Source organism: Panthera onca, chromosome E2 (assembly GCF_046562875.1).
Source record: "Panthera onca isolate mPanOnc1 chromosome E2, mPanOnc1 haplotype 2, whole genome shotgun sequence".
NCBI lineage: Eukaryota > Metazoa > Chordata > Mammalia > Carnivora > Felidae > Panthera > Panthera onca.
This window is the reverse complement of record NC_138353.1, coordinates 28247578-28369473: the sequence shown is the minus strand read 5'-3', so window position 1 is coordinate 28369473 and position 121896 is coordinate 28247578. Positions and strand designations below refer to the sequence as shown.

General features: G+C 54.0%; 1 protein-coding gene across 2 annotated transcripts; it reads right to left on the bottom strand.

Annotated features, from left to right (window-relative positions):
• Positions 1 to 6751: 6751 nt before the first annotated feature.
• NKD1 (NKD inhibitor of Wnt signaling pathway 1) lies at positions 6752 to 90210 on the bottom strand. 2 transcript variants are annotated; one of them, XM_060650802.3, is made up of 10 exons: positions 89983 to 90210; positions 89825 to 89857; positions 88968 to 89101; positions 35623 to 35689; positions 21651 to 21757; positions 18452 to 18547; positions 13110 to 13257; positions 12490 to 12574; positions 10976 to 11103; positions 6752 to 10246 (listed from the first exon to the last, which is right to left on the bottom strand). In XM_060650802.3, the coding sequence occupies exons 1-10, from the start codon at positions 90005 to 90007 to the stop codon at positions 9657 to 9659; spliced, it is 1413 nt and encodes a 470-aa protein (XP_060506785.1). In that variant the 5' UTR covers positions 90008 to 90210; the 3' UTR covers positions 6752 to 9656. The 2 variants fall into 2 exon arrangements, with proteins under 2 accessions (XP_060506785.1, XP_081647663.1); XM_081791537.1 differs by lacking the exons at positions 88968 to 89101; positions 89825 to 89857; positions 89983 to 90210 and adding an exon at positions 86540 to 86560.
• Between the last annotated feature and the right edge of the window lie 31686 nt (positions 90211 to 121896).

Here is a 121896-nt window from a genome sequence, read left to right as displayed (position 1 = left end):
TTGCTCATCCTTGCCAGTGTCCAAAGGCTCCTGGAAAGGGAGAGTCAAGTGACTAACAGCTGCCCCCCCCCTCAGGTGTCACTCTGTGTTTAACCCTGCCACACATTAACTGTGACCTTGGTAAGTCATTTCGCTGAACACACAGTTGCCTTGTTAGTTTCCTCACAAGGCTGGCCTAAGGATGCCAACAAATGCAGACTGAGCATACAGCAGGTGCTCCATAAATGACCGATATGGTGATTTAGACTCCCCAGTGATCCTGCAGCTCAGGGCCTGAGTCCAGGGGCTGAACGAGATGTCCCTCAGGACTGCACCCCCTTTCCCATAAGCCCTGCAGGACCAGATCTCGTAACAGCAGCTGTCATTTCTTAAAGGCCTACTCTGTGCCAGGCTCTGAGCTGAGCCCTTCGCATCCACTGGATCATTTACTCTGATCCTTACAATGCCCCCAGTGAAACAGGTCCTCTGATTGGCCCCATGTTACAGAGAAGGAAACTGAGGCCCGGATAAGTTGGACCTCTGGTCCCACACTGGTCTCGCTGGTCACACAGCTCAGAAGTAGCAGACCCAGGTCTCAGTTAGGGTTTGCCTGACCTCAAAGTCCCTACCAGCTGAGCTGAGCCCCCACGCCCTCATTTGGGGGCCTGGCTACTGGACCTCCTCACCACCTCAAACTTCACCCACCAAACCAGATGTCATACGCAGAGGCTCTGGAGCCACATCCTCCCAGATCTGCAGATGGGAGAGCGCCAGACTCCCAACCTGAACAGTGAGAAGCAGCCCAGGGAGGCGGGAGTCACGGCCAATGCCAGGCCTGGACAGGGCCGGGCTGGGCTTCCCTATGTGTCCACCCTGAGAACGCTTCCTCCTCAGCAGCCTTTCTGCTGTCCTTCCAAGAAAGCTGGGGCGTGTGGGGATTTGTTCATGGAATTTAAGGTGTAAGAATCTCCTCTTGTATTTCTCAGCTTGCTTACATCTCCGAAGACCTTGGAGCTAAAATAAAGCAGATCTCATCAGGCCCACTCTGCAGAAAGGCAAACTGAGCCTCTGAGAGGTGAAGTCACTGACCCATGGTCAGCTCAAAGGAGCCCAGCTAGATGGAATCAACCAGAGTCTTTTGAGTTGGGGCTCTTTCCACCCACTTTGCCTCTTTAAGCAGTGACGGGCAGGGTCTCACATGGGCTGGCACCCTCTGCTAAGGGCCCCCAGCCAACCCTGCCTCACTTAAAGAAGGAATGGGGCCATGTGCTGAGGGAGGACTTCTAGAACTGGCCCCAAAGATCTCCCCCATGAAAATCCTCCCATGCCTGAAATACCCCCATTAGCATCTGAAACGCTGCCTTGAGCAGACCCAGGTCTTACTGGCATAGCTGACTCCCCAAAGGAGCTTGAGCCTCTTCGGGGTCATGGACTGGGATTCCACGGCGGCAAGCCGAGGAAGGCGCACGTGCCCCAGGTTGACCAGGACGACCGGAGAGCACACGTGCTATCTGAAGGGACGTCCCTATAGTTCCTGGGGATTGCTGCCCCGTTGGGGATGTGGGCCTGGTGGAATCCCATTTTTTGATCTTTACGAGAAAAGCTAAAAATCCAGATATTCAGGTGAAACCTTCAGATTTGGGAAATTAATTCAAAATCTGTGAAACCCCAGATGGGTCAAACATGGCATCCTGGTGGGCCACAGTGGGTATAGCCTGAAGGATCAGACAGTAGAGGAGGAGGACCCAGGAGGCTCCGAGGAGGCAGGGTATGGGAAGGGTGGGAGAGGCCCTCACCACCCCTCCAACATACACCCGGAGGCACAGCTGATGGCTGACCGCTGGACAGGCAGTGACAGGCCTCAAACAGTCTGGCTGTGGCTGAGCTGGGCCAGCCCAAGCAGGATCACCACAACGGCCCCTGCAGAGTCACTGGCCCACGACTGAGGCCTTGGAAACCCTCTCCCCAGATATCACAGATGCCAGCCTAGCCCCATGCCCCCCAGCAGGCAGTGCAGGCCGAAGACCGGAAAGGGGGCCTCGGAGCCGGTCTGGACTCAGCTTTGGGAACAAGTGGCAATTTGGCCTGCACACGCCTCCTCCGGACTCAGTTCTCTTACCTTTAAACTGGGGGCAGTCTCCCACCCAACAACAGCTGGTTGTTCACGAACCCCACGAACCTTCAGCCAAATCTGCACCGGTTTCCAATGGGGAGGGGGGGATACCAATGCAGTGAGGGGGTTTTCGTTTCAAATAAGGCTAAATTTTGTCCTTTCTTTTTAAAAAATTTTTCTTTGAACAGTAAAAGACTGTGGCTTTCTTTTCTGTTTGGTTTTGTTTTGTTTTACAGTCTTATTTAGCAAAATGAGAAGTTGGTGACACTGTATTGCTTTCCCAGACTTTTATTCGAACTGTTACGGCTTCGTAAAACTCCACAGTCGAGGACTCACCGGCAGGAGAATGCCGTGAACCCTCCGGTCAATAAAGGCCGTAAAATCCCCAGTCCCCTCCTTCCGCCTTCCGTTTCCTTTTCCTTCCATCTTTTCCTTTTAGTGACCACCTACTTTGTGCCTGCTCCAGGAACCGGCAGTACAGAGGTCCCCACCTAGGAGGATGCCAATAAACCCAGCAAAATGCTGACACACACTGCTGCCCGCCCCTTTGTCTGGGCACCGGCTAAGCTGGAGACAAGAAGCGAGGCCTTGTTGTTATAGAAAAAAAGCTTCGACGGACTCATCCAGAATTTTGCGACGAGAAATATCTAGAAAAGTGTTACTTCAGTGGAGCAGGAGGAAGTCAAAGCTCGGGATGAGGGCAGGGAGTTGGGGATGGTAATCCTTTTGTAGCACCCACAGTCCCCAAAGGTCTTCATCTGGCTCAGCCTGTCCCTCTGAGATCTGAGCGGTGGCCCAGGGGGTCTGGGACTGCTCTCCTCCTCCAGTGCATCCTCAGACATTGGCAGTTACTTCGTGGCTGGATAAGCCTCCCTGGTCCTTCTTCTAGATCTCTGATGCCCCTCTGTGCATACCTCTCCCGTCCAGACATGGGGGATCAGGAAGGGTCCAAAGGGCCAGCGCGCACGTGGCCCCCAGTGTAGACCCGAGTAGGGGCGGGGCGGGGGACCATAAGCTTGCCGGTAACCAAGCCTGGGTCTATAGTACTGCAAAGACCGTCAGCCGGCGGTTGCACCACGCCTCTATTCCCCAAGGCTGGCTTTGACCAAGGACACGAGTGCCTCCCCCAGGGAGCAAGGGCCCCCAAACAAAGTGGGAGGATTGAGAAAAGGCCACTTGCGTCTCTGTATAAAGAGCCAAGAGAGGAAGGAGAACGTGTGGTCCGCATGCCAGGGGGCTCTGTGGACCCATCCTGGTTGAAAGATACACCTGGGAATCTCACTACATCTGGCTGCTTTGGGTGCCTGTGGTTTAACCGAGGGAGGGGTGGTGGGTTATCGAGGGCCCAGGCGGCTGGGCAGCTGGGAAAAGAACTCGGTCTGCATCCAGAGGGCCGTGACTGAATTATCCGGTTTTGTCCTCTGGTGCGGTCATGGCCACCTGCTCCAACATCATGAGGCTTTCTGGAGGCCCTTCATGGTAAAGGCGTCTGGGGAGCTGTCTCTGCCTCATTTACACCTTAGCGCACAAAGTCCTTAAGGTAGGCCCACCACGGTTCCACCCCGCTTGTGCCAAGGCACAGGCCGCTGGGCTTCTCACACTGTGGCCTGTGGGCCCACCTGTAACACCACTCCCCGGGGTAGGAGCTTGTCAACAGCACCGATGATGTCTGCCACCCCCGACCCACATAATCTCACTCTCCAGGGGTATCTGCGTTTAACGTGCTCCCTGGGAGATTCTTATGACCCCTGACGTTAGGTATTTCCTTCGAAGGGGCCTTCTGAGGTCATCTGGGGAAAATGCAAGGCTCAGAGCCCTCGCCCTGGCTGCGCCGGAAGTCACCTGAGAGCTCCAAACACCTTGATGCCTGGCCACACCCCCGTCCGGGCGAATCAGCACCATCAGAGGTGGGCCCAGGAAGTGGCATTTTTAAAAAATCTCCCCGGGTGATTCTGAAGCACTCGGGGTGAGACTTACAGGTTGCGAACATTCGACCCTGCCTTCCCCACCCCCACCCCAGCAAGCTGGGCTATGCCAGAGTCACGTCTGGAGCATCTCAGGTCAAGATAGAGATCCTCTTGTTTCCACCAGGCTCACGGGCTGAATGCGCCAGGATTCCTCCCCTTTGTGGGGAGAAGGTGGAGGGAAAGGAAGCCCGCGGGACAGTCAGTGGGAGATGGAAAATCTAGGCCAGGCTCTGTGTGTCATTTCCTCCGCAGGGTCACCCTCTTCTTCTTCTTCTTTTTTTTTTTTAAGTTTATCCATCTGTTTTTGAGAGAGAGCTTGTGCACGTGTAGGGGAAGGGCCGAGAGAGCAAAGAATCCCAAGCAGGCTCTGCACTGTCAGCCCAGAGCCCAATGCAAGGCTCGAACCCATGGACCATGAGACCAGGACCTGAGCGCAACCCGCCCCCCACAGTCGCTAGAAAATGGGTCTCACACTCATCCGCCTTCTCATGCTAAAGGAAGAAAGATGCTGAGCATAGAAAGCCTTTTGCAGAGACATACAATAATCAGTAAAATCATTCCAGGCCACAAGCCCCTGAGAAGAGGGGTCGGGTTCAGAGGTCTGCTGGTTTGGGAGAAGAGGACAAGACCAAAAACCAGATCAGAGCCCCCCACAAGGGTGTAATGACACTTTAATGATAGGGGAAGGGTGCCCTCCCCGCGGCTTTCCGGAGCACTTGACTGTGGGTGCCACCGGTACCGACTCCGCAAAACACAGCCATGTGCGGAGGAGAAGGGGTGGAGCCGGGCTGTGCCCACGGGACTTGGGGGGCAAAGGCGGGGCTGGGAAGGTGGAGGCTGAGGCTGGGGCTGGACGGGACAAGGGCAAGGCTGCTGTGGGGGTCTTTTGGAGTGTGCCTCCCCCAGGTACTTCTGCTGGTTGAAGCCCCGCCTTCGATGAGGAGGTGAAGGCGAGGGGGGCTGGTGGGGGGGGGTCACAGTCTGCTTACGCGGAGCACATCTCAGGGGTCCCCTTTCATTCCCGCGAGTGTTGACGGGCCTCACAGAAGCTGGGGTCATTAGTGGCGGCGGCTGACAGGAACCGTACTTGAGGTGCAGGCAGCCTGGCCCTCCTCCTGCCGCCTCCAAGGCTGCCTTCCCTACGGCTCTGTAATGATTTGACATCTAAACGCTGAGAACAACGAGGGGGAAGCAAAAGAAACCGCTCCCGGCTGTTTCCTTTGCCAAAAAGTGTAATTGGCACGGCTGGGCGGGAAATGCACAAGCCCCCCCAGGCTCCCCGACCCCCCCGCCCCGTGCTCCCCAGGAGATGAGAGGGGGGCCCCGGCAGCTGCGAGCCTCACCCCGGCTGTCTGCCCGACACACCAGACTGTCCTCAGGGCCCAGGGACAGATGAGCAGAAACGCGGCATCCTAGCCACTGGCCAGTGCTTGTGTGCACGAGCGCAAGAGTCCTGTGCAAAGAGTCCCCCCGCAAAGCCGAAGCCTGTTCCCCCCCGCCCCTCCAACTTCTCCAGGCGCCAGGGGAGCTCAGAGCTCAGGGTCCTGGGGAAGCAGCAACAGCTCCTCTGCAAAGGATGTCAGGAGATTTGCAAACAAGACAAAACTCACCCACACCAGCCTGCAGGAACACGTGCTCAGAGCCTCACCAAGAAGTGCGGTTGACCCCTTGTAGTTTCCTAGTTGTTTTTCCCTCCCTCCTTTCTCCCTTCCTCCCTCCCTCCTCTTTCTCTATCTTCTTCCTCCACTTCTAATTGTTTGGTACACCTTCTCTCAGAGGTCATTTATAATCCACCCACATCGAAATCACACATGCTCCCGAACTCGGCACTTCTGTGTTGGTCCTGTGGCTCTTGCTTCTGCTGGCGGGCACCGGGTCGAGCTGGGCACAAGGACCCTGAGTGCCGGGATGAGAGATCCACAGGCATGGTAGGGGGGATGGGACAAGTCCGTGTCAGGGCCTCTGAGAACAGAAGGCTGAGCAGCTGTCAGAGCGAAGGGGTCCGAGCTCTATAAACGCTGGGGGGAAGCTCTCCAAATACATTAGGTCACAGAGAAAAGTGCCTGAGTATGAATACTATGTTACTCCTTGGGTAAAAATAAAAGAGTGGGGGCGGGAAGGGGATTAAGCAGCAATGGCAGTGTTTTCTTTCTTAAAAATAGATCTGAAATAAATATTGTAATCTGTCAGCATTTGTAAGATCTGGGTGGTAAGTTTGCAGTTACTGTTACACAGCTTTCTGTTTCAAATCTTGTTTGAAATACTGAATAAAATAACAAAACGGGGCAGGGGAGAGAGGAATGGGAGGAACACAGAGGATTTTTAGGGCCGTGAAAATACTCTGTATGACATTAGAATGATGGATATGTGATTACACATTTGTCCGAATGCACAGAATGTCCAACACCAAAGAGTGACCCCCCCCCCACCCCCGCAAGGCAAACTATGGACTTTGGGGTCATTACAGTGTGTCCCCGTAGGTCCATCCTTGGTAAAAAAAAAAAAAAAAATGTTACCCTTCTGGTGACAGATGTAGATTATGGGGGAGGCCATGCATGCATGAGGTAAGCAGTATACGGGAAATCTCTGAACCTTCCCGTCAATTTTGTTGTAAGCCTCAAAGTCCTCCGAAACAAGTAAAGTCTTTTCAAAAAATAAAATAAAATAAAATAACAAAACTTAAGTGGAGAGATATCTTCTATAAATGCATTTATTCTTGTAAATAATGGCAGCTAACATTTTCATAGTGCTCCCATGGGCCGGGCATATGTTAACTCACTGAATTCTCCCAACAACCTTGTGGGGTAGGTCTCTTATAATCCCCCTGTATAAAGAGGAAACTGAGGCTTGAGAAGTACGGTGTACGACTTAGAACACAACGCTAAGGAAGTCAGAACTTGAACCCAGGCAGCCTGGCCCCAATGTCTATGCTCTCAACCACCAGGCTTCACTCAACAGCCCGGGAAGGTAGAGTCAGGGATGCTGGAGGGAAGTGTACTTTTTACTGAACAGCATTTTGAACTATTCGAATCTTTAACATGTGCACCTGTCACGATTTTTCAAAATGGTATTTTAAATAAATCCCAGTCACTAAGAAATAACAGAATCCTGACAGGCGTGGGGCTCAGAGAGATGGAATGGGACGTCTTCTCAGAGGCTGAGGAAATGCTCTAAAGCCACTGCAGAGATAGTCCCTGTGTGGACACAATTCCTGCTTCTTTTCCATGTTGCAGCAGCTCTGGTCCTGGGGCCCCGTCAGCGTCTGCCTGCTTAGCACCCTTCCTCTCCTTCCTTCTGGCACAGACCCCGCACCCTTGCTGCAGGTTGGACATGTGACCCCAGGTGGGCCACGGGGATCGGCCCAGGAATCGGTTCCGGCTCTAAGCCCGGCCAATCAGCAGCCTGCCCTGGGCTTCCCGAGGCAGAAGATGCTTTTCCACGTGGTAATGGGGCTCAGAGGGCCAGCAGCCCCCTCCCGGTGACCGAGTGGTAGAAGTATGAACCCAGAGAGGGAGGGCTTCATTCAAACCCTGGCTCCTCTCCTCTCCAAGCCAGCTGCTTCCCTGCCTTCCCTGCTTTGGTTACATTCCCACTGAGTTGGATGCTAATAGAAACCCACAACTCAAAACAAGGGAAGCCCTGACCCAGTGGTTAAGCGCTCCAGTGGTTAAAGGGATCATGGGGGGGGGGGGGGGGGAGGGGAGACTAGAATCCCAGCTCTGCCACCTGCTGTGTGATCTCAAGCAAGTTAGTTAACCTCTCTGAGCCTGATGTGCTCCCCGAGCTCACTATCAAAACCAACTCCTTACCAGCCACATTAAACCAAAACCAGAGGCTCTGGAAGAGGGGGTGCCAGCTGGCAACCAAGCAGCAGAAAGGCAGGCAGCTGGCCACTCCTTTTTTGTGTCCCTTCACTCACTGTCTGCCTTGAAAGAATGTCCATGTGACCCTCAGTAACAGCTCTCTGGCCCCACGGCTCCCAGTGGCTTCAGTCAATGGGATCTCGATAGGATGCAGGGCAGGAAGGAGTGAAGCCAGGATATCCATCATATTTCTCTGTAGGGTCCCCACAGGCTGGCTGCATCCCAGAGTGAGGGTCCCTCACGGCTCCTTCAGGGGGCCCCCCCTAGCCCCACCCCTCTGCTGCTGAGGATGATGCCCCCCCCCCCCCCGCTCCACTGCAGGGGCAGGAGCCGCCCCACACATTGCTAGCCCCTGATCCTGCACTCTTTCCGGAGGCTCTGCCCACACTTCATAAATATTCCCTCAAATTACCCAGCGTGAGTGTGTGTCATCTGTTTTTCATGGGACCCCGACTAGTTGCCAGTGGTCCTTTTCCTAGTCTCTCCGGGCCCTCATCAGATAAAATCCTGCTCTGTGGAGGGCACTACTCCAGGGTCCCAGCTCTGGCCACCGTCCTCATTTCCCTCCAAGCTTCTGGACTCCAGCAAGCCTCTCCCAATCTGCCAGACCCCAAACCCCCAAAAAGGACCCGCCAATGAGAAGCAAGTGACCATTCGCATCTGATGGAGAGTGGTCCGAACAGGAGGCACACAGGGTCACATCTGGGCTCAGGAAATGTCTAGAGAAGCAAGCCACTGATCTCTGCACACCAGAACAGGTACCTGAGAGTGTATATTTATCGAAAGATACATAGAAATGGACAGATGGCACCTGGCTGTAGATACAGGAGCTCCGATAGAGAACCGTGTAGGAACGTGTGTATTTGCCAGCGGCAGAACACGAGGTCTCTACATCTTCGGCCACAACCAACAACACACAAGCGCCTGATCTTGGAAAACCACAGTTGTTTCTGTGGTTGGGTTCCCTCTCCAGAGGTTTCCAAAATGAGAAGGCTGGTTTTGGGGGCAGTCTTTAAATATGTGTGTGTATCTTTCTAAAGAAGAGAGAAAAGCGGAAGGGAGGACCAGAAGCGTATTTTCCTGTTGTGCATGGCAGAGAAGAGGGGACCGGTTCTGGGCAAGGACGTGATCCCACTGGAAAGGCGTGAAAGAGAACGCCAGAAAGGACAGCTAGGGTTCCTAGGTTGGGACGTAAAAAACCACGACAGCCAGGAAGGTCACGCGTCTGCAGTCCGCTGAAATCCCTTGTAGCACGTTACAATCAGTTAAGGGCAAAATAAAATCAGAATGATACTAAGAGGTAGCAGCTGTTTATCTTCTCGGAGATTTCGAGGGTCTCTGGAAGCGGGCCAGGTAAGGGCGTTCTCCTGGAAGAGACTGGGGTAGGGCACCGTTCTGGCCGGGGGCTCCCCCAGAGCTGGGACGGGCGTGGGCCAGCCTGCGTGGAAACCGCAGCTCGGGAGCCCGCGCGAGCCTCCGCCGGTGGCCAGGCCAATTCCAAACCCAGAGTCATTTCTCGGGTAAAGTTATGCAGTCCTCACAACATATAAATAAAAGTTTAGTTCTGTGTTTCCATAGAACTTCTACATGGAGGCTAGCTGCATATTAGTGGAGTAACAATAATTATTAATAACAATAATCATCATCATAACAATAATTAATAGAATAATAATGCCTGGGGGGGCGGGGGAGGGGGTCCTTCATATGGCAGGGCGGGGCTTCCTGGGGAGGGGTCTATGTCTGGTAAAAGTGGTGGTAATGGTGGTGGTGTTCGTGGTGGTGGTGATGTTCGTGTCTCTGCACCGCCTGGCCGGCCGGGCTCTCGTACACCACCACGGCGGGCAGGTCCCTCACGCGGTCCCGCCCCACGACACTGCCGCCCACGGCCAGCGGCACCTGCGGCCCCCGGCACCCCTGCTGGCTCTCCTTGGCTCGGTGCTTGTGCTTCTTGTGCCCGAGGGGTGCCAGAGTGGGGAGGAGGGCCGGGCTGGCGGCCAGCTGGGCGGCCGGGGACACCGCGGGGGCGGTGGGGCCCAGAGGGGGCTTGCTTCTTGCCCCTCTGGCCACGTGGCCCGCACCCACGCTCTTGCCCTGGGCCTTGGGGGACCTCACAAAGTGCTTGCTCCCATCCTGGGTGCCCCGGAGCCGCTGCTGGACCTCCGAGACCTTGGCGAATGGGGCGTCAAGGAAGTGGAAGGAGCCCGGCTCCGTGCCTTGGGGCTTTCGGTGTGGGACGTGGATGGCTTCTGGCTCATGGGAGCGAGACCGAGTGGGGTTGGAGGTGCGGGGGGGCAGCTCTGACTTCTGGGCCACTGACGGGGAGCCTAGGAACCAATTTAACAGATATTTCATGAGCACCTACTGCGTGCGGGAGCCGCACTGTGCCCCTGAAACCACGCCCACGCCCGGTGCTCCCGGAACGCTAACTTCTGACGGCTCCTCCCCCCCCCCCCCCCCCGAGCCCCGACTGCTCCTCGCTGCCTTGGAGGAACCTCTCTGGAACAGAACTTTGCCATCTGCTAAACGGGAAGAACTGCTTCTTCGTCGGGTCCTTAAAAAGAATTCATTCCCCTTCCAGGAGACGGAGGAGAAAGACAGAGACCCTGCTATGTGTCCGAGGTCATGGGAACACGAAGGAAATTCAGGCATCTTCCTTCACTTACAGAGGTGACCGACACAGGAATTACACGTGGGAGGAAGGGGAGAAGGGGTGGGGGCGTGAAATGAAGTGGGCCGCCTCTTCATTTATTTCAGCAAGGCGTCAACACATGTCAACGGGCTGAGGAAGACAGAGCAGTATGTTGCTAATCGGACAGGGCAAAGGGCCTGGGGTAGGGGCACAGAACTACTGTGTTCATTGCACTGTAGGCCCCAAGATGTTCTTTGATTTTGTTCAGCTTTGTGCACGTGTTAGTCTTTTAAGTGTTTTTAATGTCATCTCCTCCCAGAGGACTCTGTAACCCGTCCAATCAAAGCTGTACCTGCCCCCAGCCCAGGGGCATGATGAATGCCCCCCACCCCACCCCACCCTGCAGGTGTAGGAGCTCCCTTACCAGGCCCAAACTGGGACGTGTAGTTCTCTATCCCGGCGAGATCTAAGTAGTGGTTTCTCCTCTCAATGTTCTCGTCCACACAATGGTGGTCGCAACCAGACTGCTCCAGACGGCTGTCCCCCTGGAACCTATGACAAGGAAGCAAGTGAGTGGGTGGGCAGCAGCCCCGCCCCCCCCCCCCCCCCCCCCCCGGGGAGCCACCAGGAGGAATCCTTCTGAACTTTCCATTCATTTCCTTCTGGGTCTTGGGAAGGGGGTGAGGGGAAGGGAGTGGTCATCTCGTCAATCTGTGTCTCTATTTCCTTCCCTGACGGAGGAGATAAGACCTCTTCCGGCCTCCCTGAGCCTTCTGGGAGGACCAGATAGGTATCTGCTTTGAACAGATCCAAAGTAAAGGTGAGAGGTTACTGGTCAAAGCTTCAGGATGCCCCAAAGTCAGGCTTCAAACCATGTGTGCCCATTGCAGACAAGAGGCCTAACTCCTCTTAGGGCTGGAGCCCCAGAGGGTGTGGACGGAAGCTCCCAAGCCATTGCCGCAGAGGGTGGCAGGCTCTGTACCCGGCCCCAAAGCCCAGAATGGGCCTTACCAGTGTGTGCATGTGTAAGAAAGGGGGTGGGGACAGAGGTGCCCCCAGAGGCCACATTTCTCCCACTGCAGGAGTCTGGGTTCCCTGCCTGTCCCCTCCAAGGCTCTCTGATCTGCCAGCCCCACCTCCCTCACCCTCCCCACTCCCCAGCACAGCTAGCCTTCATGCCCGGATGCCTGGATTCCCAGCCCCCTCCCCACAACAAGCCTCGGCCCCTGCTTGGACTGCCTTCTCTCTCTTCCCTCTGGGCTCGTGCTTCTCACATTCCGGCCACTTCCTTTCCATTTCACAACAGGTACAGACACCCCGCCCCTGCCTTTCTGGGCCACTGAGGCCTCCTCTCGCCTCCTATACTGCCTGCCTTTCCTCTCTTCTCTTCCCTTCCCTCCCTGCAGTTAACAAAATAACAACAGGCAGAAGAGAACTGCGGCCTTACAATTTCTTAGCCACGATTCTGAAACCCAAAAAGCCCGAAGACCAAGACTGCTCATGACCTGTCAGGCAGCCACGCTGCCCTAAACGGATGTGAAGGTAGCTGTAGCCTTTCCATCACTTCACGCGGACAGTCCCGCGGCTCCGTGCAGAAATGTCAGTGCGCTAAATCCCAAGGTGCTGCCCAGACACCACACAGAATACGTAACTACGCCGAGAACACCTTGTCTCAAACCCGGCGAATGCTGAATGCCAAAACTTCTCGAGCCCAAAGCATTTGGGACAAAGGAATGCGGACTTATATTTAGTTATTTTTAAAACCTCAGCTTGATTTGTGAGCCTGTCCTCTGAAGTCACTGCCCCCCCCCCACCCCGCCCCGAAGAGAACACAGTCGGGAGCCCTCCCCGCCACCGCCGCTCAGGCAGCACACAGCTGGCGCTCCATATGTGCTCAGGTGCACTGGGCTGCCGTCCACCCTCCCGCAACCAGTGTACCTGAGCAGGGCTCGCTGCTTCTTCTCCCAGCTGCGCAGCTCCTCAGCGGGCTTGGTCTCCGCTCTGGGCCTCGTGCTCTGCAGGTCTGAGTCCCGCCCGAGAAAGAGCCGGGTGAACGGTTTGCTCTTGCGCCCGCCAGCTTCCTGGCTCTGCTGGGGTTTTCTAAGCTCCCTGGCATGCAGCCCTTGACAAGTGGCCCAGGGAAGCTCACCGTGGCTCTGTGGAAGGGGTTCGCCAAGCCAGGACCAGACAGGGGGGTCTCACGGCTACTTGTCCCCTTACCGTCTCCCCGGCTAGACTCCCCTCCTCCCCAGGCTCCTCAGCTGACATTCAAGGCCATGCCCTGCCCAGGCTCATCACAACACAAGCCTTCACTGTAGCTGCAGCTATGCCCACGCACCCCTCCAGGGCTTTGCCTCCACAGGGCCCCCCACCTGTAATCCCTTCCCTATCCAGATCCTGCTCTTTCAAGGACCCGCTCAAATCCCGCCTGTCCACAGAGTCGCTCCCAGTGGAAACCCCCAGGACTCGCTCCCGCTCCTCCCAGGCAGGGGTGTGATCCTTCCGAGAGCTTGAAGCGGACTGGCCCCTGTGGCCCGGGCGGCCCTCCAACCCCTCACCAGGGTGATTGAGAAGGATGCCCTTCTTGCCCTGGCTTCCATCGGGGGCCACGGTGAGTTTCACCCGCAGGGTCTTGCTCGACGTCGGGGAGTGGTTGACGGAGGAATCAACCACCTCGTAGATGGTGTGCAGCAGGCTGGTGATGTCCTGCAGGGGAGCGAAGCAGAAAGGCACCCGGGGCTTCAGTCTCAGTGTCTTGACAACCCAGGAATCAGAGGGCCAGTGAAGCCCCCCGGCTCCCCCAAAGTCAAGACGAAGGCACAAACTTGCACGTGAGAGGTTCATTTGAGAAGGGGTCCCAGGACACAGAAGCAAGGGGGCAGCAAACAGTGGATGCCCCGAACGAGCAGGTATGGCCGTGGCCAACCAGGCTCAGTCCACTTGGGCCCTTGGAAAGACTATGTGGAACCCACCTCGGCAAACTCCCGTCCCTCGGTGGTTGAGAGTTGCCCCCCCCCCCCCACCCCCACCCAGGGATGCTCTAGCCTCTGGGCTTCCGGTCTGTCTTGCAAAGGCTGAGCCAGCTCCCGGGCACCAGAGAAAGGTCTTATGGCGGGCACTGTCCACCACAGCAGCAGGTCAACCTAGAAGCAGGTCAGCGATCTTGCTGGGAAGAAAGGCACCCACAGCACCTGCTTCAGGTCTGGTGAGCTCCTTCTGAATGCAAATGGAAAAGCAGATGTGTCCCTAAAGATGAAATACCCTGGGAGAACTTGAGCAAATCTCATCTCGTCTCTGGGCCTCAAGCTGTCCCCTCAGCCAGAACACTGGTGTCCAACCCATGCTCCGAGAAACATCTCAGACGCTTCCGACCGGCGAATGCAGGGATAAACGGGGTCTCCCTTTGTTCTGGGCATCCGCTAAGGTCGTTTGTCTGAGGCGGGGCTTCCGGCTTTACATGATGTAGGAAACCTCTGGAAGAGATGTCTGCTCTCTATAGGTCAGGCCCACAGAAGGCCAGTTATCTGCCCTGCGGCTCTTCGTAAACACAGACGGGCTCAGCCGTCGCTTCATTCCGTACCCATCAACGGTGCCTCCCACTCACCACAGCTGACTTGCCCTGTGGCCATGCGAGCTGAGTGAGGGTCACCCCGGAGGTCCAGAATCTCCTGCTAAATCTTCGGACTCTTTGATACTGGATAATTCTCATTTAGTTTTTCTCAGCTCCCCACCTCCCCACCTCCCCAGCCCCTGGCGACCACCATTCTACCCTCCGTCTCTATGACAATCCATTCCGGGTGATCGCACGGTATTTGCCTTTTTGTGACTGGCCTTGTCATTTTAGCGGAAAGTCCTGGAGGTGCGCCCACGTTGCAGCACGTGTTAGAACGTCCTTCCTTCTTAAGGCTGAATAAGGCTGCATTGTGTGGATGCGTCTATCCGTTCATCTGTGGACGGACCCTTGGGTGGCTTCTGCCTTTTGGCTGTTGTGAAGAACGCTGCTGTGAACACGGTGCGCAAGGATCTCCTCGAGACCCTGCTTTTGGGCGTGTACTCACTAGGAGAATGGCCGGGTCACGTGGCGATTCTGCGCGTCGTTGTTCGAGGAGCCGCCATGCTGTTTCCCAACTCGAAGCAGTTACATCGTCTCACGCCCCCACCGACAGCACGCGGGGTTGATCGTGCCCCTTCCTCACTGGCACTTGCTCTTTTTGGTTTGGGGTTTGTTTTCAAACTTTTTAAATGGTTTTTTTTTTTAATGTTTATTTATTTTTGAGAGAGAGGGAGAGAGAGAAGAGAGAGAGGCAGAGGAGCCGAAGCAGGCTCCGTGCTGACAGCAGAGAGCCCGACGCGGGGCTCCGACCCACGAACCGTGAGATCACGACCTGAGCCGAAGTCGGACGCTCAACCGACTGAGCCACCCAGGCGCCCCGTTTTTGATGTAGTCAACGTATCTATTTTTACTTTCGTTGCCTGCAATAACTTAATTTTTTTTTATGTTTCTTTTTGAGAGAGAGAGAGTGTGTATGTGAGCAGGGGAGGGGCAGAGACAAGTGTGGGACAGAGGATCGGAAGCCAGCTCTCCGTTGACAGCAGCGAGCCCAACACAGAGCTCGAACAAATGAACCGTGAGACCATGACCTGAGCCGAAGTTGGACGCTCAACCGACCGAGCCGCCCGGGGCTGATAACTTGATTTTTCACAAAACCTTCTGGGGGGCTGGGCTGGAACATCTGTGGAAGCGGCCAATTTGAGACCCAGGCTTGCTGGCCTGCTCAGCAATCCCACGTCCTCTGGCGAGGCCCACAGGGGACTCCTCCTTTCTTCCCTAGGGCTGCTCTGCACAGCCACATATGCCCCCTCCCTCTTACCATCTTAAGAAGCCCAAGAAGGAGGCATCAGAATCCCCATTTTACAGAGGAGGAAAGTGACGCCCTCCAACATCATCCCCCCGAGAGTCATCCCAAGCCAGGGGGCCCAGGGATTCGGGCTCTAGGAACCGGCACGCTCTGGCAATCCCAGCTGAAAAATCAACTCTTGCCTGCACGGGGCCCAGCACACAGAAGTAGGTGCCTGCGAATATTTATTGCACAAACGAACAGGCGCTTTCTTCCGAGTTGGGAAGCTGGCCCAGACGCCAGCTCCGGGCTGCAGCCGCGGTGAGGAAGGAGCCCCTCTGCCCTCGCACACAGAAGCACGCATGCAGACAGCCGGAGAGTATGGAGGGGACTGGTATTTATAGCCAGGTTTGAGGAGTGGCCTTGGGGCTAAAAATAGACCAAGGGAAACACTAGGCTGGTTTCTCCCTGGACCGGAAGCCAACCTCCTCGCTCCTCAGCAGAAGGAAGACACCATCCAGCGATGCCTTCTCCAGGCCGGGCGGGAGCACCTTCCTTGGAGACCATCGCTTCCCTGCTCTTCCTCTGGTTGCCAAGGGTAAAGGAAGGCAAGACACACAATCAGACAGCAGTGTCTGCCAGCAGGTTCCTGTGAGGCCTCCAAGGTTGGGGGGCCGGGGCGGGGGGAGGCGACCCTTTTACGGTCAGCACGTGAGGCCCCTCGGCATTTCCGAACCGGAAAGGAATGAAGAAGGCAGCGACCAGAGGCGGCATGGCCTTCACCACTGCACATGTCAGAAGAGAGGGCAATGCCGCCACACCCCTGAGAAGCCCGGCCTGGCTGTCTGCGTGGCCTTAACAAACAGGTCGGGGCCTCCGCAACTCAGCTCGCTTGACCAGGTTTCCAGATTGCAGTGTGTCCCCCTGCGAAGATAATTACATCACGACTGCCATACATTCCCAAACAGGATGGGGAAGAACGGTGGCTCTGACTCTGGAAAAACCATAACCCCTCACACAAAGAACCACAGCTGGAGGGGACGGGGGTTCACCTGGACCATCCCCAGCCTCCACGAGCAAGGTGTCCAGCCAGGAAGGGTTTTCGCTGCTTCCCAAGTACCCAGGCCCCTCTCGGGGGCTTTGCCTGCCCACGATCCCCTAATAACAGCCCCTTGATTTTATTTCATGAGCCAAACGCATGTTCATGTTCAGTCTGTGTGGCTCATGTATCACATAACTTCCCCTGGGCTCCAGAAGGAGCACCTGACCCAGAATAGGCCATCTGAAATATCACAAACCCATGGCAAAAACGACCAGGTCAGGGCCACTCGTGCGAGGCGATCGGAGCCAGTGAAATTCAGTTCTGGAACTTCCGCATGGTGGGGTGGGAGGGTCGCTGAGAGTCTCAGATAGAGGGTAAAATGTCAGCCACCACCTTGCTACTGGCCAGGGGAGAGGCTGCCAGACAATGAAGGAATACAGAGGAAACAGAGCCACGAAGACAGCTAGTCCTGACGACACTGAGCCTCTGGATCCAGCCGTGCCTGAAGTCAGTGCCCTGGACCACATTGCAGTTACATGAACCAATATATTCCTTTATTATTATATTATTATATTTTTTTAACCTATAGCAGTTTGCTGGGATTCTGTCACGTATGTCCCAAGGAGTCCTGAATTATTAAAAGTCACTCATGGTTCCTTCACCCTGTTCTAACATTCCTTAAGCCCCGGCTGAGGAAGAGACACCCTTTTTTCCAGCCAGGTCTCCCCTCTGGCAGCTTCTCCTGCACCACCCACAGAAAAGAAAACCTGCAGCCCTGCACCAGGTAGGGAGACAAGACAGCAAAGCTTCTCTGGGCACACCCCTGATGCCCTGGCGAGCCAGAGGCGGCCAGCCATGCTAATCTCGGACCCCTCTGCAGACCTGTAACGGGGTCACACGTCTGGAAACCAGAGCTTCATGAGGAGGGAGACGATGTCACAGAGGAACAGTAGGAAAAGAAATAAGGAGGCCAAAGGGGTGATGCCAAGGTCCAGGGTAAAAGGGAGGCAGGGACTGCAAGAATTCAGACCAGGTCATGCTCTTGCTTAAACTAACCCACCAGTGGCCTCCCTCAGCACCAGGGCTCAAAGCCAGGGCCTGCCCTGCCAGCTCCGGCCGCAGCCATGTCTCCTGGTGAGCCCACCGGTCTCCTCCGGTTCCTTAAACACCCGGAGCACTCCTGCTGGGTCCAAGCCCGGGACTCTGTCCCCACAGGCAGGCCTCCCTAGACACACTGGTCCCTCTCTGTCGCACTGTTTACTTCCTTCACTGAACACGTCACAGCCTACGGTTGCCCTGTGATTGCTTGGGATCTGCCTCCCGGAGCAGCTGCCAGAGCCACAGGCTGGGAACTCTGTCTGCACTGTCCCCCCTGACCTTGTCCTCACACCTAGGGCACAGTGGATGCACACAGTGGGTGCTCAATATTTAGACAGAGGCGCGGGAGAAGGGTGAGAGGCACACAGGGAAGAGAGAGGTGTGGCAGGAGGGCCGAGGGGAGAGACACAGGTGTTCGGAGGGAGACGGGTGTTGAAGAACAGGCCTGGGACACGGCCGTGCACAGAGCCGCTGACACAACCCTCGGGGCTGGGGGTGCTCGTTCCTGTATGGGCACAGGGAGGCCCCACCTGGCCTCTGTGTGCCCCCCTGGCCCCAGCTCCCAGGCAGACCGGCTGAGGTGGGAGGTGGCCTGGGGTGGTCCCAGCTCTGGGACTACAGACGGGAGGAGGCAGGACCTCAGGCACCTGCTTCCTGACCTTCCCCTTCTCTAGTGGGAGCAGCGCCTGGCCTGAGTCCCAGGGAGCCGGCCACCCCTTCCTGTCACCTCTGCCCACTCACCAGGCAGCTCTGGGACATTCCTCCAGGTCTCCCTGAAGCTCCAGCGGCCTTGCTCCCCTCCCCACGCCCCACCACTGCCCGTCAGGCTGCCCGTGGGAGCAGGACCGGCCTTAGGAGAAGGAGAAGGGGCAGGAGTGTTTGAGGCATGGCCAATGGCCCCGTGCCTGCCACGTGCACTCACCTCACGCGTGACCTTGCCATTATTGTCAAAGTCGTACAGGGTGAAGGTCCACTCCTGCCGGCTGTCCTCTTCCACAGACACGTCACATTGTAGCTCCTGGGCACGAACAGACAACACACGGGCGTGGCTGGAGCGCCCAGGGGCCAGGTTCTGGGGCTGCCACCTCCCTGCTGCTCTCCCCAGACCTTGTGTGAAGGAAGAGCAAAATGACCGAGACATGAGGGGTCAGAGGGGAGGCCAGGCTGGGCACCGGAGGTCTGGCCCAGGGAGGCATGCCCACAGGGGTGCCAGACAGCATCTGGGTCTTTGGAGGCAAAGGAAACACCAGGGGTGTGAGTCAGGGGTGTGAGACGAGGCTTCTTTGTGGCCTCAGGGAAACTAAACCTGGACCAAGGGACAGAAGTTATTGGAAGACACAGGGCCCAGTAATGAGAGGCTATGGCAGGACTCCCAGGGTGGACACCTGACCTGGAAGGCAGGAGAGGGTGAGCATTAAAAGGTAAAGCTCCAGGTCAGCCCCAGATGCCAGCCAGTGCTTAGCCCTCCACAATGGTGTGACCCTGGGCATAGCTTCTCTGTGCCTCAGTTTCCCCTCATATAAATCATGGAAAAGGACAGTACTGTTCTCCTAAGGCTGTTGGGAGCATGAAGTGCCCCGACCCACATCCCCTCGGCTTTCCCCTGCAGCCATGGTGGACAGTTCCCTGACCTCCCACCCCAAGCATCCAGCTTCTGTGTCTGAGTCCCGGCTGCCCTGGCGGGGATCCACCCATCAACCCACTGGTATTGGCTTCCCTCCATTCCTGCTCCCTGGGATCACCTCCCAAGTCCTTGCCTCAGGGTCCACCGTGATGGAACTGGAAAAGCGTGGAACTGCTTGGCACATAGAGAAGTCCAATTAATGGTAGTAGCCGCTGTGGTCTTTGCGGTAGTGCTAACATAGGATGTACGTAATGTTAACAATGACTTCGTTATCATCGCTCACACAGCCCAGCGTGTCTAACCACAGGGACCTGAGCTGGGAGGTGGTGAGCTTGGTCACTGGCAGCGCGTATACAGGGGCCAGTGGAACACCACATAGAAAGTTCTAGAAAGGCGGGCTATTTTGGAAAAGAGAGCCACAACGTTCCATAAAAACAAGCGACGATGCTCCCAGACCACTCTGTGCCACGTCCTGCCTCCGCTCCCCTCTCCTTTTGCAGGAAGACAGGCTCGGCGCCCCCAGAGAGGGGTGGTACCTGGCCTCTGAACGCAGGCAGGAATGTGCCCGAGCATGGCGTCCCTGCCCCCAGCCTCTGCAGCTCGAAGCCAGTTCCCTCCAGCAGTCCTCGGGCGGCCCACGCTGAGTTCAAAGTCGGCCTTCCCTCAGTTGTGACATGCCCGTCTGATACCTGCCAAGTGGCCACTCTGCTCTGCGAGGCACCGTTTCATGTAGCACAGCACTTGCCCTGCACACACACACACACACACACACACACACGCACACACACGCACACACACACACGGCGGTTACCCGATTCCTTCTCCCTGGCCCTTGTGCTCAGCTCCGAAGACAGCTCAGGGCTGAGTAACTATCCCTACCCCCACCTCCCTCAAGCTCTGTCATGTGCATTTTTTTGTCCCCGTGCCCCCATTACTGGGACTTCTCAGGTGAATCCTCCTCATGGGCCCTGGCTGAGTCCCAGGCAGTCGACCTGGCCCTTTCCAGAAACAGGCCTCCAGGGAAGCGAGACATCTAGGTCTGAGCCTGCCCTCTGAGCTGCCGACCACGCCCGGAAGACACTAGGGACGCCGGTGGGCCCCGGGGCGGAAGCTGACAACCTCAGCTCCCCCACCAGGTTGTGCTCACCCGCCTCAGCTCCTGCATTCGGCGCCCGCTGTGACCTGTCTTTCACCCTCTCCTGTGTCATCCCCCCGAGTCCCCACTGTCACCGCTCAGTACAACGCAGCTTGTTATTCCCACACAACGTGTGGCACCGGCAGGCCTCTGGGCCTTTGCTCCTGCTATTCCCTCGGCCTCAAGTGCTCTCCTTACCCCAAAGGCTCCGTGTCATGACCTCTCGCGACTCCTACTCCTGCACTCAGAGGCTCGTCCTCTCCAACCCGTGCTTGCAGCCACCGCTGCGCAAAAAGTCTGTCACACCGCATCCCTCCAGCCTGACTCAGGTGACCACCCCCTCCGCGTGCTCCTAGGTCCCCATCACATCGCCGGCTGTGCAGTTACTGGCTCTGTCCCCTGTGAGGGCAGGAGCCCCGCCCAGTTCACTGCTGGGTCCCCTGGTAACCAGCAGCTGTCAATCAAGCTTGGTCGGAAGGAAGAAGGAAAGTGCTTCTGTGAGACTGGACACCCTTTTAAGCACGTTAGATGCATTAGCTCACCATACTTACAATACCCCGATAAGATGGATACTGCTCCTACCCCCCATTTCAGAGGTGAGGCCAGTGGGGCAGTGGCAGAGCTAGGATGGGAACCCTAGCCTCCTGGTTCCAGAGCTATTTGTGGTCTCGTGGAGGAAAGTAGAGAAGGAAGGAGGGAGGGGGAAAGGAGGGCAGAGAGAAGCTTCTGGAAAGCGCCGTGCCGACAGGCCTGGGTTTTGCTCTCCAAGCACCTGGCCCTGCTCGGTGCAAAGAAGGAGCTTAATACCCTGTTTGGGATGGGGCAGGACAGACAGACTGCAAGTTCTGGGAGGGCATGTTCCTTGTGCTGTTCACCACACAGGGAAACTGAGTCCCAGATAGGGTCAGGGACCTGCCTAAGGCCTCCTGCCCCCTGGGCACCAGCCCATGATGAGAACAGGCCCCAGGAGTTGGACAGGAATTGTTTCTCTCACTGGTGAGGAAATCTGAGGCCCAGAGAGGGAGGTGGTCACCTTGTATAGTAATGGCTGCACCCCCATCCATGCTCGCGTCCTTCCCCCAGGCCACCGGGCCACAGCCCAGCGGGGCCCTCTGGCCACCACCCCACGCTGCACGGCTAGGGGTCAGGGCCGAGTGGGGTGGCAGCGGGGAGTCCTCAGGGCCTGTGCTGAGCTGGGGCAGCCCCAGACGTGGCAGGACAAACCTCCCACAGAGGACCGCTGTTCACACAGGAGGTGAAGGGCCTTCACATCTGGAAGGGCCGCAGCCTCCCTCCTCGAAAAGTACCACTGAGAGGAGAAAACCCTTCTCTCCAGAGTCCGTGCCAGGAAAGGAAACTTACTTCAAATTTCAGCTGCTTCTTGGGACCCGGGCAAGATTCACTCGCCTTCTCCCTCCTCTTCTCGTCTCCACTGGCCAGCCCGTCTGTCTTCTCGGGAGGCAGGGCCACTGCGGGGACGGCAGGGGAAAAAGCATGAGGACAGTCCCCAGCAGGGCCGTGGGGCCCCCGTACCCACCGCGGCTTTGTTCCAGGGACCGTGTGCAGGACCGCCAGGGTGCCGGGCCCCTCCTGTCCCGCCTGTGTGGAGGCCAAATGACTTTGTGCTCTCTGGGCTCTGATAACATCCAGGGCTGCCCGAGGGCAGACCGCTCCCAGGATGCATCTGTGCCAGCCTCTCAGATCACCCAGTGGGCCTCTCAGACCTCCATCCCCTGCCCCAACTTTACAGCTCAGAGAAGCAGCCTGCAGCCGGCCAGGGCAGTGCCAGACCACAGAGGGGGGTCGCAGACCAGGGCCGCTTTCCACACAGTCCCGCTGCCTTCCCTGCTGACATCCTGGCCTCCTCAAAGACGCCGCCTGCCTGCGCCCAGCACACCGGTGCGTGGTCAGGAGGAGTGAGGGAAACGGGGAGCGCGGTGCCTCTCTCAGCCAGTCCGGGGAGGTTAGTCTCAGCTTGGGCCCGGATCCTTCTGACACTATGTGTGACCCAGGGCGGGTCACAGAACTTGTCCAGACGTCTCAACTAGTCTCCCCCGCTGTGACACGGGGATCATAACAGTCCCCGCCCCAGAGGATCCCTGTGTGGACTGAATGAGCTATGACTGTGAAAGGCCAAGGGCCTAGGGCCAGCACACAGGGTCCTAGTGATTAGTAGTGATGGAGGAATGATGTCCCCCCCTGCCCCCCGCCCCGACTCAATCTCTTGGGAATCAGCACAGCTGTTAGCGAAGTTTTCTCAAAACTGAGGCTTCTGGAATACAAAAGGACACAGAAGCATCCTATCAAACACAGGCAGCCTGGGATGGGGAGCAGGACAGGGAGGGAGGAGCTGACGATAAGGACGCTCGGGTCACCCGTCCAGACAGGCGGGGACAGGAAGGCCGTGGCGGCAACCGACTGACCTGGCCCCATCCATAGCTCCCCTCCCGCCTGGGCCTGAGCGCCCCCTTCTTTCTGTTCACTCCGGGCACACCCAGAGAGACGCGGGGAGCCCCCCGGCCCGCGATGCCCCCACAGCAAGGCAACCATTCTCTAGGGCTGTCGGAGCAACCATTCCCCAGTTGCAGTCGCAGACCCCAGCTCCCTTCTGGTGCTTTCACAGAATGCAGCCAAGGAGGACATAGGGAGCACTTGATGGGGGGAAGGCGACCGACGCTGGCTGCTTCTGATATAGTGGGTAAGACCAGGCCCTGCCCTCCCTGCTCCTCCAAAAGCAGAGACCGCAATGGCCAGGAGGTGTGCCACTCCAGTGTGACCCGAGCCCCGGGACAGTCAAGTGGGCAACCAGCCAGTGACCCGAGGACAGCCGAGCACACGGCCTAGGCCACCCTGACTCCCCCGTACTGGCGTCCCGCTGGGCCAGAGCAGCCGCCACCATGGAACCAGACAGGGTACAAGGCAGAGGCGCTTCTACGAGGCGACAAATAAGTAGGCACTGCTGTCACCTCTATTTAAAAGAAGGCAAAGAGGTCGAGAGGCTTGTCTGAGCAAGTCGGGGAGCTGGGTCTCTCTCCATGCCCAGCCGTCTGCTCTAGGAGCCCCCCAGCACCTCCAGGGGGTGCCAGTGAGCTCGGCGGGAGTGTCCTGGTTGTGAGGACCGATGTCCTGGGCCCATGTCCTGACCCTGCAGCTGACTGGCCTGGGCAACTTTGGGGTAAGGCGCTGGACTTCTCCGGATCTCAGTCTCCTCGTGTGTAAAATGGGCACGAGACGGTTTCTTCCCCACAGAGTTATGGGGAGGAGGGGGGCACGGTGAGAAAAGTGCCTACTTAGCACAGCAGCTTACGGGCGATAGTTGCTCAGTAAACGCTGGCTTTTGCAAATGATGGAGATGACCCATGAGCCCTGCGGATAGCCCAGATCCCAGTGCCCCCCCTCAGCCCAAAACCGCCCCACTGGAGAAACCACGGTGCTCTCCTGACCTGCAACATCTTCTTTTCAGCCCCCCTGCAGGGCGGGGAGAAGAAAGAAAAACAAAGGCCAGCCCCATCTTCAAAGCTGCAGCTCCCTCCACAGAGGTCCCGGCTGGAGATGTAAGCCAGCCAAGCTTATCGAAGCCAAACTTCAAGTTCAAAGAGAAGTTATCAGAAAACCACCTTCAGGTTCAACATTGCCTTTCAAGTTCCACTTGATAAAACCCAAAGAAAAGAAACCTCTGTCCCTGCTCTCTCCTTTTCTGGAGCACCCCTCCCCAGATACAGGCCCTCCTCCCTTCCCCTCCCCTCCTCTCTCCTCACCCGGGGCGGGGGAGGGGGGGATGTGGGAAAAACGTCCCCTCCACCGCTCACCCTCTTTATGTGTCTTCTCCAAGGACGAGCGTGGTCTGGATTGCCTTCTCTTCACCAGGGGGTCCCTTATCCCATCCCAGCTCAGAAAACCACCCGGACACCCATGGGGCTTGGCCACCGACGGGCGGGGGGAGATTGGGAGCCACCCTGCCCCAGAGCCCTAGGGGCCGGGAACAAGGACAGTCAGCACCCTTTGTCCCCACCAAAGGCCCTTCACCTGGTCACTGTCCCCTGCCCAATGGCCAGAGGAGGTACCAGAGAGCTGGTCAGAAAGCCTGGCAGACCCCAGTGTCAGAGGGAGGGACTGGAACTCCTGTGAGTTCTACACCCGCAAGTGAACCCTCTCAAACCAAACAGCATCAACTAGCCCCCGGCCCCACCTGCCGTGTGCAGAACAAACCGCCCTCTATCCATCAACCCCGAGGCTCATGGGCAGGCACAGCAAGGGTAAAAGGTGCCCACCTCAGGCTGCCCAGGTCCCACCAACCAGCAAAGAGAATGGCATTTTTGTCGAGATGGACTTTGGCTCCAGATTTCGAGCCCTTTCTCTGTCTCTTACTCCTGTTCAGCCCAGCGGATTTTTCCCCCCAGAGATGATCTTTTGGGGGGCATACTTTCAGAGGCACTCTGATCACTCTTTAATCATTCACAGTAACAGCAGGCCATCCGGCTAATTTCAAAGAAGAAAGGAGGGCTGGAGGAGAGGTAGGAGAAGAAGGAAGGAAAGGGATAGACTAAGGAGGAAAGCAAAGCCTTCCAGTTCAAAGACTCGTATTCTGGGTTCATATTCTGGGCTCACAGTGTCTGTGAAGTACTTTGGATGAGAGAGCAGGACGCCCTGGGAGCCAAACCCACCCAACGCCTATTTTTGTAAATAAAGTTTGAGTGGCACACAGACACGCTCATGTGCACCGTGTGTGGGTGCTTCACTCTACAACGCAAAGTTCAGGAGTCACGACAGAGACCGTATGGCCCATAAAGCCTAAAAGATGTACTCTCCCGGCCCTTTATAGAAAAGATTGCGGGGGCGCCTGGGTGGCTCAATCGGTTAAGTGTCTGACTCTTGACTTCAGCTCAGGTCACAATCCCACAGTTCGTGAGATCAAGCCCTGTGTCAGGCTCTGTGCTGACAACGAGAAGCCTGCTTGAGATTCTCTCTCTCCCTCTCTCTCTCTGCCTCCCCCTCAACAATCAATCAATAATCTTTTTTTAAAAAAAGAAAAGATGGTGAACTGTACTTAGGTAAATGCAGCCCTCCCTCCCCGCTAGGGTACCCTGATAAGCAGGGTGCAGGCTGGATTTCACCTGCTGGTCACCTGCTTAACTGGAAACTCTTGTGCAGTACACAACCTGCCCAACCATACACAGCAGGCATGGAAGAGAGAAAATGTCAACTCTGCTTTCTTAAAACCAATTCTCAGCTCAGATGAGTCTCGGGGGCAGTGTGTAAGCTCCTTCTCCTCGGAAACTACTCCCTGTCCTTCCTCACACCATGGCTGCGAGGAGCCTGCTGGCTGTGTTTACCAGATGATGGCTCTCTCCCACATTAGCTCCCAACCTGGCATCTCTCCACCCCCAGCAACTGCCAGATTAAATGCATTACTTGACCATCTTCACCCGGCTCCCTTTGATGTTCCCTTCTCAAGCTTCAAAATACCTTTTGGAGGGAGATCAGACAGCATTAAACAGAATTACTAATTAATTAAGCAAAGTTAAATTTTAAACACTGTTTGTTGTGTTAGCCAAAAGCCTGAACAGAACAGACTTTTTTCCTCCACTGAGATCAAAGACAGTCTCTTCCCTGTCCCTCCCCCAGTTTAAAAAGAAGAGGGGGCTGGGGAGGAAGAGAGGGAAAGAAGAGAGTGCAGGGGAGCGTCAGTAAGCAAGGAAAGACCCAAGTGGGGGCGATCTTTGGGGGTGGCCGTGGGGTCTAGACTCCCAGCCCTCACCCTGCACCCCCAGTCCCAATGGGAGGCATCAACAGCTCATTTGGGACTGCATGCTGGGAGAGCCACGGTCACTTTCTCAAGACTGTTTAGCCTGGCAAATAGCAGTGACCCAGGGAGCCGGATGGCACAGCCCACCCAGCCAGAGCTGCTGACAGCCGGCGCCACCCAAACAGTGTGAGACTCAGGCTGTGAAATAAAACAGACCCGCCCTCCCGCAGCCCCACCCTCCCTGGCACCCAGGTAGGACCAGCACCTCAGCGTTCTTCCCCAAGGGGCCTGGGCTCATCCGAGAAGCAGGTTGTGCACTGCACAACTCTAGGGGATTCCGTTCACAGGCTGGACCCCAGGTGCCTGTGTACTGCTGGTGACAGTTTTCAGACAGACGGCAGAAAGGTGTCTTGAGGGGGGCTCCTTTCTCCAATTTGCACAAATGCATTTGTTACGCGCAGAGCACGGTCTGTCCCCACCTGGACTAGCCCTTCATTCTGCACAATCTGATCTGGGGTCTCTTGACAGCTTCACAGGAGCCTGCCACATGCCGGCAGGCAGACTGCAGGTCTCATGGGAGCCAGGGTCCTGCTGGCTAGTGCCCCTGGGATGCCCAGAGCACACAACACGTACCACCCATGCACAGGGCAACCATCCCACCCCAGTGTGCTAAACTGCACCAAATCCCATAGGCAGACACAAGGAAGGCTGCATAACAAACACGCCATAAATTCTGGCCTGATTGAGACTAGGAACCGGAGTGAGGAAGTGGGTGGTTGAAAGAGGTAGGTCTGATCCTGAATCCCATACTTAGGCTAAAATCCCAACCCTGGACGATATCAGCAAATGCCAGCTTACTTTAACACAATCCGGAAAGGCCTGGTTGATAATAAACTTTGGAAGTAGGGGACAAGTCTGAAACACAGTTATGACTACATCAACCCCACCAAAGACCAGAAATTACTAACACTCAAAGGCATGGCTCTCTTAGCCCGGTTACCTGCCACGTTCTTCCCAGTTGATACGACGTAAAGATTTAACGCAAGCCAGCGCTTCCTTGCCGGAGGTTGGACCCCCGCCCTGATGTCCCCACAGGCCTTTCCCAACTGTCCATGTACAGATTATCTGCCGCAAATATTTTAGTCTCAGGGTGGCTCGCCAGGATGTTTCTGACTCCCCAGCCCTCCGCCAGCAGCTGCGAGAGGGAATGCAGAGGAATTTTAATATTAGCCTATGCCAAATATAATTAGGCGCGTAAATCCGTTGCCAGTAAAAAGAGAAAGGTATCATATGTACATTCCAGGCCAAATGGTTTCTTGTGTTATCTGCACGAGGCTCTCCTTAGGGAGCAAGGATCCCAGAGACACACAAATCTGTCTGTCAACGAGCGCAGCCGCGGGCTGGTGGAGTTAGTGGGTGTGTGCGTTACTCCATCAGGGCCTCTAAGTAACACCAGGCAGGATAGGTTACTGTTTGCAGCTTACCAAAGAGGAAACTAAACTCAAAAAGCAAAGTGGATCAAGCCACTTCCCTGCCGAGATCGATCTGCCCGCCACTGTCTCTCAGCCCTGTCTCCCCACGGAATCGCTTTCCAGTTTTTGACCCGGCCGTGCTCTCACACTGTTATCCCTGCCAAGAACGCCTGTCCTGGCTCTCCAGCTCCTGCTCACCCTTCAGGTCCTCAGCTTAGGCCTTCCAACCTGGGAGATGGTGCCTGCATACCCCCGGGGGCTAGGTTAGGGTTCCCTGCTCAGTGACACTCTCTTACACCGCTGTTATCATTACTTAGTTCATCCTAGCTTCTCGCTGTGGCCCCAGAATAAGGTACAGTGCCTGTCGCACCACATCAGGTCCGCCAACACCATCATCATCATCGAAACGACAGTAAGTGGCAGCACCAGGATTTGAACCCAGAAGGGATAGAAACAGAAGAACTAAAAGCCTGGTTTCCTGACTCCCCAGCCACTGGTCTCTCCACTCTGTCACACAATCGTTGACACCTGTTCCTGCCTGTCTCGCAACCATGCTCCTCCTTCTGAGCATCTGGGTTTCTTCCGGTGGCCGCCCCCCTCCCATCCCAATCCACACGGTTTACAGAGGGCTGATTCGACTCCAGCTTCGGGGGTGCACCCAGCGCCCAGACCCGACATGGTATATTTCATCCCGATGGCCACTGTGGCCGCTCCTTGGTCAGTATAAAGGGAGAGTTCGTCCTGAAGCCAATGGAGTGAAAGCTTGCGGGCCCCTCACTTGCGTGGGGCAGGCCCTAAGCAATGTGTTCACATGCTCACTTGGTTTTCTGACACTTTCCAATTAGGTATTTTAACCTCAGTCAGCTACGACCCCTGTCTCTTCCCATTCTGACTTCTGTACATCCTCTTGTGTCACACAGTTGGGGTGAACACAGGCATTTCTGGAATCGAGCTAAGGGAGGGCTGAGGTGGAGATACAGGTATTTAGGTTTAACAGGACACATATATAATCTGGTTCAAAGTTATAAAAGGATCATACAAAAAAATAAATCCATAAAAGAATCATGTGTTTCTTTTCTTAAAGAAGGCCCCCAAGCCGGATTAAGTTCGGGTCCCACAAAACCTAGATCCACCTGTGCCAGCAAAGTGAGAATCACACTTTTGCAAGATGTAGTGAGACTTGGGGGCTCTCTTTCACCTGTGATGGCTGAGTTCATAGAATGTGAGCACCTAGAGCTGGGTAGCCATCCTTCCCACCTTAGCAGGACAGACCAACAAAGGGGCGGAGGGCACCGGTGATGGAGAGGGAGGGAGAGAGGACGGGAGGAAGGCAGGGAGAGTATGTGCGTGTTGGATGACACGGTTTGAGCTCCCAGATCCAGCTGGCCCTTTTTGGGCAAGATCCACCCTAGAATTTTTCAATATCGTGAGCCAAAGCTTCAGCAAATTTGGGCTGAATGTCAAAAGAAGCCAAAGAATCCTGACTTAACTATCCATCACTCTGAGCCCCCGCTTGTCAGGAAAAAACACCACCAAAACAGGAATTGACATGATGAGTATTCTCCAAGGTGGCTTCTGGCACTTTCCACCAGCGGGTGTCTACCCCTTCCTGAGACCTGAAATGCCAGCCAGGGTGTTTCTCTTCACAATCCTGCCTCCCCAGGGTGCACTTTACCGTAGGGAGAATTTCTTTAAGGACCGGTTGTGACTAAGGGGAAAGAGGAGAGGAAAAAAGAAAACAAAGGAAACAACCCTTCCCAACAAATAGCATTCTGGCCTTTTCCCTCATCAGAGCGTAAGGTTGATGGCCACTCTGCTTTGAGGTTTGTATAGGCTTGAGACGAAACATCTGTTCAGGGAGGGAGGGGGGGAAGCCGGGAGAGGGAGCAGGAAAGAGAAAAAAGCCTTTTGGGGCTAAAAATACCATGTCCCTTCCACTCTCCCTCGGTCCCCGCCCAAGTTAAAACATGTGATGAAATCCAACTTTTAGAATCTAACCCCGAGCTACTTGAAACTACCAAAGCCTCTTCGGTATCTGACACAAGTCAGAATTTCCACTGTTCCAGCTGAGCTTTTATGAAGAACAGACTTGAGAGAAGCTGCTGTCACCGCCGACACCCGGGCTTCTGGGGGGACTGCCGCGGAGTGGAGTCGGGCCTCGCTGACACTCGCAGGAGCACAGGCTCTGAACTGAGACACGGCAGCCAGCGGGGTGTGGCCCGCCTGCCCTCCTTCGGGGGGGCCCCGCTGCTCACCAGTCGTGTCTTCTTCGTCTTGGGCTTCCAGGGAACCACCGGCCAGCCCCGCCGATTGACCGGCCCTGCCAGGGAGTGGTGCGGAGCCGCCTGTGGTGACGTCCTTAGAAGTCCCCTCCCTCCCTCCCTCTCTTTCTCCCCCCAGCTGCTCCCTGACCTCCAGACTCAGTGTCCCACGGTCTACTTGGCCTCTCTACCTGGATGTCCAACAGCCATCTTGAACCCAATGTGCCCCCAACAAAAAGCCTCCACTGTCACCCGCCTAAGCCTCCACGTCAGAAGCGGCACCACCACTGCCTTCCGTCCTTAAGCCGGACGTCGAAGGTGAACCCGGGATCCCTTCTTTCCTTCACCGACCTCCCCTCTCTCACCTCTACCCCCAGGGCCACCCACTGCCCTCCAGCCCCCCAGCCCCGACGCTGGGCGACGTCATCACCTCTCACCTGCACTACTGTGACCGTGCCCCGTCTCCGTGGCCTCCTTCCTCCCCACACGCGGCCCATCACGCTTTCCAGGAGGATCTTGTTAAAACGGAAGTCAGAAGCTGGCACTCGCCTACGCCTTCTCTTCAAAAGCAGCGTAAAACCCAAGCGTGTGATCCCACCCCTGCCCACTGGCCCACCCTTGGCCCCAGTGGCTCCTCCTACCACATAGGCCTCCCTTTTGTTCTTCCCTAAACCCCAAGTTCCTTCCACCTTGGGGTTCCGCTTGCTCCTCCTGGCTGCTCTCCCTTCACATCCTCCCAAGGCTGGTCTTTCCTCAGCTGAGATGTCACCTCCTCCGAGAGGCCTTGCCACAATCTACCCCTCACGGCGTTTTACCACTACCAGAAATTTGCACGGCCGTTCTCTGGATTATTCAGTCACTACCTGCCTCCCTCAGGCGAGCACCCTGCCAGTAAGGCCCACCTACCTGGTTCATGGTCGAGCACCCAGGACTCAGCAGGGCCCCACGCCTGCAGGAGATGCTCAGCTAAATACTCCCTGAATGAGCAAGAGTCAGAGGCCTGAGCTCCATTCTCAGTCTGCTGTGTTACCTTAGACGGCTCACGTCCCCTCTCTGGGCCTCAGCTCGCCAACTACAAATGAAGGGGGCTAGAGGCCTTCCCAGGGCTCCTCGGGTCTGTGAGTGGTTGACACATCACACCTGGGGGCCGAGACAGACGGACCTGGGCCGCAAGGGGGAGTACACAGGACCTGCCTGGGTGGCCCGAGGGAGGGGACTGTCTGACTTCATGCTGTTGACTTCATTCTTCCAGTGAGTATTTATTGAGCACTTACAGCATGCCAGACTCTATGTCAGGCGCTGGGAGAAGAAGGAGACATTCAGAGATGCTAATAGGATTAAAGAAACTTTGAAAATAGGTCTTCTTTGATCTGGACTGGTAAATGATTATAAACACCAGTTGGCTCCCTTTCAAGAAAAGACCCATAAAACAATAAGACTCATGACAGCTCACAGACACCAGGCACTTACTCTGCACCAGGGCCGTTCTCTGGGCTTACATAAATGACCTCACGGTCTTCACGGGAGCCCTGAGGAAGAAGTGCTAATGATTACCCCCCCAACAAGGAAAATGCAGAACAGAGAAGTGAAGGGATTCACCCCAGGTCACCCAGTGAGTTGTGGTTTAAAGCCCAGCTGCTCTGGGGCCTGACTTGCAAATTCCCAAAAGGTCCAAATAAAGATAGGAAGGTACTTCCCCTGGGTTCCGAGGGGGTGGGGGTGAGACAAACTTCGGGGCCCATCCAGAGTCAGGCAGGTCCTAAGCTCACAGTGGGGCCACTCAGACCCCAGGGCCTCAATCCCAACACCACAGCCCTGCTGGGCAGGACTAGCTACTCTACCACAGCCTCAGGCTGGGGAAGTGGGGATCCCATAGGCCCCATCAGGCCAGACCCAGGCTGCGCGGAGGGAGGCCTCACCACCCCCCCACCCCCCCCCACCCCCCCACCCCCCCACTCCCCCCCGCCCAGCAGCCCTGGGTCCTGGAGGGAGGACCTGGGCCCCAAGGGGAGGGGCCTCCTGACTTCACTCATCCTGAGGGTTCCTTGATGGGCGTTCTGTGAAGTCAGCTCTCCATAGATGCCAGGCAGGTTACTCTTTGCCTGCTTTCATCCCCAAGTGGAGGTCAGAAGACAGGAAACAGACTCGGTGTTAGACTCAATGGGCAGATACTAGAGGGGGAGGGGCAGAAGTGAGTCAAGGCACGGGGAGGGAGGGGGACAGCCCCAGGTGGAAGGGAGAGAGGGGACCTAGAGAGGAAGCTGCATCCTATGCCGAGTGGAGAGGACACCCCCAAACACAGCTCTTCCGGGGGCCATTCAGGGTGACACAGGTCAGCCAAACAAGGGCGGCACCCGTTTGCACCTCAGGCCACAAGCCACAGGCCGCCACCGCCCGTCCTACGGCCCAGCTGGGGAGGTGGGGAAGCCAGGTGGGTACTGGAGTGACGAGTGGGGCTGGCCGCCCATGCTCAGACCCCAGCCGGGCCAGCAGAGGGAGGGTCCCTCTCCCCTTCTCCCCTGGAAAGCCAGCCTCGTGTCCGCCCCTGCCACGCCCAGCCAGCTCTCCTGGCTTGGGACTTTTGATGTTGACTCTGTTCTCTCCACAGTTCAAAAGGAGCTCGGAAGCCTCGCACCAAGCCCAGACTTAATCTGCCATCCCGCGAGCTCCCAGCTGGCCAGTTAAGGCGGTTAAGATGCTGGATTAGGGCCGGCTTTACATAACAACGCAGGAGCTAAAGCCGTCCTCTCCTGGGATGGCTAAAAGACTTCTTTTTATCTTCACGCCTCAGATGGCCTTTTTTCTCCCTTAAACAGCCCTCCAGCCCGCCAAGAGGCAATGAACTTGGCCAACAGGAAGACAAAGGAGAGAGTCAGGATTCGGCGTGCTCTCCCTTGGCCGGGTAGCACAGAGGGATGTCCCCAGGCCAGGTGGATGCTTCTCGGGGACTCAGCAGCACCTGCTCTTACTGTGGCCACGTCCCCCCATTCTGGGGGGTGCGGCCTCAGGCCTCTGCGCCGAGGGCGACCGTGGCACCACAGGCAGTCACGGGCCCAGCATCCTCCCAAGGAGTCCCAGGGCCACGCGGGCAGCCCAGGCGCACACCAGAGCAGTCTCGCTCTTAACTGCTTCATCTACACAGTGCTCTCGCTTTTTAATGCTGTGGCTCGTCTCTCAATCCATCCTCCTTGTGAAAGTTTGAACATTCCTCACTATCGTCCTCTTTGTGCCCACTTTCTGATTTTAGTATCCTCCTCCCACGCCCAAGAGGAGCTACGGTCTTTGTGTGTCGAGGCCTCCAGCCACCCCGTAATATGCACGCGGTACACACGCATATGTGCAAGGAAATACGGAGTGCTGTGTCGTGCCCTTTTTCACACAAAACATACTGTGACATGCTGCATCTTTCTGCAACCTGATGTGTTTTGTATTTTCTGCTTCCGCGTCAGCTTTGGTTTGAAGAAGAGGCCGAAAAGCTTGACCGCCGACAACTTAGTCCGACCCTTAGTTGGGAAACTGAGGCAGGAGAGTGGCCTGAGCCCCCTCCCTCATCAGTGGTGGCACCAATGTGCCTAGACATCATCAGTAATGAGCAAGGTGCCCAGGCTGCCCTTCAAGGCCAGGAATGCAGCTGGGGCAGGGGGCGGGGGGCCGGGGGCATGGCGTCAGACTGAATGATGCCAACCTCACACCCTTTCCCCCAACGGGAGCTGGGACCCCCAGGCACCTCATATTCATCCCCCATCCATCAACCAGTGTTTGTAAGTGTCGCCCTCCCCGTGTCTCAGGGGTTCGTTCTCCCTGCAAGGAGCCCACAGCCTCCGTGCACCCACAGAGTCCGGTTCCACAGCCCCACTCATCATGTTACACAGGGCAAGGGGGGCCCAGAGCGGAGGGACCTGGCCACGATCCACAGCAGGTCACTACCAGAGCTGGGAGGGGAGCCAGGGCCAACGTTCCTTCTACTTCATTATAACAGCACGCATGCTCTGAATGCAGACATCAGGGGGAAGTGGATTCCATGGGCGGGCCATTTCATGTCTGATTGAAGGCAAAGACACTTCACTTGAAATCAGTTACATGGTTTCAAACTGAGCCTCAATGGACAGAGAACTGCCTTGTTTTGAGCAGTAACTAGAGGCTCAACAAATGATGGATAGAAAGACAGATAGATGATGATTGGAGGATGATGGTTCCGTGGATGAAGGGATGATTGAATCCATCCACGGGTGGAGGATGGATTATGGGTGGCTGAGCTGGCTGGCTGGTGGGCGGGTGACAGGAGAGTAGAGAGGAGAATGAAAAGGCAATGGATGGATGGATGGATGGATGGATGGATGGATGGGGCGTGACCAGTGGGTGGGTGAGTGACAGGGGAACGAAGGGACAGACAGATGAGTGGTGGTTGGATGGGTAGTGAATGGGCGATGGATGGAACAGGTGGAGGGATAGATGAACAAGAGAATGAACTTGCTAATGAGTTATGGTGCGAATGAGCAAATGAATACCTAACAGGAATGAGGGCTGATGCCCCTGTAATCAATGTCCGGGATCAGCTCAATCCCTAAGGGCTTATACCCTGCACACCCTTGTCTGACTCCCCAGATCTCTCGGCACCAACTCCTGACATCTCTCTCCATGGAACCAAAGATGACAGCTGAGGCTTGAGGGGAGCCAGGGCATGACAGGATCAGAGCTGCAGAGCCCCTGCGTGCAGCCACCAGATCTGCAAGCAAGCACGCTCAAGGGAAACACCCCCAAGCCTTCACAAAGCCTTCCATCCATGGGACTCCCCACCCTTGGTTCAGGACCTGCTCATATTTGAGTCTGATAGATACCTGGGTCCCAGCCTGCCTCTGGCTCCTGGGCAACTGGGTGGATCTCTTAAAACAGTGCTTCTCAAAGTGCACAAGTCACCTGGGGAGTCTCTTACAGTGCAGATTGGATGCAGCAGGCCTGGGGCTGAGCAGGGGGACCCTATGCTTATGACAGCTGTCAAGCTGGATGTGGCCACAGTCCTCAGGCCTGGCCCAGGCTCCCCTTGAGAAACCCTTGGCACTGTCTGCTCTCCTCTCAAGGCTCTACAGGGGCCCAAGGCCTAGATCCCCCTAAGACCCTCAGCTCTCCTACAAGTTGCCTGTCCTCACCTCAACAGCGAGGCCCCTACCATCCTAAGGCTTCCCCAGTGCAGTGATTCTCTTCTCGGATTCTGAGCGTAAAACGGAAATGCTATCCCGCTTCGCAAATGCTTTCCAATCAATGCCACCTATGCTTTGCATCAACTCAGGGAGTCCAGCAGGGAGAAGGCTCTCATTCCTGTTCTGTGAGTGTGGAAACTAAGGCTCAGAAAGGTGGCGTGCCTTGCCCAAAGTCAAGTCGGTGCTCCAGTGTCCGCCTCCTTTCCCCCACAGGTGCTTCCCCTTGAACAAAGACAGGAGTGAGCGGAGAGCGGCCAGTGGGGCGCCATTGGTATGTGCTCCAGCTGAGCGACGTGAATGACAAATGGGGAAATAGATCAGCTACGTGCCGAACACAGTTTGAGGGGCCAATGAGCCGCTACTGTGATCACCCCCCAACGGGAAAGCTGAGCTCCAACAACCTGTCCAAGGCTCCACAGCCAATACAGAGCAGAGCCAGGATGCGAGCCTCGGGAGCCTGGCTCCACTCTGGGCTTGGACCTGTGAAGGGCGATATTCCCTTCTTGCCTCTCACCCCCACTCACCCCCACTGACAGGGTCCAGTCCTCCGCCTGGTCTGCAGATTTTCCAGAGGGCACACAGGGCACACGGCAGACTAGACGGCCCCTTCCCCATCTCACTGCACCCTGGGAAGAAGAGAGCAATGGATTCCAGTACCTTCTAGCCGAAAGCCTTCCTCTTCCTCCTCACTGAGCGTTTCTCTGAAAATTTCACCCACGAGCTCCTAGAGGAAGACAAAGCAGGGACATTAAGCAAGAATTGGACAGAGTCAGGTAGGAGCCTGGTGTTGGGACGTCATGAAGGTGTGCCCAGCTGGTCACAAGGAAGCGGGGATCCTGCTCTAATTCTTCCAGTGGGAATTTAGGTCAACTGAGGTGGATCCTATCACACTTGAAAAGTGAATTATCACCATGCTTTTCAGGAAGTAACTTTTTCTCAGCTCACTATAAAATACTATACCCGACCACACTTCTCCCTCAGAAAGGAAGTTCCACCCTCCACCCCGGAAAAAGACAGAGACAAGATGAGAAAATGTCTCTCATCTACACCTTGGAGTCAACTCGACTCCACCAAGCAGACCCTGTGGGCCCCGAGAAGGGATCTCAGTTTGAACCCTTCTCCAGCAGAGGGTCCCGGGCGGGCCGTCTCCATGGGTTTACAAAGAGGGCCTGGAGTGCCCAAGGGGAGGTCTCTACTACCCTTAACATAAACCCCAACTCTTCAGCATCACATTCAGAAACCTTCATGCTTTGGCTCGGGCTGATCTTCAGACAGGCCTGCCACATCTCCCCCGTGCACACACCTGCCAGAAACCAGCCTGATCCTGGCACATGCCTTGCCTGGTGGCATTCCTGAGGATGCCTGGCGGCTTATCCCATATGGCAGAGTTGGTCCCAACCAGCCTGCTCAGGCTGTCATTCAGATGTGGTCAAGTTGGCCAGGGGACTTTGGTTGGTCCACAGGCTGGGAAATTTCTGGGATGTCGACAAAGGTACGACTTATCTCACCCCACCCCTGCAGGACGACTCTAGATACGGAAGAAGCAGGGCCGGCATTTGCCAGACTGCCTTCTGCATTTTTTGGTATTCTGCCCGTAAGAGTTCTGTGATCTAAAAAGATTGTTCTAAAGTTATGCAAGATCCCGTACTGAAGAATTTACGACGGTAATGGACACTGTGAGTATCCAAGTAGTAACTGAGGCTACGTTCCCCAATTTTCCTCCTATTTAGACCGTGGAGTTTTGTTTTACACAAGCATCACATGGGATTCGTGTTCCGAGGAACCCACTTTGGGAAATGCTCCTCTTCTGGGGGAGAGACAAGGTTTGAGAAGTTATACCGCCTTATCTCTTTAGATGCCACAACAATGCTACGGCAGCATTTCTCGAACCACAAAATGACAAGCAATAAAAAACCCCAAACTCAGCAGCTGTCACCAACTTCTCTTTTTGAAAAAAAAAATGGGGGGCGGGCAAAGAGAAAGAAAAAGAGAACGTACCCTTCTCGTTGAAAAATTAGAAGGAAAAAAAAAATCCTGCACCTCAGATCCTTAACAGAAAAACCAGGGCTTGCTTTGATTAGCCAAACAAAAATAATGCTTTGTATATCTGATCTTATCAACTGGACACAGCTGGAGCTAAGCCTCTTCTTCTCTTTTCTTTTCTTTTTTTTTTTTTTAAAGGATCAACAGCTGACATTTTATGGATCAGGGCCGGTGTTCTCCTCTCTCTCTCCTTTCAGATCGTTCGGGGGCGTCACACACTCTTTCCTACGGGTTGTGAAAATGTGGCCACTCAGACTCCCGGGGTCCCACTGACTTCAAAACCAGGCTGCTTGATTCCTGGAGAGAGGATGGCTTCTCCCTCCTCCTCCGCCAATTATCATAATCACCGAACACTTCCCGGGCTTGTAAACTGGCTGTTTGTGTTAACGGCGCTGGAGTTGACAGGGAAGCAGGGAGCTGGTGACAGGGAAGGGACGCACTCAGGTGGCATCATTAGACGGCTGGGACGCTCCGGCAGCCAATTAGAGCCCATCTTTCATGCCAGAGGAAGACGGATGCCATCTCCCCATAAAGGAGCACTTCCTCACAGGAGCAGCTGACGGTCTTCAAGGGAGTCAACAGCCCGCGTCACGCTCGGCTCTTCTGGAAAGCGGGGGGCTCAGTGCTGACCTTGCCCCGCCACCCTGACCGCTGCAGGCAAGGCAGACAGGACCTGCCAGACCCATACTTTTGAGCGCACGTGTCTTCTTATTGGCAGACTTGGAGGAGTTTAAGGACTCCCAACGTCACTCCCAACAAAGCAGCCGTCTGGAACCCCGATAACGATGCCTCACAGTGTGTATCACGCACTCTGAGAACTGTCTGCTGTGAGGACGAAGCTCTCTGACACAGTAAAGACACATCTCTGCATATTAAAGCAGGCTTCTGGCAAGCTCCGGGGTCGGCCTCTTCCTGCTAAACCTTACCCTGCTCTGTATAACCCTGTGAGAGCTCCTCTGCGCCACGGTCCACTGACATACTGTGCAGTTACAGAAGCTCGACACTGGCAAACGTTCATTTCATCCGCTGAGCCAGGCGGCCCGGGGCCAGTGCCGTGCAGTGTCTGTGGTCTTCAAGCTTTGAATCGCTAAGCTAGAGGCAATGCAGTGTGGAGCCAGACACAGGATCACGTCCTGGCTCCCTTGCCTCCCTCGCCCTTGGACCGGGCTGGCATTGGCCAGCCACTGCCTTCTTGGGACCTCAGTCTGTTTCTCTGTAAAATGGGCACAATGACGAACCACAGCAACGATAGGACAGCTGACCTTCTCGCACGTCTCCTAAGTTCCAGGCACCGTGCGAGGCACCTTATGAGTGTATCATCTCCCTCGATCTTTGCCACGGCTCCGCGCTTTCTATCTCTCAAGGAATAAACACTCATAAAAATGATCTGCAATTTGTAAACTCAGAGTTAAAACTGTTATTATTATTTTTTCTACGAAGAAAGCACCCTCAACCCTCCAGGGACATAGGAGACAGGACATAATGGTAATGACAGCCACTTGCATCATTTACCAAGTGCTCCTGGTGTATGAGGCACTGACTGACAGACTCCTCACAAGAACCTCCAGAGAATGGGGTTCCCAACAGCCCTGGATTTAAGTGAGGAGGCCCCAAGGGGCCAGGCGAGTGGCTCTGGATCATCAGCTAAGATTGGAGCCATGCCTGGCTTGGGCTTATGCAGTGGAATCAGGGCTCCTGTGGGCACGGGGACGGAGGCAGCCAAGAGTCTGGGCACTTGCCAGGGACCACGGATCACACTTAAAGAAGTGTAAGAAAAACAGGCTGGCTAGTGGCTCCGTGGGTGGTGAACAAGTACTCCTGTTTGTCCTGCGCGACTAGAAGGGCCCACAGCTCCTCCCCGCCAGGTCTGGGACTTGGCAGGGCCCTGGTCGGGAGGCCCGCCTGCGAGGTTTGGGGCCAGGCCCTCAGGACCACCCTTCAGGAAGGCGCTCAGACCCCTCGACGGCCGCGAGCCCCGCTGGGAGCCCCAGTGCAGCAGGTGCAAGGCACAGTACTGGAATGGGTCAGACCCTGGTTCAAATCCCAGCTCTGCTTCACACAAGATGCATCATTTGGGTGAGGGAACTTTCTCGGCCTCCCCACGTGTACACAGGGATGATAGCACTCATGATGCCTCACGGCGGGTTGTGAGGGTTAAGTAAGCCACGGCAGGTAAAGTGTTTCACGTGCAGGTAAAGTGTTTCACGTTACACCGGATACGATTGAGGCTCATGAGACCGGTAGTTACTGTTTCCTACTTCTTCTTCTACTCTGATTGTCAAATGGCTACCAGAACTTTGCTCAGAGAAGCTCAAAGTCTCACCAGACCCAACGTGCCCTCAAAGACACTGGGAAACACCCTCCTACCCTGCATAATGTTTTTAACGCTTCGCATTTAATCCTCAGGGCAATCCTTTGAGCTAATACCATTATTGTCCCCACTTCGCAGGTGAGAAAACTGAGGCACAGAGAGGTTAAGTGACTTGCCTAAGGTCACACAGCTAGTCAGTGTCAGAGCCGGGATGGAAGGCAGGCTGCCTGGCTCCAGAGCCCACACCCTTCACTGCCCCCCCGTAAGAAGCCCCAGTATGGGGCTTGGGATGCAGTGATTTCCCTTCACTGCTGCTTTGTCTACTCAGCCATCATTCTGGCCCCTGGTCCCAGGCCCTTTCTCCTCTGACCCTCAGGACAGTCGGCCTCAGACGAGGCTCTAAGTTCTGATCAAAGGCCTCTCTGGACCCCCAGGCCTCCTGTCGCACCTAGCCTGATGCCAGGCTGCCCCCTGCTCAGCGGTCAGGCTTGGTGGCCTTTCAGGCCACAGGACCCAGAGCCCCCTCCCCCTCCCACGTCCCAGCACCGCTGTTCCTCTGCCCCACGCCGGGCCCCAGGAAGAGAGGCCAGCTCCTCCGGGCGCTAAGTGCAGCCAACACCAACCCAGAGTCCAGAATTGCAGGCATGAGGCCTTATAAGGCCTCCGGGGACGGGAAACCACATCAAAGCAGGGCTTGGGAGCAGGCTGGAGTTCGGTTAGGGTTTTTCCTCTTTGTCTTTGAGACTCATACTCCTGAGCTTAATATCTTCCCCCACCGCCTGCCCCGGCAGTCCTTTGCCAATCTTTCTGTTCTCTAAGAGCTAACAGATGTTGGTGCCACGGGTTTCAAAGAAAACTCCTGGTGCCCACAGAACACGGCACAACTTATAGATTCCAAGAATGCACAGGGTTGGGACATGCCAGGGGAAGAGAAGGGTGGGGGGCACGACCCAGCCACCCAGTAACCCTTAGATCCAAGTAGTCTGCCCTGGAGCTGCCCCAGGAAATTTCTGGCAAGCTGCCTCTTCCCAGCACACCGTACAGACGCAGGCCGGCCAGGCGTGCCTGGGGAACCGGCGCCGCCGCGGGCAGGCAGGCCGTCCAGGGCAGGGATGCTCTGTCCCCGGAACCCGGCCGAACCTGGGAGCCCGGGCTCCTGCCGGCCCACCCTCAGCAGCTGAGTGGCCGCAGACGCCTTGCTTAACCACTCCGGCTCCCACTTTGCTCTTCTGTAAAATGGGGATTTAGATGTAAAGAAAGTCAACGAGAAAAGGGAGACAAAATACACATAGCGGGATACACTACACATGAGCTTTTCTTCTCCTTCTGTAGTGCCCTTCTTTTGCCACGTGCTTGGAACATCCTTACATTTTATTCCTGCAAAAACCTAACGTCCAGTGGTTCAACGCCCCAGGGTCCACCCCCGGATGACATTCTCATGAGAGCAGCAAGGAGGCACGTTTAAGTTCAGTAGTGTTAAGGGTATAACGCACCTGTACATCTAAGAAAATACCAGACCAAACGTCCACGTATCCCCATGGTTACCCCCAGGAGGGAGGGACAAGAGAGATGGAGAGTGAGAAACTTCAACTTTCTCAGAAGCAGTCTAATTTTTGAGATGAGTATATTCAGGTATCACTTGCACCACTAAAATCTAATTTAATAAAACCCCACACAATAACCCACTTTACAAGAAGGACTTGGGGCTCAGCCAGGAAATTAAGGGACTGGTCCAAGGTCACTTAAGGAGAGAAAGTGGCAGAGCTGGGGTTAGAACCCTCCCGGCCCCGGGCCCCTTGTCTCTAGAATGGGGTAGGGGTGGGGGGTGCCGGATGATGCTCATGGTCCCCTTGAGAAGAGATCTTCTGGGGCTCCAGTCCCCCTACCCAGCAGGAATCAGGAGTGGAAGGAAAGCCATGGCCATCCATACTTTCGGTGCCTCAATGTCCCCATTTCCAACGTGCACTTTAACCTGTGGACCTTTGTTACTTCTGTCCCTGAGAGTCACTCTACCCACCAGAATGGCAGGTCAAAACTTGGGGGAATTCCCCACTCCACCCCAACCTAGGCAACGTGCAACCCAGGGCTGAAAGGTAACCACTGGTGAAGGGCCAGGGGTGGGAAGGTTCCTGGGGCCCTGGCTCCAGTGACAGGCCAGGAGGGACTGGGGGTTCCCTCCTCCCTGAGGATGGGAGGGAAACAGACTTATTCCTCCTTCCAGAAAGACACAGCACCTCTTCTCAAACAAATGACATGTGGGGCAGAGCCCTCCGACATTCCCCTGAGGACAATGCAGCCTCCCATGGCCATGTAGCCCCCACTGGGGGCTCCAGGCTCCGCCTGCCCAGCACCTGTCCCCCAGCTAAGCGAACTCAGAGCCCTCCCCCTGAGGATGCGTCTCACAGCGGCTGGCAGGAAAGAAGTCTTCTCTGGTGCCAAGGCTGTGTATAATCTCATCTCCAGCTGCTTGCGACAGCATACCCCAGAAGCGAACTCACAAAGGGACAGAGAGAGAGACCAGTGCCCAGGGGAGGGCACTTGGTCCAAGGCCCTAGGCCAAGTCGTTTCTAGAAGTCAGCTCCCCAAGCGCAGGCAACTGGGTCTAGAACAGTGCCTGATATATAGTAAACAGCAAGTATCTGTGGGATGAACCTTGGGGCCAGATACACCCTCGCCTGTGCTTCCTGGGGGAGGGGACAGTTACAGAAGCCACTGAGCTGCCCTTGTCGCTTACGGCAATTCACGGTGGGCTTCTGCTGCTTTGCCATTGAAAGCTCTGACCCCCGGAACCTTCAGAACCACATTACAGCCCCCCTAAAATCAGAGCCCAAGATCCCGGCCAAGCTCGGAGGCCAGAGGGAGGAAGCTGCCGCCACCTGCTAAGCAGGGGGGCACCTCCACGCGTACCCCCAGCTGGAGAAGGGCGGGGAGGCTGAGCAGAAGTGGCCTGCCTCAATTCCCAGAGCTGGCCTGCATGTCTGGCCTACAAGGACCAGGCCTTCAAGACTCCGAAGATGTGCAGCGGTAATTAAAATTCCTTGGATTTCTCCCCGACTGTTTTTATCTGCTCAAGATATAATCCCTCTGTTCCCATTGGCACATCCCAGCCTCTGCCCCCCACATCCCAGGGACTCCAGCCTGAGCCGGCTTTCTGGACTTGAGGGAACACTTATCAGGAAGGTGGACGGTGGTGGGCAGGGGCTGGGATGGCAGAGCCAAGCAGGAAGGACTTCCAACCTGGGGCCTGGCCCTGGGGCCACCACATCCCTACTTCCTCCGAGCCTCAGGCCCTAGACGCTACAGGGTGCAAATAACCTCCGAAGATGGCTTTGCCCAGTCCCGTGTCCTGGAGACACAGCTGGCCATAGGCGGCAACGGGCCAGCAAGGTCCACTTCCTGGGCTGTCACCCCAGCAAGCTGCCAGCCTCCACCTGCCGTCATCCCAAATGCCCCCGGAACTGGGTCCCACCTGGGCGACCAAGAGTACTTCACGTTTTTCTTTAAATTGGCCCTCTCTCTCTGTCTCTTTAAAACCTAGTCTTACCAATAAGATCCGTGAAATCGTGGGTGTGATCTCTGAGTTATGGTAGGGGTCGTCAAAAATAGAATCCACGTGAAACAAATGCAGAACCATGAAAATACAAGCCGTCTGCCGACCTGTCTCAAGCCCCATCCCCCCAGCAGAACGCAGATCACACCTGGGGAACTACAAGGTTTCAAGAGCCCAGAGCTGAAGTCCTCTGCCCCCTCCCCCACCCCCAGTGATCAGGCTGGTTCCCTGGACAGGTGGGAGGGGGTGGGGGAGGGGGGGAAGAGACACCACATAAGACAAGCACCAGACGAGGACAGAAGCAGGAATGCTCTCACGGCCCAGCGGCCGCTCCTCCCGCCCGGGACAGGCCCTCCTCTAGAGCGGGTGTCCGGGGACCATGAATCCTAGGCACAGATTAAAATAACTGATGCCAAGAGAAGACAGCAGAGCTTGGCATTACCCAGGACCTGCCTTGCTCTCCAGTCTTTGGGACTTCAGAGCTCTCAGGAGGAGGTGACCCAACGGGAGGCAGACTGTCCGGGGCTGGGCGGGACGAGGGGCCTCAAGGGTCTGCTGTTGGTGTGACGGGAATTTTCCTACTAGATGGCAGTTCAAAGGAGTTTCTACAGTGGAAACCAGGATCCGATGGGCTTGTCAGGGCGTGGGAGTAACTGAGGTCAGGAACATAAAGGACTCAATGATAATAATTACCAGCATTTCTTTCGCAAGCGCCTGACGTGTGCCAAGAGGTCTGCTCTGCCAGCACATCAGGGGCCTCGCTAACCGCTCCCAACAGCCCTGAGAGCCGGGTGCCATTGTTACCCCCTGCGGCCAGGAGGTTGGAGAAGTCAAGTGACTCACAGGAGGGTCCGACTTGAGCCCTGGCCCCTCTGCTTTATACCATGTGACCTCATACAAACGATTTCCCCGTCGGTGCCTCGGTTTCTCCATCTCAACAGGGAAGTGACAGCAGCCGCCCAGCAGGACCACTTAGAAGGGGAGAGGAGACTGCGTGTGTGAAGGGCCCGGCACACCCACCGGGTGGCCAGCGTGCCATCACGCAGCTGTTCCCTCTCTGCTCTCAGGGGCCCCTGTCCTTCACTCCCCACCCTCCCATCCTCTTGTCTACCCCCCGCCGCCTTCAGGGAGGCCCCACAGCTGATCAAAGCCGGACCCGGGAGCACCTCAGCCACCCACGGGCCTCCAGCTCCAGCTGGCGGCTGACACTCAGCGCTTCTCAGTCTCTGCCTCCCTCCGCCCCCCGCCCGGCCCACGGCCAGCCACGCTGCTGACCCTGCTACGCCACGGAGCTGCCCGCCACTGGCCTGCCACACGGCCGGCCTGCCACACCACGCAGCCGAGCGCTGATAACAGGAGAGGCCGAGGGGGCTGTGGGGCGCCTCGGATCGCTGAGCAGCTGGGGCACTCTCTGCCAGCGGCTCCTGGCCCTGGGACAGGGCCCGGGTCTGCTGCCAGGGGCCAGCGGGTGCACCCTGCTGAGCAGGGTGGCCGCGAGCCAGGCTGCTGGTGACTGACAGCACTGTCATCTGTCGCCCGGAGAGCGGCGCCCCCATAGACGGGGGGTCACCTTGTTGCGGGAAAGGATGTGCACCCCGCCCGGGGCAGAGGTTGGCCCGGCCAGGAGCCCTGTGTGGCCTGGGGACCTGGGGAAGCGTGTTTCTCTCAGCCTCAGGAGTGAGGGGCTTTGGCTTCTCGTTTCTCCTCTCTTGGACACGTGCACACGCATGGACACACTCAGGCCACCCCGTCTGCCCTAAAGCTCTTGCAGAAGCTGTCGTTCTGCCCCTCCGATGTCTGCCCCTGCCAGGCCTCCCTCTCCTGCCACAGCCCTGCTCCCAGGGCCTCTCCCCAGGCCCCTCACAGGCTGGACCCCACCTTGGGGTCTCCCGACCCCTGTCTGGGCTGTTTCTGCAGCCTGGGGAGCCCTCTACCCTCAACTGCTGACTGCCCGCTCGTGAAGTCCTGTCCCCGGGGCCCCAACCAGCATGACTGCTGACCCCCAACCGCCCCCCCATGTCGCTCTTGGGCAGAATCAAGGGTCGCACGTCTGGTCTCCCCGAGGACTCAGTTCATTTGGAATCTTAACTGTTCATGTGCCACCAGATCTGTGCCTGTCAGTCTCCAAGTCCGTACCTATAAAATGGGCCTATGACACAGACGTGCCTTGAATGTCCCATAAGAAGGTGGTCATGGAAGAAAGGAAGGGTTAGCGGCACTGCTCGGGAACCCAGGCTCCCAGGGTCCCAGGCGCCGGCCGGTGGGAGAGCAGGTGAGGACCGCCGAGGGGCCAATCCTGTTGTGCTCCGAAACGAAAGAGGCATATTCTCCAGAACACTTCTGGAAGGACATGCTATGCTTTGCATAGGTAAACAGTGGCTACCCTTGGGGAGCAGGCATGGGCAGCCGGGGAGCCGTCCCCTTCAGTTGCCCAGCTTTCTGGACTCTCTGGGTTTGTCCTGTCTCTCCCCCGCTCCCGTCCCCTCCCCTCCTCTTTCTCTCTTTTTTAACCAAGAACGCGCAATAGTCTTATACTCAAAAGACACTGAGCTTTCTAAAGCTGTTGCGCTAAAGGGAACGATGTGGCTTCACCGCCCACGCCACACTCACCAAGCTGTTCCACAGGCATCTCCGACTTCACGCATCCAAACTGACTCCCGCCGGCCTCCCTGATTTCCTCCCTGCACCCAACCAGGGCATCACCCTCCTTCCTGTTCCTCAGGCCAGCAGCGCAGGGGTCAGCCTGCCGCTGCCCTTTCAACCCTTCCGCCAAGTCCCTACAACATCCTGCCGGCTCTGCCTGCAAAACGTACCTCGAACCCAACGCGCCCTCACCTCCTCCACACCTAAGGTGCACGCCAAGCCAGGGAGAGAGGTCATCCTCTCTCACTGGGACGATGGCCACCATTTCTTAGTCTCTGCCCTTCCCCCTCCATTCTCCAAAGTCCTCCTAATGCCCTACAAAGCCTCACCCAGCCTGTCTACCCCATCATCTACCTGACCTGCTGTTACTCCCTTTCATGCATTCTGCCCCAGCCACCCTTACCTCCTTGCTGTAGACCTGTCGGGCACACTCCCACCTCAGGACCTTTGTACATGCCGTTCCCACCGCCTGAAACTCTATTCCCACATATCCTCTCCTCCTCCCCTCCTTCAGGTTTTGGCTCACCTCATCACCTGGGTGAGGTCTCCCAAACCCCTCTATTTAGATGGCAGCCCCCACCCCACCCCCTGCCGCCTTCCCTCACCCCTTCTCTGCCTTAGTTTCCTCTGGGGCACTTATCACCATCTGGCATACCAAGTACTGCCCGACAGAGGAGGCGCTCCACGAATACGTGTCAAACAACTAAATGCGGTTCTAAGTTTATGGACCCAGAAAAACATTCCCCACATTTTCCTGAGAGAGGCAAACAGTCGCCACAGAGCGGAGAGAATACGATCGCATCCACGAAGATTATCCGCGTGCGTTTTCCACGCACAGCGGTCACACAGGCGCATTTGGAAAGAGCGGCAGCAAATGGTCCCAGAGGTTGGGCCTGGGCGCCGGATGCAACATTGTCCAATTGCTTGCTGTGAACGTGCACAACTACTTCTACAATCAGAAATGACGGGAAGCGTTTTGAAGAAGACACACGCAAGCAAACGGAACTGGGGGCCCACGGCGGTTCAAGAAGGATTCGCAAACAGAAGTCTGCCGCCAGGTGGTGTGGTCTGAAACTTTCCAGTGAAATGGGTGGTTTCCAGATCCCATCTGGGAGGGAAGGAGGAGTACCAGGCTTCTCTGCACCCCAGATCCCACGGCCCCCTCCCACGGCCCCACCACGTGCACAGCCCACGAAGAGAACCCTCCGGGAACCCGACTGTTTCCCAATGCTCTTGGCTGTGGGTGCGTAGGAAGCCGGGGGCGCTGGCCAGACCCTTCTTTGTGGTCATGTAATGCAGACAGGCTTTGATTCCAGAAATGGCAAGAGGCCAGCTGAGCATATAAAACTGGGCTGTCGCTGGGAGTGGGGGAGGGCAGCTCTCTCTCTCCCGACCCCGATGGCTGCACATCAAATTCTACTATTTCCATTCTCAGGCAAGCCAAATCTTTTTTTTTTTTTTAAGGTGGGGAGGGGTTGTAGGAATCCGAAAGGTGGCTGTCTGCTCCTACGGGTCATACCAGGGACCCCTGCCACCACAGTGGTCCCGCTGGAAGCCCAGGGAAGCCTAGGAGGTGCTAAGCCTTGGCTGGCATCCAAGTTCTAAGGATGCACTTCGACCTGGGGACAAGAGGGCATTCACAGCAGTGACTGTGTCCATCGCACCTTGTCCCACTGCAGTCCCCGGGTCGTCTGACTCACCCTGTACCCTAAGAGGTCAAGAAGGAGCGCTCACCCCCTTATAGACGAGAAGGCTTTTAGGCTGTGAAAGGGGAGGCAGGAACACGCAGTACAGTCGGGAGGAACCTAGACCCCCGAGAGGAAGGCCAGGGCTCCTGACACACAACATCTGGCGTGTTCCTGGACGCAGAGGAAGAGTGGCCTGAAGACGTGTACAGGCAGCCCCTCAGACCGCAGGCATCCGGGCCACACCCGAGCCCTCGTGCAGGGGTTCTGACCTGAGGGAAGGTCCAGACCCCCTGAAGACTGGCCCCCCAGGAAAATGCCACACAAACAAAACTGCACGCTGAACCTTTCTGCGAACGTTTCAGGTTAAGAACCTCTCGGAGGACACATGGGGAAACTCAGGCCTCAAAAGGAGATAGCGCTTGCCCCCAGTCGCAAAGCGTGGCACAGCCACAATCAGGATCCAGAACACTCAAAGTGGGCCGCAAGAGCCAACAAAAGTCAGTCGCCCCCACAGGGGCCAGAAATAAAAAGCAGAGCCCCTCCACTCCGCCAGAAGGCAGGGAGCGGGTGCCCCGGGTCAGCAAGTGCAGACTCAGACCAGTGTCTCCACAGGCAGGGTTCTATGGCTCGTGCAGTTTGGGGAGGATCCCAGGTTCCTCACTGCGGGATTTCTCAAACATCGCAGCCGATTCGCATCGGGAGCCCCTTGAAGTGCTCGCAGTGCACAGGTTTCTCCAACTTCTCGAGACACTTTGACTATGGCCCCTATTTCGATCCCTTGCCATTTCCGCATGCTACCCACACCCACCTTCAGGAAGCTTTCCCCACCAGCGGCCCACACCTGAGAGGCGTCTTCAGAGGACTTCAGAGAACTGCCCCCCCTCCCCCCGCCGCAATCCCGCCTGCCGCCAGGTGGCCCTGAGCCCTGCTTCCTCACCTCCAGTGCAGGCCAACTCTGAGCCAGAAGTTACCTTCCAGAGCTCCTTGCAGGTTAAGGCTCAGACCAAGATTTTTCCTGAAATTGCACATAGCTTGCCTTCCCTTTGCCGTGCTTTCTCCCCTTCCTTCCTGATCTGCCCTGGGAGAACATCCTTCATGAATCACTTGCACATGATCCTTGTCTCAGGCTCTGCTTCTGTGGTACCTGATGGCTCTTCACTGAACTACCAGTTGATTGCAGGAATCTGGACACGTTTGGTGAATTCACAGGGAGCAGACAGGCCGACCAGCAGGTTGGTTAGTCTCAGACAAAGGGATCACCCCACAGCCAGTCCAGCAACATGAGGAGCCAGGCATCCCATGCTGGGACTCAGATCTCACTGGCAGACAGAAACAGACATTTTCTCCCACCCACCACTCACCCCACCCCCATTTCAATATACGCCTCTCTCCATCTCTGGGGCCTAACTCAAGTACAGGGAGCCCTTCCTGAGCACTTCATCCTCCAGGGACTTCTCTCACTGAACGTCCATAGCTCTTGGGGCTGGATTCACAGATGTACCTTCAGGAGAAATCCAAGGCTGAAGGAAAGCTTTTTATCCCTCTCTTTGTCTCCGTAGTGAGCACCTGTGATTTGGACAAACAACTCCCCACCCCATCCCCCCAACATCCATTTCTCCTTCTTCTGGTAACACCTTGATTTTCCCTGGAGAGCCACCCCTCCACAGGCTTGCCAGACTTCACAAATAAAAACACGGGACACTCAAATCTGAATCTCAGATGCACTCATGCAGCATTTGGGATATACTTATGGAAAAAAATGGTGTTTATCTGAAATTCATAAAACTAGCTGTTCTATATGTTACCTAGAAATCCTAGCCCTCCACCACTTTCACTCATGAGGTATGGACAGGGTTGATTTGTCCCCCTAACCAGAAGGGTGGGCACATGTTCCAGGCCCGATCAGTGAGAACTCTGCACATCCCTGGTCACAGCGATTGGTCAAGGCCAGACACATGACCCGAGCTTGGGTCAAAGAGATGCTTCTCTTGACAGCTTCTCTTTTTCTGCTGACATTAATGAGATGTGAGGGTGGGAATCTGACCCTGAAGAAAACATTCTACCTCTTTACAGAGAGTTTCTGTCTAAGAAAAAAGCCAACACAAAAGAAAACAGAACCAGGAGGTGAAATAATGGAAAATGGGTCCTGACAACACTGAGTGCCTGGATCAAACTATGCCTGAAGCTAGTCCTCTCCCTCGACTTTTCAATTGCATGAACCACTAAATCACCCCTTTTTACTTAGACCAGTTTGAGCTTGTTTTCCGTCACAGGCCCCTGAATGAGTGCTGCTCAATCCGGCCTCCTCTGACGCCATCCACCAACCCTGGCACGATGCTGTGTGGAGTCACCCTCAGCAAATATTTCAGTTGCTTGTGTCTCTAACTTTACACTTCACTGTGGCAGGTGGCATGGGATTATGGGAAAGCCTGGGCTTTCAAGTCAGACAGGCCCTGATCCCATCCCAGCTCTGTCCCATTCCAGGGCCTTGCCCTACTTCCTCGAGCCTCTGGGACCCTCAGTTTCCTCATCTGTAAAACGAGGATACTAGTAACTGTATCTGTGTCCATAGCCACACAATTTTCTGCCCAAACCAGGTCACTTTTGAGAGTGAATGGGGGAGCTATTAATAACCAGGCCAGGACAACAGGAGTGACTAGGAGTGTCATGGGTAAATGGGCCGGCAGTAGCCCTACCTACAACTGACCTTGCCCACCTGCACCCACCCCCATGGTCAATGCCTTCCACCCTGTCTCCCCATCACTGCCCTCTGCCCAGGCCACTCCCACTATTCTCTCCTCCTAGCTGCCACCTCGTTCCTTCTCTTCCAGCTCAGCTTTAAGGTTCCCTCCTGGAGAAGCCAGCCCAGGACCCCCCAGACTCGGCATGGCCCCCCACTCTGTGTCCCCCCCCACCACCTGGGATGCCCTCATTGCAGCCCTCGGTGCTCTGTACGACTACTTGTGGATCGCCAGTCTCCCCACATGGCTAGACAAGCGCATGGAGGACAGGGACCCCACATTTCTTCACTACTGAAGGCCCTACTGACCTGGCACAGTGCCTGGAAGGCGTAAAACATAAGCCAAAAAAGTAAACAGCTAACTCTCCTTTTGCCTCCTGTCTGCAGGTCTCATGTTTCTTCCGTGTGTCGACGGGACCGTCGTGGGTGAGATGGCAAGCAGGGATGAACGGGGCTATGAATCACGGAGCAGGGAGGGCATGGGGCAGGGGTGGGACCCGCCCCCTGGCAGGCCAGGACACGCTGATAATGTTCTCAGAGCCGAGGGCTCTGGGGACCGCAGCCCTGGGAGGCCCCGCCCAGCCCAGCGGCCCGCAGGCGGTGACGGCGGCAATGTGCTGGCCCTACGACAGTTTTCATTGATCAGGGGCCAGTGTGGACTGGACCTGGGCCGGCTGCCTGTTCCAGAATCCAGCCCTGGCTCCTGCTCAAAACACAGGCCCGGCGTCTCCCTGCAGCCTCAGCCAGCTGTCCTCAGCGGCGGCCAAGTCGCTGCCCAGAATGCAAATTGGGCAGGTGCAAAGGGCCTCTCCAACCCGAAACTGAGGCCATGACATCCCACACACAGCCCGGGTTGTTCTACTCATGAGCAGACAGCGTCCCCTTGGGTTGCCGGGCCCCCGCCCACACAGCTCTCCCGGCCTACCCCAGGGCGGCCTCGCCCGCCTCATTTCTTGGTTCGGCCGGGCTCCTAGGCTGAGGTCAGCTACCTGGAAAATGTTTTGCCGACTAGCTCCTTGGCTCACACCCTAATCCGGATGGCACACTACTTCTTTATTTCCACGGGATCCCTCCCCTGCTCTGCAGCCTTCAATGGCTCCCTCTTTCCAACCAACTCAGATCCCTGTTGTTTTGCCCTACTTTCCCAGTCCTGCTCACCGGGACACAAACGGTTATGGCAGGAAAAAAACCGCTGGCCTGGGAACGTCATATTCTGCCTCAGTTTCCCCATTTGTATAAAGAGAGGAGTCAAGAGGATGTCTCCAAGGGCTTTCCTGCTACAGCAGGACATGATTCCATGGCCTCATGGTAGGGTCAATTCAGCGAGGCCCGGACCTCCATCCTTTGCTCTTTTTAGGCCACTTCATAGGACTGTCACCACTCGCAAAGCCACCAGTCAGGTCAGTCTCTCAGGACTGTCTGTCTCAGGAGCAAAGGAAAGATTTATGAGATTTGAACATGTCCCTCAATCAGATTCTGGATCAGTCTCACAGGTCAGTCTCTCAGCCCCAACACCCTGCTCCAGGAGTGCTGCGGTGACCCCAGACAAAAAGTGATGCGTGGCTCGAAGACTGAGAAACAGCAGACACATACCTGCATGAAACACCCCAGAAAGGACCCCAGCAGCCTCAGCTTGACAACGTGCATCTCCAAAAATAATGAATAGCGGGCTAATTTTACAACAGGTTGAGTCCTAATGGCCGTGAGCTCATAACTGTACCACAAGGAGCCTGAAGCATCGCTGAGTGGGGTGGGGCCCAGCTTCTGCCCCAGACCACCTGGTTCTGTCACCTTCCAGCTGTTAACTCCTCTGTGCCTCAGTTTCCTCCTTTGTATTGCAGGGAAATGATATTATCAACCTCCTGGAGTTGCTGTGATGATTAAAGCAATATTTGCAAAGCACTTAGTGCCTGGCTTATCAGAAGCCCCACATAAATGTTTGCTTAATAAATAAAAATAAGCACAGAAGGATTGATATGGGAGACGAAGTTGAGCCCAAGAGTCCTGGAAAGGACTGGGCCTCTTCCGAGGCCGCACCGGACCTCTCATGCCAAAGGCGGATATTCCACTGGGCCAGTGGAATGAGCTGGGAGTGCTGGCCACACGGGACTTCCATACGGAGCATGCTGGACCTCAGAAACACAAACCCAAACAAAAACAAAACCCCCTGAGTTTCTTGTAGGCAGCACATAATCCGGTTATTTTCTTAAATCCATTTAGCCACTCTGGGTCTTTTGATTGGGGAATTTAATCCATTTGCCTTTAATTCTTGACAGGGAAGGATTCGCTAGTGCCATTTTTTTCATTGTCGTCTGTTAATTCTTATAGTTCTTCTGTCCATCTTTCCCCCTCTTGCTGTCTTCCTCTGTGTTTTGTGATTTTTTTTGGACTGACGTGCTTTGATTTCTTTCTGTTTCTCTTTTGTGCCATTTTAAAATTTTCTCTGTGATTGCCATGGGGCTTACATAAAGTATCTCATAGTCCTAACAGTGTAGTTTGAGCTGCTAACAGCTTGAGTTCAATTTCATGAAGAAATTCAACACCTACTTCTCCCTCCCAGCCAAACTTTAGGTGACTGTTGTCACAATTTACATCTATTTACACAAATTACACCTATTTACATCCATTGTCTATCTATTAACACATTTTTATAGCTATTTTTCATATTTTTGTGTTATAACTTTCATAGAATTCAAAATGATTTACCCACTGCCATTATAGTATTCTGTATTTGTACATTTTTACTAAGGAGTTTTATACTTTCTTATGCTATTGCATTGCTATTGAATGCAACTTGAAGAACTCCTCTTCGCGTTCCTATAAGGCAGGTCTGGTGTCCCCCCGATCCCAGCTATTGTTTGTTTGGGAAAGACTTTATCTCTCTTTCATTTCTAAAGGACAATTTTGCTGGGTATAGTAATCTTGGTTGGCAGTTTTCTTTTCTGAGCACTTTATTTTATTTTTTTTCTTCTTTTTTTAGAGAGAGAGCATGTGTGAGTAGGGGAAAGGGGCAGAAGAAGAGAGAGAGAGAATCTTAAGCAGGCTCTATGCTCAGCGCAGAGCCCAACGTGGGGCTAGATCCCATGACCCGGGATCATGACCTGAAGAGTCCGACGCTCAACTAACCGAGCCACCCAGGCACCCCATCTTCTTTGAGCATTTTAAATATATGAGGATACTGAAGATATATTAGCACTCCCATTTTCACTGCAACACTATGCACAATAGCCAACATATAGAAACAACCTAAATTTCCATCAATAAATGAATGGATAAAGAAAACATAGTATACACATACAATAGAATATTATTCAGCCTTAAAAAGGAAGGAAATTCTGCAATATCCAGCAACATGGATGAATCTCGAGGACATGATGCTATGTGAAATAAGCCAGTTACAGAAGGACAAATACTGCATGATTCCCCTTACGTGAGGTATCTAAAATGGGCAAATTCATGGACTCGAAGAGCAGAATGGTGGTTGCCAGGGACTGGGGGAAAAAGTTATAGGAAGCTGCCATTCAACTGGCATAAAGTGTCAGTTAAGTCAGTGAATTAGCCTACAGATCTGTTGTACAACATTGGATCGATAGTCAACAATATTGTATTGTATGCTTGAAATTTTGTTAAGGCAGGGGGCGGGGAGGGAGGGTGCCTGGGTGGCTCAGTCAGGTAAGCGTCTGACTTCGGCTCAGGTCATGATCTCACGATTCGTGGGTTCGAGCCCCATGTCGGGCTCTGTGCTGACAGCTCAGAGCTGGAGCCTGCTTCGGATCCTGTGTCTCTCTCTCTCTCTGCCCCTACCACTTATGCTCTGTCTCTCTCTCTCTCTAAACTAAATAAACGTTTAAAAAAATTTTTTTAATTTGTTAAGAAGGTATACCTTATATTAACTGTTCTTACCACAATAAAATAAAAATTAAAAAAAAAATTTTTAAGTTTAAATAAGTAAGAAAACCTAAGAGGACGACATAGGCTTAAAAAGCTCTATGATGCCACAAGTGAAGTTTAACACTTAAAAAAGATGTCAAGAGGGGTGCCTGCGTGGTTCAGTTGGTTGAGCATCCAACTCTTGATTTGGGCTCAGGCAATGACCTCAGGGTTGCAGGATCAAGACCCGCGTCGAGCTCCACGCTGAACAGAGAGAGATTCGCCCCACTCTTTCCGTCTCTGCCCCTCTCCCCCACTTGTGCTCTCTCTCTCTCTCTCTCTCTCTCTTTCTCTAATAAAAAAAAAGTCAAGAAAGTTGATTAGTTGTTCTATCTGGCTAATTGTTTCAAGGGAATTCATTTCCATATTCTCTATACTTTTGTATACGATGGAAATTTTCTACAGTAAGTACTTTTCTAAGTAGTGGGGGAAGGGGGGAAGGCAGCTTAGCTGGAAGAACAAGAGCTTGACTTTGAATCATCTTGGCAAAAGCCGCCAGACCCAAGACTCACCAGGAATAAGCTAGTCAACAATCAAGATCCTGTGATGTCAGGTTCTGGGAAATGCTAGATTTCACCACAATGAGATCACAACGTAACAGGAGGACACCAAACATTGTGCGGCACCATGGGCCAGACACCATCCGAAGCACTTTGCGTTTATGAGCTCCTTTCATGGTGACAACAACTACGAGGCAGACGTTGGTATTGTCCCCGTTCTACAGATGAGGAAACTGAGGCACAAAGCAGTTAAGAAATATGACCAAGTGGCTAAGAAATGGCAGCGCTGGGATTCAAACCCAAGCCACCTGGTGCCCCAGGCTGTGCGGGATCTAACCACCAGGCTGGACTGCCACTTCCTTTCGGCCCAGAGCAGATCACAGTCCAGAAGAGTCAGATAAGGTACCAAGAAACACAGGTTAAAGTTACAGTACCACCACAGCTTTGGAAGGAGTTGAATGGTATGTGCACTGATAAGTTGATAACCAATGTATCTGCTGTTAGGGGATCTGGCCTGCCATTCTAAAGTTGTATTCTCTGTCCCACTTGTTTATGGGAATTCAACTTGAAATCAGCATTTAAAGCTTTAAGAAAAATTGGTTTCTCTATTATGGAAGTTGAATGAACTGAGCAGTGAAACTACAAAGAGGTGTAGGTGGTCCTCTCCGTGTGCGGAAGTTACCAGGACGTTCTGGAATCCCATTAGCAGCAGGGCACCGACCCGTCACCCACACCAGGATGCTTCACTCATGACCCGCCTGAGCCGGCCACCCCTGTCATGAGGAGCTCTGCTCTATGGGACCCTGAGAAACTCCCTTCACTGACTAGCTTTGGCTAGTCAGACGATACGTCCCAGGTTCAGGAGCAGAGAGAATTCCAGAGGCGGGGCACGTCCCTCAAAGATCCTCAGGTTCCTTCAGATCCATGAAGGATAAATGCAAACCACAGGACAATTTTTCCATAAATCACTGGTTCAGACTGGAAGCCAGAGGACAAAGGTTACCTTGTTATCCAACATGGTACTCTCCCCCCCTCTAAGTAATACAACGTTAGGTTGCATTACTACAAGTATTGCATCTATATCACGGGAGGTGATGATTCCGGCATCACTGGAACAGGGTATCTAGTTTTCCTACCTGGAAAACGAAGTTGCATTCATAAAGAAGACGTGACTACACTAGCCTTGCTATTCAAAGAGTGGGCTGAGGGCCAGCAGTCTCCACACAGTCTGGGAAGTTGTCAGGCAGAGTCTCGGGCCTCGCCTGACCTACTAAATCAGAATCTGCACGCTTACATGAAACCCACGTAATTCATATACGCATTCAAGTTTGAGAAGGCTTGGTCTGGGGACGACCAGAAAGATGACTGCATAATTAGAGCCGATATTTATTTACTCAGCAAGCCCTGTATGAAGTACTTTATATGCATAAACTCATTTACCACAGCCAAGAAGTCTAAGGTAAGGACTCTGACTATTTTATATTAAGATAAAATCTCGCAGACTGTGAGATGTAGACTCAGACTCAGAGATGCTAAGTAACTTACTCCAGGGCACACAGCTTCAGAGCAGTAAAACTGTTAACACAATGGGAGAGGTTAAGAACTCAAGGAGCAGCTGAGGGCTCTAGATGACCTGTGAGAGATGGTGGGAGAGGCCAGCTTCCTGCCTTCACACCCTTCAGCAGATGAAGAAAGCCAATTCTGGGTGTCTCCTGAAGGCACAGCAGGACTCACAGCCGGGAGGGCCGAGAGTCTCTATCCTTCCGGGAGCTGAAGCCTTCCAACAAAGGAAGAGGCGACTCAGGATAATGAGCTCCCTGTCACAGGAGGTAGTCAAGCAGAGGCTGGGTGGCCTTCTGTACGGGATGTACTGGAGAGGATTCCTACTTTATGAAGGAGTCAGGCTTGACAGGTGGGACTTTCCTCTTTAATCCCAGGGTTCTAGGCAGACCAGAATGTCCCCCTTTCCCACCAAGGGCTGGGTGTAGATAACAGTGGCCCCTGGGAGACTGAGAAGTCTCTGGCTTTAAGAGTCTGAACAGAGGATACGGCCTATTTTCAACCCTCCGGCCCAAAGATCTCCATCCTGGATCTGACGTGTGGCATGGGTGGTCCTCAGAGACTAAGCAGAACTAACTGACCCCTGGCTGGGGATGGGTGGGGAGGCGGGCAGACACCCCTCACTCCCTCTGAAGCAAGGAGATACCTCTGTGGCTCCGTGACCCAAGCTTTGGCAAACAGGAAAAAACCCTTGAAGAAGATCCTTATTTGTTCGCCCATGGCCCAACGCCTTGGCTAACCAGACTCTACTCACAAGCGTCTTCAACTAACTGCAATCTGTACCCAGCTTGTCACGGAACGGAGTGAAAATGGAAAACTCTGATGGGGACCTGTCTCTGAAAATGTCAGGCCATGGAAATCTTTTCTGAGGCACACAGCACGGCCGAGGGTCAGAGCCTGCCCGCTGGAGCTGAAATCCCAGGTCCACCCATGAACTGACCACTCCGTGCCTCGGATCCTTGTCTGGAACATGCAGAGAGGAACAGCACCTAACTCCGGACACATACCTAGAACTGCACCAGGCACACAGCGAGCACATCCGATGAATAAACACAAGAAGCGGACAGAAACGTCCTTGTAACTCCAAAGAAGGGCCAGCTTTACCGGCTACGTTCATTAAGTAGCACAAAGACTCAATGAAATAACGACCGTAGCGCCCCTGGCATGTCCGTGGCAGACGGAAGTCTCTCGAGAAATGGTAGTTGTTATCACTGGTGATCCTGCTGCTATCATTTTTATTACTTTAACCAGATTCTAGCTGGAGAGAAGAGAAGAAAATCAGCACGGGCCACACTGTGCAGCCCTGGCGGGGGGGGGGGGGGGGGGGGGGTGTTGCTGAGGCACGGAGCAAGGCCGAAGAGGGCAGCGCTGGGGAGGAGGGGAAGGCACCGCCTGGGCAGAAGCTTGGCGGCTGGATCTTGGAGGCAGCTAGGCCTCTGGAGAGCCAGCTCCACAAGCCTCAGAAGTCAGGCCAGCTTTCGGTTCCTGGCATTCCGGCCCCAAGTCCCCAGTCGGGCCTGCTGCCCAGGGTGCTCGGATTCTTCCAGGGCCCGGGATGTGCTTCCAAGGCAGCCTCATCCCCGACTCAGACCCAGCATTCCTTGGCCGGCGGGGACCACGTCTCCATGAGGCTGACAGAGCCCAGCTGCTGGGACACTTTCTCCTACACTCCCACCAAGGCCCCGTCCAGCCCCTGAGTGGACCGAACTGGAATTGCCAGTGTCCCCAGGCCCTGTGCCAGCCACATGTGTGGTACAGTGAGGGGCTGTGGCCACCCCTCTTGGTCCCCTTGGTGCCTGAGTGGTGGCAGGCACTGCGTGGTCAAAATCAGAATCTAATGACAGGTTTCCCCTGGAACGAAATGCCAGGACAGGCCAACTTTTGAGGAAAAAGAAACAAAGGAGAGCAGCATATCCTGAATCTGGGAGCCTCCTCGATTCTTATGGGGGGGGGGGGGGGGCGGCTGGGGAAAATGCCACAGCCTGGGCCCCCCCAGCAGATCACTTCATCAGGAGGCTCTGTGCAGTCAGCCTGGGCATCCTTGTTCCTGATGTCTGGGACTTGCTACCATCTACAGACGACAGCCTGGAGCCTTCGGGGACACAGGTGCTACAGGAGAGGCTCTGGGGTGTCACAAGGCCCTCCTGCCCATAGTTAGGGAAAGATGGGCTCAGCAGGCGCCATTCTAGATAGAACCGACCCCTAGTTTATCCTCAGAGGCCAAAGAAGACAAACCAATCAGCCCCAGTAGCTACCAATTGCCATGTGCCTGTGACACAGGGTCACTTATAAGTTGGCAGATAATTATAATCATTGCTGGCTTTTACCCTGTGCCAGACATTGTGGCACACGCTTTACATGTATCTTCTTTTTAAACCCTCGCAACATTCCTTCTATTATTATGCCCATTCTACAGAGGAGAAAACCAAGACACAGGCTGAGTAATGACTAAATCACCTATTTGGAGAGTAGCAGCTCTGGGACCTGTGGGCAGGAAAAAAGGTCCCTCAGCCCAGTTGCATCGAGCCGATGTACTAACGGTCCCGATTTGTCCACCCTTCCCTTCAACCCACAACCCTTCGGTGGTGTCCTCCCACCCCGAATCGGGGCTTAGCCGTGTGACTTGCTCTGGCCAATGGGACTGCAGCCAACGTGACGCAAGCAGAGACTTGATAAGGCACTTGGGAACTCCACTTCCTGCCTTAGACCTCTGTCCCTACGACGCGATGTCCCCGGGCTCACTTGCTGGAGGAATGCGAAATGCTCGGGAAGGAGAGTCACCTTGTCCCAGTCCGTGCTTTTCCAGACCAGGCAGCTGCCAGCTGACCTGCCAACTGTCCTCAGAAGCGTGAGCAAGCCCGACCCAGCTCAGCCCAGCCTGGCCCAGACCAATGAAACTGTTACAACCAAAGCATACTTGCGTGAGGAGTAAGTCACGGTTAAGTCACTAAGTCTTAGGGTGGTTTGTTACACGGCAAGAGCTAACCATATACATACAGTTATTTATATACATGCTTACGTATATACTTATACATAGCACATAGTTATACATTAACACACACACACACAGACATATATATATACACTATCTCACTGCCCAATCTCTCTCTTTTTCTTAATGTTTATTTATTTTGAGAGAGAGAGCACGAGTAGGGGAGGGGCAGAGAGAGAGAGAGGAGAAAGAGAACCCCAAGCAGGTTCCGCACCACCAGCTCAAAACCTGATGCAGGGCTCGATCCCACGAACCATGAGCTCACGACCTGAGTCGGAAATCAAGACGCTTAACCGACTGAGCCACCCAGGCTCCCCTGCCCATTCTCTTTTGACATAGGAAATAAACCTCAGGAGAGGCACAGGGTGAACAGTGATACTATTTTGAGTGAGAAACGCATTAAATCAAGGGGTTTCCTTTAAATGAGGGATTCTCACAGGGTTTCTGTATTTAGAGGCGGCTTTGAATCCTACAACTCTTGACAAGACCCGTGAAGGGATCGAGCCACGTCTGCCATCGTGACCCTGGTCACTGCGCCATACCTGTGCGCTGTGTCCCCCAAGCGAAACCACTTGCTGTCCTGCCCTTCTCTCTCCCACCAGGAGACACATCATCTTTCTTCCACGCAAGCCGACACGAAGCTACCCGTCCGTTTTGATTTTCTGCTGTCGTGGAGCAAACCACCCCCTAACTTGGTGGCGTAAAACCACAGCCGTCTAATGTCTCACGATGCTGTGGATTGACTGGGCTCAGCCGGGCAGCTCTGCTCGTTGGCCCCGAATGTCTCGTGTGGCTGCCAGAGGCCGGAGCTTCCACGGAGCTGCCAGTGCGGTCATTGAGGGCACGTCTGGGCTGGAAACCCCAAAAGTTGTGCCCCAGACGTGGCTCTGGGATAAACAGCAAGGTGAAAGCAGCGGCCTTGGGACCGCAGAATCCCTGCTGGGTCACCAGGAGGCCCAGAGGCCCCTTCCAGACTGAACGTGTGACATGACTAGTGAGGGCCACTGTTCCTGTTTCCTGCACATACTCAGGGATGTCCGGGAGGTGTGAGGCCACCATACTGTTTGCAAAGACCTCGGTCTGGAATTGAGCCCCTGCAAGAGCCAGTCTCCCTTGGGCCCTGGGTGGGGAGGTTCTCTCCCAGGACAAAAAAGAATTGCATCTTGGCAAGGGTTCTAGGCAGAGGCCTGAGGGACTGCTGTAGGGAGGGCAGCCCGGGGGGAGCCCTTAACCGTTTAACTAAAATCACATTCAAGGCATAATTAGCAGACAGCTCCAAATTCATGATCTGAGGCCCATCGGCTCTAATGGAGTAATTAGTTGAGACATCCTTGGGCAGGCAACACACTCTGGCCTTCCCACAAACAGCCCAGGGAGCTCCACAGATCAAGGCTGGCATCTGGTCCCGGAGCTGCCTTACTATGGCCGGGCAAAGAGACGAATGCGTCATCGGGCAAGAAATACACCTTACGGCACATGCGGCTCAGCGAGATCAACCGGGTGATCTCCCCACACCCGACTCCACCCTCCCCAGATCCCACTCGTTGAGCCCTCGTGGACTCACGGTGACTAAGAGCTGTTGCAAAATAGCCCGACGTCATCCTGGAGCAGAAAACAACCACCAGCTCTGTGGAAGCCCACAAAAGACCCAGAGCTACAAACTGACCACAGGGAGTGGGCAGTAGCCATTCAGACAGCTCTTCACTCCAAGTTGCCTCTAAGCAAGTGGCAGGGGCCCCACACAGCAAGGAGGACTCAAAATCTCGGTAGGGAGTTGGCAGAAGACCAAAAGCAAAGTTTGTATCCTTGGGAGGCCCTCCGTGTGTCCAGCGTAAGAGCAGGTACATGCGGGGGATATGCAGTACACAAGGCTGGGTGAACGTAAGAGACCTCACTTAACAGTGTGAGAGCACTCAAACCCGACCGCTCTGCTTCCCAAAGGGCTCCTGGCCAGAGGAGATGGGGAAGCAGGCCACCAACCTGAAAGGACACCAGGTTATATTAAAACCCCATTTTGAGGTCCGTCATGTACGTCGGCACAATAAAGGCACTGAGAATTCCCGCAGCAAAGAAACTTATTAATTGGTTATTAGATCTACTGTTTCCCAAACCTATTTGAGCATAGCATCTTTTACCCCCACAGAATTCCCAGCGGGATACTGCAGTGAGGAAACACTGTCCTATTGGAAGCAGTCCTGGGGCTAGGTTATTTAAATGAATGAAGTGGGCCACGTTTAATACTCACATGGGAAACATACAGAACCTTTCATCACCAGGAAGCAATACGTTGTCATTTTTCTGAGAACCATCTTGGTTCATCTTCCCCCCTCCATCGTTGATAGCAACTTTTTTTCTTTGCAAGCACTAGAAAAACTGATTAAAGAGAAACCTATGTGTATAAGAAAACACGGGCAAGAGCAATGATGAGGGGCCACAGAGAGAGAAACAGGGTTGGCGGGTGCCACCGGGCTCTGGGAGGCGTACACCGTGTCCAAAGGCACAGCCACACTCAGCTCTAGCTCAACGGTGCCAGGTTAAGAAGCTGATGCTTGTATGACCGGCTTTTCCAACTTTCAAGAAGTCAGAAATCCGGGCTTGTAAATGAAAACCTCCATTTGTAAGCCATTGATCCATTTTTTTTCTAATTGAGCCGGTCAAGTAAAATATTCCCAGGGACGAGATGCAGGCCACCCAGTTGCAATCTCTGCCAAAAGGAAGGGAGTCAAACATCAACCAAACGGGTGTCGGCAGGCAGAACTGTGGGATGAGAGCACTCTTGCTATCTCGGGTGCTGTGTCTGACATTCACCCAGCACGGGTACTGTGCTTCCTGTGTGGACCTGTGCTTACATCAGACGTACCGAGGGCCTCCCGACATTGCAGGCTTTGCCTTTGCGAAGGCTCCACCCCAGGCAACAGGCCCCGTCCTCTGCGTGGGCTCGCCCTGGTTACACACAGGAAGGGGTGAGCTGTGAGCTGGCACACAATGAGAGGCCAAGGCCACCAAGAAGACCTGGGGGTGCCTGGGTGGCTCAGTGAGTCGAGTGTCCGACTCTTGATTTCAGCTCAGGTCATGATCCGGGGGTTGTGGGATCAAGCCCCATGTCAGGCTCCATGAGTGTGGAGCCTGCTTGAGATACTCCTTCTCTCTCTCTCTCTCTCTCTCTCTCTCTCTCTCCTCCCCTCACCTGCATGTGTGTGTGCTCTCTCTCTGTCTCTGTGAAAGAAAGAAAGAAAGAAAGAAAGAAAGAAAGAAAGAAAGAAAGAAAGAAAGAAGGAAAGAGAGACCCATCGTGGTGCCATAACACTCAGGTCTGTTTTTAAAAATACGCTATGTTCTCAAGCCAAAAATAAAAACAGAAAACCAACTTGGAGAGACCAACAAAGGAGTGGCCCATGGGACAGATTGAAGGCACGTGTGTGTAGCAGGTTAGACTACACAGTGAGGGACTCAGTAGACCCTCGGAGTGGCCCGTGTCATGGGCAGCCAGGGTTTTATTTGAGTATGTGTTGATTTCATTCTCACAGATGAGGCCCATGGACAGACTTTAACGTCTCCAGGGTGACCTAGCAACACATGCATCCCCAGAGACACTTGATAAGACGAGGCATCATGAAAGCCATGACCCAGTCACAGCCTAGTCCTGTACCCCAACCGGATCCCCGGCTGCCCAGGACCACAGGCCTGCAGAAGGCCTCCTGGGCATCCTCAGAACCATGAGGAATGGTTCTCAGAATCCGACCAACAGCCACAGCAGTGCAAGAAGTGCATGCAGGGTGGCCATCCAATCGGAACCTGGGCGTGACCCTCCTAGCAACGCACCAGCAGCCCTCCAGGGGACATGCCACTCCACGTGGACACAGGGGCAGAAGCTCCCGGAACATGGAGCTAGACGTGGCCAGCTGAGGAAATCCGCAGAAAAGGAGGCCCAGGCACCGAGAGACCCTGCAAAGGATACAAGGGTGCGAGCGGGGCTGGAGAGATAGACACCTGCCCCCAAAGTGTCATGCTCCCCTTCCACGGTGTGCGCTTGTCACTGGGAGGTGGCTGGCTGGACAGAACTGTATTTCCCAGCACCCACTGTATTGGGGCAGGGCCATGTGATTTCATGCCACGGGCCATCTCACAGTCAGGGATCTTAAGGAGTGGGTAGTTTTTGTTTCATTCTTTCATGAATGAAAGAATTCATGCCAGAATTTTGCCAGCTAGAAGCAAAGGATTTGGAGAGCCTGAGCTATGAGATGGAAAGAGCCTGGGCCACTAAATCACTGCCCGGGCAAGAGTCACCTTCCAAACAAGATACCTGGCACATGCACGATAAATAAAATCCTAGCACAATGAGCCACCCCAACATCAGAGTCTATTTGCTACAACAACTAGGATCACCCCATCTAAAACGGGAGAGGAAAAAAAAAATGCCATGGGTCAAGAAAACAAGTCCTCACCAGAGTGAGCAGCTCAAGGCGACGACCAAAGTAGGAAAAATTCGCCTTGTTAAGTCATATCAGCTACCACCTCCTACATGCAGCCCACCTGAATGCCCCCAGATAGAGGTGAACTTTGAGACCGTTGGGTGCTCAGTTATGCCTACCACCTTGATCAAGAGTGACTTGGGGTGCCTGGGTGGCTCAGTCAGTTGAGCATCCGACTTCAGCTCAGGTCATGATCTCGCGGTCTGTGAGTTCAAGCCCCACTTCGGGCTTTGTGCTGACAGCTCGGAGTCTGGAGCCTGCTTCGGATTCTGTGTATGTCTCTCTCTCTGCCCCTCCCCCGCTCAGGCTCTGTCTCTCTCACTCTCAAAAATAAATAAACGTTTAAAAAATTTTTTTCAATGACTTATGAGAACTTATTTTGAAAAAAAAAAAAGTTACCTACCAAGTGTATTCTGCCTAGTCAACAACCTGCCAGAAAGGCATTCCCTATGTCCACTGACAAGTGAGGGCCACAGGATGAAGAGATTCAGTGACTGGTCCAGGGTCACACAGCAGGGAGAGGCAGACTGGGTTTTGATTTAAGCTCCTGTTTTTTCCACCACCTCCTCCTGCTCTGGAATAGTTTACACCTTTTCCCACAAATCCCTTTCTGCACCTCCCACTACACTGGGCTCTTCCTGAAGCGGGTGCTGACGCTGTCCCTCCCACAGCTCAGGGTGCCCCTCTGGGGACCCCTTTACACGAATTGCAGGGAATCACACGCCAACCAGCAGCCTCTCTCAGGCCGACTTCCAGCGTCTCAAACTGAGCTCTCCAATCCAGCCCTGTCCACAAAAGACACCCAGAAGCATGATGACGGACGGACAGGCACCGCTTCCGCTCCAGACCACCGCTTGATGGCAGGAATTTAGCTGTGGATCGATGAGCAGATTAATCACTAGTTACTGGCATTGGAACCAGCAATCGCTACCACTGAGGGGTCTGCATCTTTGCTACCTGGGGAAGAAGGGGGGAAGGAGGGGCCGAACACCTTCAGGGGTAGCTACTCCTGTACATTTTGTTCTGAGGCTTGCCTAGTGGTCATTCCACACGCCAAGCACCCATCTGTCTGGGGACCCAGGCAGGGCCCCGGGAGGAGCGAGGGCACACCAGCATCCAGTCCCAGCTCTGAACAAAAGATCAAAAGATGGGAATAAGCTGTGAAGCCAGCAACCAATCTCAGGAACTCAGAACCTTCTAGAAGCCAGGAGTGGAGTTGGCGGGCTTTGCAGATGCTGCCCCATAGCAGGGTTTGTCAGCCTTGGTGCTGCGGGGGCCAGATAATTTTGTCGTGCGGCTCTCCCGTGCACCGTTCGATACTTACCATCACCCCTGGCCTCTACTCACCAGATGCCCCCCGCCCCCACCCCCCGTCTGACAACTGAGAATGTCCGCAGACCTTGCCAAACGCCTCTGCCCCCACTAGATGCCCCGCTCTAACTGGTGTAACACGTGGTGACCACACCAAAATTCAGTCCTCTCATATCTGGACTTTTAAGTGAGATGTCCTGATTTTTAGATTTTGGCAACTAATTAAAATAATTGTTTTATGCTATGAGAGCCAAAAAAAACATGTGTGCGGGGCTCCAGCCGAGCTTCTGCTAAGTCCAGATGGAAGACAAGAAAGGACACAACCCCCTTCCCAACACCAGAGCCCCGGGGCTCCCTAAAAGCCAAACTCGGACCCCGCAGCCCTCGGGAAGGAGCCCTCAGACGTGAGACCCATACCACTGAGGCAGAGGCAGATCCGGAATCTGACTTCTTTTCTCGGGGAACACTGTCACGACACCGCTGGCTTGTCAAATGCCCCCTCCCAGAAATGCAGGCCGGCAAACCCATCCGTCCCCAGAAACCCAGAGCGGATTCCCTTTGCAGGAGAGCTGACTTTCCTCACCAACATCCCACCCACCCCCACACTTCACCCCTTCTCCCCGAAATACAATTACCCTCCTGCTGATGCTCTTAAAGCTGGGGCCCTGAGCGGTTCTGGTCTGTGAAGCAAATACCTGTGAACCGCCTGCCTATAAAAACAGCCGGCCTCTGGGCACTGCTGAATGTTTCAGTGCCAACGTTTCCCCCAGAGGACTGGTCGCACATCTTCTAGCCCCTAGTTAAAGAACTTGTTCTGAGCAAGGTTCCTTTACTTCTAGCAAAAATCTGGGTTACTAGGGGGAGGGCAGTGGAGAATCTAATAAATCTTAGAATATACTTCTTGGCTAAAGGAGAAAAAAAAAAAAAAAAGCCTACTTACTGGTGTCATGAAACACCTTTCCTGCTCTCTGAAGAGAGCCGGGTTCAGAAGTTACTATTGTATTCAAGCTGTATTAAATCAAGCTGCGAGCGGCACCAGGGTTATGCTTTTAAAGAATGCCCTGAGCCAATTCTGATGTTTAAAGGGAAAAGGAAAAGTTTCCAAGGCTTCCATAAATTCCGAAGAGAGGAAGTTTCAAACTTGGGTGTTCACAGTCCGTGGCCCCCACATGGAAACAGCTTGGTTTCATGTATTTGCTTTTACTGCTCAAACTTGAGGGTCTTTTAACTTGTTATTTTTACAGGGCTCAGAAGAAAAGGGAGAGGGAGGCATCTGCTCACCAAGTGCCAAAGAAAAGCCCAGAGCCTCCCTCAGAGGGCCTCTGCCTGAGGCGGCGATGAGTAGGGGTGTGGGGAGGGGACCCCCTGGCTCCTGGCACACCCTTAGCACAGCCCCTTCTACCCGCTGGAGGCCAGGCCTGTAAGGCCAGCCGCTAATTAACTCCGACAAGATCAATCGAGGCCAGAGAGTGAGTGGAGAGCAGGCAGGACAGTCATTTGGCCGTGGCTGGGCTTCGGCCGCCCGCAGGCAGCAGGAGGAACAAAATGGAGACTTTCCAAAAACAAGAGGAGGCCCAGCCAAGAGCCGAGGAATCCTAAATTTAGTCCCTGGGGGGAGACGGCTGTGTCTGCTCAGCCAGGGCACCAGTGAGGCCCAGCATCTCTCGGAAATGTCAACGAAACCAAACAGGCCCTCCCAGGCCACCTCAGCCCCAAGCCCTGACTCCAAGGAGCTCCCCCTCAGTCAGGAGGGGTGACTCACACACACCCGGTTCCCCATGGCCGGTCCCGCTCTCCAAGTGCTGTCTACCACCAGGAGGTGGTCAAGGCAAGTGGAGTGTTTCCATTTGACAGGCAGGAACACTGAGTCCTAAGAGAGGCAGTGATGGGGCACACAGCCCAGAGTTTGCATCCGATACCGAGCTTCATTTTCGATACTGACCTGGAAGAAGGCCCCCTGTCACTCCGAACCTCAGTTTTACCATCTAGAACATGAAAGTGAGAGTGCCTACGTCAAGCAAAATTTAGACATCCGTTATGTACCGATATGCCCGTATCATACATACGCACACGTGTGTGTGTGTTTTAAAAAGAGACTCCTGGGCTGCACCCCAGACATATATAGTCAACAGCTGTCGCTCGTGCGGCCAGGCACCCCACCCCCAGCTGTGCCAACAACACCCTGATATTCCTTGGGCCGCTGCCCCTCCCCCTTTCAGACCCTGTGGCTGATCAGCGCCTGACCTGTTTCCACAGGGGTCCTCAAACGCCTACTGAGTAAGACTTGCCAGGGGTTGAACCCAGAAGTTATTTACTTGTTGAATTTCCCCAAGTTAGTCTGATGCACACAGGGCCAGCTGCCAGAAAAACCCCAGAGGGCTCAGAGGCTACGTTCAGAGAGGGTGTTAATCCCCCCCCACCCCCCCAGGAAACTGCACATCTGCAAGGGGTCTCGGATTCCAAAAGGCCGTCAGGACAGGACCCTCTCCTAGACCTGAGCCAAGATGAGCTCCCATAGGGCAGAGAGCAGGCAGAACGCCGATCTGACCCCAGAAAGCACCCGCTGGCCCTTCCCCCAACAGCATCCGCCTTCGAGCTGCACGGCAAGGATGATGCCCAGAGTCTCCAAACCGGGCCTCCCCTTGTCCCCTTGGCCATCACCCTTCCGCCCTAGGCCAGGATCACCGGATGTCCACCCAGCCACAGGGCAATTTCGGCATAAGGAAGTCTCCATAGCAACCCTCCAGCTGGAGTAACTAATGAGTCACCTGGTGACCAGACCGGGTGCAGGGGGACCGTGGAGGGACGGGGACAGGGTGATGCTGAGTGTGTAGGGGTGAGGGTTTTCCAGCTAGGACGAAAATACCAAAGACCTTTCCATGGGTGAAAGAAATTTCTAGAAAGACGTTTCCTTCTGCTGTTTCCTTCTCCCTCGCAAAAAGCGATCTTTAAGGGAATATTTATTAGTCATAACAAAAGGAGCTTTTACTGAGCACCTTGCCTATGCCAGGCACAGACACATCTGTGTCCCTCAACTGTGATTTCACGTGCAAGATCTTCACTGAACTCATACACCCTGGTAAGCAGACACAACTGGTAGTCCCATTTTACAGGCAGGGAGACTGAGGCCCCGGAAGGATCAGGAAAGCTGCCTCAGGCCACATAACTGGTAGGAAGCAGACCCAGGATTCAAATTCCTCTGAACCCCAGAGCCCATTCTTTGTACCCTCTTCCGCACAGCCCATCGGCACCCCTTCTAGCCTCAGTGTTCGCTGGGCGGGCCAGAGACTGGCTCTGGATCGGCTTCTGCCCGACTCAGGGTTCGCTCAAGCCCCAACGCCACGCTGCCTCTAAGCTGTGAAGCAGCAGCATGATGGTGGTAGTGAGCGCCCATTTTTATGGATGCACTAGTTGGCACAGAGGATGTCTCTTTTTCCCGGGGTGCCGCGGTAGGCCCCCTGAGCCCCAGCCTGGCTACAGCACAAAGGAAGGGGGTGGGGCACATGACCTGTAACAGCCAGCCTTCCAGCCAGCCCAAAGTAACACATGGGGTCAAAGAAGAAGCACCAGTTAATTCCAAAAAATATCCAAGATGGAAACAAGTTAGAAGTGACTGAGCCCAGCTACCCCTCTCTACTACTTACAGACGGGGTAGTTAAAGCCCAGCAGGGAAGGACTATGTCCAAAGTACACAGCAAAGCAATTCCATTCTGCATGTATTAATGGGTGCCTACGATGTGTCAGGCGCTGTGCTGGGCCTAGAGCTACAGGGGTTGAGAGTAACTGCCCTGGACACCACACAGCTGATGTTCCTGCGGGAGGTGAGCAGAAACTCAATCATCACGTGAATAAATCGCTAATGACCAATGGTGATAAGCACCCGAAGACGTGGAAGGAGCTGGGTGTCATGAGAAGGAGCGGCAGTGAGGAAGGAAACTCATTTCGAGTGGGGCCTCAGGGGAGGCTGCTCTGCGGCAGTGATGTGAAAGTTGAGTCCTAAATGGTAAGGAAGGAAGACCCAGGCAAACTGTATCGGGAAGAACATCTCAAGTAGAGGGGCCAGCATGGGCAAAGGCCCTGAGGTCAGAGTGTGATGGGTGTGTTCCAAAAGGACCAGAGTGGCTGAGACCGAGGGAGCGAGGGGAAGGCAGTAGGAGGCAAGAAGGGGGAAAGGGGCAAATGGTACTTAGTCTTGTCCACTATGGGAAGGATGTGACATTCTTCTAAAGGCTTCAGGCAGGCGTGGTGGGGATTTAAGGAGGGGCATGATTCTGTAAAATCCCAATGTGTCCTGGATGAAATACAGAAGGTAACATCACGGGCTGTTGGAACTTTCCAGGTGAGATACGAAGATACGAGGGCGGCCTCGACCAGACCGGGATAGTGGCGAGCAGCAAATCTGAGATGCATTTAAGTCACAGAATTGACAAAAGTGACCATCTGTCAGCTATGCAGTGTGGAGCTGAGAGGAAGAGTTGGGAATGACCTCCAGCTTCCAAATGGAGCAGCAGGTGAATGGAGGGCCGGTGGTGGGTTTCCCAGGAAGATGAAGGGAGCCAGTTTGGACAGGTTATGTTCGGTGTGTGAGTGGCATCTGGGGGGGGGGGGGGGTCAAGCAGTGGGTACCCAAGATCTCCAGACCACCTGAAACTCCCAAGGCCCCCACTCGCCCCCCCCAAGGCCATCATGTGCGGGAAGCCCGCGGCATCTAGCAGGGGGAGCGGCCAACAGGTCTCCCCCACCCCCACCGTGCTGCTGACCGGCCCCTCTCACCACCTCCTCGCACAGAAGGCAGAGCCTTGGCATCTGTGTCTCTCTTCTGTGATTTCAGAAGACGGAATTTGGTTTTACTATGGAAGGGCAGCGGTCCCCAGGCCAGGGTCCATGTCACTAACAACTTGCGAGGCCTTGAAAGGGAATTTTAATCCAATTGTCAGTGTCAGTGGTCAGCCCCTCTTACCCCTCCACCTTCCTCCCGGCTCTCCCTTTGCAGGTGGCCCCAGGGAGGAGATGTCCAGCACCGCCCTGGCCCGGCCCTGACAGCTGGACACCCACCTGCCCAGGAGAGGTGGCCATGAGCCTCTGCCACAAGCCCGGCAAAGGTCACTGATGAACAGCCCCCAGTGTGAACCCCCCAGTGCCCGGCACGGTGTTGGTATGGCTGGGGGTGGGAGTGACCAGCGCTCAAATACCCCCCAAGCCACATGCTGCGCTCAGTGCAAAGTGCTGTGCATATGTTAAGGTCTGCCCAGCAACACATTTCCAGATGGGAAAACAGGAGAACAGACATTATGGTCACTCCGTAAGTTCTAGAAGGAGAAATCCCGCCACGCCCCAGGCCCCTGCCCTCGGTTCTGCCTCCAGAAGTCTCGCTTATCACATATGAGTAAGAATTAACAATAACTTCCCTATTTATTGGGTACTGAGCAAAGGGCTTCACATTTAATCTACACAACAGCTCTGTGGGGTAAGTACCATCTCTCCTCCCATTTTACAGATGAGGAAACAGAGGCACAGAGAGGTTAAGGAACTCACCCAAGGTCACACAGCTAATAAGGGGCAGAGCCAGCATGTGACTCAGGTCTGGCTGTCCCTGTAGCAAGGTTTCTCAGGCTTCATTATCTGCCCCCTGCCCCATACAGAGCCTACTTAAGACTTTTTTTCCTAATCACTTGAAATTTTAATACCACAAATACACTGTGTAACTATTTATGTAGATCTATATGTATATTTGTGCTTCATACCTATAAAGAGTATCAAGTTTTTGCCCCCGCCCCAAGAACCAAGTTTTGCCTACTTGGAGGCAGTATCATCAAGAATGGTCTAGAATCTAGACCAATGCTGCTTGATAGGAATCAAACGCAAGCCATATACGTATATATATATATATATATATATATATATATATATATACACACACACACACACATATATATAGTTTTAAATTTTTCTAGTAGCCACATTAAAGAAAAAGAAACCGATGAAATTAATTTTAATGATGAAATTTCATCAGGGCGCCTGGGTGGCTCAGTTGGTTGGGTGTCCAACTTCGGCTCAGGTCATGATCTCGCGGTTCATGGGTTCGAGTCCTGCATTGGGCTCTGTGCTGACATCTCAGAGTCTGGAGCCTGCTTTGGATTCTGTGTCTCCCTGTCTCTCTGCCCTTCCCCCACTCATGCTCTGTCTCTCTCTCTCTCTCAAAAATAAATACACATTAAAAAATATTTTTTTTAAATAATGAAATTTCGTCCATGTAGCTAAAATACTGTCATTTCAAAGTATTATCATTATATGTAATCAATGTAAAAATTGTTGACAAATTCTACATCCTTTGTTATCATACTAAGCCTTTGAAATCTGCTAAGCATTCGCGATCCCGCCCAGCCATATCTCACATTCTCAATAACTGTGTGGAGCTTGCAGTTACCATGGTGGACAGAGTTCTAATCACCCTGCTAAAGCAATATTGTTTCCCTTGAGAGGCAGGGATTCTGGGCGCTCAGATGCCTCAGCGCGTAGCCCGTGCGCGGGGCATTGTATGAAAAGGGTCCGGGTCCAATCATCCGGCCGTGGAAAAGCACCCGCTGCCCAACCCACGGGCCATAATGCCAGCGGAATCCAGCTTCCCAAAATATTTACCAGAAGGCACTGGGCACCAGACTCCATTCTGTAAACTTGGATGCCATTCCAAAGCTGAAGCGATACATCTCCTGGAGAACAAGATAAACTCTCCCTCACATTCTAAATACTGAAAGGGAGGTAAGGAAGAGAACGAAATAAATCAACCGTCTCCAACCGCCCAACTTAAAAGGGATTTTGGTCAGAAGCAAGAAGGGGGCAAGGATGCTGTCTCCTTATCAGGCACATGGCAGCTCCAGGCACAAACACAACTTCTGGCAGGCATTCTTCTTCTATACCAAGGGGGGAAGGGGAGAACCAAGTCTTAGTCCACGAAGGTCGAACCCATCCTCCTCGGGTCCAACCAAGCCAGTATCTTTTCCCCTGATTTCTGGAAGAGAACAGTCCCTTCCGTGAACTGAAATCCTGACCAGCTCCAGGAATGAGGCCCGTAAGTCTCCAACCGGCTGGGGTGGCCCAGATTTCAGATGCCTCACTGCGGGCATTATCAGACCAGAAGTCTTCGGGACTCAGGAAACACGCCCGCTGCACTGGACAGCACCAGCCAAAGAAGTGGCAGGATGAGATGGTTCTGGAATGTGGGCGGAAGGAAGGCCAGTCTGCCTGCCTCCAGTAATCACTGCGGATGCTACGGATTGAGTAAACGAGTAAATGCCAGACGTGGGTCCTCTCGCTTTATCCTCCCGGGCCCGAGTGCCGGATAACTGGGGAGGCCCCACGTTGCGCCTGGAAAAAGGACACTCCGATCGCTGTGGACCCAGAGTCACACACCTGATAAATGGCAGACAGCTCTGACCCGGGCGTGCGTTCTCACCAGCTGGGGGTCTCACACACTGGCGCGCCACCCCGCCTTCTTCCCCTCTCTGCCTCACGCCCCCAGGCCAAAGCCCACCTCTGCCACATCCCTTCCCTGCTCTGTGACCTTAGGCTTCCTTCCATCTGCGTAACAAAGCCCCCAAACGCCTGGGGAGGGGTGAGAGAAGGTGGGTGCTTGCCTAGCAGCACCCCTCCCCGCCCCGGACCCCCATCTGGTGTCACCCACTCCCGATTCCAGAAATGCAGCCCAGCCTCTCCAAGGGCCCATCCAAGAAGCGGGCTTCCTAGCATAATATTTTCCTCCCACGGAACGTGAGAATAAAGGGCTCTTTGCTTGTCTCCTGAAATAACCAGCTCTCACCATAAAGCAATCTTCTGCCCAGTAAAAATATTTCTGTAAAACTTGGTAACTCTATCTGCGGTTCCTTTTCTGAAAGTCAAAAGTCTTGGAGAGTGAAACATGGCAGCGGCAGACTTTACGACAGGCTCGTGAAGTCATGTCTACCCAGACCTTCCCTCCTTAATACTGTGATTAATTTGCTGTTAACCACAGGGACTTTGTGTCTTAATACTCTCAAAGCAAAGCACCAATTCGCATTTCTGCAGAACAATACCCGCCAGCCCAGACCTGGTGTTCAGCCAGGCAGGCGGTGGAGCCACGGACCGGGGCGCTGCTGAGATCAGAGAGCTCCTTCAAGTCCCGTAATGCACAGCTAAGCCGTCACCTGCGGCCTGACCTTGGCGGGCAGGAGACACAGTTTTTAAAATAAGCGAGGGTGTCCTGAGATTAGAATGTAACGGCACTCACAGCGAACCCAAACCAGCCGCAAGACACCTGGATGAGCCACGGAGGCCTCCTAGGCCTTAGTTTTCCCAAACGGAAACAGAGGTGATCGGCCCCCAGCGACTCCTCAGCAGAGATGTTCTCTCTGAACCTCTTCATCCACCAAACAGCAACCAAGCCCCTTCCAGCTCTTGTGCTGGACCCCCGAGAGACAGAGTGGGGCTTCCCGGGAATCTTCCAGAACCTACCAGCAGCCCTGGCGGCCTTACTGGGTTGGAGAGCATGGTTACGGAGGGCTTACTGCAAGCCAAGCCTTAAGTTGCTATGTGCATTATTTCATTTCATCCTCAAAACGACTCCAAGAGGTGGGTACTTTTATCCCCCTCTCATTTTACAGGTGAGAAAATTAAGACCCAACGTCAATACGGTCACACAGCTGCCTATGAACCCAGATCCAAAACCCAGATCCAAAGCTCTGTGGTCCCTGGAATTAGGAGAAGACCCACGTAAGAAAAAAAAATACATAAATAATGAGGTTAAAAACAAAAAAGCCATACAAACTTAGGCAGAGATTCTTAACTGGGAGGTTACGGGTGCCCTGAAATTGGAATTACAGGTGTAAAAGAGCATTTCTGTGAAGCGAATGACACCATCAGATTTTGCAGACTCTCAAAAGGGTCTCTCAAAAGAGAAGCTAGGGGTTTGAAAGAAAGGCCCGTGTGGGCTGCATGGAAGAGGTGCCAAACTACCAGGGCCCAGGAGCAGCTCTCCCCAGATAGGCAGCTAATTGTCGTCTGCTCTGTCCCCACCCACGCTCGCCAGCTGCTGACAGGAGCAGCAATCAGTGAGTTTTACTCCCGGGACCAGGCGGTGCACAGATGTTGTTGGTTTCGCCCATCCAGTGTGCTTTTTCCTCACAGGTGCACCAGTGAGGCGTTTCTTTAGGGAACCGCCCACCGCACCCACCCCCCCCCCCACCCTTGAGGTTTGGGGCTGATCCCAGCCCCCACTCCAGGATGACCACGTGACCCAGGACCATCAGAGGCAGAGGCATGGTTCTGTGATAGGCTTGTGAGCCAAGTCAAAACAATGGGAGCCCAGCTTGGGCTTTAGCTGAAACATTCTCTTCCAGCCTGGAACAGCAGCCCGGACCACTGGGTGCCAAACTGCCACCACCTGGGGACAGTCTGCCTGAGAACAAAGCCGAGCCCAAGAAAAGCAGAGCAAGGCACAGACCACAGACCTGGTACAGAGTTGGAGCTCTCTGGAGTTGGAGTTGGAGTTAACACAGGCCAATAACACGCCTCTATATGAAACAGTGGAGTGGGTTTAAAACCCAAGGGATCCTGACTAAGCCACCCCAAGAAAGGTTATACTGACTTAACCACAACAACCCCCGCCCCCACCCCTGAAGCTGCTGTCCCCCTGAATTTTGAAAATATTAGCCCAGGGGAGAAACTCTGGCTTTGCCAGAAAAATGGTAGAGTCATACCTGGAAATCACATCGGGGTGTGTATGTCGAGGCAGAGGTGTGTGTACAGAAGCAAAGCCGCAGAAATGCACAAAGCCCATAAGCAACCTAGCTGCCCAACGATAGAGAATCAGTGCAACAAATTATGGTCCATCCTTAGAACGGAAGGCTTGAGAGCCATGAGGAGCAGTAAGATTAAATGTACTGATAAGGACTGATTTCCAAGATACACTGTTAACAAAGCAAGATTACCGACAGGCAACTGAAGTTAAAACAAAGTCTTCTCTATCACTTTTTCATGATTTCCCACCTCAACTCCATTTTCCAATCAACCTGCAAATACCAGTGCTTACCAGTCCTGTTGGCCAAGAGGACTGGTGCTATCTGCAAGGGAAAAGGGCGCATCCGCACAGAATGAGGCGAGAAGCTCCTCGAGGAACTGGAACCAGATGCCTGGAAAGAGGGCGCTGGTAGGACAGTGGTGGAGATGGCAAGGAGGCTTCCTTTTTATTACATAACTTTACTACTTTGAATTTCTTTTTCTTTCTTTCTTTTCTTTTCTTCTCGTTTTACACTGCTTCATTTACGAAAAGGAAAAAGATGAGGACCCTCTCTGAGGGGCAGGGGAGACGTGAGCAGAGGCTCCCTTCAAGGGCTCAGAGCAGCACAGCTCTGTGCGAGGAGGTGCGGACCGGACCCGAACTCCTGCCCCTATGGGGCCGTGCACCCCCTGACCAAGCCGCGAGCCCGTCTGAGCCTCATCCACCTGGCAGACGCTTCTGGAGCAAAAGGCCCTGAGACACGGTGCCGGGCCACGCAAAACCTGCCCCGTGGACTCTGCAGTCTGGCTTCAGTTTCCTCCGTTCTGGAAACATTAAATACCTGACAAATGACTGCAAGGAAGGCTTTGCAGACCATAAGGCTCTGGCCCTTCCTCCTGGAGAAAAGATGGCCCTCTTGGCACCTGCCCCAGGAGTGGGTTTTTCCTCCCAGCTCCGCACATCAGAGCCAAGCAGGCAAGTCCTCGCCTAAGAGCCCCGGAAGCAAGATGTCAAGAAGGCCCTTGCGGATTAAGAAGGCCAGGAAGGCCTGATCTGTGACACCAGGAGAAGATGCTCCAACCCACCCACCTGGAAGGACCCCACGATCTCTCCCATCCCCCACGCAGCAGTGGCCAAGCAGTGGCCCTCCGAGGCTGAGGGAAGCCATGCCTCCAAGGGGCAGGGTCTGGAAAGACCCCAAGAAGGGTTTCAGCAGAGCAGCACTTTCTGGGGGCACAGCTCTCTTTCCACCACCACCTGCTGCGAATAACCCCTTTGACCCTCCCCCCTTAGGATGGGGTCAGCCTGATGTGCTGGAGCACAGGATTTTCTCCGTTGGTCCAGAGCTGCGCTGTCCATGAGGAAGCTGCTAGCCTTATGTGGCTATTTACATTTACATTTAAATTAATTCCAATACGATATAGTTAAAATTCCGTTCCTTAGCCACAGAAGCCACATCCCCAGTGCTCAACGGCCACAGGTGGCTAATGATTCCTCTGCAGACACAGAGTATCACCATCATCACAGAAAGCTCTACCGGACGGCATTAGTCTTGAGGCCCTTTTAACATCTCCTTCCTTCCAGTTATAAATCGAGGGTCCTGGCAGGTCTTGAAAGAAAGGCCAGGTATCATAACTGCCAGTAAAGCGCTAAGCCCACATATAGGTTTACAGAGCCACAGCCGTGGGGAAATGCACAGAGAGAAACAGAACCATTGACTGAGCTCGTCAGGAGTCAGGGACTGTGCCCCCTTCTCCACCCCTCCAGCCCTCGAGATGGGCAGTGCCCTCCCCGCCTCAGCCCTCCCCCTTCAGCCCTTCCCCAGCTGCCCTTCCTACAGGGTCCAGCCAGGACAGGTGTCGGCCAATACAGAGAGGCTTGGATTCAGAGAGCCTCCAGGGGGAGGGAGACCCAAGTTCTCCGCATCTCAGACCGCACCCGGGAGTTCTGATGCAGATGGTCCTCGACTGTGCCCTGCGCCCTTCCCAACCCCACATCCCCCCCTCCCCCCACCATCTTCCCTCTCCACCCTCTCCAGCGAAGCTTCTCCACAGAGTTCCCGCACATGTGATCCGTTTCTCATCTCTCATTCTCTTCTAAAATGTATTGGCTTTTTGAAAAATACAAAAGTAGCCCATGCTCATTGGACCAAAAAAAAAAAAAAAAAAAATCAAACAATGTAGAAACGTATAACGTGAAAAGTGAAATTCCTTCTCTCCTTACCACCCCCCACCACCCCAATCCTTAGGGAAGCAGCCTTTGGCACTGTATCCTTCCAGATCCTTCTCTGTGCACCTGTAAACAGACAGACACCGGCCTGAATAGATGTTTGCATCCCGCAAAAACAGGACCCCGTTATACTTATGTTTTGCTCTTGCTTTGCTCATTCAGGAGCCTTTCAGGGCTTCCTTCCCGTCAGCCCACTGCCCACCCTAACTCACCCTGGTTTTACCAGTTGCAGAGAAATCCGTGACCCAGCTACCCCATTGTCTGTTGTTAGCCTGTCTCCTGGTGATGGATATCTGAGTCATTACACATTTTTCACTCTTGCAAATAACGCAGCCCAGGATGTTCTCACGAGTATGTGCTCGGCTCACGTGCAAGGCTTCCCCAGTCCCCTCATGACCCAGGCCTGTCCTGCCTCTGCTGTCATTCTGCCAAGACAAACTCCCGCCACACCCGGCTGTGAGCAGCAGGTTCCTAAGTCCAATGGACACCTTGAAGTCCTTTTTCCTCCTCAGCCACTGGGCAGTTTCTCTCCAGAAGACACATCCTCTCTGCAAGACTACCTTCGTGGCCCCCAAGAAATCCCACCTCCCAGTATTTTTGCCCCTTCCCCTAAACCTGGGCTAAACCCGTGACCTGCTTTAACAAGGAGAACGTGGGGTCACCAGTTCCGTGCCCAAACCTTCAGAAGGCCTGGCAGTCCCCACTTCTGCACTCCCGGGAAGGCCGCCACCATGTAGGGAGGCAGATTACCCTGGGACCGCCATACTCTGAGGGAGCCCAAGCTAACCACGTGGTGAGGCCACGTGGAAGGGAGCTAAGGCCCCGGACATATGACCCAAGTGGAATTCTTGGCCCCTTGCTGCTTGAGCCACCCCAACTATGCCACGTGGAGCCACAGACAAGCTGCCCCTGCCTGGTCCATCCCAAAGTGCATAATGTTAAGCAAATCGTACAACATAGTACTCTGTCCAGACCCTAAAGATTCAGCCACGTGTTCTTGCAGGATGCAGCTGCTGCTCAGAGGTTGGTTTCTCAGGAGGAGGACGTGGGGGCCCGCAAAGGACGCCTGGTTCTCTTCATGCCCTAAGCAAAGGGAGTAGGTGGGCAAGAGAGCACCCCTGGCAATCCTGGGAGAATCTGTTGTGACCAGAAAGTCAGCAAACTGAAAGACCCTGAAGCTGAGACAGAAAACTTTGGTGCAGAGAGGTTAGGGAACTTGCCCAAGGTCACACAGCTAGTAAGAAGCTGACCTAGGGTATCCAGGCTCAGAATCTGTACCAGCGACCAAACATCAGTGTCTTCTAACACCTCAACCCACAGTAAGAATTACATTTTAGAATGGGCCTCCCTGTGTATGGATTTGAGTATAGATGTGTATGTAGATATACACAGACCTAGATTGACCTACCTATCCATCTATTATCAATAGACATGAATATCCACACCTACAAACTAAACACAAAGTTACACAAAGCAGTATTCCCTCTCACTTTGGTCATTGTTCTCTCTTGTTTTTATTCTTTTTTTTTTTTTTTTTTTTTAATGCTGGTCACTAAATTGATTTCATGAGCCACGAAGGGGATTATCACATATAGCTTAAGGGGGAAAAAAAAATCTCCTCTATAATGATTTAAGGCAGTTCTAAAACCAGATTAACCTGAATTTGAATCTTGCTGGAGCAAGATTCCACTTCCACATCGAGTGACTTTGGGCAAGGAGGGAGACTCCTTTCTAGCCTCAGTTTTTCCAGCAGTAAAATGGGGACGATCCCAGTACCTGCCTTACAATGGCGCTGTGAGAACTGAGTGGTAAGAACAGCGCCTGGCTCAGGGCCTGACCTACAGCAGATGGTTCAGCATGGGGTACAGAATATACTGAGCACTTAGTAGCCCCATTGAGGCTATAGCCACAGAACACTGAAAACGAAGGCACGTGCCAAGACCAACCGAGGCACCAGGCTCTTCGGAATTTCCAGGGCAAAGGAACAAGAAGGGAGTCCCCAGTGCCCACTGAAAAGGCAACTTCATTCCTGGTCTGTAGTTTTCTTACATCCTCTTTTTGCTTTTGAAGTCGCTCTAGATCACTGGGCGGGGGAGAAGGGTAAAATAACAGAGTTTAGGTCAAAAAGTGCCCTGTAACCGGGCTCCCTCGAGAAGCCAGGTGTAGACTGGCCGTGGCATCCTTCAGCAGCACCCCCAGACCCACTCAGGGGAGCTGCTGGAAGCCAAAGCCTCTGTGTGAGGGGCCTGCCAGCATGCGTGGCCTTCTGGAATTAGAAAAACATCCTTGGGCCTGAGTCCACTTGGGAGGCTCTGGTCTTCCCCAGCCCTTACCTGTGGCCTGAAGGTAACAGGGGCCCTTTATGCTCTACCCCAGCCTCTCCAGGGCCCCAGAGCAGTACTCAAGGCCAGGGGCCCCGGGCAGCACACAGCAGGCCAGCCAATCAGCTCCAGAGGCTTCCCCCCTACCTCCCATCCAGCCAGAAAGGCGAGATCAACAAAAAAATAAAATCAGGGCGCCTGGGTGGCTCAGTCGGTTAAGCGTCTGACTCTTGGTTTCGGCTCAGGTCACGATCTCACGGTTTGTGAGTTCGAGCCCCACACTGGGCTCCGTGCTGACAGTGCAGAGCCTGCTTGGGAGTCTCTCTCTCTTTCCCTCTCACGCTATACCCCTCCCCCACTCCTTATTGGCCCACCACGGCCTGCTCTTTTCCGCATCACGTGCAGCACACATGCGGGCGATCAACAGCAAGAGACACCGGAAAGCTGTAAGAGAAGAGACACCTGCTTTCCTCTCCCTGATTTGCCAAGAGGAACTAACTCATCTCGCTCTTAGAACAACTCCATGAGCTAGGAGCCAGGACTCTCCCCATCCCACGGATGTGAAAACTGAGGACCAGAGACGAGCCACCCGGCTAGGGAGACACGCAGCTAGGACTCGGACCCAGAGAGTCTGATTCCGAAAGTCACACCACCGACACCTATTCTGCGCACATGCCGGGCCTCAGCACAAAGGGGCCCGAACCGGACAGCGGGTCTAACGGAGGTCAGGAGAACCAAAGCAAGCTTGAAATATGGACTAGAGCTGTCCACCAAGCGGCCCAAACCACATCTCTCTGTGCTCACCCCCTCCTGCTCCTCCCAGAGCGTTCGGCCAAACTGAAACATACTGTCCCCGACTCCCCAGCACCCAGCCTTCGCTTGGGCTGCACTCTCTGCTCGGACGCAGCCCGAATCCAGCTTTGCATGGCTGGACCCAAGACTTCCATTTGCTGAGCCCACCTCTCTCCTGTACCATACGGGGGAACAACACGTGCAAAAGCTGCATGTAAAGCCTAAGACCTGTGCGTATACACTATCACCAGGAACACACTTGTACCCCACAGACGTCTCATCTCACAGGCCAGGGCGCAACAGGCCAAGTCTAGCTGCCGGGCCCGCCCAAAGAAACTATTTTCTAAAATCGGTATTCGGTTGATGATCATCTCTTTAAATCAGAATGATTTCACATAAAAAGCCGGACAGCTGGAGGGCACCTGGGTGGCTCGGTCGGTTAAGCACCCGACTCTTGACTTCAGCTCAGGTCACGATCTCATGGTTCCTGAGTCTGAGCCCCACATCAGGCTCCGTGCTGACAGCGCAGCGCCTGTTTGGGATTCTCTCCCTCCCTCTCTCTCTGCCTCTCCCCTGCTTACGCTAGCTCTCCCTCTCTCTCTCTCTCTCTCTCAAAATAGATAAATAAACTTTAAAAAAAAAAAAAGCCCAGATGGCTGGATTCTCTTCATGATCAGAAGGCAGGGCCAGGGCCACATTCCCACACCTTGGTCAGCAGGCTGGAGCTGAGGGGTGCTGCCCCCTTGAGACAGGACGGGTGCCCCCAGGGGCCACCAGCCCCCACCCCTCCCGCTGGTCTCCACCCAGCCTGCTGCGCTCATTAATATGACTTCTCTTCCCTTTTGAACTCTGACCCCTGCCCTCTGAAATCCTTCAGAGCCCTCCTCACATGCCACCTCCTTCAAAAAGTCCTCCCCAAATCTCCAAAGCCCGGTGCCTCTTGACGGCCTTATAACTTGTACTGAGCACTTACTTACGTGCCAGGCAGTTAGAACCATTTTGCAGTTTGAGTCCCCACAAAAGCACCCTGTGGAGCAGGTACTTTTACCATCCACTTTACAGATGAGGGAACTGAGGCCTGGAGTTGATTGGTCTATTGCTATCCCCACCCCTGTCCATTCCCTCCCCTCCTCGACGCTGCTCTGTGCCCCCAGGAAGCAGACCCCCTTTGACCAGTTTGCTGAAGCGTCCTGCTCTCCTACTCCTGGTCCTCCAGCTGCTGGTGGCCTCCTCAAGGGCCCCCTGGATATCCTCTGAGAACCAAGTGTCATGCCTGAACCAATGCAGACATTCCAGAATCTCTCACTGAGCCCAGAAGATACAGTCACTTGACTCCTCTTTATCCTCCACGGTATTTTTACAACCGAGAACCGGTCTCCACATTCCTTCTTCCCCTGCATGAGCACTCCCCCACTTCTGTCCCGCTGGCCCCTCACTTAGGGCCCGCCACTTGCCTCCCCTCTAGACAAGGACTGAGGTCCATAACGTGGTTGAGAAGGCCCCCGGGCCCAGAAGGTGATCCCTCCTCAGCCAAATGAACCGCGACCAGCATCTCAAATGAACTGCCCTCTAGACTCCAAGGCTTTCTCGCTCGCTGCTGGCCCACCTAGCAGACATTCTTACAACTATTACACGGCACTTCCCCTTGCCTTGCTCTCCACCACCCCTTCCTCGATTCACCTCTGGGCCTAAATCACAGCTCCTCCAAGGCCACCTCTTACCCAAGGCCAGTTGGCGCTCCCTGCTCCGGACTCTCAGAGCCCCCAGAGTGTCCTCCAACACTCTGCTAACATTGTCTCCAGTGTGCAGTATCCACCTTCCCAAACTATGAACCCATCTTACGTGGGTACCGATGCAAAATCCAGAGGAAAATATCAGCAGGTGCAATGCAGCAACGTTTTAAAACAATAATGTCTCATGACGAAGAAAGATGGAGTTTAGGAATGCAAAGGAAGTTGAACACGAGGAAGTCTAGTGATGTAAATCACGCATCTGAATCATCTATCACATTAGCAAAGGATGAGAACACCCCAAGAGCACTTGACAAAGTTCAATCATTATTCCCGGTTTCAAAAATATTAGCGAGCCAGGAGTTAAAGAAAGCTTTCTGAACTCGATACGCAGCAAACAGTTATTAAAGAGTAAAGGGGATTCTAACCAATGCAATAAGATAAGAAAAACGGACGGGAGGCAAAGATGAACGTTTGGTTCCGTTAAACTCGAGGTTAGGTGAGGCGGGAACCGTGCCTTATGCTTCCTAGTTTCCACGACATCGTAAGCACACTCGAACACCTAGCGAATGAACGGCCACCCAGATTCACTCTGATCCCGAATCCATGTTCTCAAAGCACCCAGTGCTCCTCCTGTGAGGTACGTATCACAACTTCAATTGTGTCATTTGTTTTTAAAACTATTTTCCTTTTCCTACTAGAGTATATACAGTCCATGAACCAAGCACCAGCTCTCCTGGCAGAGCAAATGTACACCTGGCCTAAAATAGGTACTCAACATCTAAGGCATAGATGCAGGACCGACTTGAATAAAATGCATCCATAGTTGCTAAATAATAATAAATAATTTTATCCTACTTCTCAGCTGGAAAACCTGAGGCCTGAAGGAGGGAGGGGAGGCCACACCACTGCGAAGCCCCCTCCCACCACCCCCCAGGACCCCTGGGTCCCCTGAAAGGCAGCAGCCACACACGAGGCCACGCACACAGGGCGCCACCCACGTGGCTCCACACGTATGGAAAGTGAAGCCCAGACCAATTCCTTGGAGCCCTCTAAACAAACTCACACCCGGGGCACGCCCGGGTAGGCAGAGCCGCCTTTCTGGGGCCAGGGATGACCCAAGGAGGGACCTGAGCTTTTCCTCGCAAAGCCCTGTGACTGCTGCCCACATGGATAAAGGGCCCCCTCTGCTTCCCCGCGAAGTTATCAAAGAATTACTTATGTCTCTGGAAGTGCTTGTTTGGAAAAGGTTCTCCACCCCACCTGGGCTTGGCAGGAGGGGGCAGCATCATCAGGCCTGCCCTTTGGGGAGTGATCAGGCTTTTCCTCCAGCCCCTGAAGGCTCTCGGCCATTCTTCATGCGGAGAGTCTGAAGCCAGCCCTAAAGAGGCAGGCAGCCTCCCAGGATAAACGGAGCCCGGTGACATCAAAGATTCCAGATTAAACAACTGAGGCCTTCAGCTCTCTCTGGCGTTTCTTCCAGGATATTCTGGGCTCCTGCCTCAGTTCTCCCTCAGATGGAATGGCAGATATTTTGTTTGTGAGAGTCTGAATTTTTTCCTACCTCGGGGAGAGGGGGAGAGGAGGAGAGGGCGGAGGAGTGGGGAGGGGAGGGGGAGAGAGAGAGCGAGAGGAAGAGAAAGAATGTCTGTCAGAGACAAGAGCCACAAAAAGAACATGTGTGAGTGAAAAAGAAAAGGGAAGTCAGGGAGGCAGCCGGAAGCGCCTGCTTTGGAATCCAACAAGCGACCTAAAAATTCCAAAAGTTTCTAAATCGAAGCACACTGGGAACTCACAGCCAGCAAGTGAGACTATAAGCACCCCCCAAGCTAGTACTTGTGGGGGGGGGGGGGGTGCCTGGCTCACCAGAGGTAGCAGATCTCTTCTTAGCCAGGGCACTGGCCCCTTGACCACAGGGTTCCTTGGCACTCCCTTTCCTCAGACACATCTGGTAAACCAAGGCAAGGGAGCCTCTACCCTCAGGCACAGGCTCACAACCATTCTCTGGGATTGGCTTGTCCCTGGCTCTTGTCCCCTAGCCCGTGGGGTGCCTCTCTCTGCCTTGAGCAGCCAATCCAATCCCACCCCTCAGGTCCCCTCTATCCCCCCACAACTGGGCTTCTGGCCCTACAGGCACCCCTCCTCTCCCCTCAGGGTAGCAGGGGCAATGAATCCATCCAAACAGCTGGAGTAAAGCCCCCAAGTCCCCACGTCCATGACGATCCACGTTAATCACATCTAAGGGGCAAGCTAATGGCTGGCAGGGGGCACACTGACTACCCACCCGGTTCCACCCCACATACCTGTCCAGGGGGGCAGGTGGCTCAAACATGCCAAGAGCCACTCACGCACAGGGCTCTTCAGAAAGACTGAGCACCGGGAGAGATCTGTAGTCCCCACAGGCTGCGAGCCCCTTGGGGTCCACCATCCCAACCCAAACACCACCCAGTTCTCAGGGACAATAGCAAGCCCGGGGCCTCGGTCGGCTACTCCTTGCGCGAAAACCAACCTGCCGCTCTCACACCCTCTTCCTCACAGCCTTTCCGGTCTCTGCTCGAATGTCACTCACACAGCTTCTCCCAAGGCCTGCTGCCTGTTAATTTGGCTGTTTATGTGTGGATTCTTTTTGTCTCCTCTCTTAGACTAGAAGCCACAGGAGGACAGGTGCCACATCTCTTTTCTGTGCCACTATGTCCTCGATGCCTGGTACAGCTAGGGAGTTAATAATAACAATTCATTATTAATCATAATTAATAGCTGACGTCCTGAAGGAGGGGCTCTTCCTGAATTCAAGGAAACAGAACACGCACCGGCCTGGCCCAGGGGAACTTTCTTCTCAAAGAAGAAGAGTTTTGAAGGCAGGATGAGACGCTCCTCGAAGTCTCCCAGAGACCACATCACAGAGATTCGTTTAAGCCTTCAGAGTATGACGCCCTCGCCCACCCCCGGCACCACCCTGGGGGACCCAAGCCCTACTGGAAACCAGAAGCCCCCCCCAGCACCCTGCCCAGTTCAGACTTCCCCAGTCTCTCCTCCCTGCTCCCCAGGGGTAAAGAAAGCTGCCAGGTGGGGCTCTGAAGTCCCGGGTGCCAGGGACAGAGGAGACCCTCCATGGAGAACCCAAAGATGCCAGCAAGTGGAGGCCCAGAGGCCTCCACCAGCCTCAAAGCAAATCATCTTTTAATTCTGAAACACCAAATATTTAATTTATGCTTTACCTCAAATGTCAAGTGTACCTCCCGGCACATAGCTTTGAAACCACGTAAGGAGGCCTAACGCTTTCCATATGGTGAAGACATGGGGCCTTTTAATTGTGCCAACTGGTATCATTCAAGGGTAATTCCCCTGGAATCCGGCAACTCGGGCAGCAGCTGGGCCAGGAGCCAGCCTCCAACCCCATCACCCATCCGCACACGTCCCCGCGGGCTCCAGCCCGGCCTGCACCCTCCTAATCGTCCCCCAATATCAAAATGCGCTAGGTGCCCCCTACTCAAATTACCAGCCCTCCTGGCAGCCACCTTCGATCCAGAGGCAGGCCGACCGGCACCACGGCTCTCAGCCGGTTTCTTCAGGCAGTTTTGCCATAAAAGAACAAAAGGGCCAAATGGGGGGCGGGTGGGGGCAGGTGGGGAGGGGACCGCCTTAAATCTGGTCATCCACGCTCACGTATGCTCTCGCATGTACACGCCGCGGGAGCAGATTCTGCTTTTCCAGGTGTTTTCCTATCAGGCTCTCTGGGTCCATTAAGCTGTTCCATCCACCTACCGAGCTTTTTTACTTCGCTCATGATATTATATTACATTTTCCAGACCCAGTAGTTCCAATTGGTTCTCTTTCGTAACTGCCTGTTGTAGCTTCATGTTTCACTATCCTTCTTTATCTCTTTGAGGTTATGCTTATGTAAATTTCTAATTGGTTAGCACATTGTTGTCTGGCATATAAACTGTTCGCTTTGTTGTTCTTCGCTCGTACCGTGGACACCTCCCATTTCTCATCGCTTTTCTCCTCTGAGCTCCAGTTTCCTTGAAGTTTGTCATGTCCCCCCGGAAAGAGCGGAAGCCCCGGCCCTAGCCTGTGTCCCTCCAAGTGCTTCTATACGGTATGGCCGGGCAGGGGAGGTGGGAAACCTCTGGATTTGTAATCTGGGCTCCCGTCCCCACCCCCACTGGTGCCTCAGCAAACCTCCCGGTACCTTCTCTCCCTTTTGAGCTCTTTGAGGAGTCATCTGCCATAACCCTGCCAGGGATGGGAATGTTATTATACCCATTTTGCAGATGAGCTTAGGTAAAATGGCTTATACAAGGTGACCAGCTCTGGTGGCAGAGCCTGACCTCATTTATTTTTGTATTCGGAAGGTCAGGCTTAGGTTGGTGCCAGCAAGGTCATCCTCTCACATCCCAGGACCTTGCATGCAACCGGGACCCACCCTGAACATTTACTAAGCTACTCAGACCCGGTCAGGGAGGAAGACGGCAAGCAGGGGCCCCTTCCGCCTGCCCCACAGCCTGCCTCTTCCCAAAGTACTCAGCAGCGGGTCAGCATGCCATCTCTCTGGACATGAAGTGTGGCGCCCTTGGGGCAGATGGTCCAGCACAGGGCTTTACCACACGTGGCCTCTGTGGTCTAGACAGTGCTCCAGAAAGAGTTCACACAAGCTGGCTGGCAACTTTATAGGGTTATAAGGAGGAGTAAGATAATGTAAGCAAAGTACTTGACATACACGTGGCACTTAATAAATAGTTCTCATCGCAATAATGATAATGCTACTTGGATGAACCACTAATATGTTTCCAGCCACTCTGGTGAAAGGCCACGTGAAGGAGTGAAGACAGAGGCCACCACCAAGCCGGGCCTGGAGCTGGTGGGGGGACCTCTGACAGCCCCTGGAACCCAGGAGACTCTGGAGCCCACACCCTACCTCCCGCTGAGCTAATGGAAGAACCCTTTCTGTGCCACTGGGAATCATGGGAGTTAAACTGGACAGAAGGTTGCTCACTGCTGTCTTACTTACCATTTCTCAGTGTTTCCCAAACTCTGAGCATCCTGTTTCCACAGTCACGACTTTGACCACTTGTACTTAATATTTTTCCCGGAATCAACTTTCACCGCTCTCTTTCAATTTAGCTTCATCCTAAGCGATAATATCCGTGAAATCGGGGGTTTGATGTCCTAGTTACTACCTTTCCTGGGAAAAGCAGCGCTTCACTATTAAGATAACAAACATTCCTCGAGGCACCACCTGAAATCATTGCACAGGCCCCCACCATGCAGGCCTACACGTTTGGGCTTACCCTGACCTCTCCCAGGGTGGGCTCCCCAGCCCCCGCTCTGCAGATGCGGTGGCTGGGCCAGGGACTGGTAGGAACGCAGGTGTCTGGACCCTAGTCACCAAGCATAACTCCCAAAGAAGCAGAGGCTTCCTCCCCTTAATATCCTGGATGGCGGGGCCCACCCTCCGCCACCACTAACATATGTCACGCTGATGGCTCTGTGTCTCACATCTTCAAAAGTGCTTTGAACAAACATTAATGACCCCTCAGTGTTTCTCCGAGAGAGGGGGGCGAGGAAGGGAGGGGGCAAGCACCACCCCCACGCTGTCCTCAGCTGGGGGAAGAAACCAGGCAACAAAATTCCGTGACTTCACCAAAGCCACAGACTTAAGCTGGGGCCCCCTCCCCACCCTCCCTCATTTCCCCCAATGGCAACTTTTACTGGCTCACATTCCTCTTGCTGGGAACACTACTATTTAATTAAAAACGACAGACTTTTGTTTTCCTCTCCTTCCTTCCTCCTCCCTCCCATCCTCCAGGACTGGATGCCAAGGAGACCCACCAAAAACATGCGGGTAACATTTGTTATGGCTTTGAAGATAAAAGTCAATTGAAGTAAGCCCTCGCTGTATTTCAAGTTTCCCCTAAAGCATGGAGCAAGCTGCCTGGCAGTTGAGGAAAGGAAAAAAAAAAAGGTTGGGGGGGGGGGGGGGACTGCAAATAAATGTCATTCTGCAGGAATACTTTGTAAAAATAAACAGGCTGAAAAAACCCAAAACTTGATTAATGGAAATCCACTCAGTTGGCCTCTGTCTTGAGCTACAAATGCATTTGTTCATAGGGCTAAATCGGATCATTTTCACTGGGCTTTAAATAAGTAAGTAGATCAAAAACTATAAACGCTGGGGGAAGAAAGGGAAGTTTGTGGCTCTGTTTCTCAAGGGCCCCAACCGCAGTGCCCCCCACCCACCAAGTTTTGACCTTTCCTAGGGGAGAGCAGCTCCAATTCCAGCCCAGCCAACAGATGAAGAAAAATGGTGAAGAGAAAGCCCCCAGCTAAAGCGAGCCACCAGAGGAGGAGGCGGGGGCTTCTCCCAGACCCAGAGGTTACTTCATACATGCACAAGAGTCGACTTTATCCACAGGCTCACCTCCCAACACCGGCCCCCTGCGACGGGGCTGCTGCAAAGAGCCCAGGTGCCACTGCCCGGAAACACACACACACACACACCTCCAAAGACTCCCCAGGCCCCTCCCTAGCCCATGGACGAGACCAAAGAACTAACCAGACCTGAGACTCAGTCTGTTCCCCCTCTAAGTTAAAAAAAAAAAAAAAAAAAAATTAAATGTCACATCAAAAAGTTGATTGATCCTTTGATCCTTGGCTTGCTCGAGTTCCACGCAGACCATCTGAAAGCCCCGTGCAGAGTTCCAGAGCTCACAGGACATCTGTGAACACCAGTCCCAGGCCAGGAGCTGGGGCCTGACTCACTCGCTCCCCTGTCACGTCTACTGCTCCCCCAGGAACAACTCCAGCCTCGGGGACCTACTGGGGCAAGGCCCGGGCTGCAGTGGAATGAGACCCTCTCTCTCCCTGTGGGCCAAATGATGGGGTCTCAGTGCCCCCCAAACCTACCTACCAGGTCTCAGTGCCCCCCAAACTCTGCTACCCAGATCACAGCCCTTTCTACTGGGGTTCCTGGGCAGATGGTACTGATGAACGCCACAGACACTTGGAACACATTTGGAGGCCACCACAGTCCTGCCCTCCACCCAGACACCCCTCCTTCATGCCTTCCCTGTCTTATTAGCCACCCCCCTCCAGATCCACCTTTGAATGCTGGCGCAGAAACAAGGTAAGAAGTCAGAGCAGGCCCCCAAGTCCCTCCAGCGCAGACAAGATTCCCCACAGACTGGACCTGTACCACCTCGTCACCTAGGACCTTCCCCCCAAACAGCCCTCTTTCCCCAGCTGGGCAGGAGACTGCGTCACCTGTGCCACCTCTAAGGTTCCCCAAGACAGGGGGGTACAGGGTCATGTTAGGGGGGCAGGGGCAGCTGAGAAGGGGCTTCTGGACTTAAGCTGTGCCAAGAGGGTGCTAAAAGTTGGGGTGGGTGGGTAAGGAGGCCCATCTCTGAGGTTGAAAGGAGGATAGGAGGGGATCGTACCCGGGTTCCTCTGCCAACGGTGCCCGCCGCCCGCAGCTGTCTGGGCCCAGAACTGCTGCCGGGGCAGCGCTGCCTCCCGATCCACTCCTCGATGCCCTTCCGAGCCCAGGCGGCGCTCACGGCGAAGCTGTCACCTGGGGCGGGGAAGACACGAAGCCCCCTGAGTCTGGCCCCTGGGCGAAAAGTTACCCGAGAGAGCAGGGCGAGTGGGCGCGGCAGAGGCAGCGGGGGCCAGGAGGGAGTTGAGAGGCGGGACACAATCCGAGAAACGGACGCAGGTAATCAGGAGAAAGGGGTCCAGCGAAGCCCCAGGAGCAGGGACCTAACGGGGTGCGCGAAGGGGGAGCAGCACCCCGGAGGAAGGGTCTGAGGATCAGAAGAGCGAGCGCCGGAGGCCGCGACTGCGGAGGAGAGGGGTGAGGATCAGAAGATGGGTGCAATAAGCACGGGATGAGGGGAAGAGGGAAACGGAGGGTGAGGAGAGGGAAGCAGCGCGCGCAAGAGCCCAGATCTCGGGGGAAGGGGCTGAGGGCGGGAAAGAGAGGGGGCAGAATCTTGGGGGAAGGGGCTTAGGAGTCTGAAGAGGGGGCGCAGGGAGCGCGGAGGGCGCGGACGGCGAGAGGAGGGCTTGGGGGTCAGAAGAGAGAGCACAGGACGGAGAGGAGCGGGTGGATGGAACAGAAAAGGGGGGAGGGGGGGCAAGAAGGCTGCTCCCGGAGCGGGTCTGTGGAACTGGTGGCCGGAGTAAGGGGTGGGGGTGGCCCTGGTAATAAGATCCCGCGAGCTAGGCCATTCCGCCGCGGTCCGCGGTGCTTCCCCGTCCATCCCCCCCCGGTCGGTGCCCCGCGCGCCCCTACCTTCCGGGCTCTCCCTGCGCTTGCACACGGCGGCTGCAGGCACATCGCGCGCGGCGGCGGCGGCGGGAGCCGGAAAGAAAGGAGAGGCAGAGAGTTAGCAATCGCGGGGGCGAGGACGGCCGGGGCCAGGGGGCCGGCGCGCGGGCGGGGACACTGACCCGGCTTGGAGTGAAGTTTCCCCATGCTGGGGGCGCGGCGGGCGGGGGCGTCCCTAAGCCATGCGCCCGGTCCGCGGGGCCGGCGGCTCGCCGCGCCTCGCCTCGCTCTCCTCCTCCTGGAGAAACCCCGAGCCGAGCGGAGCCCGAGGCGGCGCCGGGACGCGCTCTTGCCGCCGTCGCCGCGGCCCGACTGACGCCCGGGCGCGCCGAGCCCCCAGCCCGCCGCCGCGGCCCGCACCTCCCCGCGCGCCCATTGGCCAGGCGCGGCGCATCAAAGGCGAGGCGGGCCGCGGAGGGGACGGGCGGGGGACGCGCGGGGGGCGGGCGGGGGGCGGGGCTGCGGGGCAGGGCGGGGCCAGGCGCCGCCGGGCGGACACAGCGCCCCCCTCCAGGCTGCGGTCTTCAGCCCCGCGCGGGGAGCTGGAGGGCCGTGGGGGCCGGGGGACCAGGGGGCGAGGGGGCGAGGAGGTCGGGACCCGGGACCCGAGAAGCGAGGACTCGGGACCGGAGTAGGGGGCGGGCCTCTGGCCAGCAGGCGTATTGGGACAGACACCCTCTTGGGTCCTGCCTTCTCCAGAACCACCGCTCCACTAACCGTACTGCGCCTTCCCTCCGTTCTATTTTTCCTGGAGGAGAGCAGGGCAGGACTCGGCGGCTCCAATTTACGGGTGCTGAAACTGAGGTCGGAAAAGGAGACGCTGCTGGGGCGCTAAGGGTCTGCTGCGAGCCTGCTTCGCGGCCCCTTCCCAGTCTTCCCACGACCTGACTTTTGCAGAAAGGATTCGCTTATTACCCATGTCTCCCCCTCCCTCCGCCCCTCTGTAAGTTTTGATTTGGGAGTCCAAGAGGAGCCCCACCGCGCCTGAGCCTACTGTGAGCCCGGCCCACTCCTGGCGGCTACAAGTGTCCGAAAGCCACGAGTTGCCAGCCAATCACTCGGATGTCTCATACCGGTGCCCGTGGGTGCCCTCCTGGGGTCGAGGCGCGCTGCCAGCTGCGCGGCCCGGAAGGGGGTAACCGCTGGGCCTTTGATCTTCCTTGGTTTCCGCTCCCCGCTGCAGTTCGCCAGACCCATGGGCTTGTTTGTTTTGTCTGGGGAAGTTTCTGCGGAGGGGAGGGAGACATCAAGGGGTTCCACCCCACCTTTGTGGCTTTCAGGGAGAATGGCTGCTCTACTGGGGACACGGTGGGCCTGTCAAGTTGGGCCTGGTACCCGTCAGCCTGGGCATGGGGAAAGAAAACCCTGTGCGAAGAGTGAGAAGACCAGCTCTGCCCCCGGGACTGAGTTCTCTGCGTGAGCCTCAGTTTTCAGGTCTGTAAAATGGAGGCTCAAGTCTGCCCTTTTTGCCAACTCCTTAGAGCGGCATTGCCCAAGAAAGATAATGTGAGCAACATGTGTAAAGCTAAATTTTCTAGTAGCCGCATTTTTTTTAAGTAAAAAGAAACAGGGATTAAGAGTAGCGCATTATCGCGAAGAGCACTGAGTTACGTGTAGAATTATTGACTCCTATGTACACCTGAAACTAATATAGCACTGTATGTTAATTATACTAGAAGAAAAAATTAAAATAAAAGTAATTTTTTAAAATTTTTTTAATGTTTATTTATTTTTGACAGAGAGAGAGACAGAGCATGAGCAGAGGAGGGGCAGAGAGAGAGGGAGACACAGAATCCAAAGCAGGCTCCAGGCTCTGAGCGGTCAGCACAGAGCCCGACCTGGGGCTCGAACTCACAGACCGTGAGATCATGACCTGAGCCGAAGTCGGACGCTCAACCGACTGAGCCACCCAGGCGCCCCTAAATTTTTATTTTTGACAGAGAGAGACAGAATGCAAGCAAGGGAGGGGCAGAGAGAGAGGGAGACACAGAATCTAAAGCAGGCTCCAGGCTCTGAGCTATCAGCACAGAGCCCTACAAGGGGCCTTGAACTCAGGAACCCTGAGATCATGACCTGGGCCGAAGTTGGCCACTTAACCAACTAAGCCACCCAGGCGCCCCTAAAAAAATTTTTTTTATGTTTATTTATTTTTGAGAGAGAGAGAGTGTGTGAGAGAGCATGAGCAGGGGGAGGCGGAAAGAGAGGGAGACAGAATCTGAAGCAGGCTCCAGGCTCCCAGCTGTCAGCACAGAGCCCCATCGCAGGGGTTCGAACTCACAAACCTGGAGATCATGACTTGAGCTGAAGTGCGGTGCTTAACTGACTGAGCCACCCAAGTGACCCAAAAGTAAAATTTTTTAGAAGCATGCAAGAACACTAAAAGAAAAAATATATAGGCCATATTACTCATCAACACAGAAGAAAGCAAAAAGAAACATGAGATTAATAATATATTTTATTTAACCCAATATACCAAAAATATTATAATTTCAACATATAATGAGATATTTTACATTCCTTCTTTTGCGCTAATTGCTTGAAATCTGGTATGTATTTTACAGTTACAGCACATCTCCTCCCAGACTAGCCACATTGCAAGAGATCAATGGCCACGTGTGGCTGGTGGCTACTGCGTTGGGCGTCATAGCCCCAGAGCATCTACATGTCACAAAAGGACATTGGGAACGGCACGGGCCTCCAGAGTCATAAATTTCTTCACTCACCAATGTCTTACTTCTATCCTCCAAATCCGTCCTCTTTGGTGAAAATGAAGGCTCATCTTATAAGCAGGTACATTAATGCTGTTAGCAGGCTGGTTTCATTTGAGGAGTCCTGGGACTCCCCAAAGTAATGTTTTTGCCATTTTATGTTGCACTTCTTTACCCAGGACCTACCATATGCCAGCCATCATCCTGAGTCAGGCATAGCCCTCAGAACCACAACTGTCTGATGCAGGCTTGTCCTTGCTTTAAAAAGAAAGGAAACCATTAGGCTCAGAGAGGTGAAGTCACTTGTCCAAGGTCACACAGCTAGCCGGTGGCCTGGTGAGGACTGAACCGAAGCCTGTAGATTCCATTGGCCGGGCTGTTTTCTCTATACGAGCCTGCCCCAACACAGTCTAAGCCTCACCTTCATTAGAGAGAGTCCCCCATCTGGAAACCCATTCTGATGATGTAGCAGCTCTGTGACAAACAAACCCTGTTTTAGGCACTTACGATCGATCCATCACGGAACAAAACAATCCCCAGCTCCCACTCTACCGAGAGGAAGTGAGACAAGAAACAATAAACTTAACAAACGGGAAAATAGTGCATGCACTAAGTCAGAAGGTGACATGCCAGCTATGCAGCGGCTCTCCACTGAGGGCAATTTGCCCCCCACGGGACATTTGCCAGGACACCTAGCAAACAGAGAGTCGCCACTAAACATCCAACGATGCACAGGACAGCCCCCACAACAAAAAGTTATCCAGCCCCAAATGTCAATATTGCCGAAGTGAGGACTCCCCCGACCCACCCAGCAATAGGCAAGTGAAAAAGCAGAGCAGGAGAAGGGGAGTCAGGAGCAGGAGGGAGGTGGGGGTTTTGAGGGTCTGATTCAGAGCAGGAGCCCTCCTGGGAACCCCCTCCAGAGGAAACGGAATTCTACTGGGGTCGCTCTTGGTCTCTCTCATCGCCACCCCCCACCGGTGCCAGGGTGCATCTAAATCAAAGCAAAAGTCTGCGCGTTCTTTCTCACAGTGCTCAAAAAGTTGGTTACTTCCTTAAACCGGTCATGGCTTTCTTCTTTCATGAGAAAAAAGTATCCCCTGTTCCCCTTGGGAATTTCTTTTTACAGTTCAAAAAGAGATAAAAGCAAGAACTAAAACTCCACAGTTAACCAGTTTGAGTCTTGGGGGAAGTAAATCCCAAATGTCCAGCCCAGACACAAAGGCCCCCCTCCACCTTCAGCCTGGCCCTTCCCAGCCGGGCAGGCGCCGGGGACCTGGCTGCCATTGGAATCGTGACACCACCACCCCCACCAGCCTGGCCCCGGGGCGAGAAACCAGAGAGGTGGGCCATGCGCTGAAATCTTAGCCTGTCCAGGACTCCGAGGAGGGGCTCCCCGGGGGGCCACGGACCCACCGTCCACCTGGGGTGGCTATTTGGCCTCTGCTGGCTCCCCGCCCCACGACTCACTGTCTTTTTATGTGTTTTAATAATTTATCCGGCCCACTTCTTGGGCTGAATACTTACAGTGACACATCTTTTTCTTTGAAGATTTCCCATCCTTTGGGGGAGGAGAATGAGAAAGGATGGGAAGGAAGAGATAAGAGAGAGAGATTATAACAGAAACGGGTTTCATGGGGCTTGAGATTTAGCAAGGCTGGTTTAGGTGAAATCTGTTAGATGTCGAGCTGGGAGGTTTTTTTGTTTTTTTTTTTTTCCTTTTAAAAACCACATCACCCTGGTGGGTCACCCCCACGCTTGTCCCCAGGTTAAAGCACTGGCTCCCTTCAAATGCCACCTCCTAGAAGTAGCCCTCCTTGACTTCCCAACCTGAAGAGCTCTGAATAGCCAAGGTCCCCTCCCTTGCCTCTCGGTTTGGTACTCCTTATTTTTTTAATGATGGCACTAAATTTTCCTCCTAGAGTCTAGGCTCTTTAAAGGAGGGGGTTTGCCCTACTGGCGTCTCTAGATGCAGTACCCAGAACTGCCCATAGGAGGCGCTCTAGATGGAATGAGAAGACCCCACTGAGCCCCATCTCCACCCTCCCCCTTCCAGGGTACGCTGTCAATGAGAAGGTAGGACACTGCCAGGAATATGCCCTGGGATACACTCAAGAGAAAATGAATGCCCAACTCTGCCGGCTCCCCCCCACGCCCGGTCCCTGGGCTGCTTCATCCCGCCCTCCCGCAGTGAGATTGGGCATTGCTAAGTGGCCTGCAAACCCCATTTGCGTAAGGAAGGGAGAGGTGAACCGGTATGCACGAGAAAGTCGCAAGAATTTTGGAGATGGCCACGAGGAAAGGGAAGGAAAGCATGTCAGGGGAACCAAGGAGCACGAGAGAAGGGCAATAAATAGGGGCCAAAGGAGGGGCAGTCTGGTGAGGAGGGGCTGGCCAATTAATGTTCAGGACAGTGAGGTATAACGTGAGATCGGCAGGCGTCACCTGCTCAGCTCTATGGTGGGATGGCCCTCGGTCGCTCCCAACCTGGGCAAAACCCTAATCACATCTCTGGGTTAGTGGCACAGGACAGAATGAAGGAACGGGCCCAAAATCGATCGTCATAGGGCAACGGGTCACACAGGTCGTCGGCAGAGTGGAAGTGTTCATCCGGGGGAAGGATGGGAGCCGGACGCAGACAGGAGGAACGCGGCCCCAGCGTCAGTCCTTGGAGATGAGGTAAAGGAGGCTGGGCTTCCCCCAGAACGAGGGGTGAGGTCCCCAAGCCACTCGATTCAAGTCGTACAGGAAAGAGGCTCCAAAGACAGCTACTCGAGCCTAAATATTAGCTGAACTGAACTGGATTTTTGTGCCACCAGCCTCTCCCGGGTCCGGGGTGTTTCAGCAAGTTCAGAGCACGGGCTTCCCAGAAGGGAAGGAGAGGGAGGACACGTGCCTGGCCTCAGCATGCTGCTCCTTGGTGAGGTCCTGCCCTCCTCCAATCCCTGCCTCTCAACCCTTCTTCTGCATCTCTGTGAAGCCCTCCCAGTTGCCTTACCTGTGTGTCTACTTCCAGACTTCTTTCCACAAAAGGGAGAAAGAGGGGCGCCTGGGTGGCTCAGTCGGTTGAGTGTCCAACTTCAGCTCAGGTCATGATCTCACCGTCTGTGAGTTCGAGCCCCGCGTCAGGCTCTGTGCTGACAGCTCAGAGCCTGGAGCCTGCTTCTGATTCTGTATCTCCCTCTCTCTCTCTGCCCCTCCCCCGCTCATGCTCTGTCTCTCTCTGTCAAAAATAAATAAACATTAAAAAAAAAAAGGGAGAAAGAAACTTCCACCTTCCCAAGCCTTTGTTTTTCAGTCACATGCTGTCAGTCTGGGGCATAATCACCACACTCAGTCTGTATGTCTATAAAATAGAAGAAAGGATCTGGCCAATCAGCATTTCCCAAAGCAGGTCCCATGGAGAACACCAGAACTGTGAGATGCTATCCTTATGTGAAAGAAAGGGCTCCATGTGAAACTTTGGGCAGCCCTGGCCTAGCCACGGGGAGATAAGTTCCTTTTCTGCAGGACCTGTCAGAACCTTCAGTAAGCAACGGAGTTTTGTCATTCTTCAAGAAGACGACATCACAAGCAGTGTTTTTCAAACTCGCTTAACTGGGGAACCCTTTATTGGAAGCTTGATTGCAAACAAATGTTCGTGGAACACACGTTGGAAAATGCCAGACTAGACGGCTTCTAAGAATCTTTCCAATCTGAGATCCCAAGTCCTAATCCAGGGGCCTAGCCTACGAGGGTGGCAGGAAGGAAACTCAGTGAGGACAGAGCCAGCGTGGGAAGGCCCCCTGAAGGTATGCACCCGCGTGTGTCTACGGCGTGCACTTAGCGTGTCTCAGGACGTGTTCGCCCGCCTCCAGGCCTCTGGGCAGTTGGACACCCCTGTGCACGAGGCTCCACGGCCACAGTGTGAGGCAAGAAGGAAGAAGGTCACTACAGGGAAGTTCATGGCCAGCTGGCCTCACCGGCCCTCTCTCCCTCCTCCTCTTTCCCTTCCCCTCCCCTTCCTCCCCCTCCTCCTCCATGGCCTCCACCACCACCAGAATCTTCTCCATCCATCCCACAGAGCGCAGCTTCAGGGGGGCCCTGCTGCCATGTTGGTACCCCGTGGCCCCTTCACTCCTTGGCCACAGCTGGTTGGACGCCTGACTCATGAGCCAGGATCTCTTTGCAGAATTTGAAGTGAGAGGCCCAAGGCCTGTGGTCGGCATGCTGGCGGTCTCCAAAACCGAAGGGCTCCATAGCCCCGGGGCCTGCAGCAGCTCCTTGGAGCCCACGTGAGCCAAGGAACAAGCAAAAAGAAGCAGGAGCAGGAGCAGAGAGAAGCAGAGATAGCAAACCAGGTGGAGAGAGCCACGCGACAGACTGTCTCAGTCCCCGAGACCGCCTATCCCCAGCTCTTAACCTCGGTACTTCTGCCTGCGTGTTCTGACCTTGGGTCCCTGACAGACCCTTGGCCCCCCTTTCTCAGGGGGCTAGAGAGGAGGCTTCCTTGGAATTTAACATGCAGACGAATCCCCTGAGATGCTGTTAAAATGCAGTCTGGGGTGGGACCTGAGAACCTGCATTTCTAACAATCTCCCAGATCCGACTGCTGCCGCTGGTCTGTAGACCGCATTTGAAGCCCAGGAAAGCCATGCCTTCGCAGCAGCTGCGAGGGTTTATAACTCGCTTCTTCTCTGAGGAAGTAGCAGGACTTGGAGAAGGAGGGACAGAAGTCAGGGAGGGGGGACCCGAGAAATAAACGTGTTTCTCTTTTACTAATTAAGTCATTCCACAAAGATGTGAAGCAGGCCTAATTTATACCAGGCTCTTATGTTAAGAAAATAGACAAAAATAAGTCAGTGAAATAAATGGTGTGTCTACGGGGGAAAAAAATCAAGTGGGAAAGAGGGAGAAGAAATACCAAGGAAGGGTTTGCAATCTTAGGTAGAGGGGGGTCAGAGAGTAGTCTTTGAGTGAAGACTTGGAAATAGAGAAGGGAGCTATAAGGATGCATAAGGATACTGGAGGGAAAGCAGATCCAGGCAGGGAACAGCTAGTGCAAAGGTCCTGAGGCAGGGACATAATGTGAATGTTTTGGGTACAAGGTGGGCTGTGGCTCCGAAGCATGGGGGTGTGGGGATAGGATGTTCAAGGGGGAGGGGAAGCTGAGCTTGCCAGGTGGGAAGGCTCATCCTGAGAACTTTGTGGGCCTTGCCAAGGGCTTCAGCTTTACTCGAGGGAGAGGGGGTAAACAGAGAATTGTGACCTGGAGTGCCCGGGCTACCATGCTTCAAGCAGAATGTGGATTAGGGGGTGGCAGCATGAGGCCTGGCAGAAGCAAGGAGACCAGTGACAAGGTGACTGCAGCAACGCTGTTGTGACATGATGGTGGCTTACACCTGAGTGATAGCAGCCAAGGAGGTGAGACGTAGGATATGACTGTATTTGGAAGTCAGAGGCAATGAGGTCAGCTAATACAGTGGACACGGGGGTGGGGGAGAGAAAGAGGAGTTGTGTAAGATGCCAGAGCTCCTGTCCTGATCCCTGGGAAGGAGGGAGCCTACAGATGGAGCTGTGTGCAGGGCAGGGAACCCCGAGGGCTCCATCTGAGCAGCTACTTGGAAGAGGCCTGTTGCATAGCCAAGCAGCAAGGTCAAGCAGGCAGGTGGATCCAAGAGCCTAGGGTTCAGAAGCAAGCTGCAGGCTAGAGAGATACACCTGGGCATCACGAGCATCTAGAAGCAGTTTAAAGCCTGACATTGGATGTGACCCCCTGGGGAGGGAGTGGAGACAGAGAACAGAATAGAACCCTGGGACCCCGCCAAGTCTAAGGGTCAGCAAGTGTCTTCTTAGAATCTCAGCACCCCCGCGACCTCTTGGACTCCATTCGGTCCTCGTGGGTTCCCCTCCTAGGGAAACCCCCTCTCTTCTCGGTAATCCTTCTCGTACCTGCTCACCACCGCCTGCACCGCCCCCCAGGCTGGCAGATTCCTGGCTCAGCAGCTGAACTCTCAAAGTACTTCTTTGTTCCAACCAGCCCTAGAGATAAACGAGACAATGTGTGTGAAACGCTTAGGGCCTCCAGCGCAGGACCCTGGCGGATGCCAGCTCTCCCTGATGCCCTGGTCACAGCAGAGAAGCCGGCTCTCTGCGTGGGGGCCTGAGCCTGAGTTCGTCGGGTCTGTGCCGGCCTCACCTCTCCATGTCTGGCCCACAGTACGGGCTTTAGAAATGTTGGGGCGCCTGGGTGGCTCAGGCGTTTAAGCGTCCGACGTGGGCTCAGGTCATGATCTCCCAGTTCGTGGGTTCGAGCCCCACTTCAGGTTCTGTGCTGACAGCTCGGAGCCTGGAGCCTGCTTCGGATTTTGTGTCTCCCTCTCTCTCTTCCCCTCCCTGACTTGTGCTCTCTCTCTCTCTCTCTCTCTCAGAAATAAGCAAACATAGGGAAGCTGGGGTGGCTCAGTCAGGTAAGCATCTAACTTAGGCTGGAGTCATCTTGCGGTTCATGAGTTCAAGCCCCGCATCGGACTTTGTGCTGACAGCTCAGAGCCTGGGGCCACTTCAGATTCGGTGTCCCCTTCTCTCTCTGCCCCTCCCCCGCTCATGCTCTGTCTCTCTCTCTCTCTCTCTCTCTCTCTCTGTCTCAAAAATAGATAAAACACTAAAAACAATAGTAAGTTGGGGCACCTGGGTGGCTCAGTCGGTTAAGCATCTGACTTTGTCTCTGGTCATGATCTCACGGTTCATGAGTTCAGGCCCCGCATCAGGCTCTGGGCTGACAGCTCAGAGCCCGGAGCCTGCTTCGGATTCTGTGTCTCCCTCCCTCTCTGCCCCTTCCCCACTTGCACTCTGTCTGTCTCTCTCTCTCTCTCAAAAGTGAATAAACATTAAAAAAATAATAATAAGTAAACATGAAAACAAGTTTATTTTTCTGTAATTTATTTACTTTTTAAAATTTATATCCAACTTAGCATATAGTGCAACAATGATTATTTTTTTAAAAAAAAATGTCTGCTGTAAGCAGGAATGACAGCACATGAACCCATCTGACCGGAGGGGACACTGTCCCCCATGGACTCTTTGGGTCTTCTCCAGGCCCCTCCCACATCATTTTTGTTTCTTCTGACTCTGTGCCCAACGGGTCACTGCCACCCAATCGCTCCAAGCAGCTTCCGCTCCCAGCCAGGGCAAGGGGACAGATGGGGGCCATGCACTGGGCCACGGGCCGTGGCTGTCCTCCCCTCTGAAACCGCAGGGATGGGTGTTTTCTCCTCTGTTTGCATCTTCCCACAGCTACTGGGGGTGCATCCTCCACCTGGCGCCCCTTTTAGCTTCATGATCTGCGGACTTCTCTGGGTGACAAATATCTTTGTACTGAGCGCCCCCCCTCCCCAGCCCCTCCCTCTGTCCCTGGGTTCTGACTTTGTGCAGGCTTCTGTCTGCACAAAGGGACCATTGAGAGGCAGGCTGTGGGATGCCGCCTTTGATCTGGGGTTCTAATAACGTGTGTATGTTTGTGTCCCAAAACAATGCAGCAGCCTGGCTGACTGGAGGGAGGCAGGGAGGGCGGCGGGTGGGGGAGAGAAGGTCCACAGGATGGTTACAATGCAGGCTGGGTTGTGAGCGTTGGCCAGCTCGTTTGGAGAGCACCTCCACATTCTCACTAGTAAGGTACACGCATCACACAGAGGAAGGCCCCGGCACAGTTTGGTATGCCAAACCAAGGTCTGAGAGGTCACTGGGACTGCACAGGAGCTCCATAAGGCCGGGGGGTGGGGGGTGCGCTGGTCACAGGTTCACCAGGGGAAGCGCAGGAAACATAAGGGAAGGGCAGGGGCCAGGGAGGTCTGGTGGCACATATCCAGCCTTGAGAGACAGCCGCAGCTCAACACCAGCTACCACCCGAGGGCCCGGAGCTGCTAGACCTTTGGATTTTTCAAAAGGAGCTGTGAATCCGGGTTTCTAAATGAAATCTTCGAAATTTTTTAAGTTGGCCATGAATTGTAAGTATATTTATTTATTTTCGAGAGAGACAGAGACAGCACGAGTGGGGAGGGAGGCAGAGAGAGAAGGGGAGAGAGAGAATCCCAAGCAGGCTCCACGCCATCAGCGTGGAGCACGACATGGGGCTCGAACTCACGAAACCGTGAGACCATGATCTGAGACCAAGAGTCGGAGGCCTAACTGGCTCAGCCACCCAGGTGCCCCATGAATTGTAAAGATTTTAAGTGCGGCCCAGGCCACACGGAGCATGCATCCCGACTGGAACCCAGCCTGTGGTCACTGGTTTCACCCTCTGCTTAGGTAAACTCATCCAGAGACAATGAACACTGGAGAGGGAAGGTAGTAATTCACACCCGGTCCCAGGCTCTCTCCAAAAGGGAAAACTAGGCGTGGCAATGCCAGCCCGGTGCCTGATGCTCCAGTGTCCCCCCAGTTAATGTTATTCCTTCAGTTTCTTGGCAAAGGGGTACCCAGTTTCTCCAATGTGCCGGGACCAGGCTGGGCGGGAAGGATGCAGGAATTAATCAGGTGGGGTTCCTGCCTGCCCTCGAGTCCAGGCAAGGAGACAAGTGTGAGAAGCTAAATTGTACTGAAAGCCCACTGTTGCCAGGCCCTGTGTGAAGGGCTACGGGCATTTTGTCATCCCACATGATCCTTACAACCCCCTGGAAATGAAGGGACTCTGATTATCATTTCCACTTTGTAGATGAGGATACAGGTTCAAGGAGAGGAATGGAGCTTCTCAACCCAGTTGCAGAGACTGGATTTCCCAGTGCTTGCCAGCCAAGCCCTTGCATACTGCAAGATGGGTCGTCCAGGTTTATGCCCACATAACGCTTCAAGTTGGGCAGTGTGTACACTGTGCAACTGTACATGCCAACCCGTGGTAGAAAAAATTATGACAAATTAAGTGTTTATCAATGTAAAGGCCTGGGGCTCAGCCAAGGAATGTTGAGTCTGAGGCCTCCCCTGAGACCCTTCTTCCCGGCACAAATCTTGCTTCTGGTGAAGAAACGAGTCCCTCCTTTATCCAGACCTTCTGCCTTCCGTGGTTACCTGAGGGAAACCAAGACCATGCAGAGCATCAGTGCTTCCTGTCTCCCATATCTGCCCTCAGTTTTCTCATCTGTGTATGGGGATTACAGCTAAGAAAGGAACATGCTGAAACGATTGGAGAGGGATTCTAGGCTATTCGAGATGGCTCTGCCTTCCTCACCTGCCAGCTGAGCGGCCTTGGCTGGATACTTGGCCTCACTTCCTCCGTCTGTAAAATGGTCTGCAGTTCCCCCGCTGAGGGTGGGCTCTCCACAGACGTTATCCATCATTCATGCTGCCTTGTCGTCAAGAACATCACCTCTGTGACCTCCCACCATGGGAACCATGCTCAGGATGGGCCAGGCCTCCCTCCTGCATAGACACTCACATGGCTCTCAGTTTCATCGGGCATCAGACCATCTTTCAAGAATTCACCAGGCTGCACATCACTGTCGACCTTTGGTGTTTGCAACCTAGGAGCAAGGTGACCGAGGTCCCACACTGTGTGAGGTGAGGTGGGGCCCGTACTACCTGCTGTCCTCTGTCGTCACATGCTGAGTCTTGGATGTCTGGGGGCAGGGTACGGGGAAGGAGGAAGGAGGGACTGAGAATGGGGCCTGGGAGCCCCACCCCATCTTCTTCCTTCTCGTCCCCTAAACATTAAGCTGTCTGCATAAGAGCATGCAGGGGGCCTAGATGGTCCAGGGGGGCAGACAGAGGACTAGCAAACCGCTGAAAAGCTCTTGGGCCTCACCAAAAACCCAGACAATGGGCACAAGATCACAATAAATAAGGTTTTAAACAGAGGAAAGCTGTGGTCCCTCTGGAAAGTCAAGGTAACCTTGGCTCTCCATTCAAGTTAGCAGGTTTTTCTGTCTTTTAAGTTTACCTATTTACCTGGAGGAGGGGGGCAGAGAGAGCGGGAGAGAGAGAGAGTCCCAAGCAGGCTCCTGAGGCCATGCCCTCTCTCTGCTGTTCTGCCCCCTACGTTCTCCACTCCGGGCCCCTGCTCATCCTTCAGGGCCGGTGTAGATGTCACCTCTTCCTCCACGTGCCAACTGTCCAGCCTCCATGTGAACCCCCAGCTGGAGCCCTGGGGAGGTCTTGCCTCCAGCCCAAGTGACTTAGTAGAAATGGACAGTTCCTCATGGTTCCTCACCGTCCCCAGAAGGAATTCTGGAGCCAGCTGTCAACATACTAATAGGGAAGGAGGAACTGAGGCTTGGGTTTGCAGGAGGCGCTGGAGGGGGGGTCCTTGCCACTTTTAGGCAGCCACCTCCCGAAGATCAGGCCCCACACAACTTCTGGCCAGAGGACCATACCCAGGTGGCCTGTGGAATCTGTGTGGTAATAGAACGTCCGCACTGACCACCCGTTCACGTCACACCGAACGCTAAGTCGGAGGTGACCCACTGAGGGGCTGTCATCAGGCTGCCCTACACCTCGTGCAGGACAGGCACCAAGCTGGGTGCCCTACACAGTGTTGGGACAAACCCAATCTCGAAGACAGGAGATTAGGTTCATGGGAAGTGTCACCGTGCATGCAAATAACCACAGACCAAGGTGAATCACCAGCCAATGTGTGCAAACACTTGGCACAGAGCCTGAAAATAACAGACCTGTGATAAAAGGGACCATCATATCGTCATCGCCGTCATCATTGTCATTCATGAAAACACCAAAAAATAATGTTTTCTTTAGCACTTTTTGGTTGTAAACGGCAGTGACAAAACCCAACTGAAAGTAGCCCAAGCAGAAAGGAAATGTATGGGCTTGGGGCACCTGGGTGGCTCAGTCGGTTAAGCGACCGACTCTCGGTTTCAGCTCAGGTAAATATCCCACAGTCCATGAGTTCGAGCCCGGCGTCAGGCTCCACAGCAGTCCAGAGCCTGCTTGGGATTCTCTCTCTCTCTCCCTCTCTCTCTGCCCCTCCCCTGCTCATGCTGTCTGTCTCAAGATAAATAAATAAATTGAAAGAAAAAGAAAAAGAAAGAAAGAAAGAAAGAAAGAAAAGTTAGTTTATGAGGTCACATAACCCAGGTACTGGGAAGACAGATCATGAGCAGCTTCAGACTTATAACCAAACAACCTTGTGTTCAGCGTGAAAAGAGAATTATTCTTCCCCAGCTCAGGAGAGAAAAATCCTGGGGAAGGACTCTGATTGGTCCAGGGTGGGTCATGTGCACATTTCTGAACCAATCACTACAGGCGTTTGGTTGGTCCAACTTGAGTCAGGTGCCCAACCAACCCTATGGCCTGATGGAGTTGAGTGGTGGCTCCACCCCCAACCACAGCATTGGATGGGAAGGAACAAGGCCCCCAAAGGAAGCAGGGAACAGGACTCATTATCTTACCTGAGGAAGGCAGAATATCCTCCTAACTCCACCCTCCAATGCACAAATGGGTAGACTTGACCCCATGAAATTGGCCCCGGGGAAAGGGAAATAGAAAACAGTAGAGACACAGGAATGAGAGACTGAACAATCTGAGTGGCCAGAGAGCAACCGTCCTTGGTGACACGGGTGAACGTGGAGACCAGAAGCCACAGATCTGAAGGAAAGCTGTGAGGGAGCCAGAGGTTGAGAAAAGAAAAAGAAAAATCCGTATCATACTCTGATCCGGGGCTGCCCTCCGAGGCCTGGTCTCAGTGTTCAGGAAGATGATTTTTGGATTGTCTCCTGGTGACTAGAACCAGAAGACCCCCTTCTCCAGATGGCCCTGGGCCTCCAAGGATAATGGGAAACCGTTGCCATCCCTCCCGGGGAACACAATACATGACAGAGGGGCCACTCCACGTGAGATCCCCATAGCCACCCTGACAAACCCCCAGGGCCAGGCTTTCTGGGCATCTCCGTTCTTCCTTCCATGACCCATGAGGTGCCACGTTGCGTCCATTCTCTTAGATCTGCAGCCCCTCCCTCCACACTGCCGCCGCCCAGGTGTGACTGATTGAAGATGGCCACTCTTATGTGTCACTGTCCCTACTTGTCACTGTCCCTGTTAAGCAGAGCTGCTTATTTCCCCCCTGAGTCTGGGCTGGCCTGTGACCATTGAACCAACAGAGTATATGGTGGCAGTGGTGAGCCGCTCTTGTTTTCTCCCACTTGGAATGTTTGCTTCTGGAACATTCCCTCTCAGAACCTAGCTGCGATGCCAGAAGCCCAAGCCACATGGAGAGGTCATGTTTGCGTGGCAGCAGACAGCCCCGGCTGAGTGTCCAGCCGGCAGCCAGCAACAACGGCCATTGTGGGTGTCTAACATAAGAGAGTCCCCCGATGACTGGGGTCCCTGTCGACATCACGTCGAGCAAGACTGTCCCCGCTGAGCCCGGCGAACCCCTCAAATCACCAGAGACAATGAAACGGTGGCTGCGTTGAGCCACTGAGTTTTATGGTGGCTTGTGACATAGCGGACGTACCTGAACTCCAGGCCCAAGATTTCATCGTCTCCTCTGGCTCAGAGGCAACCACACGCTCACCGACTGATGTCCCAGCCTCCACATCCATCTATTGGCCAAAGCCATTTCCCACGCACAGGACTGATGATGTCCTGCTTCTGCTCAAAGCCTTCAATGGCTTCTCATTGTCCACAGAAGGAGGACATACCCCACGGGAGTGCGCATCAGAATGACCGGGACGGCTTTTTCAAAATACAGACATTCCACTCGAGGGCTTGGAATCAGGGTATCAGATTGTGGAAACACCGCTGGTGTGGTAGATGAAACGATTTGTCCACGGCTCTTCCTTGTCTACTTCTGAACGATTCACGGTGAGCGGAGGAGGCTCTCCCATACCCAGGAGGCAGGACTTGGCCGTGGGATTTATCTTGCCCCGTCGAATAGGGGCAGAGGTGACACGGTGCCAGTTCCAAGCCAAGGCCGTAAGAGGCATTTCGTATTTCCACCCCTCCCTCTCACACTTCTACTATTCACCGTGAAAGATTTGCCCCAAATAGCCTTTCAGCCTGGGTCCCCAAATGAGAGATACGCAGAGCAGATATGAACCCAACCCCTAGTCTGGCTCAGCCAATTCTACTCAGATTCATCAGTCACCCCAGTTGGTTTTCAGACCTGTAGTGAGAAAAAGAAATCTTTGCTGTCATATGCCTCATGGACTCACTTGTTATGCAGCATTATTGCAGCCATATCTAACTAATGCATCAGGTGATTCTGAAGCATATGCCCGATTAAGAACCACGGGCCTACGGGCACCTGCCTGGCTCAGTCGGTAGAGTACGTGATTCTCAATCTCAAGGCCGTGAGTTTAATTTAAGCCTCACGTCGGGCATGGAACCTACTTAAAAAAAAAAAAGAACGACTGGCCAAAAGGATGCTTAGCCTGGCATTCAAGGCCTTCATCAGTCAGTCTCCCATTTCTCTCTCCAGCCTTATCATCTCACTTTCTCTTCTGGACCTGTCAGGACTCTGCATGCCAAAGCAGAATCTAACCTTGATTAATCCTAACAGAGGAGGGACTCACAGGTAGCTGTAAAATCAGACTGAGAAAATAGGCAGGAAGCAAGAAGTGTCAGGCAGCTGGGACCAGGGTCAGAAGACACATAGGTGAGAAACAGACCACCACTGGCTACCTGGACTCTGGGTGCTAGATCCTTAGGCCGCTGCTGGCAGGGTGGGCATCTCTGGCTCCCCCTGCTTCTCTGAAGGGGGAAGCATCCCATTGGCCCGGTCATGCCTTAGCCATTAGAAGAGAAAGAACAGATATATGACTCCTGAAGAGGATAGGGTCAGATGCTAGGGAGCCCAAATCCCCAACATCCCTTGAACCTTCATACTTTTTACAAATATAAAAACTCCTGAACCTGTCCTAGAACATACAAGTGCCCTGTTAATGTTTCTCAATAAATAGTAAAATATTCTAGAATATTCTAGAATATTCTAAAACATTGCTCTAGGCCATGAGTGAACTCAGGCCCTTTTGATTTCCCTTTCCCAATTCGGTGAATTCAGATCCTTTCTTAGGGCAGCTCAAAATCTATCCCTTCCTTGAGGCCTCCCCCCCCTCCAGGTGGGAAGTGGCATCCTCTCCTTGGCACTCCAACACACGTGGTCTGCCTGTCTTTTCTGAGCCGCAACTGGAGTCACTGATGAATTTGTGAGGCCTGAGGTCTTCCCAGGGCTGAGGCCAGTGCCTGGTGCCTGGTAGGTGCTTAGGAGACACTGGGAGGACACCTGAGCAGGGAGGCCTTTTGCCAATTGAGAAATTCCAGCGTCTCTCTATACCCTCAAAATTCGAGCAGCGGGAATACGAGTTGAGCTTGGGCTGATATATATGTATATATATATGCCTGGCTCAGCTTAGCGCCTGCTGGTGCAAGGCCACAGTGCAAAGGGCCCCTGGGGTCGAAATCCCTCATTCCTCAGGTCGGTATTTCAAATAACCACCTCCAGCTTTTGAGCTGAGCACGTTGATTCTCCTGTTTGGAAGTGCTTTGCAAATTGGCAGCTCCAAGGGCTGCACCCTGGAGCCAGAGTGGGTGAGCTCTGATCCAGAGAACGGAGGCTGCTGGGCCTGCCCCTGGGCCTTCTTTAACTCTGGCCCCACCATGAAAATCATTCCCGGCTTCAGGTTTCCTGGGCGAGTATGAAAGAGCTGCTGAGGCCGGTGGGTCCGCCCATGTCTCCTCGGACCCCTCTGCCTGACCCCGATGTGTGCCCTGAGTCCCGATAGCCAGAACCTGTGTCTCGTTGTTGGCGAGCTCCCTTCGGGCGACTGGAGAACTCGGCCAACACCCAGCAGAGTGAGGGCATCGCTACCCCTGTTCCCTTGCTCCTCTGCAACTCTGAGGCATGACGCATACATGTCCAGGGCACCCAGGTGGAAGGGAGCCCCCATGACCCTCCGGCAGGTCTTTGCACGACAGCCCGTCCTTGCTTTGCTTGATGCCCTATCCTTGCTTGATGTCACATCACATCCTTGATATCAAATCCATCCTTTCTTGATATGACATCCTTGCTCAATACCCCAGGCTTGCTTGAGATCACTTCCCTGCTTTGCTGGCTATCACGGCCTCGATATCACATGCTTGCTTGGGTATCTGTGCCCTAACTGATACTTTCCCTTCCTGGCCCCGCTTCCCCACCTCCTACACATCCCCTCCTCTTGGGAGCTGCTCCCGGGAACCCAACCTAAGAGAGTAGAGAGGGAGGGAGACCGCAGTGATAAATGTCGCCACTGTTGATGGACTGCCACTCCACTTCAAGATCCTTTGGTGACTTCTGTCTTTCGTTATCTCGACAGCAGGGAATTTTCACCCCCGTTTTACAGAGGAAGAAACGGAATCTCAGAGAAGTTAAATAACCTGCCCAAGGTTATACGGTTACTGAATGTTGGGTCAAGATTTTCTCACTACTATATATATGTACTGCCTCCTGTTCGACAGAGGCTCTGTGTGTATCTGTAAGTTAAAACTTGAGAATAAAAGCCATAACCGTATGGCATGACCCAATAAACGCAGGGAATGACAGTGTCCCCCTACGGGGAGATGGGAGGTTGTGATCACCATGTTTTTGTCTATCAGGCATGTCTCCCCCTCTTCGCCGCACCTTTCTGTGACCTCAGACAGGGGTCGGCATGCCATCAGAATTTCTTTCCCCAGACCTGGCCCTTGATCTCAGGGGTGGAAGTAGGCTGCGATCAAAGCATAAGTTGACAGATCCCCTGTTCTGACATCCTCTGAGATACAGCCTCCAGATCAAGTTGTCCAGTCCTTTCTCCAGTCCTCTGTGGGGGGTTCCAGTGGAAGGCCCAAATGGCTCAGGGGAGTCAGCACCTGGGCTGCCACTGGTCAACAAGACACCTCACGTGATCTAGAAATTGGTACCGGGAGTGGCGTGCAGAAAGCGACCCAGCCTAAAATTACAGAATTGTTGGGTACGTAAGCCAATAAATTCCCCCTTAACTGTGTAAGCAGGGTTGAGTGGGATTTTTGCTCCTACTGCCAAAAGGATCTCGAGGGATCTACACGTGAGAAGGGATAGAAAACCCCTCCTCAGGATGTAGCTTCTGTCAGCTACATCCTTCTGTTTGTTCTTCTGTTTGTGTGCTTAACTCCTTTCCCGGTGCTTTTCAAGGTCACACAGGAGAAGGAATTGGGTGGTCAGCTCGGGCACGGAGTCACGTGGAGCATCCAGGGGCAAGCAGGCGGGGTGCAACATGGCGGAGGGGTGCACGGTGCGGCAGGAAGGCCATGGGCCAGGGGTAGGAGAGTTGGTTCTGGTAGCACCCCTGACTCACGGTGTGCCACTGGGCAAGAGTCTCCCCCTCTCTGGGGCTCAGTTCCCCTTTTATAGAATGAGGGTGCATCTCTAAGGTCCCTTCTAGGTCTAACAAGGTCAGGTGCTTGGGGTACGCGTGAGGGCACGTGGCCCACATCACCTGCACAGACTGACAAGGTGGGAAGAGGCATCAGTGCCAGGGTGCTGAGTCCTTGTGAGCCTCTCTTTGAAGTGGGAGCCTAGAGATGCCACGTCCTGCTCTCCCCACATTCTCCTCTCCCGTCCTGCACCACGCCCATCACGGCAGAAGCGGCTAACCCCGCCCCAGCATCTCTGTCCGTATTTGTTTTAGAAATAGAATGGCCACACAGCGAGAGCCTCCACTTTCCGGCCTCCCTTGCAGCTAAGTGTGGCCCTGCGTGCCGGGGATGCGTGCACCTGTCCTCTGTTGGCGGGTTAGAGCACACACAGGGTGCCAAGATCCAGCTTCAGCCATGCGGGGTGGGCAGAGAGCCAGATGGAAGTGGCCTGGGCCCCTGACCCACTTGACGGAGTCCACTTGCCCTCCACTTCCAGACTGCTCCCCATCTTGGTGTTTTTTACGTACACGGAAGAGCCTTCTGTCTTATCTAAGTCACTGTACTTGGAGACACTATTCTTCTGGCAATTTACCCTGTGCCCTAACTGACACCTCTTCTCCCTGCTCACACTAAATTCTCAGAGGTCTCATCATCCAGGGCCGAGGAGCTAATCTCCACCATGAAGAGAAGGAAGGGAGGAAGGAAGGAAGAAAGGAAGGAAGGAAAGAAGAAAGGAAAGAAGGAAGGAAGGAAGCAAGGAAGGAAGGGAGGAAGGAAGGAAGGAAGGAAGGAAAGAAGCAGGAGAGGGAGGGAAAGGGACAGAAGCATTTATCAGACACTCATTCCATTCCAGGTATTTGAAAGCTTGAATTTTATCATTGGCAGCAAATACTCTCCATTATTTTCCTTGAAGTGACACGTGTTTCATTTACTGGCTGCCAGGACTCAAGTCGGAATAACCGTGATTTCTCGGTTAGTTTTTTTTTTTTTTCCCTCAAAGTAAAAGCGGTGTTCAGTTAGGTCAGCTCACAACTCAGCCTACCGCGCAAAGACTTCTCCTTAAGACAATTACCGTATTTCAGTCTGTAGGAGGAACGTTTTGTGCATTTGGTGACTGACAATATTAAAACGGCTGTCTCGAGGGTCAAGAAATTAACGCATATTAATCCATGTCCCCACCTCAAGGGCCTTCCTCAGTGATACTGTCTCTTTCTGTGTTGTTGTCGTTGTTAATGGTTGCTTATGTATTTATTTATTTTGAGAGAGAGAGAGAGAGAGAGAGAGAGAGCGAGCACTCGAGCCGGGGAGGGGGAACGAGAAAGGGAGAGAGAAAATCCCAAGCAGCCTCTCTACTGACAGCCCCATTTCGGGGCTGGAACTCACAAACCGTGAGATCAGGACCTGAGCCGAGATAAGAATCGGAGGCTTAACCACCCGCGCCCCCCAGGCGCCCCTCGGTGTTTTGTGTTAACTGTGAGGGCATCATGCTCCAGCATCAGTGGGTCTACCCACCATTGCTCCTGCACCATTGGCGTGGAAAGGGAAAACAGCAGCTCAGGATCATTAGGAAAATAGTCCTGACTTTGCAGACCCCCTGAAAAGGTCCTAGGGAGACCTCTGGGCATTCTCAGACTGTGCTTCGATAACACTCTGCCTTTTGCCATTCTGCTTTTTTAAATATATATATATATATATATATATATATATATGCATGTAAACACACGTGCACGTGCACACGTGCCCACACACACCCGGTGTCGTCTATCGTTTGATTTTTAAAAGGGCATTTAAATCTCAAAAAAGAAGAAGGGCGTCCTGTCAGAAGAAAGTCAAGTCCGTTAAACGGAATGCATTTAGATGTACGAACAACCCACTGCATTGTCCTCCCTTTTCTGGTTTTGCCAGGGCCAGGGGGCAGATGCTGGCAGGGAAAACTGAGGTTTGGAAACCGCCTCCAGCCGGACACACCCCTTCCTGTCCAGATGACAGAAATTAGGCCCTGAAGGGCACGTGCGTGCGAGCGGGGCGGGGGCACACGGCAAGAAATGGTTCAAGAGAGCCGGACCCTGGCTTTGCCTGCAGACAGGGCACTGACTGGCAGGAGGACCCTGGGTGAGCTGTCACAGCCACCTGCTCCCCCCCCTCCCCCGCCCAGGAGAGCTAGGAGCAGAGCAGCCCGGGTTCAAGCCCCCTCCGGGCCTCCACCAACCTCCCCGGTAACATATGCGTGGAAGTGGGATGCGTCTGGAGTGGGCGGAGAGAATCGATTTTATTCTTTAGCTCGCTCACCCTGCTTGGCCCCTGCCCAGCTCCTTTGCCCCCCACCCCACGCAATCTGGCATCCGCTGCCTGGGGGTCCTTCTCTAGAAGGTACACGTGCTCACATACCTCTCTATGGGCGCAGCACACCCCTATGTGTCACCCACAGACACACAACTCACTCTCGCTCTGGGGGTCTGTGACAAAGGAGAGCACCCACCTGGCGGGATGGGGAGGCGGGAGCTGCCCAGGTGTCAGCCTTGAGGTAGAGGTAGCCGGGACCCAGGACCGGATGTGCCGGTGAAGGAGCAAACCTGGAGGGGACGGGGCCTGAGCGGTGTGTGTGAATGTGCAGTTTAGGGGGTACCAGGCGCTCACCGCCAGGAGGGCAAGACCCGAATACAGTCAGATTTACCCTGGAAAACCCCCGCCGTGGCCCACAGAGTGGCCTATGTCGTTCTACGCGCTCAAACCTTCCCCCCAGGATGCCAAGCCAGTGGGCCTAAGGGGCAGATCTCCACGTCTTCTCCGAGGAGCTGGCTTCTGTGGCCGGTGGCGATTGTGAAATTTGAACCTAACTCAAAAGCTTCTAACGTCTGGCAGATTTTAAGTCTACAGCCGGCGAGGAGGAAACTACACACGTGTGGCTCTAAAGCTGACTCCAGAGTGGCGTTCTGGATCTGCTTGTCCTTGCTCGGAGGGGGACCGGCCCGACCTTGCAGGCTCAGTGACCTCCTCGGTTTTAAGGGCTAAATCCAAGTCCCGGTTCCAGAGCCACCTGCCTTGTCCCTCTCCCTTGGAACCACCAGGAGGGTGGGAGCCTGCTGCTCCCTGGGAGTCCTCCCGTCTTCTTCAAAAGGCGTGTCTCGCATCCCTGAACACACAGGAACGAGGCTAATGTCCCCCCATGACGTCTACTCACTGCTAGTTGGGAGGCAACCCATGTCAAAGCATACCAGGTTAGTTGAAACTACTAATAAGAAACAGAAAAAATAAAATAAAAGCTAAAAGGACTTCCATGTCGAGGCAAGAGCTGCCCTCCGGGGGACACCTGGGTGGCTCAGTCGGTTGAGTGTCTGACTTCGGCTCAGGTCGCGATCTCACGGTTCGTGGGCTCGAGCCCCCGTCCGGCTCTGTGCTGACAGCGTGGGGCCTGGAACCTGCTTTGGATTCCGTGTCTCCTTCTCTCTCTGTCCCTCCCCCGCTCACACTCTGTCTCTCAAAAATAAATAAATGTAAAAAAAAATTTAAAAAAAAAAAGAGCTGCCTTCTGCTTCATAATGGTCGATAAATCCGGGTGTACTCAGGCAGTTTCCCCAGAAGCAGGACCCCCTTGAGGGAGGAGGAGAGAGCAGGAGTGATGTCTGCTGCCTCCGGATAGAGCAGGGAGAGGGGTGCTGGATGATGTGGTCAAGAAGGAGCAAGACCCCATCGCCCCCAGAAATTTCTGTTCAGGGATCCCTGCTGTCGTGGAGGGGGACAAGTGTGGTCAGGGATGGAACTCATATTCTACCCCCAGGCTTTCTCAGACGAATGGAATCACCAGTTTGGAAGGGGATAGAAACCACGTCGGACCAAGGAGCCGGAAATAGGGTCACGATGATGGCAAGATAGTACAGTGGGTAACATCACGGGCTTTGAGCACCCAGCCCGTTGCCTTCAAGTACCCACAGCTCTGCTTACTAAATGTCCTTGGGCAAGCTACCTCCAGCCCACCCTCTGCCCCGGCTTCCTCATTTGGAAAACGGAGATGACAATCACTTACCACCTCACCAGGATGTGGAAGGATTCAAGGAATTAATAAAGATACAGCCCGAGAAGCGTGCCTTCTAATAAATTCCTATTCTGGGCCGTCACCTTCAGTGTCGTATCCTGATGTGGTAACACAAGGGTTTCATTGGCCAGCAGAACCCACATTCCTAGCTTACTTGTCTTGCCTAGAGAATATCATACAACCCCTCCGAGCCTCAATTTCCTTATCGGGGAACCAAAATGACTGCCTTGAGCCTTATCATGAAGAGAAATGGAATTATGGAAGTAGTTACTCCCTAAACTATAAATGGCATCCTCTAGGATTGTGCAGTGCACGATCCAGGCAACCATACATAGCAGCCCTGATGACGAACATAAAGCAGTTGATGTGTTGTGCCTCTGTCTGTGTAAGCTTACATATCAAACCATCGACTTCAGCTCATTCTTTTCCATGCATCTTCCTCCATCCTTACGGTGGATGTCAGCACGGAGGAAGAACTGCCATCCCCAATCTGCAAGTGCCTCTGCCCTCAACAAAAGTTTCCAGCAAGAAATAGCCCAAGCCCTGCTATATTGCAGGACCAAACCCCACGGATCAGCTTCCAGAGTATGAAGCAACTCACAGCAGGATAAGGAGAAGAAAGGCCGAGACAGCAGGGACTTCTTCCTGGTTGGAAGGTCCCTGGGGAAGGTCTTGACTCGCATGTCTTGAAGGAAGGAGGGTGGTCACCCCTGGGTGATAGTGGCAATGTCCACAAAGGTGAGGAAGGGCATGCTTCCGCAAACACGGCCATGCTGTCTCTCCCGGTGGCCCTTTTACGTGCACCCAGAGTGGGAGTGAGGGCGAAGGCAGGGAGAGACTGGCGGACTGGCCCTTTGTCCCGTCTCCTGCACCAGTCGGTTCATCCATTTCAAATGGGACAGCTCAGGGGGAATCCTGAGTGACACCATTTTTCTATTACCCTTCATTACCGCCACTTAGATCTTTTATTTTATTACAAACATTCTTTAGCCCAGGCACGGGCTGATCTCCTAATTGGAGCTGCCGTTTCCACCCCCACCCAGATCAAAGCCTCCCTGTTTGTTTGTGGAGGACGGAGGATGAACCGTCTTGCCGGCCTTTGAACATGAAGGCCCCTTTGTCTTCCAGCTGAAGTCATCCCTGGCCCCAGGCAGGGAGGAGGCTGGGGGAAGGCCGCCTCTGTAGCCTGGCCAGAGGCTTGGACCAGAGCTTGAGTGGGGGGACAGCTTTCACAGCGAGGCCCGAACCCCCTGCCTGCCTTGATGTGGCAGGGGGTGGGGGGAGGGGACTCAAACTGGTGGCCCCAGGGAGCGTCTTATTTGACCCCCATGATGATTTTTGATATGAATACTAATTCAAATATTAAATGATTTTTAAAATAGACCAGATACTCAAGTATTCCTTAAATCAAGTATTTTCCTTCTAATTTCTCCTTAAAAATCAGATGATCTGGCAATACTGGTTGTCTATAACTGAAATGAGATAACCAGTTTTCTGAAGGTTTTTCCTGATCCTTGGGGCATAGGGGTTTTCAAGTCTCTTCAGGTACCTTAAAAAATAATAATAACCTGTTGCTGTAAAGTATCGATTCCCCTGAAGTTCCTTCTTGTGCATCCCTGGGCCTGCAGGAACCTCTGCGTTGCTGTTGGAGATGGTAGGGGGTGGTGAGGAAATAATTGTGCCCATTTTACAGACGAGAAAACTGAGGCCCTGTGCCATTCAAATAGCCAGCCTGAGGTCCCCCCAGAGGTTAATGATAGATGCAAAGAATCAAGAAGTACAAGATACAGGGAATTAGCACTTATCTGTCCTCTTCCATTTGGATATTTTGGTACTATAGCTATTTTGGAAAAGAAACAGCCCCAAAGGCGCCTTCCTATACATAGGGATGTGTGATGTTAACACTAAAGGTCTATTACACGCAAGGAGCAAGACATTACCCACTCTTCACAAAGATCCTGTGAGATGGTTACGGTTTCTACATTTTACAGTTGAGAAAACCAAGGCTTTAGGGGCTCCAGAACTTGTCCGAGTTTACACAGTGGGGCCAAGGGATCCACCCCCGTCTGCCTGGCTCAAAACCCAGTAAGCAGCCTTCATTCCCAGTGCATCGTGAGCTGGGTGATTAGTCTCAGAGCCTTGGGTTTTCCTATACAACACGTGGGCCACCTGCTCAGAGGACAGCTGTTTCACCCAGGGCTAGACTTCCTTCCCCTGACCACCACGTCCTCCCTTGAAACAGCCAGTTGGACCAGTGGGAGACACCTGACCCCAGCTGGACCCATCAGCTCCTTCCTCCTGGGGAGTAGGGACTGGGATCCAGTCTGTTAAACCATGCTGGGGCTGACCAAGACTGGACCACAGGCAAGCCGGATGATGCAGTGTCCCAAAGGAAAGAAGGATGAAATTGACGTGCGGGGAGAAATAGACACAGAGGCCAGATGGCCCCAGAGAGCCAGGGAGAAACCTGCTGAGGTCCAGTCCACCCCCAGCCCTTGCCCTTGGCCGTCACCCCGTACCCTTCCTGTGGAGCGCCATTTTATGTTTAAGGTGATTTGAGAGATTATCCGCTCCCACAGTGTATAATCCACAACGTAAATCGTAAGACAGATCTGGGTTCTAATCCCGCCTTTGCCCCTGGCTGTGTGCTTTCAGACACAGTGCTTTTTATGACTTCAGTTTCTCCTTTATAAAGTGGGAGCAATAGATCCCTACCTCACAGGGCTGTGGGGAGATTCAAAATATGTAATGTACTTGGAAATTCTTGCCCATAGTGCCCGATACAGCAGACCCTCGGCACCTGGCTCGTGCTTTGATCACCTCTGCACCTTTGATCACTACGATATTACACAGATTCCGAGGTAGGGAGAATGAGCAGTAGTTTCAACCCCCTCTTGACTGTTCTACTTTGCAGGCTATTTACAAACCGATTCTCATCATCTGTTGACTTCTTTCCACCATGGGTTTCTGCCTGCTTAAGAAAGAATTGTTTTATCTTTCCTTTAATTTCATTTTAATGTTTATTCATTTTTGAGAGCGAGAGAGAGAGCGGGGGAGGGGCAGAGAGAGAGGGAGACACAGAATCGGAAGCAGGCTCCATCCAGGCTCCTAGCTGTCAGCACAGAGCCCAACGCAGGGCCCAAACCCAAAAACTGAGATCATGACCGTGAGCCAAAGCTGGACGCCCAGGCACCCCGGAATTATTTTATCCTTGGCTAAAACCCCTGCAGTTGTGAAGGCAGAGGCGCTCACAGTGAAATCATGGACGGCAGCTGTGAATTTTACTCCATGATCTCGATGTGTAAAATAAAGTCCTTATTTTGGTTTTCTAAAATCAAATTAAGATTCCAAGCACTCTCCCAGCAGCCTGACTAGACACGGGGTCCTGATCACTTCTGACAGGTCTCCAGCCCAAGGCAGAGCCTGACAGCCCTGCAGGGCCCACCCACCCCCTCCTCCACCCACCCCCTCCTCCCCTAACCCTTCCTCCCCCCACCCCTCCTCCCCCCACCCCTCCTCCCTCCACCCCCTCCTCCCCCCACCCCTCCTCCCTCCACCCCCTCCTCCCCCCACCCCCTCCTCCCCCCACTCCCCCAAGGCGGCACCTCTGCCGCCTTGAGCCTCACCTGGGTGCAGCACCTTTGCGAAGGCCCGGGGCTGCGATCCAGCCAGCCCAGGTGTAGCCATGTCACTCAGAGGGACTGCCACAGCCTTCTCCCTTGGTTCTGTCCTTTAGGGACCTGAGAATCCCATACATCCCTTTCCTCTCTCAGGGCATTTCGTTTTCTTCTCATGACCTCCTCTCCCTAAATTAACCTCTCCCACTCAGAATCACTCTTCTCTCTCTCCTTCCCTCTGGAATGATCTAGAACAGTGGTTCCCAAAGCATGGTTCTGGACCAGGAGCATCTACATCACCTGAGAATTTGTTAGAAATGCAATTTCTTGGAGCTTAGCAAAGCATGTTTTGTTGTTGTTGTTGTTTGTTGTTTATTTTGAGAGAGAGAGACTAGGAGAGAGGCAGAGAGAAAAGGGAGAGAGAGAATCCCAAGCAGGTTCCGAGCTGTCAGCACAGAGCCCAATGCGGGGCTTGAACTCATGAACCATGAGATCATGACCTGAACTGAAATCAGAAGTCAGATGCTCAACCCACTGAGTCACCCAGGAACCCTGGCAATCCATGTTTTAGCCAGGCTTCCAAGAGATTCTAGCAAATGCTAAAGTTTAAGAACCACTCATCCTGTATAATCCTCTTTGTGAATTTATAAGTTTAAAACCAAAGGCCGAGAAGGTAGGGTGTCTTGAGACAACTTCAGGTTCCAGTACATGCTACATAGCATCCTCCCGTCTGGTGAGCAAACAATAAACACCTGAGCCCTGGGCTAGGGCGCGACAAAGGCCTCGGCTGGCATGTGTGGTAATGTGGGTTGTGCACTGCACAACTCCAGGGGGCACCAGCCACATAAGCTACCACGTGAATGAACCACATGGTGGCCAGGTGGGGAACATCAAGGGTCCAAGGAGCATCAGCCTTGTGTTCTTTTGAAAAAGTAGGTTTTGGGGATTCAATCTCAGACAAGGGGTCGTTGGGAAGATGGGAAGAAAAACGGCGCAAAGCCTGAACTCAGCCCTAGGGGGCGCTGTCTATGTGGCCAACCCACAGGACAAGCCTTAAACACACCGTTCAGAGGGTCTCAAACTCCAATGCCTGCAGGAGCCAGGCTGGCGTGCAAACAGGCAGGAGGCTGGGGAAGGGAGCCCATATAAAGAGATGCAGGCACCACCCTGCCTCAGCCACTGCTGTCACACGGGATGCTGGCCTCAACCTTGTCAGATCTTCCCATTTTTTTTTTAAACCAGAAAGCCAACTTTGACATGAAATCTCCTGGAATCTCTTTGAATATTACAAACAGATTCCGATTTTTAAAAAACCCTTTATATTGTATCCAGAATATATAAATTACCCTCAAAGCCTAATTAAAAACAAACTGAACGAAAGATGTGGACACATCACCAAAGACAATACACAGATGGCAAACAAGCACACGAAAAGATGTTCGACACCGTTAGTCATCACGGAAATGCAAATTAAAACCACACGAAGATAACACTAGGCACCTATTCGCATAGCTAAATTCTTAAAAAACAAAAACAAAACACAAAAAAAACTGACAATACCAAGTGCTGACAAGTAGGTAGAGCAACCAGAACATTCTTGCATTGCTAGAGGGAATGTAAAACAGTACCACTATATGGCAAACAGTTTGGCAGTGTCTTATAAAGTTAAACGTACGCTCAGCTGTGCAGCCCAGCAACCCAACTCCTTGGGGTTACTCAAGAGAGAGAAATATTTATGCTCTGGGCACCTGGGCGGCTCAGGCAGGTAAGTGACCAACTCTTGGCTTCAGCTCAGGGCACAATCTCACAGTGTGTGGTTTCGAGCCCCTGGTCAGGCTCAGTGCTGTCAGCATGGAACCTGCTTGGGATTCTCTCTCTCTCCCTCTGTCTTGCCCCACCTCCGCTCTCTCTCTGTCTCTCAAAAATACATAAATAAACTTAAAAAAATCTACATCCACACAAAAATCTGGAAGGATATGTTTATGACAGCTTTGTTTGTAATCACCAAAAACTGGAAATAACCCACACGTCCCTCGACCAGGTGATGGATAAATAGTGGTACATTCAATGAAATGGAACATGAATCAGCAATAAGAGGAATGAACCACCTACTCATATATGCATTCTGCTAAGTTATAGAGCACTGAATCAAAAGACCCCTCCGTGTAAGTTTCCATTTCTATGACATTCTGGAAAAGGCAAAACCATAGGGACAGAAAACAGATCGGTGATTGCCGGGGGCTGGGGATGCAGGCAGGGATAGATCGAGAAGGGCATTCTGGGTATTTTGGGGAGCGATGGAGATTATCTATATGTCGCTGTGGTGACAGTTGGTCAAAACTCACAGCACCGAATACCGAAAAGGGTGAATTTTCCTACAGAAAAGTTATACAATAAAATTACACCTCAGGAAAAAGCATACCTTAATAAAACATGAAACATAAAATAAAAATCACCCCGTGGGCCAAACAAAGCAGCACTATGAGTGGCACCTGTGGAATCCCACAGGTGGCCGGGACTGCCCGGGCATCACTGGGGATACAAGGAAGTTTGGAAGACCCAGCCCCTGTCCTCAGGGGACAGAGCTGCAGGGGACAGACCTTACACCCAGCTCCTCAAGGACAGGCCTTTCTCCTGCTCTCTACTTGGGGTTGTATGTAAGATGTCAAAAGAAACTTCCTTACCTAAAATGTTTTCAAAGCTCTTGGCGTCCTGGAAACAGAGACGAACCTAAGTATAAAGACCCCAGTGTGAGCTCACCTCTGCCTCTTATCCGCTGCGCATCCTGGGGTCCTTCCTGGGCCTTGATGTCCATTTCTCCACAGTGGGAAACGGGCCCCACCTTACCGTCTGTCCTCCGAGGCCTCTAGGAGACCCAGTGAGACAGGATAATGGAAGGGCCCCGGCTCTGTGAGGGACAGAGACGGGCAGGAGTGCGGGGAAAGAATCCTGAGGTAGGGAGCACCGATGAGTAACGAGCATCCCCAAAGATACCCATCCTCCAGAGTAACCAGGGAAATGCCGATGAGAACAGCAGCGAGGGACTGTTTCCTGTTTCTCAGACGGGCGAAAATGAAGCTAATACTGAGCGTTGGCCAGGGTAGCAGGGGGGACGTAAACGGGCTCAGGGAAATTTTTGTTCAGTCTTCAACCCGAGCTGCCTGTTGGCATCTCCTGGGCAACTGCCAGCAATCCTGAAGCCCAGGTGAGACCCGACCAACTAAATGCAATCTCAGCGGTGGCACCAGCATCAGAATTCAATAACATTAAAATAGGTGCTTTAAAGATGAAACAGACGTCAGTGTACGTATATATGCACACAAACGCGTATTTACACAGAGATTTAAGAGAAACGTGTTTGAATGCCTGTTGCTAGAATTCCCCTCCTCCACCTCATTAACATTTTGTTCGGGTCCAAAGTAATGGGTTTTGGAGGGAGTCTAGACTCCGTCGCCGGGATGAATCCTGACTGGTCAAAACTCCTCACGGCAATGGTGTCCTCTGGCCAGTGAGAGGTAAGGGGTGAGCTGGGGGTGCTTCCCGCAGGGGGTCTATTGCCCTCGAAGAGAGACACATGAGAGAAAGCTGGCCGTCTCCTCCCCACTGGATAGTGCCCATGGGCATGCAATCCTGCAGTCATCTTGAGGCCATGAGGATGGCCGAGCCAAGAGGTCACGCTGACGCTAGGAACAGTGGAGGGAACAGAGGGACAGAAGCGAGTGCGCGAGAGACTGTGGAACCGCCATGGAGCTACCCTGTCCCTGGGCTTCTCTTGTGTGAGATAATAAATGACCTGGTGGTAGAAATCTCTAGTTGTTGGGATCTCTGTGCCTTAAAACTGGCAGCAATTCCGTGGCCTCCGAAGCAGAGGTCCAAGAAAGCTGAGCAGCCAGACTGCGGCTGATGACAGGCAGCTATGGGTGCCTGGCTGAGCAGGACTTGCAAGCCCTTTGCGGACCTGGCCTGGCCTGACCACTTCCCAGGACTCAAGACCTCTGGCTCCACGAAGCTGCCTATGTCCAACTCATTCGGATCCTATACCTTTAGGGGGATGGGTGGGTGTATCGAGTCACGGTCTTCCGGGAGCTCGCAGGTGACAGAAGGCCCAGAGTTCTCTGAGGCCTCACCTTCCTGGGGGTGAGGCAAGACCAGTTTGAGTTGCCTCTGGCCTCACAGACCCGGCAGGGAGATACAAGAGAGCAGGAGGGTGATTTCAAGGCCCAGGCTCCATAAAGAAACTGAGGGCCACCCAGTTGGAGGGCAGAGCTGCTAGGAAAACAGCAGTACAAGGCCTCAGCCACAGAGCTGCCTTCACTCCCCTGGGCCGCAGGCCTCCTGCTCCGAGAAGGCTAGGATGTGCACCCAGGAAATGCCCTGGCTTCCCGGTCGCCTCCTAACTGGGAACCCACAGAGTTGCTGCCAGCCAAAAGCCTGCCCAGCTCCCATGCCAGAGGGCACCCAGCCCTGCCCCTGAGGTGCCCGGTCACGGCGAGGAGCAGGACAGAGCTCGAGCTCCTGGCCTGGAGGATTTAGGCCACACGGAGGCAGAACGTCCAAAGCAAAGTGATTCTGGCCCACTGGACCTCAGTTTCCTCATCTGCAAAACGGTAACAAATACCATGAACATCACAGGCCTTTTGTGAGGCTTAAATGATTATCACACATCAGGCACATACGTGGTTGGTGCACAGAGACGCCGGTTCCCAGCAGACCCCCATTCTCGGCAGCCAGTAACCCAGGTGGCACGTCAGACGGGTTCCTGGGAAGCTGTGCTCCCTGTCTCCTTTGCCGATCAGCCATGCCCGGAACTGGGAGAAAGGCCTTTGTCCCAGCCATCTGTTCTTAAAGGATAACCACAAGGAACGCAGGAGAGAACGGGGACCCGGGCTCATCCTCATCTGGGCACCAGGGGACCAAACACGGAGAACAGGGCAAGAACAGGTGTCCTCAAGTAGCTGAACAGAGGAGCCAGGAGCAGGGAAGTGGCTGTAAGGGGCCTTGAGGATCCAGCAGGAGCCCGGAGGCTAGATTTAAGAGTCGGTTATAAATAGCAGCTAAAAACTCCGTGACACGTTAGCCAGGCTCCTGCACGAGCTCCGTGGGGAACTGTATTTATCTCCATTTTTCAGACGGAGAAGCTGAGGCCCCAGGGCTCACACACGCACCTACTAAGTGACCAACCTGGGTCTCAAACCCCAGTCCCCAGAGTCCTCTGGATTAAGGTCCCAGCTCTGCCGCTAACTCACTAAGGGAGCTCAGGAGAGTCCCTGCTCCTCTCTGGGCCTTGGTTTCCCCACACTGTTGATGACGGGAAGGCCTTCCCCGTCCTAAAGCCCCAGATCC

Excerpts from the sequence above, each read along its gene's own strand:
- NKD1 (XM_060650802.3), bottom strand. The coding sequence starts at position 90,007 with ATGGGGAAACTTCACTCCAAGCCGG. Across the intron at positions 35,690-88,967 it reads CCGTTGGCAGAGGAACCCGG|GAGCTCGTGGGTGAAATTTT; the intron begins GTACGATCCCCT and ends GTCTTCCTCTAG. Across the intron at positions 12,575-13,109 it reads CATCCTTCTCAATCACCCTG|ACCTGCAGAGCACGAGGCCC; the intron begins GTGAGGGGTTGG and ends GGCGGGACTCAG.